The sequence below is a fragment of the Eublepharis macularius genome, chromosome 8 (assembly GCF_028583425.1).
Source record: "Eublepharis macularius isolate TG4126 chromosome 8, MPM_Emac_v1.0, whole genome shotgun sequence".
Classification (NCBI taxonomy): Eukaryota; Metazoa; Chordata; class Lepidosauria; order Squamata; family Eublepharidae; genus Eublepharis; species Eublepharis macularius.
Window position 1 is genome coordinate 8,321,762 of NC_072797.1, and position 144,179 is coordinate 8,465,940.

Genomic DNA, 144,179 nt, shown 5'->3' on the forward strand with positions numbered 1-144,179 from the left:
TCATATTTTCCCCCATTAAAATGAATGTGTTTTTTCCAGTGGAAATTTCCAGTGAAGCCCAAGGGAAGTGCCTAAGCTGAATTGCACCCTTCGTTCTGTTTGTCTGCACACCAAAAGGACATTGTATACAATGAAAAGTAGACACTGCTTCCCCACCCCACCCTGTGCTTCTCTGACAGCAAAACTGCCATTGCAACAAATGTACATGCACGGGGCACTGAGCCATAGAGAAACCGCATCATTATGTACAGTTACTGGCCTTATTATCTCTCCAAATGTTTGCTGAAATTTCTATCGGGCAACCATCTGGACTGAGAATTTTACCGGTGGGTAGTTACTTCGAACTTTTCCCCCTCTCATTCTTCTTCTGTTTAATATTTAAACGGTCTAGAGAGCATTTCAGGTCAACCAAGAGTGTATATTTGGGGTGAAATACAGATCTCAAATGCTCCTTGCAAGTTTTTTTTTTTCTTTCCGGGAGAGGATCCGAGGGACACTTTGCCATCTGTTCGAAAGGCTTTACTAATGTACCTTTTCTTCCCTGTGTCTCTCCCCCACCTCCCTTCCAAACTTCTAGTCTACTTAGTTGCAATAGACATTGCCGCAGCCTCTCCGATGCATATACAGTTGAGTCGTGTCCCCCGCCGCCACAAGACACACTGACAAAGTTTTATTATCACTGCTCTCAGGAGCAAATATCCCATTCAAGCAGTAATAAATAATTCAATAAGGTGACATCAATAACTACAGACCAGTTGCTTTGCTCGGATCCCATCTGTGGCTTGCCTTGAAGGTCATTACTACATTAAATTGCTATGGTCTTTTTTTTTTCCACCCTGTTTGGCAAAGAATTCGATTTGGAACGGGTGCAACTAAGATTAAAGTCCTGGATCAGTCGAAGGGTGATGTTGCAGATTCATGGCCTCAGTTCCTCTGTCATTAAAAATGGGAACATAAAGGACTTGCATCGAGTTAGAGGATCCAGGAACTGTTCCGAACTCTCATCTGTTATTTATTGTCATTATGTATTGGTGGTGATAGTTCCACCAAATGGTGTGAAATCTAAAAGCTCTGCAGATTAATCCTTGGAATATTCAAGCACTCAGAGAGGGAGACGGCGGAGAAAGAGGAAGGGACGGCTAAGAGAGGAAGTCACACAAGTTATACTTTGTCTTGCCTTTGCTTTACTTCTCTTCCTTGAGGTTAGAAATTTGGGTGATGGTCTCTTTCTGGCCATTTCCACACGCTCCTAAAGGGATGGCCCACTCACTGAATGCTGGCGGCTTTTCCTCAGCCATCTCCATTTTCAAAATGGTTGCAAGCTGTTTGGCTTACAGTTTTTTGGGGCCTTTTCTGGGAAACCACTTTCTGCAATCACAGAAAAGATGCCAAAAAAAGTAAGCCAAATGGCCTGTAAATGTTTTGCAAATGGAGACGCTGGCAGTGTTCTGTGAGTGTGCCATCCTTTTAAGGGCATGTGGAAACGGCCTGTCTCCCCCCCTCCCCCTCAGGTTAAAATGCAAAAGTTTTGAAATGCTGTCCCCTCTCTCATAATTTACTAATGGTATACCCTTTTTTTTGCAGAATTCTAGCATGTCTGTCCTGTAGAGTTGGGGAATTCCTGGAGATTTGAGGGGTGGAGTCTGGAGAGGGCGGAGTTTGAGTTTGGGAGGGAAGGAACCTCAGCGGAGTATGACATAGTGTCCACCTTCCAAGGCAGCCATTTTCTCCAGGGGAACTAATCTCTGTCACCTGGAGATCAATTGTAATTTTGGAAATCTCCAGCCACCTCCTGGAATTTGGGATCTCTAGAGTTGCCAGCCTCCAGGTGGTGGCTGAAGATCTCCTGGAATTAATACTGATCTCCAGGCTGCAGACATCAGTTCCCCACCACCTGGAGATTAGCAACCCTATCTCTGAAACATTCTAAAATTGTAATGAGAACTGTTGAATCTCAATATACTGTAACAGACAACTGGAGGCGCTAAAAGAGAAACGCTCCTCCTGCAATTATCCCTGCATAAGGATGGACATTTTTATCTCTTTCTTTCCCCAAGGAACTTAGAACAGTATGGTGCTCCATACCCATAACAAGTCTGTGAGGTTGGCTCAGCTTTAAGAGAGCAACTAGCCCAAGATCAAAAGGTTAACATGGTTCCCAAGCGTGGCAACAAATAGGAAACCAGAGGAGCAGGAACATTGCGGGAGGGTGTCTGTTGCAGTATGACATCACTTCTGGGGAAAACCCAGAAATGTCATTGCTTCTCTTTAGAAATCACTGGAAACTCTATGGTAAAATTCAAAGAATTTTTGTTGATTTCTAGAGAGGACTGAAGTCACTTCTGGGTTTTCCGTGGTGTCATGGGCCATTTCCACATGGCTTACCTGAAGCCACGCCATGCCGCAATGTTGCGGATCGTGCCAGGGAAAATACGATATTTCGCGTTTTCCCTGGCACAATTCGCAATGTTGCGGCATAGCACGGCTTCAGGTAAGCCATGTGGAAACGGCCCATGATGTTGGCCTAGCAGCCATTTTTAATTTTTTTCCAGAAGTGGAGCCAGGGGCCGAGGATTGGCCACCCAATCTGGGGGGCTGGCTTCTCTGTCAAGTAACCTTCATGATAGAGTGGGGGAATTGAATTTGGGTGTCACAAATCCTAATATGGCCCTCTGACTACTACTAGGTCTTATAACAGCCCTTGGAGGTAGGTTGTTTTATTATTATTATTATTATTTACAAATATTTAGCTCATCCCTTTCCCTCATCAAGCCCACAATAATTCTATGAGTTAAGTTAGGCTAAAACAAAGAGTTGGCAAAAGGTGAGTCTTTGGAATGATTTGCATTTGAATGAATTTCTCACTAATGTGAGTCTCACATAGAAACCACCAAAACACAATGGTCTTCTATGAACATTGGTGCACTATAAGACCCTCCTTCCATCCACATCTCACGACCTGCTCATCCCAGTGGTGGGCATTTGATCAGTGCATTAGAAATGGCATTCATAGAATCATAGGGTTGGAAGGGACTCCAGGATCATCTAGTCCAACCCCTTCACAATGCAGGAAAATCACAACTACCCCCCACCACCACACACACACCCCTGCTCCATGCCCAGAAAATAGCAAAACACCATCAGGATCCCTAGCCAAACAAGCCTGGGGAAAATTGCTTCCTGATCCCAAAGTGGCCATCAACATTTCCTTGGGTGTGTAAGAAGGGGCCACGAGAACGAAGTACTGATGTAAACCTTCCTGGAAACCTCAGAATGCATTGTATGGAAACAGATAGAAGAATGAATGGAGTGATAACTCTTTAAAATGTGCTGTATACTTGAGAATCATCCCCGATATTAAAGACAGGAACGAAAGGCTGTTGGAAGTGCTGGCATTGTTTCCATTGTCTCTGGGTTTTGCCCTGTATGATTTTAGCTTCCATTTGTATCAAAGATAATCGGAACTCATTCAATGCATGCTAAGTTCTGTTGAATCACACAGTGGAGATTCAAGAGTCACATCACGGAGAAGTGCTCAAGACAGAAAAGTTGATGCTGCTTACGTATGCAGCAGCTCAAAATAGCTGACTGTCAGCGCAATCCTAAGCCCACTGAAATCAATGAGCTTAGACTGGAGTAACTCTGCTTAGGATTGCACTGTGTGCGCGTGCTCTTTGCAAGTACCTTAGTAAGTGTGATGTCACCACTAGTCAATACCACAGGCAACCCGGCATGCCTATCTTGCCACGCGTATTTGTGACGGCCGAAGACAACACACCACTTGTGTTTCTCCTATTACACAGCCAGCACACATCTCATGCTGGACATGCAGGCACACAGTTGCTTATTTAAATATTCTACCAAAAATGCTTCTTGCATTTTGAAAAAGGCTTTGTTCCAAGGAGATGAATTCTAGCCTAGCCTTCTCCGTAGCATACTATTCATTCATTCATTCATTCATTCATTCATTCATTCATTCATTCATTCATTCATTTGTAGTCCGCCTTTCTTACTGAGACTCAAGGCGGATTGCACAGTGTGAGATTTGTACAATCAGTAACAAGTACATATCAAGGGCATTTCCATAAACAATGCCATAGGGTAAATAGATACAAGTTTAAAAGACATAACATTAGCAAGAATCCAATACAGAGTAGAAAAAATACCAAAGCAGAACACAATAAATTCTAAAGCTGACATTAAACAACATGGAGCACAGGTGGTACATAGGAGCACATATTTAAAGCAGTAGATAATACGTAAGGCAATATAGTGATGAAGTCTATGGTCCTTGACTCATTAGCAAAGCATCTGAGACCCCATCCCTACAATACAGCCCTCCCATTTGAGTAAAAATCCTTTTTGAATAGTTCAGTTTTGCATAGTTTATGAAAAGCCAGGAGAGAAGGGGCTCTCCTGACCTCCTCAGGCAGGTCATTTCACTGGATAGGGGCCACCACAGAGAAAGCCTGTGTACGGGCTGCTCCTGACTTCACCTGTGTGCAGCCTGGCACCTACAGGAGACCCTATTCAGATGAGCAAAGCTGCTGTGGAGGAACATAGAGAGGGAGGCAGTCCCGTAAGTATGCCGGACCAAAGCCGTGAATAACTTTGTACTAGAATCAGTTGTGCAAGAAGCTGTTCTTAAATGGTCAGAGAGGTACATGCCTTGGGTTGGATCTCATAGACAAATTCTGTGTGGGCAACAAATTCTAGTATAGGGTTAATGGGCTGTAGGGTTGCCAACCTCTAAGTGGATTCAAACAAAGAGAGGCAGCTCCAAGAAAAGACTGGGAACAAAACAAAAGAAAAGGGAAATTCAACACATCCAAACAGCATAATGCTAAACATCAAACCTCAATCAAATACGGCCATCGAATGAAGTTTGATGTTGAGCATCAATCAATTTCCCTTTGTTCGGATTTTGGTTTGAATTATTACTACGTTCTTGATAAAGTTCCATGTATGAAACAAGCTAAGTTCGCTGGCTTCTCATCAGGCCACGGTGGGGGGTGGGGGGCCTGTGTGTCCCCTTTGTATATGATGATTCAACCTGGAATAAGAATGCAATAACATTAGTTTCACAATTGAACTCTGTTTGCATGGGGTTTACCTATCTGTTTTCCACCGACTGCGTCTGTCCCTTTAAGTTCGTCATCCCAGCATCGCTGCAAAAGAAAGAAGAAAATGGGTTTCTTCGTATTCATGTTCAGAGATTTTGAATAGTGACCATATAAACTGTGTGTTCATGTATATTTATTGTATATTTATTGTATTTATTGGAGTATATTTATTGCATTTATCAATTGAATGATATGTATAGGTACATTGATGGCTTCCTAGGATTCTATATATTGTGTTTACAGGAAATATTTGCATTAAACCTTTTTAGGTGATTACAAGATGGATTTATTTATCTGATGCACTTGGCACTTTACACTGTAAATATTCTATGATTTTCTCTTTAAGTGAGTTTATTGTTCCTTGTTTATTCACTATACCTCTGGTTGGTTGGGCAGACATCCAATTTGGTTTTGTTTCCAGCCTCTAGGTGGAGCCTGGAGATCGCCCAGAATTCCATCTGATCTCCAGACTACAGAGATAAGTTCACCTAAAGAAAATGGCTGCTTTGGAGGGTGAACTCTATGGCATTGTATCCCGCTGAGGTCCCTCCTCTTCCTAAACTCCTCCCTCCTTAAGCTCCACCTCCAGATCTTCAGGAATTTCCCAACCTGCAGTTGGCAGCCCTAAATGGGGGGAAGCTGCACAGCTTGTCTACTGTTCCATCTTTGCATATGTTGCTTCCACAGCTAAGCCCCAGGTCACAGCCAAGGGAATTCATCTGTTTAATTATATTTAGGCATTCTCACATGGCGGTCTGGAAACTGTAGATCAGTCCAACCAGTTCTGAGGATTGCCACCAAATGATAAATGCTACCAACTATGCAGGTGGGAAAGCAACCGATGCATGCTAGTATAGCTGATTTTCAGGGGTGTATCGTCTCCCTTTGATGACCATGCTGGGATATTTAATCCAAGTGCTTATGCTTTTTTTTAGCATTTTTCTCCCTACTCCGCATCAGATTTCTGCTTGTTTTCCAATTTCTGCTCTCCTCACCCTATTGTCTTGTTTACTGAATGTCCCAGTTGATCTTATTGACTTACACTGTGTAATCTGCCTTGAGTCTCAGCGAGAAAGGAAGACTATTGATTGATTGATTGATTGATTGATTGATTGATTGATTGATTGATTGATTGATTGATTGATTGATTGATTGATTGATTGATTGATTGATTGATTGATTGATTGATTGGTTGGTTGGTTGGTTGGTTGGTTGGTTGGTTGGTTCGACTTCTTGTCATGTCTGTGTACAGCCATGCCATGGTTGTCTGTTTATTGCTTGTGCCACATTATGCTGAAGCTGTACTGCTGTATTACTAAATTGATGTGTAACTCTCTCTCTGATCATTTGTAACTATATTGCAGATGTTACTTGCTTGGGACCCAGAACTGGCCTCTCCTGTTATCTTAGAGAAATATGCAAGTCTCGGCTAGCCATGACCTTGATGTGTCTACATGCCACCTTTCACTCCTTTCCCCAGATGTTGGGAATACTTTATTGTGTACCTGATGCATAGTCATAACTGAATAGATTCTCACAGAACTCTTGTAGGCTTGCGCGCCAAAACCTTAACTGTCATTTGGAGCATGGGAAAATCAACTATAACATAGACTGCTTGATTTGAATTGTCACTTCTGCCAAGCTCCGTGATGGAGAACAGACCTGAACTACATAGATCCTAATAAAGCTAATTCTGCTGGAACCAATGTGTGTTCACTGTGGAGGGGCTTAAGGGGTTTACCTGCCAGGGACTGACACTTGTATTCTGCCCTCCCCGCAAGTGGGCTCAGGGCAGGTCACATCCTTTAAAACACAATAAAAGCGTAATTTCATTCAATTTTACACAACATTAAAACACTATAACAGTTTTAAAACCGGTTTGTTAGCAATACTATTACAGTTTCCATGATGGCAGCAGTTCCTGCTCAGCTATTTATTTGGCTTCATTTTGGATGTTATAGGCAGGGACAGTTGAAAGCAGTTGAAAAGAAATTGAAAATAGGGTGGGGATCAGATATACTTGGAGGTTTAATCAACCACGTCCTCCTTCAACAGGTCAGTGGAGGCCTAGCCCAGCCTCAACCCTATGCCTGGCGGAACATTTCTGTCTTGCAAGCCTGGTGAGAGGATAGCAAATCCTGCTGGACTGTTGTTTCAGTGGGCAGAGGGTTCCACCAGATCGAAGCCAAGACTGCTGATCAAAGTGTCCTCCGGGACATATATGGGGAGAGGCAATCTTGCATAAATACACACAACCACGTACATAGATGAGCATGTGTCAATATCCAGCTGCCATGCAGAATACCACCTCTGCAGATGGACGGAAAGAAACCTAGTAGCAAGATCTACTCTCTTTTCACCGGGCCTGTAAGACAGAGATGTTCCGCCAGACATATGGTGGTTGAGGTGAGCAGACCCCTCCCCTTTAACTGGCCTCCTGCCAGGAGGGGTGTATTGTCGCCCTGGTCTGTATAACATCTAACAGCTTTCCACCCACCCCATGGAGTTTTGGTTGTTGAGGGACTGTGCAATATGCATGTCGCTGAGTTTTATGAACTGGGGTTGTTTTAATCAATATTGCTACCTTTTTATAATAATAATAACAACATTCAATTTATTTACCGCCCTTCAGGACAACTTAATGCCCACTCAGAGCAGTTTACAAAGTATGTCATTATTATCCCCACAACAAAACACCCTGTGAGGTGGGTGGGACTGAGAGAGCTCTGAGAGAGCTGTAACTGAACCAAGGTCACCCAGCTGGCTTCAAGTGGAGGAGTGGGGAATCAAACCTGGCTCTCCAGATTAGAGTCCTGCTGCTTTTAACCACTACACCAAACTGGCTCACTGTGATGTGATCTGCTCGGGGCTGGCTTTGCAAGGAGAGCAGAATATAAGTGCAATATAATAAATAAATACTCGAAATACCGTTTGTTGGCAAATCATCAAGATGAACCAATGGGGTGTTTAACTTGACACAAAACGCATATTGTGAGCACGGTAAGTTTGAATGCTGATCATCTTTTTGTGCAAAAAAAGGCAGCATCCCTATCTGAGACCAGAACTGAAGAATGGAATACAGCACAGAAGAACCTTATAGAATATAAAGTTCCCTTTAACTGTTAGCATGTAAGGGCTGAAACAAGTGAAATGAAGAACATTTATCTCAGTGCACCCAGAAACATACAAATTCCAGACTCATGCAATCTCAGTTTAACTTAGGGCTGGGAAGGGAAGGGAGAGGGCATTGAATTCTTCAGCCTCAGCTTAGTTTCGCTATTCGAAATCAGTTTTTCCACCTTACTATCAACATTTTAAAGGAGAGAAAAAGTATAGTTTAAAAGCAGAGTAGCCGAACAACTTTTGTGTGGAGGTTGAAGGATTATATTCCCTCTCTCAAAAGCAAACTGAGGGTGCCCAAATCTGCAAAGTATTTTTTTTTATGGACAATGTGATCTTTGTCTTGTCTGTTTGAGCCTGGAGTTTGTTAGGGGTAAGAAAAGTGGTAAATCAGCATTTTCTCATTTCGCCTGCTTCTTTTCTACATGCAGGGACATTCCGTGTTGGGGAGTAATCAACACAAGCTCTTCTCCTGCTGTTTGAAATGTGCGTATTCCAGGAATATTCAAAGCAGGATTTTCTTTACGTGTTCTACAGGCAACACAAGAATGCATTACAGTTATGCATTTATCAATGTGCACATACACACAGGTAATGTGTAAGGAATAGACTGGGCACCTGTTTGAAAGACTCCTTCCTCAGTCAATCCTAGTTTCCATTTTTGATTCAGTCCTCCCCCCCCCTGTCATGTCCGTCTTCTCATGTCCTCGTTTGCCTTTTTTATTCTTGTACTCCCATCAATAATTGATTTTTGTCAGTTGCTGTTATTATGATGTAAGGTATACTGGCTGTACTTTGCTCCTGGGCCCCCGCTGGCTGCTACAAATGCTCCGCTGGAGAGTTTCTCTGAATACCTCTACCTTCTGTGATTTGCGCGTTGATGAACATTCCACTACCCAAAAAAGTTAGGAGAAAAATCCTGCTGAGAGTTTCTGATTTTTCAAAGGTGGGCTTTCAAGATTCAGGTTTAGGAATTAAAACCATGCTTTTGTTTTTATTAAATAAGAACTTGGAAGCACAAACAAATCACACACACAAATCACAAACACAAATCTCGCACAAATCACACAAAGCCCACTGGGTGAGCATCCATGAGCAACTGAGAGCTCAGGTCAGGAGTTTCCAGGGTTAAAACCAGGAGTCTTTGGATCTGCTCTGAAGTGCTCCACCGACCTGCGTAGTGAGCCAGTTAAGGTAGGCCATGGGGTTCTTTCTATCCAACTTGGTACAGCTACAAATGCTTCCAAATCAAGCTTCACCTGTCAGCCCTTGTTGTAGGGTAGTGAAATTTTCTGGCTCGGGAATGTCGGAATATATGTTTCAAGTTCTGACATTCGGCCATTATGGGGTTAATATATTTACCTACTTTTTTCTATTGTTTGTGTTGACCTGGAAGAAAACCTGGCACAGAACCAATGGCCTTATCTGATTCAAAGCCTGGGAAACTGAGATGTGTTTCTAAACTGTTATTGGTCAATAGGTCAGGTGATTTCTCTGGGGGTCAAGAAGAAGGAGGAAGAATCTCCATTACCCCGTGTAGCTTTTTCCATTTAGAAGTAAATGGTTTTTTAAAAAAGTAAACAAGATCCATTGCAAATCTGAATTTAAACTATTTTATCCCATTTTTCCCAACAGGGAAATACTTGGAGATGTGGGGGCAGTGCCTGGAGGCGATGGAGGTTTCCAGCTTGGGAAATTCCTAGAGTTTGTGGGAGGCAATACCTGGGAAGGAGAGGGAGCTCAGTGGAATTGCGATGCCATAGACTCTACTCTACAAAATCTGCCATTTCCTGTAGGGGAACTGATCTCTGAGGTCTGGAGAACACTAGCCCCCACCTAGAAGTTGCCATCCCAATCTTTTTGTGACTCCATTTGAATTAGGGTTACCAGGTCCCATTAGACTCCCAGCAGGAGGACATGTACCCAGCACTCACCTTCTTTTAGGCCCTCATGCGTGATCCCCTGCGCCTGTGTGATGACATCACTTCCAGTGACGGCACTTCTGGGTGACATCATCGCACAGGTGCAGAAGCACATGTGTGCTTCTCCGTTGGCCGATTGGGGCCCCAAATGGGCCAGATTCAGCCCATTTTGACCCATGATGGCTTGCTGTGAAACTTGAGAGCACTCGCGAGGTACCACGATGATGTCAGTTCCAGGAAGTGACGTCATTGTGCTGCCCTGTGAGTGCACCCATGAGGCTCCACTACCATCGGAGGACTAATTCGAATGTGTCCAATTGCCTATCCACCTGGCTCCCTGCTTGCTTATTAATCCCCCTCAATCCCCACTGCTGGAAATTCATATTTCTTGTTTCCCAACTAGCTAGTCTATAGGCAGCCTAGGATCCATTATCACAAGAAGAAGCAAATTCATAATTAGCAGGGTCAGATGTTCCAATGGAAAAAAAATATGCCTGGGTTAGATCACTGATATGACCTGTACATTGATCACAGATAGGATTGTCAGTTGTGGCTTGGAAATTCTTGGAAATTTCTGGGCAGTGTCATGGAGGGTGGAGTTTGGGTAGGGGGATGTGATGTCATGGAGTTTACTCTCTGATGCTACCATTTCCTCCAGGGGGAGTGGTCTCTGTAGTTACAATTCTAGGAAAACTCCAGGCCTAACCTAGAGGTTGAGAGCCTTCATCTCGGATGTACCGTAAACACATACATACCGTATCGGAAAGTGTACTCCAGTGTCTCAGCTTTTCATGGAGAAGGTATATACCAGTTCTCACCAATGCTCAGTCTGTCTATTGAAAATATTTTCCTGCCACTTTATTCTACATTCAGGGCTGGCACATCCATTGAGGTGGGTCCGGCAGCTGCCTCAAGCACTGAGGTGCTTGAGGAGGCACCAGGGGCAAGGGCACATGCCGTGTAGCTGCCAGCGGCAGTGCTGGTGGCTGAGTGGAAGGGCTAGGAAGCCGCCTGAGTGCTTCCCTGGCTGCATGGTGTGCCTGGCCCGCAGCTGCTGTGCCTGGCCAGAAGTGCTTGCTTGTGGTGGCGGCAGCACGGGGCAGTCTGAGCGGGCAGCCTCCCAACCCTTCCACTCAGTTGTTCCATGCAGCCAGGGCAGCATGGGGCAACTGAGCACCAGTGGGGCCAGCTCGCAGTGGCATGCCGTGTGATGACGTCTCACGCAGTAATGTCATCATGCAGTCCGGGTGCGAGCAACTTCCACATACAAGCAACACCTGGGTGCGAGCAACACGTGGGGGCAGCAACAGCCCTGAAGCTGCCCCCAGCCTCAGGTGCCAGAAACTCTGGCACCGGCCCTGTCTACATCCATGGCATCTTGCAACAACAAATTAAAATTACTTAACAGTTGCTCCCAAAATGTTACCTTAAATTATTTTGAAGCAGATTCTTCCTCAAGTGGAACATCTAGAGAATTTTAAGGGAACTCCTTCAAAATCTTTAATAAGACTAATAGAATTTCTTAGAGATGAGGATGTGGGTTCCATAACTTTCAAAGTTGTCACCTGAGAGGGCCTTAAGAGAAATTTCAAACACATGTAGTGATTTCTTCTCCTGTTAAAATCTGACAGTTTACTAAGAAGCCCAGACTGAACAGATATGATGAGGTACAGAGTACCAGAAGGAAATTTACTGGTGCCATGGTATACAGATATAAGCAACCATCTTAATTTATTTTAATGAACTGTGTTTTCAGACTGCTATGAAAGGAGATCTTACAGGCAGTACTTAAATTTTAGAAACAGGGGTGCCGCCATGTTCCCTGCTATTTGCCAAGAAAAGAGCCTGAATCCTTAAATATATGGAGATAAACAACAGCTGGTCGATAATGACAATCTGGTTTTATTTATTTAATTACAACACGTTGTTTTCCTAAATACACATGTGAGTATGTGTGCTTGTGTGTGTGTATCACCCACACAAACTTACAATTTTAAAAACCAAGTATAAAAACATAATGTGAAGACTTTAATGTGGCAATCAGAAACATTTTAAAGCTTCTAACTTCTATGGACTTAGAAGCATGTTAATGCCACTTAGGATTGCGCTATAAAATAGGAATTAAAACTGGGATAAAAGTTCTATGAACACACTGTTGAAAGTAGTAACATCATAGAATCATGGGCCCTCTAGGGTTATCTACTCCAACCCCCTGCACAATGCAGGACATTCACAGATACCCCCCGCTGATTGCCCCAGTGACCCCTGCTCCATGCCCAGAAGGTGGCAAAACACCTCCAGGATCCCTAGCCAAACTAGCCTGTGGAAAACCACCACCCGACCCCAAGGTGGCAATCGGCACCACCCTGGTCATGTAAGAAGGGCCACGAAAACCAAGCACTGATGCCACCCCTTCTGCCCTCCACCTCACAATCTGCCCAGGCTCACAGAATCAGCATTGCTGTCAGATGGCCATCTACCCTCTGCTTAAAAACCTCCAAAGAAGGAGAGCCCACCACCTCCCAAGGAAACCTGTTCCACAGAGGGACCGCTCTAACTGTCAGGAAGTTCTTCTTAATGTTTAGCCAGAAGCTCTTTTGATTTAATTTCAAGCCATTGGTTCTGGTACGAGCTTCTGGGGCAGCGGAAAACAACTCTGCGCCATCCTTTATATTGCAGCCCTTCAAGTACTTGAAGATGGTTATCATTTCACCTCTCAGAGCCAGAGCACGCGAATGACACGTGAACCAACTTACACGGGTCTCCCCTGTACACTCGCCAGTCTTGCAGCACCGTAATCAAACTCATGTTTGCCTTTGCACGGGTTCTCTTGGTGTTCCTCCAAGACGGGGGAACGGTATCCCATCATGCATCTGTATTTGACTCAGGGCAGGAAGAGGAAGAAAATGGAGACGGAATCTCTACATTGCCGACTTGATGATTGAGACCACGTACACTCGCCATCACAGCCACACTCAAAACAGATGATCTGAACGTGTGGCCGGACCAGGACACGTACTCATCTAGGCATGGGAACTTGGGGTGAGGCACGAATACAGACACTCGCTTGGTCCTGTGTATTTCGTAACGTGTGGTCCGGCTCTCAGTCGTCTCCTCTCCAGGCTAAACATTCCAAGCTCCTTCAACCTTTCCTCATAGGACTTGGTCTCTTGGGTACAAAAATGAAGAGAAGAAAATCCTACTCTACAGGGGGCAGCAAGAATTAGTCAGATAAGAATGTGAGGATGGCATCTCTCTTTCTGTTAAGTGTCACTACTTTGTCTTGTATCCAGATTGCTATTCTCAGGGTAATATCCTGCTTCTTCTCGGAACTAAGAAAACTTTTTCTCCTAGCCAGCTTGATAGCTAGATGCCTGTCTCTATCTCTCCTCTTTACTATCAAGTATGTAGTACCTAAATAAACTTTTTCTCATTCTTTAAACTGTACTGTGTAGCTATTGCTGCATTTTGGCACTCAACCAACACACACACACACACACACACACACACACAAACAAAAGCATTCATTTTTCTAAAGCCCCTAACTAACATCCAATGCTTGAAATGAAGGAACTGAAATGCTATTCCTGCATAGAAGTGTTCCAAAGTTTATGGTCAGCATCGGAGAAAGCTTTCAGATAAAGGTAGATTTTCTCAGCAGTGTCTTTTTGGATATTCTCAGTAAATGGGAAGATATATGTGGATGAAGGTTTTCTTTCAGGACATTCTCAGTAAAACTATGTGTTTCCTCACTAATGGAAATAGCCATGTAGAAGATGGAGAAAAGGAAATCGTCAAGGAAAACAGCCGGAGAATTGTTGGGGACTCAAAAACCAGACTTGAGGCACCCCATGAGATTTCTTTCCTACTTACACAATTGAATGAGATGTGGATGCAGACGACGGACAAACTCAAAAGTTAGAACCATGGCTGACACAGCATTGGAAATCTGCAAACCTGGAAGCTTGTTAGAGTTAAGCTAACCTTCTAACTGACATTCTTTTCCCTTTCCCTTTAAAATATGTATTATTGCTTAATCCAAAACCCCTCACAGACCTCATTACTGCCAGAGATATTTCAGCCTGCTTGTTTCTCTGCTTCAGCCATCGTCTTATTTTGATCCAGAGGGGAATATATATATGCTTGTTATTGTAGTAAGTGAAACTTTGATGCTTCGGCTTCTTGTAGATCTTGAATTCATCCATTGATTTGACTATCTCCTGGCCGCCTCTCACATATGCAGCAGGCCCCTTTTTGGAAAGACAAACGCTGCCTGCCCAAGGCATCAACATAAAGTGTCTGCAAATCGAATGAGGAGAGGTTTTTTCTTCATGGGGATGAATGAAAAGTGTATCAGGAGTTGTGTGAGAAGAAGGTCTGCATGAGGCAGCTTCGGGACACAAACTGATCAGTAGCTTGAGTAAGGCATGCTGAACAAACAAATTGCCTTCTCCCTAGACAGCCAGTTGGACCATCTTGCCCAAAAACTGGCTATTTGGACTTCCTGCTGCTCTCCAAGGTCCCAGGAAGAAGGTTGCACGGCAAAATACATGTCCAATGACACCATAAAGACAAAGAAAATTTTCAGGTTATAAGCTTTCGAGAGTTAAAGCTCCCTTTGTCAGATCCCAAGAAGATGGTAATTTCAGGTAGACATGGGCACGAACAGCATTACAAACAGAAAAAAACCCACGAACAGCCCAATCTGCTGTTCGCGAACAAGCGGTTTGTGAGGCCCCATCCTAAACGAACAGGTGGTCATTGCAAGCCTCATTCATTGCCTTCGGCAGCTGGTCATCAAGCCAGACAGTTTGGCACCTGCAATCAATCCCCTTGGCAACTGGAGGCAGGGACTGAACTCTGTCTGAACTCCTTCTGGCTTTCCTTCTGGCTCTAACCCTTCAAAGTACTTCCAGCAGAGAGTCCTGTTTTTGCCACTGTGAAGAGAAAATGACAGCCAACGGGGAGACCCATGGATCATGCCTTTCCTGGGGTACAATCTCTCTGAAACTTGGTGAGTCTTCAGAGGACAGTGAGGACTATGTCCCCTGCAAATTTGGTGAGTATTGGACATTGGGAAGGTCACTTTTGTAACCTCTCAAACTAGCTGCCAGCAGACACTGCTGTTTTTGCCAGGATAGGGCCCTTTAAACTATCTTTAAAGAGCCAGGTAAGTGGGTTTGAGGGGATGTGGGGCTAAGTGGGGGGCGTTGGGGATGGGGTGGTTCTGGCCCCCACAAACAATGAACAACGAACATATCCGAGAACAATTCATGTTCGTCCATGTTCGTTGTTCGTTGTTCGTGGATGGCAATGAACAATGAACAGGGTGTTCGGGATTTTTTCCTCATCTTTAATTTCAGGTGGCTAGCCAGGTTGATCTGCAGAAGAAAAGTAAGAGTCGAATCCAGTGATACCTTAAATACCAAGAAAATGTTCAAGTTGAAGCTCTCTTTGTCAGATTCCATTGCCAATGTCTGCCTCTGCTGTAGCAAACTTGGACTTCCATGGCGGTGTCCCAGCCAAGTACTAACCAGAGTTGACCCTGCTCAGTTTCTGACAAGATCAGGCTACCCTGGCTGTGAAGGCCTAGCAGGTAGGTCTGCCATTGGGGGTGGGGGATCCACCACTCCCAGTCTCTGTCCCCTGCTGCCACTCACTTGGCCAGCTGGGGGGAAAGGGCCAAGAACAAGCCTGGGAGGCAAAGAATCTCCTAGGCCATTGCACAGCGGACATGCTCTCGCCAGCTGTGATGATATCACTTCCTAGGGACCCCATTCCCCGGGTGGGGGCGGGCATCCCCACTTTCACCCTCCCCCTCATGCCCCCACTTACTTGGCCAGTGGGGGAGGAAGGCATGGGAACAGGCATTCTGGGCAAACTTCTGGAGCAGCACGACATCACTGATGTCATCGTGCCACCCTGCACTTCGCCACCAGCTGATTTGAGCCCCAAACAGGCCATTGGAGACCAAAATTGGCCTGCTGAGAAGCAAAGGAGCATTCCTGCACCTGCACAGTGATGTCACCGGCAGTTACACTACCAGAAGTTCCATCACCGGAAGTTGCGTTGCTGGAAGTTACATCGCCGTGCCTCTGCGGACCTGTGCAAGAATGCATCATTAGAATGGGGAAACGGTGGTAAGAGCCAGGTTTCCCCCTCTCCCGCCAGGAGGGTAAGGGGACCTGGTAACCCCATAGCACTTCCTTAAGTGATGTCATTGTACCTGGTGGCAGACATGCTCCTGATCTTAACAGGGGCCCAAATTGTTCCTTGGGAACTGCTGGTGCATGCCCACATCCAGGTGCAATGATGTCACTTCTCGATTTCCAATTTGCACATGTGAAGCCATCACTTCCAGTAAGTACAAGGGTCCCCCCCCCCCACACCATGAGGGTAAGGGGACCTGGTAACCCTACTAGCACGTCACAAACTTGGGCTGGTGTAATATTCTCAATTTAGCTGGTCATAAATTGTGCAGGTCAGGGATTAACTGATATAAAAATTGAATGCGCTGCACTCTGAAGCTTGTTAGCATTCTTCCGTGGGAGGAATGAGGATTCTGATCATAAGGGAATCAGAGATTTCAATGCTTGTCCTGGTTTTTCTCTTTATTTTTCGTCTAGATCAAAAATGGGGGCGAGCGAGGGAAGAGGATGAGGAGCCTGACACAAGTACTTGCTCTGCATTTTGTAAAAGTTGGTCAGTGCCTGGGCCTAGCCATACATTATAACTCAGTGGCAGCAAATGTGCTCTATGTGCAGAGCAGGGGTCATTTAGTAGAAAAAGAGCCGGAGGAACTCATTAGCATAACTCATTAGCACAACTCATTAGCATATGCCATGCCCCTTGCCATCACCGGAAGTGTGTCATTAGCATAACTGATTTGCATATGCCACCCCCCCTGGCATCACCTATCCTGGCTGCTTTGGACCCAATCCAGGCCATTCAGGGCCGAAATTGGGCCCAAAATGGCAAAAGGGGGCAGAAAATGGCAGAAAAGGGGCCCAAAATGGTAAGGATCGGGCCGCTGTTGAGTGGGGAAGTGACCCACCACCCATCAGAGGCCTGATCCGGGCTGTTTTGGCCCTGATCCAGGCTGAAACGGGCCCAAAATGGCCGAGAGTCAGGTGGGCGGGGCCACCTTACATGTGACCTCTTTGGGGAACTGCAGGAACTGCGTTCCTGAGCATTCCCCCTCAAAATGAGCCCTGGCAGAAAGCAAGGTTGACAATTCTGGGTTGGGAAATTCCTGGAGATTTGAAGAGTGAAACCTGGTAAGAGTGGGGTTTGGGGATGGGAGAATCATCAGTAGGTTAGATTGTCATAGAGCCCAGCATTCAAAATAGCCATTTACTCCAAGGGAACCGATCGCTGTCATCTGGAGACCTGTTGCAATTCTGGAACATCTCAAGCCCCACCTGGAGGTTGGCAACCCTAGAACAAATGACTTGGGTCGATACCTGCTTTATCTTCCATCATAGTGTCAAAGTTCAGAAAGACACCTGAGACATACGTGCCCTTTCCCCTCTGAGTATTCATTGAACAAGCTGCTAATTGTCTTACTACTCTAGTTCATTGTTTTTCTTTCCATGGCATGGGAAAGGCAAAATTGCCCCCCATTCTAAATATGAATTTTCCTTATACTCTGCTCTTCTCACTGATGCTTTTCTCAATGTTTCTCACAAACATCGGTTGGGACATTCAAAAAACAGTAAAATAGGGTTAGGATTAGAGATGGGAACGGAACCAAAAAAACAACGAACCAGGAACCATGGAACTCAACCAGTTATGAATTAGTTCGTGGTTCATGGAGTTTAAATGCCCCTTTCTGGCCTTAACAGCAGCAGGGGAAGGGGCATTTAACAGTTTAAAGGGCCCTTTCCTGCCTTGCAAGGGGCAGATCCCTTTAAACTATCCCCCCTGTCGCCTGCCAACTGATAGTTTAAAGGGAACTGCCAGTGGTAGGGCCCTCTAAACTGCCCAAACCCCAGCCCCCTACACCTAGCCGCCCAGCCCCACACTTACCTTATCCTGCAGCGCAGTCCTTCCTCTCCTCCCAGGAGGGGCAGGAAGGCCATTTTCGGCCTCTTCTGCCACCCTGGGGGCCTGCAGGGCGATGGAAGAGGCTGAAAATGGCCTCCCTGCCCCTCAAATGGCTGCTGAAGCATTTGGATTTCATGTTACCTACTACCTGGTCCTTTTGATTGGAGATGCCAGAGATGTACGTACGTATGTATGTATGTATGTATGTATGTATGTATGTATGTATGTATGTATGTATGTATGTATGTATGTATATTCCGCCTTTCTCACTGAGACTCAAGGAGGATTACATAGTGTGAGATTAGTACAATCAGTGACAAGGACAGGCATTTCCATACAGTGTCAAGAACATTTCCATAAACAATGCCATGGGGTAAAAGAATATAAGTTTATAAAGATATAGTATTAGCAAGGATCCAGTATGGGGTTGAGGAATTGCTGAAATAGAACATAATCAATTCTAGGACTGACATTGAACATAAAGCACAGGTAGGATATAGGAGTACATATTTCAAGCAACAGATAATATGCAAGGCAACATAGTGGAGAAGTCTATGGTCCCTAACTCATTAGCAATGCATCTGAGCCCCCCTCCCGACTATACTTCCCTCCTATCTTAGTAAAAAGCCTTTTTCAATAATTCAGTTTTGCATCATTTGTGGAAAGCCAGGAGAGGGGGGGCTCTCCTGACCTCCTCAGACAGGCCGTTCCACAGGATAGGGGCCACCACAAAGAAAGCCTGTGTGTGGGCCATATTCCCGATCAGCCTGCAACATGTGGCCTGGTGATCAGTTGTAATTCCCAGAGAGGCCAGCAGTGGAATTGGCTGGGTTCCCTCTCCCTGGCAGTCTTTAAGGAATGGCTGGATGAATGCTTGTTGGGGCATGGGTTGGAATTTGGCAACCCTAGGCAGATGTCTTTCGCATTACCTACTGCCTGGTCCTTTTGACTGGAGATGCCAGAGATTGATTGATTGATTTTATGTTATTTATATTCTGCCTTTCTCACCGAGACTCAAGGAGGATTACACAGTGTGAAATTAGTACAATCAGTATCAAGGCCTTTTCCCTACGGTATCAAGGACATTTCCATAAACAATGCCATATGGTAAAAAAATACAAATTTACACAGATGCAGCATTAGCAAGAATCCAATACAAAGTTGAAGAAATGCCAAAACAGAACAGAACCAATTCTAGGGCTGACATTAGACAACATGAAGCACAGGTAGTACATAGGAGTACATACTTAAAGCAACAGATAAGATGTAAGGCACTGGAGTGATAAAGTCTACAGTCCCTGACTCATTAGCGAAGCATCTGAGACCCCATCCCTACAACAGCCCTCCCATTTGAGTAAAAAGCCTTTTTGAATTGTTGTTGTTGTTAAATATGTATGGCAACGTGTGTACAAATTTTCCAGTGTGGTGTCAATATTGTACAGAAGTAGTACCAAAATTTGTGGTAGAGTATGAGCTTTCATGAGTCACTGTTGGCAATAAGGGAGACCTTCTGTCCTCCAGATCTTCTGCCCATCACCAGTGGGGGGAAATGCCAGGAAAAATGGTGGATTGGCATTGCACCAATGCTATGACATCACTTCTGGCATGACCCAGATGTGGCATCAACACATTGGACGATGTTGCAGCCTTCACTCAACACAGAGCATTGCCCTGGGGATGATGATGACATAACTTGTGGGTGACACTGAAAATAATGTCATGGCATTGGTGCGATGCCAACATCTCCTGCCAGGTACCAGTCATGGGCTGGCAACCCTAGTAGCCGACAACCTGGAGAAAAATATATATCTTGTGCCTTTACTATAGGTTTTATGTATATAAATGGGCAGCTGAAGGCCAAGAAGCTTTGTCTTCATGCATCCACCTGGACTGAATCAAGACAAAGACTTGCTGGCTCATAGCCAATGCTGATTTCTCAATATCCACCACCCCTCTGCGTGCCCTACCCTATTCAATCATGCCTGTCTTTGTCATTCACCGGCTATTATCATTCGACTTCTCTAATCACTCCACTCTCCAAGATATAAGGACAGATGGACTTACATTCTAACTGTGTCTGAAGAAGTGAGCTGTGACTCACGAAAGCTCATACCCTACCACAAATTTTGTTGGTCTTATAGGTGCTACTGGACTCTTGCTCATTTCTACTGCGACACACAGACTAACATGGCTACCCATCTTGATCTATCACCAGAAGTAGTATGTTAGGCCAAGACTTGTGCAACTTCAGTTAAATCTTAACCTGCCTCACAGTGGAATTATGAGGACCAAATGGAGCACTATGTATATTGCCCTGAGGTCTTCAAAGGGAACAAGAGAAAAAGCAGAGAGATAAACAAACTTATTGTAACAACAACAACAGTCTACTGTCTTCCTGGACAGATTAGTGCCCACTCAGAGTACTGAACAAAGTCAGTATTATTATCATCCCCACAATACAGCTGGGGTGGAGAGGAGTGGCTTACCCAAAGCCACCTTCTGAGCTCATAGCACTAGTGGGAGTCGAACTAGCAGAGTGCTCATTCACAGCCTAACCACTTAACCACTAAGTTATAGCAGCTCTTGATCCATTCCCAATCCTGCCGTAGGAGTTTTTTCTTAGCTGGAAACCCCTGGGAGCTGAGCTGAGAGGAGTGGCTTATTCAAGGCTACCTGCTAAGCTTATGGCAGTAGTGAGTGTTGAACTAGCAGAGTGCTGATTCACAGCCCAACCATGTAACCACTATGCTACAATAGTTCATGTTATTATTATCCATTCTATGCAGCTGGGGTGCTGGACGGAGAGGACTGGCTTACCCAAGACCATTTGCTGAGCTCATGGCAGTACTGGGAGTTGAACTAGCAGAGTGCTGATTCACAGCCCAACCATTTAACCACTATGCTACAATAGTTCATGTTATTATTATCCCTTCCATGCAGCTGGGGTGCTGGACTGAGAGGACTAGCTTACCCAAGGCCACCTGCTGAGTTCATGGCAGTACTGGGAGTTGAACTAGCAGAGTGCTGATTCGCAGCCCAACCACTTAACCACTATGCTACAGCATTTCTCTGTACCATAGTTGTTAAGGAATAATGGAATAATGGAAACACAGACTGCAAAATGCATTGAAATGCAAAACATAAATTGTGTACTGCATGGACATCCTCATAATGAACTTCACAGAAATTTGCAGCGGGTGTGGATTGGAAGACACAGCAATAATGTGGAACAAATACAGAGTGCAAGGTGTGCCACGCCTGTCTTCCACAGCATGCCAGGTACCATCAACCGCAGTGCAAAGTAGTACAGTCCAGGATCAGTTTTACTATTTACCACCTCATCTGCTCTTTGGATAGACAGAACAAAATCTCATCATGCATTGACTCCTGGCTTGTTTGTTCACAGAGACTATGCCCAGAAACAGGCCAGTTTGCAAAAAATGGTATCTGGAAGGCGTTACTGGAATCAACAACTCAGGACCTTGGAGATCTTTTGTACCGGCAGTAATGTATGACTCACAAGTGAAAACAACTACCTTTCTTTCTCTAAAACAGTTGGGGCAACACAGGCAGGACCATTTCCAAAATGGTACTCGAAGCCAGTTCATTTGCGTATCAGAAGTTGCTCTACGGCAGCATTCGTTGTGCTAATAAAGCGGTGTGAATTTTCCTGGCAGGAGTGGAGACAGCTGCTGGCTTGCCACTGAAGGTTGTGTCTGGGGAAATAACTCAGCAAGAGATGTTCAGGTGGCCGGCAACCTGCCCGGTCTTGTGTCCAAGATGAGAGAGAGAGAGAGAGAGAGAGAGAGAGAGAGAGAGAGAGAGCGCTATTGTTGAGGGCATAATGACGGTTCCTTTGCTTCTGCACCGCAGGACCTTTTCTACTGGCACTTCAGGATGATCGGACGTTTCAAGTGCTTTGGTAGCTGGCTTCTCCTCGGTGCTCAGCAAGCCATTCAGGGATGTAGCGGTGATAGCGAAACAAAAGAGAGAGGCGGGGAAGGGGAGAACAGCACCCTCATTTCCATATCGGCTGAAAGCTGGACAAGAACAAAGGGATAAGGCAGGCGGGGGGGAGAGAATAAATGCAGCAGGTAAGAATGGGAAACCTGGTTTCCAATTAGTACACTTCTCAGTACTCTTTGCCAACTGCAGTGACTGCAACTTACCTTTCGGGGCCAATTTGTGGTGCTGGCAGTGGTGTGATTAGAGCTGAGCAACCAGGACATCTGCCGGGGGTCACCGTCACCAAGAGAAGCATGCAAACAAAAAATATCAGACCCAGAGTGGAGTCGTAAGTCATTAAAAAACTTGACATGGATTCTTGAATATCAGCAGTAAGGCCAGTTGTGTTAGGAAATCGTTCTGATAGCCAATTCCATTGGCTTTGCTTGGTCACAAATCAGACCCTTGATCTATCAAGGAGAGTCTTGTCTGCTACGGCTAGGGTTCAAACACTGTTTCAGCAAATGTTGGGAGATTTGGGGGTGATGTGAGGGGATGGCATAGGATGTGATTATCACTTCCAGGCAGTCTCTCACAGGCTGATTCCGCACACGTTGGATAATGCACTTTCAATGCACTTTATCAATCGTTTGAGGTGGATTTTTTGTTCCGCACACAAAAAAATCCGTTCCAAATGACCTATAAAGAGGATTGGAAGTGCATTATCCAACATGTGCGGAATCACTCCTACTCTCTATGGTCTTTTGGGGGTAGAGAGTGCCCTCAAGTCATAGCTGACATATGGCGACCCTTGGCGGGGTTTTCATGGCAAGAGACTAACCGAGAATAAAACCTTGTCTTAAAAAGCATGTCGCTCGTTTAAAAAAATCCATCTGACTTTTTGCCGCGATCCCCAAAACTTCCATTTTTCTATCAGAACAATTGAAAGGGGGAAGGGGTGGCATCATCATGGAAGATGGGGCCAGATCTTTCTTCCCCAGGCCTTCACATCTCTATGCCTGCCCTAAACCAGAAGAATTAGTAGATGAGGAGTTTTTGGAAGCTTGTTGCTCTGGAGGACAAGTTCATCAAAAGCCTTTAGCCATGATAGCTAATTAGAACCTCCATATTCAGGGGCAGTGTACCTCTGTGGTTGGACAAGTGTTAAGTGAGGGCTGCCGCCTTCATGGCCTTTTGTGGGCTTCTGATGGGCCAGGTATGACCTCTCATCCTTTTTTATCAGCTGTCCAAAGTGATTCTCATCCCTGCAGTCCATGTATTTTATAGAACGGGGAAAATAACAGCATTCCTGTCTTTCCCCTTCCTCTGAGATCTGCACATCCCTGTGGGTGGAAATGAAGGGGCCTACACTCCTGTGGCTTTGTTAACTAATAGTACTTTAAAAACTAGCAAATCTATTGCGGCATAAACGGGGGCCTGCTTGCTCAGGTATCCAACTGCTACGTGTTACCCAGTGTGGTATAGTGGTAAGAGTGCCCGAACAGGATTTGGGGACCCCAGTTCAAATCCCCACTCAACCACTGAAGCTCACGGGGTGATCCTGGGCCACTCACTGCCTCTCAGCCTAGCCTACTTCACAGGGTGGTTGCGAGGATAAAATATAAGCTGCTTTGAACCCCATTGGGGCAAAAGGCAGGATATAAATGAAGTAAGCAAATAAACAAATTCTCCTTTTGTATTGGTGGAGCGTGCTGTCAAATCACAGCTGACTTATGGTGACCCCTTACAGGGTTTTCATGAAAAGAGACTAACAGAGGTGGCTTGCCATTGCCTGCCTCTGCAACCCTGGTCTTCGTTGGAGGTCTCCCACCCAATTACTAACCCAGGCCGACCCTGCTTAGCTTCTGAGATCTGATGAGATCAGGCTCACCTGGACTATCCAGGTCAGGACCTTTATGGTCTTTACCACAGAGGAAATTTCTAGAGCATCATTATGCAGAGGCCATTTTTTCCTCTCCCACTCCTCAGTTCCTCACAGGTGGGAAATTGGGGTTGGCAGCAGGTAAGTCCTCACTCTGGGAAGATAAATGGGAGGCCAAGCTTTGACTGGCAGTTGCTCTTCAGTGCCTCGGGCTGAGATCTTTCACACCAGGCTGGGGTTGAATCTGGAATCTTTTTCATGCCATGTGTTGTTGCTCATGGGACCCACCCTCTGAAATCTCAGGCAAAGGGTCCCTGTCTACTGGTAATTCGTTTTCTCATTTAAAAAGAGGACACAGGGAGGTGCAAATCGGCCTGGGAAGGAACGTTTCTCTCCTTTCTCAGTAAGGTTGCCAGTCTGATCCTGGCAACCAGCAGAAGGATTGGGGGTGGGTACATGGGGGTGAGGGGTGTCGTGGGTATGACAACATCGCTTCCAAGGAAAACCTGAAAATAGTGGTGGGTAGCTCTAGGAATAATGGGAAACTCTGTGGTAAAATGAGCAATTCCTAGAGCTACCTACTGTTACCTATGGGTTTCCCCTGGAAGTGACATCATCCTGCCTGCAATGCTGCCCTGAGATGCTTGGAGGTGGGATCAAAGTGAATTCAACTCATAGTGTTTGAGTTGGAGAAGATCTTGGTTGTCCTCTAGTCCAATATACATCCCTGGTAAATGGAAATTCAGCCTCTACTTAAAAGGGAGGATGAAAGAAACAGATAATAAGGGAAAAAATGTTTGAACAACAGGAAAATCCCATGTATGGTGGTGGAGACCATCCCATGTGTGGTGGTGGAGACCCCTCAAGTCATAGCTGACTTATGGTGACCCCTGGTGGAGTTTTTATGGCAAGAGACTAACAGAGGTTGTTTGCTATTGCTTGCATCTGCTGCCCTGGTCTTCACTGGAGTTCTCCTGTACAGTTACTAACCAAGGCTGACCCTGCTTAGCTTCTGAGATCTGACAAGATCAGGCTCACCTGGGCTATCCAGGTCAGGGTACATATATATGTGTAGGGTACACACATATATATGTATGTAGGTGTATATGTATATACATGGGTACATATGTGTAAGTATATATATGTACCAGCTGAAGATCCATCTCATGCATCTGACAAAGTGAACTCCAGGCTAAGAAGTATACCGCAGGTCTCCTGTTTATTTCAATATACTGTAAAGCACTTTCTTAAACAAGGCTTCTCAGACTCTGTACAACAACGATAATTGTAACGGGTTAAATGCATCTTCTTTTCTTCTCCCCATTTCCATGCTATGGGAAAAACATCCGGAAAAAGGCATCGTCCTCCAAAGAAGACGGAGCGCAGCAAACGGATGGCTGAGCCAAGTCCCACACAGGCTGGAAAACAAATGTTTGAAAAACAGAGAGCAGCTCTCCAAGCAGGCTTTCTTTTGCTCTCAGACAAGCTGTGGACGCCGCACAGCAGGAGCACTACCTGGCCGTCCCCGAGCACCTCAGATAGGCTTGCTCAGGCAAGCACAAAACAGACATTGTGTCGGGGCATTTTTGACAGCTCAAGAAAGCCAGGGCTGGCAGATGAAACTAGCAAAGGGGGAGGGGGAAGATGGGGGGGCGAGGCAGCACATGAAAGGGAACGCTGGGAAGAGAAGCCCAAGAAACAATAAATAGTTTGTAAGAAGTTTGAATCTCTCAAGTTTTACTGGATGGGAGGGAGATGGAAGGCATCACAAAACGGGCTCAAATGTGGATTCTTGCATTTACTAAATTTTTGGCTAAGAGGGGAGGAGGGGATTTTCTGCCCCAGCTACAGAAACATCTCCTGCCAGGCTCATACTCAGATCTTCAGGGAAGGCTTCAACACTGGCTTTGCGCATTCTTAAAGAAAACCAATTAAAATCAATAGAGTTAACTATGAAACAAACAGTGGGCACAGAAATAAAGATGCACATAGAAGAATCAAACCGCTTGTTACCCATTAACTCCAGCTTCCAGAGAGCAACTTTAGCTATTTATTTATTTTATTTGACTTATATCCCACCCGCCCCACGAATGGGCTCAGGACGGCTCACATCATAATTAAAACACAATAAATTAACATTCAACTTTAAAAACAGATTTAAAAACTTATATTAAAATACTCCGGCTCCATTATACATAGGCTACTTTGGATACTAATAAAAGACCTGCATCGGTCATAGCTGTGGGTAAAACACATAGCCGAGGACAGTCATAGAAGAGGTAGCGATCTTAGATAGGATAAGGGGGGATGCCCACTGGTCCTCAACCAAAGGCCTGGTGGAACATCTCCATTTTACAGGCCCTTCAGAACTGTAATAGGTCCTGCAGGGCCCAGATCTCCAGTGGGAGAGTGTTCCTCCAGGCTGGGGCCAGGGCAGAAAAAGTCCTGGCCCTGGTGGAGGCCAGCCGGATGTCCCTTGGGCCGGGGACCACCAGGAGTTGTTTGTCTGCAGAGCGCAGCACCCTGCAAGGGATGTAATGGGAGAAGCGGTCCCACAGGCGGTCCCACAGGGCCTGGATGTCCAACGGAAGAGTGTTCTATCAGGCTGGGGACAGAGCAGAAAAAGCCCTGGCCCTGGTGGAGGCCAGCCAGATGTCCCTCGGACCAGGGACCACCAAGAGATGTGCTGCTTCATAAAAGATCATGTGTTGTCACTGTGACCCTTTCAATTTTCCTCATTATTGTTGCTGGTGTTACTGATTTGTGGGTGTCTTCTAAGGTGTTTTTACACCATTTTAATGACATTTGATGCAGAAGCATGCATCAACTTATTGAATTTCTGCTAAATTTCATTAGTGCGTTTGTGGTGGAGAGAAGCAACTGCAGATGAAAGAACCGATGTGAGAACCTTTTTTAAAAAAAAATGCAGTAGAATTGGCTTTGTGTGTTTATTCACATGTTTTTGTATTTATATATAGAATATTAGAATTATAGAATCATTGGGTTCGAAGGGACCTCCAGGGTCATCTAGTCCAACCCCCTACACAATACAGGAAATTCAAACTACCTCCGCCCCCCCCATACACACACACACCCTGTGACCTCTGCTGCAGGCCCAGAAGATGGCAAAACACTATCAGGATCCCTAGCCTGACTGGCCTGGGGAAAATTGCCTCCCCAAAGTAGCAATTGGCATTACCCTGGACTTGTAAGAAGGGGCCACAAGAATTAAGCACTGATGTAACCCTTCCTGCCCTCCCTCTCATGATCCGTCAAGGTTCACACAATCAGCATTGTGATCAGATGGCCATCTAGCCTCTGCTTATAAACCTCCAAATAAGGAGAGCCCACCACCTCCTGAGGAAACCTATTCCACTGAGGGACCGCTCTAACTGTCAAGAAGTTCTTCCTATTGTTTAGCCGAAAACTCATTTGATTTAATTTCAACTAGTTGGTCCTGGTCCAATCTTCTGGGGCAGCGGAAAACAACTCCGCACCATCCTCTATATGATAGCCCTTCAAGTACTTGAAGATGGTTATCATATCCCCTCTCAGTCGTCCCCTCTCCAAGCTAAACACACCAAGCTCCTTCAACCTTTCCTCATAGGACTTGGTCTCTAAACCCCTCACCATCTTCGTTGCCCTCCTCTGGATTTGTTCCAGCTTGTCTGTATCCTTCTGAAATTGTGGTCCCCCAAACTGAAGACAATATTCTAGGTGATGTCTAACCACAGCAGAGTGGAGAGATACCATCACTTCACATGATCTAAACACCATGCTTCTGTTTATACAGCCCAAAACAGCATTTGCTTTTTTAGCTACCACTTCACGCTGCAGTGTATGGTCTACTAAGACCCCTAGATATACATTTCAAATGTTGTTTTAATGTTTTAAATGATTTAATATTTGTTGTTCATGTGTCTTGGGGGCTCTATTTTGAGTGGAAAGGAAGCATATAAATATTTTAAAGAAACAAATGGATTGCCAACCCCTGGTTAGGAAACTCCTGGAGATTTGTGGGTAATGGCAGGGAAGGATAGGGTTTGGAGAGGGGAGAGAGCTCTGCAGGGTATTGTACAATAGAGGACACTCTTCAAAGGAGCTATTTTCTCCAGAGGAAGAGATCTCTGATATGTTGAGATCAGTTGTAATTAGAGATGGGCACGGAACAAACAAACAAAACGAACCAGGAGGTTCGTGATTCATGGGTTTCACGAACCACGAACCACGGAACTGGACCAGTTACAAACCAGTTTGTGGTTCGTGGGGTTTAAATGCCGCTTTCTGGCCTTAACAGTAGCAGGGAAAGGGGCCTTTAACAGTTTAAAGGGCCCTTTCCTGCCTTGCTAGCTGCAGGTCCTTTTAGACTATCAGCTGGCCGGCAGCAGAGGGGATCCCCCCTCACCGCCTGCCAGCTGACAGTTTAAAGGGACCTGCCAGTGGCTGGGCCCATTAAACTGCCCAAACCCCAGCCCACCTACTCCACTACACTACACCCCCATTCCCCAGCCCCAGCCCCACACTTACCTTCCTCTGCAGAGCAGCATCTTTCCTCTTCTCCCAGGAGGGGTGGGTAGGCTATTTTCAGCCTGCTGACCTGGGGGCCCGCAGGGTGGCGGAAGAGGCTGAAAATGGCGTTCATGCCCTGGGAAAATGGCCATTTAAACTGCCTCTGTAAATCCGACCCAATGAACCAGTATACAGTTCGTGGAAGTTCCCTGAAAAAGAGCTTCCACGAACCCTGTTCGTGAACCCCGAACTAGCCTGTTTCGTGGATTTTTTGGGGTCGTATTTAGGTTCATGCCCATCTCTAGTTGTGATTCTGGGAGATTTGCAAGCCCCACTGAGAGGTTGGCAACAGTACAGCCACAAAATTCAGGAACTTCTATAACTGGAACTTCTTTCCTCATGGACTGGAAGGGAGCTAAGTATGAGTCAATTTAAAGGTGGAGTTGTTAGTGATGGAATAGGCAACTCAGGATGCCTTTGACATTGGGCGGCACTACATGTCTCCCTGTGTGTATGTGTAACTCTCTTGATAGTAAACTGCTTCTCTTTGTCTAAGGTGAGAATGCCTCCTGACTGTCTGTGTATCTCTTGGAACATTTTCCCTCTTCCTTGCCTCATGGTGAGTGAATTAGTTTTTGGTACAATTTGTGGCAACGGACATGATACAAGAGTTTTTGGTGTGTTTCAGGTGACCGCCCCCCCCTATGTAAAATTCTGGAGGATCCATGGGGATCTCTGCTTTTGAAGCACATTTTTACACCGTGGTGGTGCCATGAAGTGATAAGTGAATGATTATGTTGATGCAATCTGTGTCAATGGTCATGATATGGCACTGTATTGTGAATTTTGTGTGAGCCCATGTAAAAATCTGAAGGATCCATGAGCACCTGTGCCTTTGAAACAAGTTTTTGTGCCTTGGCGGTGCCACGAAAGAGTGGGTGAATGATTGGGGGGAGGCAATCTGTGCAATGGTCATGATATGGGACTGTACAGTGAGTTTTGTGTGATCTCATATAAAAATCCAGAGGATCTATGCTTTCATAGGAACTTTTTGCGGTGCCACAGCGTGGTAGGTGCATTCTTGTTTTCATGTTGTCTGTAGACTAGGATACGATATATCATATGATGGCTTTTTTGTTTTATGTCAATATAAAAATCATATGATTTCATGAGGATCCGTTTAAAATTTATCTTTTTCTTTATTTCATTGAATTCCTATTCTGCAAGAATCTATTCCTATTCTGCCCTCTCTGCAAGAATCATCTGGTTCCGACTTTTACCCACTCCCAGTATAAAGCTACTCTGTGTTTTCAGGCCATTCCCACCCCCGTCCCACCTAAACATACACTGCTATTACTAGAAGGTCCACTGATGTCCAGAGAGAAAATTCCAGGAGACTCTGAGCAGAACCACAAGTGACAAAAGGCACAGATTGGACACTTGTCTGCTTCCCTCAAGTTTTGGCGGGAAATGTAGGCAGCTTGGCGGAATGTTGGATAAGTGACAGTTGAAAAGTCCATTGGCCGAAGCCTAGGTCAGGACCATATTATTCATAAAGCTGACTAGGCCGAAGCCTAGGTCAGGGCTGTATCATTCATAAGGCTGGCTAGGAGCCAAACTACAAGTGACACCTGACACAGGTTGGACACTTGTCAGCTTCCCTCAAGTTTTGGCGGGAAATGTAGGCAGCTTGGCGGAATGTTGGACAAGTGACAGTTGAAAAGTCCATTGGACAGCAGTCAGAGAGCCAAGCTGCGAGACCAGGATGCCTACATTTCCCATCAAAACTTGAGAGAAGCTGACAAGTGTCCAATCTGTGCCTTTTGTCACTTGTGGTTCTGCTCTCAGTGGGAGGGGGAAATTTGTAAAAGTTGCTGACCCCTCTTAAGAAAACTTATGCGCGCACAGCTCTGTGGCTTCCCATCCCCTCGTTCATTGTCCTTGGGAGCTGCTGTTAAGCGTAGATACCTAATTTAGACCGTGGCTGCTCTAATGTTACAAGACAGCCTAGTCAGCCAGACAGAGTAAGAGTTCCCCACTCACATCCCAGTATCACAAAAAGAGGTTATAGGCCAATAGGTCATAATTCACTCCATCATGCAATGGTCAAGATGTCGTCCTGTGACATTTACGGAGATTTGATCATCATGGTTTAGTTTGTGTTTATTACGGTCCTAAGAGCAGCATACAGATTAATCAGAAAGAAAACACAGTTTAAAAGAAGAGATCAATTTTAACAACTTTTGAGATGCCAAGGCCATACTGATCATCATGGAAATTAATGAGGTTTGCTTCCCCCTAAACAGGCACGAGCCTAGATTGGAAGACTTTTACGGCAGATGCAGGGAGGTGAATAGCCACACTGCTGAAAGAATTAGGGGGTGGTTGCTCAGAAAATGCTCCTCCTCCTGATATTAAGGAACCTGAACAAGAATTTTAAATAAGTGAGTGACCCAAATCCAGTAGCCTGCACATTTTTAGTTCTTATCTCAGAGTATTTTGTAAAAACTGGAAGAGACATTTCTCTAGCTGAGTCAAATCAGTTAGCTCCCATACGAGTATAGTTGTCATGGCAGAACCCACCTAGATGTGATGAGAGCCACCTGTTCACACCTCATTTAGGAGTAGGAAATATTGCTTCACAAAAATAGTGTGCATGGCTACTGTACTATGTGGCTACCGTACGGTACTACCATACCCTTTGGCTGAGTGGAGTGAAACCCTAGCCTGTCCTCCACCTTACCCCAGTTCAACTGTCTCCCAGCATCATCGGTCCATAGCACACTGCCATGAAGTAAGGTGACACAGTAGGTAGAGCTTAGCCTTTCTCATCCATGTGATCTGTTTTTGACTAAAAGTAACCCTCATGTCCCATTTTAGATGTATATGGGTGTACACTTCTATAAATAATATGAATCTGACTTCATGTTTGGTTTGACCCCAAATACCCACCTCATAGTACAAAATGGCTGCCTCATAGCACAAAATGGCTGACTCATAATAAGTTGTCTCTCTACCTCTACCAATAGCATCTGGCACAACTTGTCTTGCACCCTGATGTCATCATATTCAGTGTTTCCATCTCTGACCATGCTCCATATCATGGATGACCACAGGCAGGTGAAGAGAAATGCGGATCCTCGTGGCATCTGAACAAAGGGATAAGTTTTACTACACCTTACTCAACACAGGGGTGCCATTTTGAGTGACAACCCATTTTTATCCTCAGGTTTTATTCAGCATGGATTGTAATATTTGTTGAACTTGCTGGCTTTGTGAAAAAGAAGTGGAGGCTAGGCCTCCACCAGCCTAGATAGAGGAGGAGAAGGGAAGATCGGATCCCTCTCTATTATAGGTGTCCACCATCTAGTTTTAAATTTGCATCTAGTTATAAATTCACAAATTGATTGCCTCTGATTGTTGCTACCTTGTATATTTTAACTATATACTGCGCTGCTTTGATGGCCATTGGTTTTAAACTGCTTTAAGATGTAAGTTTTATTAGAAATGTTTTTACCTGATATAATCTGCCCTGGGCCTGCTTGTGTGGAGAGGACAGAATAAAAGTCAAAAGTAATAAATAAATAATAATAAAAAAATAAATAAAATACAAAAAAAACCATTGGAATTCTTATCAATGTCCCTCCCCACAAGATAGTACCCATACAGGCCTAACATGCTGAGATATTAATACCAGCCCTGTGTCTATAACTTTCCAAATGTGGGCGGTTTCTAAACCCAGTCTTTATTTTTAACAGATATATTTTAATACAACATGAAGTATGTAAAAAATCCCCAAAACTTCAGACTTCCTGGCAGAAGCATGGACAGAAATCCTAATTACCTTTTTAAAAAGTACAACACTCTAGCTCTTATTCCCTCCTCCTCTCTTCTTTGCGAAGCCCGATTTTTTAAAAAACAACACATACACACACACCACAGTATTAGAACTATACCACTCCTGCTATTTCATGCATAAAATTATCACATTATTGTTGGAAGAGATGCCGGAGAGATATCTAGGCAGGGTGCAATCACTTTGCTTTCTATCAAATTGCATCCCTGAAAGGTATCATAAATTTTATTAGAAGGCAAAAGGCTAATGGAAGCCAATCAGTGTTAATGCTGATAAAATTGCTTTTATTTTACCTTATAAAACATAGATACAAGAAAGTTTTTTTTAAAATCAAATATCATGTTTTTAAAGATGACATCCTGGAAAGTTGGGTATATTGGGCTCACCTAAGAAGAAGAAAAACACACCTGGCCTGAATGGCCCAGGCTAGCCTGATCATTTTAGATCTCGGAAGCTAAGCAGGGTCGGCATTGGTTCATACTTGAATGGTAGATCAACAAAGATTTCCAGGGTTGCTACGCAGAGGCAGATCACAACAAGCCCCCTCTGTTCCTCTCTTTCCTTGAAAATGTTACCAGGTCACCATTGGTGGCTGTGACTCGATGGCACTTTCCACCACCAAAGAAAGGGTATCATGCTTTATTTAATTTGTTTGTGTCTGCAAAGATATTATTAGAGGCAATTATTTCATCAGTTACGAGCCCCGTGGCAGAGTGGTAAGCTGCAGTACTGCAGCGCAAGCTCTGCTCATGACCTGAGTTCGATCCCAGTGGAAGCTGTGTTCAGGTAGCCGGCTCACGGTTGGCTTAGCCGTCCATCCTTCTGAGGTTGGTAAAATGAGTACCCAGTTTCCTGGGGGTAAAGTGTAGATGACTGGGGAAGGCAAGGGCAAACCACCCCATAATAAAAAGTCTGCCAAGAAAATGTTGTGATGTGACGTCCCCCCATGGGTCAGTAATGACTTGGTGCTTGCACACCTTTACCTTTACCCTATTTCATCAGTGCCCCTGTACTGACTTGAACTCTTGGTCAGTCTTGCCAGATGTTGTCCCCTTGGGCTGGAAACAGTTTTCTATAGTTTCAGGCACAGCAGGATCTTTCAAAGCATTTGCTTCCAGATGTCTTAACTGGAGATGCCAGTAACTGAACTGGGATCCTTCCGTATACAAACCATGCACACCTTCCTTTAGGAGGCCAGTCTTGAAAATATAACACTGAGTGTCTCTCCACATGAAACACATTGATGCATGTTTGTCAAGTGTAGGGAGGCGCAATGTTAGCCAAAAGGCATAGTTTAAAAAGGCAGAGCTGGCAAAGATTGCTTCCCAGAGGGCTTGTTAATTTCATCTTCGCCTCCCCAAAGGATCTGTCAATTTAACTTCTCCAGTCTAAAACTGTGGGATCGCAACCAGAGGGCAGCAAGGAATGGAAATGGGCTGGAGCTGCCTTCCAGAGCTGGGCTTGGACCTGGAGAGGTTATAATGGGCTGAAGTTTCCCTTCTGATATTTCACAGAGGGAGAGGAGAGCGGGGACCATGTTTTCCCGGTCGATGATCGATGTAAGATGCACCGTTGGGTCGATGGAGCAAGAAGGTCCCAGCATCATATGGGATCTAAGGAGAGCAACATGTAATCCAGAGGAACGTGGAGCTGGCCAAGATCGAGCAGATAGATAAGACAGCTTCCTTTCCCATGGATTCGGCTCCTTGCAGGTGCTGGGGCCTAGAGGGAAAGAAGACTAAATACTACAGGATTAAACATGGCTGTACACAGGTTAAACAGGCTCTAATAACCTTCACATAGCTCCAGCATATAGCAAAGCCTTTTAAACTACACTTCCCGGCTAACATTGCCTCTCCTGACGTGTTCTTCACATGTCAAATGTTTTGTGTATAGAGACTCTGAGTCATATTACTGGCCCATTTTAGAGGATCACTTCATACTAAGATTGGTGCCGGCTTTCCAGAGCCTCAGGTGACCAAGATCTTCCCTAATACCTTGTATCCATGATTCTATAAGTGAAGATTCTGAGAATCAAAACTGGAGCTTTCTCCATGCAAAATAGGTCACCCTGGCCACCAAACCACGATATATGAAGCAGGTAAACTTTTCATTTGCGGAATGTATGTACTGCCATGTAATCATGTTTTCATAGTGCATATTTTCCTATGAAACTGAATGTACAAATATACATGAAAGATAGGTCTTTCCTGTCATGTTCTACGTGAGATTCTTTGAATGAAGATGCCAGAGACTAAACTTGGGAACTTCTTTTGCATGCAAAACAAATGCCACTGGTCTACAGCCCATTTCTGAACCAGCCTGCTCTAACAAGACGGGACTGTGAGATGACTGACGGCAGGCAGGACATTCCATGGAAGAAACCTCAATCTTGAACTATCTGGGCTACAAGCAGTGATTCATAGAGTTGTCCTATGAATTCAGTCAGAGCTATAGTTAAAAGTATCAGGCCCTGGTAGGGTTCCCAGGTGCCCACTAGAGGCAAGTAATTTCCCAGGGATTCCTGCCTCTGCCAGCTGATCACTGCAGAAAAATGCTACTTGCTTTCAAGTTCCCACTCTGCTGCTTTTTTCCCTGATGGGAGGGGGAGAGGGAGGAAGCAGTGGGGTGGGAAGTTTGAAAGCCACCCTTTTCATGCTGCTTGCAAGCACCCCCCCCCACTGCTTTCTTTACCCGATGGGAGGCTCCCCCTCACATCAGTTGAAGAATGAGGCAGAGTGTTTGAAACTTAAAGCCACCCTTTTCGTGCTGCTTGCAAGCAGCAAGAAAAGGATCGCTTTGAGCTTTGGTGTGCTCCATAAAGATTCCCAAATCTTTATGGTGTATACCAAAGCAATTTAAACACCCGAATCCCGAAGCATCTTGCCTTTTTCGAGATTTCGGTTATTCAGAATTGTTTTCCCGCTTCAGGTAAACCAGAAGCAGAAAACATGAATTTTGGGGGGGTGCACACCCCTAGTCATGTTATTTCTTTACTCCATCCACAAGGCACAAAGAATCTACTTGCAAAGACTGGTGTTCAAAAGTTGGACCAATGTGGCCATCAGCTGTGCCACTTTGTTCATGATCTATCCTCTCCGGGCATACATTTTCATAATGCTCCAATGCTAAACAAAAGAATGGCTAATCAAGTTAAGTGTATCAGTGTGCATGGACTGACTTTTTGCCTCTATGTGCTCCGAAGGACCATGCTCCAAAAGCTACCTTGGACTTTTGCCCATTTCGGGATGGGGATCTAAAAGATGACTTTCACCACTTTGACGGGAAACGGACAAGGGACTTGCAGCAACCCTTTGCACAACGCCCAGCATTCTCAATTACAAGATGCATTCTTTTGATACAAATATTAATGTCCCTGTCTTATTGGATCTTTCTTTTTATTGTTCCAGATAATTGTTTTCTATTAGGCTGCCTATTGAATCGGTAGAGGAGAATAGTTTTATGACTCCCTGGCTTATTTTTAAAGCTTCATAGTAAAGGGGAGTCAATTAGATTATGGAGCTATTACAGACCGCAAAGAAATGGAAGACAAAACACCGAGTCCTGTCGACGGAGAAGTAGTATGCACCAACAGGAGATGAAGATGTTGGGAAGGGGGGAAATCATACCTTGACCCCAAAAGAACTCTCTTTTTTATGCAGGCTCAAGTTTTTTTGAGTATGTTAGGACCAAGCTACAAGTTACCTGTCAACAGTGAAATGGAATGTCTGCACTCTTTTTTAATGAGGAAATGCTACTTGTAGCATTGGGGGAGGTCAATAAGCAACTTCCCCTATCCAAAAAGTTAGCACCCTTTTGAAATCAAATACAGTCCCCCTAAACTGGACATCAAATGGCTCTCAAAATAATCAATGCTACCCAGCAGATTACCTAGCTGTCTCCCAGGCCATAAACCTTTTCTTTCCCAAGGGAGTAGGGATAACCAGCCATGGCTCTTTAAAGAGAGGATAGCCCCTGATTGGGGAGTATGTTTCCTGCAAATTACTCTCCCCAGACTTCCCCAGCATAACATCTTGCCATGCTGGATGGTCCTTGTAGATTTCTCAGATTTTCTATTCAGTTTGGGAAGCTGAGAAAACTACAGTTCCCAGCAGCCCAGGAGAAGGGGGTCGGGATCAGTACGGCTTCTGTTATATCACTTCCTGGTAATCACCTGGAAGTGATATCACAGTGTTCATGACACTCTAGGAATTCCCCCAATCTTGATTGTAAAGACCTAGACTTTCTGGGAAATTCCTAGAGCAGCGTGGACTTTGTGATGTCACTTCTGAGTCTGGAAGTGACATCATGACATCTGCAATGTCATCCCCCCACATTTTTCTTCCACTGTTCATTTGATTGAGTAGCCAATTGAGGACAGGGCTGGGAGTTTGCCCGCCACAGGAAGGAAAATGGTTAGTCTAGCCCCTGTAGGAATTTATGTCAGGAATTTTAAGAACAGTAATTTGTGAAAACCATGTCTGTAATTTGTAAAAGTCCTGTCTGGGAATATCCTCTGTATGAAGACCTAAACATGTTATCAGTTATATCTGCAAGATCATAGAGGTTATCTTCAGAGGCACTGCTTCGGGTCCTTCTTGGTTGTGGCAGCAAAACTCTGGCACTCTCTCCCCAGGGAGATTCATCTGTCCCCTTCTGTTGCCATCTTCCACCAACAGGTGAAGGCTGTTTTTGTTTTGTTTGTTTAACAGTGATCTCTCCTTCATGACAAAAAGTTTTCATGGCATTAAATGTTTTAATTATCAGTTTATGTCCGATCTCGTCAGATCACAGAAGCTAAGCAGAATTGGCCATGGTTAAAGTCATTAATTTGGTGTCTATTTGACACCCTCATCAACTTTGTACAATATACTTTTTGTTCAGGCCAAGGTTAACACATTTATATCATGACCCTCCATCGAAAAAATAAACCCTCGAGGTGGATTACAAAAAGATAAATCAGAAATCAAAATCTCTTAATAATACAGCCTCCAATTCCTCTTTTTGACGGTGTTAATGTGAACCACATCATGAAAATTACTGAGCCAACCACAAAACCCACATCCAACTACAGAGAGTAATTTTTTTGTTTATATTACCAATTTGAGTTTTCTGCCTTTGTACTCATTTATAATGCATATTCTTGTTTCATTTTTTTAAGTGCACAGTTTATAAGGGGTTTATCCATAAGATCCAGAGCAGATTGCTTGTTGTGGCTTAAATGCTAAGGAAGTTTATACGTGCAATGGACGTATCATATGCAACGTCTATTTAACGTTGAACATTTTAAAGAGAAAATGTTGGTCTAAGGATGCATGGAATGGATCAAAAAGAACCTCAGGTTTTATTTGCAACACGGGAGAAGCAAAATTAAAATAAAGATTTGGGGATCAAAAAACTTGCACTGAGAATTTCAAAATTGTTCGTAATGATTACTCAAAAACATAACCATTGAGGGCCTACCTAAAGAGGAGTCTCTCCAGCATATGGCAGAAAGACAGTGAAGATGGAGTTCCCTTGGCCAGCACTCCCAGAGTACGTGGTGCCGCTTGAAGTGCTATCCTAGATTCCGACCAGGCCCCCAAACAAAGCTGCTTATAACAAGACAGAGTAAATAAACAAAAGAACACTGTTAGGAGGGTGGAAGTAGCAACTTGTGAGCATGTGCAATGCCAGTGCCATTACCGATATCACTGAATCATTTCCAGGGAAAACCTAAAAGTGACAAGGGTTAGTTCTAGGAATCACTGGAAACTCAATGGTTTTACTATCAGTTTTCCAGCAATTCCTAGAGCTACCTTTTGTCACTTCTAGTTTCCCTCCAGAAATGATGTAGCAATAGTAGTGACATTGCTAGTTTTTCATTTTGTCTCCCACCACCACTGAGAGTGGTGGCTGGCTATGAAGCCTACAGCAACAGCAGCATCAACAACAAAAACATGCAATTTATATACCACCCTTCAGGATAACTTAACTACTAAACCAAACTGGCTGGCTGGGCAGTCAGAAGAAAAAATATCTTATTCAGTTATACTGCCTCTGTGTTTCACATACACTTCTTCAGGGGGATCAATGAGAATGTAAATAAGTCCAAGAAAAAAATAATAATTACCATTACAAAGCAGAATTAAGAAACTTAGTAAAAAGCTACGTTTCAGAGACTGGTTTCCACCAACGTTAGTGCCAAAAGGCCATTTATTGGGGGTGCAATGGACTGAACATAAGAACCCTGCTGGATTAGACCAGTGGTCCATCTAGTTCAACATCCTGTTTCACACAGTGGCTAACCAGTTACTTGGGAGGACCAACAACAGGGTAGAGAAGCCAAGGCCTATCCCTCCATGAATCTATCTAACCCCCTTTATAGCATAGTGGTTAAGTGGTTGGACTGCAAATCAGCAGTCTGCTGGTTTGACTCCCACTACTGCCATGAGCTCAGCACGTGATCTTGGGTAAGCCACTCCTCTCAGCCCGTGCTCCCCAGCTGTACTGTGGGGATAATAATAGCATGGACTTCTGTAGCATAGTGGTCAAGTGGTTGGGATGTGAGTCAGCACTCTGCTGGTTTGACTCCCACGACTGCCATGAGCTCTGCAGGTGGCTTCTCCTCTCAGCCCAGCTCCCCAGCTGTACTGTGGGGATAATAATAACACTGACCTTGTTCAACGCTTAGATTGGGGCACCTATCTGTATAAAAGAGTGGTGTGTATGAGCAGATATCATCATCATCATCATCTTCATCATCATTATTATTATTTTAAAGCCAGCTATATGGAGAGCCAGTTTGGTGTAGTGGTTAAGAATGTGGGACTCTAATCTGGAGAGCCGATTCTCCAATCCTCTGCTTGAAGCCAGCTGGGTGACCTTGGGCTAGTCACAGCTCTCTGGAGCTCTCTCAGCCCCACCCACCTCACAGGATATTTTGTTGTGGGGATAATAATAGCATACTTTGTAAACCACTCTGAGTGGGCATTAAGTTGTCCTGAAGGGCAGTATATAAATCGAATGTTGTTGTTGTTGTTGTTATATTCCTGCCCATCACTATCTCCATTACTACTGAACATCTGTGTTTAATTGCTCATCTGCCACTCAGCCACACACACCCTTGGTGCTACCATAGCAAAAGTTAAGCTCCAAATGAAGCCAGGAGCATGAGAGACCTCCATCTCTTCTGAACAATTCTGAAGAAAGTGACCTTCGTATTATTCTGAACTTCTTTCCATCTCTCTTTTCCATCTGCTCCCAAAGTGAATGTAAAATTTTGCAGCATTGCTGAGATTTGAACACGTTCCTTTCCATTTTCAGGTTGATTGTCTACAAAAAGCCAATGATGCCCTTCTAGCTATGTTTGACTCTCTGGAGTCAGGGGTCCACCCATCCAAATTTGGCGAACACGTCATCCCTGCGATGGCCCTGAAACTCAGATCTGCCGAAGCACTCAGTTGATTTACAATCTAGTAATTCCTTTGCTGCCATTTATTATTCTTTGTATAAAACTAGAACCTAGCGGCAAGAATGTCAGAATGTTAAAGCGCGGGGTGAGGAGGATTCTGGGCTGCTGATGTCCTTTCGCAGCAGGCAGACAATGGCCAATAAAGCAAATGCTCCGAGTAAATATATGAAACGTTGAATAATAAAATTCTGAAGGGGAGGAAAGGGGCAGATCCTGCCCTTGAACAGTTCATCTCTGCCGAGCGCTTCCACGGTCCAGACCTTGGAGCAGCAAAGAGATGGCAAATGTATCCCCCCAAAATTATAAAGGCAAGTGACAAATCTATGACTGAATATTACTCTGTGCAAAGGATTTGAGCAGAAGTCTCTCCCCCCCCCCACACACACACCCCTTCATCTCCCAGCTGGACATCTTCGCAGAGCTTTCGCGATGGCCAAATGACATAATGGACGGCACTCGAGTAATTTAATGTGAGGTCTACCCTTGCGGTGCGAATGAATTATTTATGTCTTCAAACTGGGCAGTCACTTAAAAGGCAGGAATTTTTATCATTTGTCCATTAAAGACCGTCCCTGATTTTGACCCTAAATAATGGCCATAAGAGCGCAAAATGGATTTAGGGAGGCTCAACAGTAATACGACACATGTCATATGAAAAAAAGAAATCCAAGGGCAATTCGATGCTGGGAAGCAATATTTTTGATGAATATGGAATCAGCAAGATAATATGGAACAGGACATAAGACATTTTATATGGGCATTGCGTACTGCATTGAGCCTAGCAAGATGGTCACCTGGGATAAAAATAGAGCCTATATGTCCCACCGTTGTCTTTAGGATCGGACACATCCCAACAACATCATGTGCCCTAATTAGGAAATCAAATATGTTTAAAACTACCAAGCAAATCTAAATCTGGGCAGGGAGGGGAATGTTAGAATAGCGGGCCAGTTTGGCTAAGGATCCTCGAGGTGTTTTGCCATCTTCTTGGTATGGAACGGGGGGGGGGGGTCACTGGGGCCGTCAGGGGGGTAGTCAGGGCTTTTTTTTCAACGGGAATGCAGTGGAACGGAGTTCTGGCACCTCTCATGCCCGGTGGCCCCACCCCTGATCTCCAGAGGAAATTCTCCCTCATTTCCCTCTTGATCCACCATTTCTTTTCCCAGAAAAAAAGCCCTGGGGGTAGTTGTGAATTTCCTGCATTGTTCAGGGGGTTGGACTAGATGACCCTAGAGGTCCCTTCCAACTCTATGATTCTATTATTCTAAATCCAAACTGGGGAGGGGGGATAATAGAGGAGATAAAGGGTGCAATATACAAGGTGACAAGTAGCCTTTGGAATCTTTTAAAAAATCATCACATGTTTGGCTATTGAGTTATTGGGGAAATCAGTTTCTCTCTTTTTTCCCCTTGATTCCCAGAAAAACTTGCTGGCTTCTAAGTATTGCAAAATATTAATAACAACAAGATGTAGCAGCAGCATCCTTGGAGAACACAATTATGGCCCCTAACATTGCTTGGCTTCATGGGCAACCAACTTACGGCAATCTGTACAAGGGGCTATTAAGGTAAGTGAGAAGCAAAGGTGGTTTGCCATTGCCTTCCTCTGCAGAGTCTTCCTTGGTTGTCCAAGTACCAAACCTGCTTAGCTTCTGAGAGCCGACAAGATTGGGCTGTACCATGCTGCCTTCCCTCCCTAGCATCTTTTATACATACCTTGGTCACACTTCATGCAGGCTTTTTTAAAACTGTTCTGGCTTTCTAAGGTTTCACATACCTTAATGATAAAGTGTGACAACAAAACATCTGAAGAATCTGGGAAATCCCTTATTAAGCCTTCATTAACTGCAGGAGCACAGCATTTTGTCACCTAGGGGCTATGTCAAACTGCATTACGGCTCAATGAACACACCAGACACTTGCGTGGGTTATAAAATGGCCACAACTTTATGGATTACAGCTATATGGAGCATTGGCCTGGAATCTGGGCTGGATTGCCGTTGGCATCGTAGGCCTGGCTGCCAACCGATGCATCACCCGCCAGTCTCCCACTGGCACCTCGGCACATGGTGTTCTGTCACTGGCCCTGCCTGGCGACCGTTTCTTCCAGATCCGTTGGGGTGAGCAGTCCCGAAGGCCCACTCACCCTGTTAGGATCCGGCCCAATGCCTCAAAAACCACCAACCCATAAAGTTGTGATAGTGTCCCCTCAATAGTCTTTAATCAGCAGAGGGTGGGAGGGTGAAACTTGCTGCCTCAGATGCTCAGACAATAATGGCGTTGACCACGCGGCTGGACCTTCGCGGGATGGATGCTCCGCCTCCACTCTTCTCTCCGCCTCCACTCCGTCCGGCCCCGGGTGCCAACTCCGCTTGCTGGTGAGTCAGCCGCTGCTTTTATCCTTCAGGTATGTGAAACCTAAACAAAAACCCTTTTGTTTGCCTTCAGAAGCCAAAGTGGGTTAAACAGCGCGTGTGAAAAAGACATTCATCTCTGCTCAGAATTTTTTTATTTATCATTTATTTACAGTCCACCTTTCTCACTGAGACTCGAGGTGGATTGCACAGTCTGAGACAATGCCACTGCCAAAATACTTTTCCCCTCTTGCCACTAGATGTGGTGCTCTCCTCCTCCTCCGCTTTATCATGGCTTCCCATTCAGTTAAGCATTCAACACAAAACTTCTTACGTACAAAGCCTTTCCATGGCTCACCAAAGTGACAGCCAGTTTGGTGTGGTGGTTAAGAGCGGCAGGACTCTAATCTGGAGAGCCAGGTTTGATTTCCCAATCCTCTGCTTGAAGCCAGCTGGGTGACCTTGGGCTAGTCACAGCTCTCTGGAGCTCTCTCAGCCCCACCCACCTCACAGGGTGTTTTGTTGTGGGGATAATAATGACATACTTTGTAAACTGCTCTGAGTGGGCATTAAGTTGTCCTGAAGGGCGGTATATAAATCGAATGCTGCTGCTGCTGTTGTTTTTATATACTACTGTTCTAGACAGATTAGAGCCCAGAGCAGTGAACAAAGTCAGTGTTGCTAGTGTCCCCACAATATAGCTGTGCAGCTGGGGCTGAGAGGAGCGACTTACCCAAGGCCACCTGCTGAGTTTGTGGTAGTAATGGGATTTGAACCAACGGAGTGCTGCTTTGCAGCCCAACCAAGCAAATTCAACCAGCAGAGAAGACCTGTGTATGGGCTACAGTTGATTTTGCCCATTTGCAGGCTGACACCTGCAAGAGACCCTGTTTGAATGAGTGAAGCTGCCGTGGAGGGACATAGGGAAGGAGGTGGTCCTATAGGTATGTCAGGCCAAAGCCATGAAAAGCTTTGTATGTAATAACCAGTAACTTGAATTGAGCACGGTAGCTGATAGGTAGCCAATGGAGTGACTATTTGCAAGAACGGGCTACTTGCACGATTGAGAACCGAACTGCCAGCTGTCAAGGGATTCGCTCTGAGGGCCAAGCTACACATGACAAATGACACTTGAACGGCAAGTGTATTTCTCCCTGTTCACTTGCCCTCCACTCAATCCACTTGCCGTTCAAGTGTCATTCGTCATGTGTAGCTTGGCCCTGAGTCAGCTTCCGATCTATCCCTGGGGAAATTTCGCTATACACTCAGCAAAGGTATTTCCAGGGTACGATGAGAATCCAGAAGCCAATTCCCAACTGATTTCAGGGATCAATCAGAAGTAAGTTTCTTCTGATCTCCCAGGGCCAAGCTACACATGACGAATGACACTTGAACGGCAAGTGTATTTCTCCCTGTTCACTTGCCCTCCACTCAATCCACTTGCCGTTCAAGTGTCATTCGTCATGTGTAGCTTGGCCCCCAGTCTCAAAAATCTGTTGCATCCCAGCCCTGTTGTGATGCAGCAATTGGAGGGAGGGGTGTTACAAGCCAACCCGATTCCCTTTCTGCTTCTATTTTCTCAATTTGGTGTGAGGGTGGGAGAAGCAGATCATTACGTCCCCCGAGTTCTCGATTTGAAGTGTTGGGGGGAGGAAATTAGACTGCTTCTCCCCCATCAGCTTTCAACTTGGGATGCAGCCAGTTGGAGCAAAACTATTCAGGCAATGCTGTCAGTTTTGGGTGGAGATGGAAGGAGTGTTTTTTTTTTCCCTCCCCACTTGAAACTGTCAGAATGGGCTGTAGAAAATGGGAACAGATCGCTCCTGTTTGGGTGGAGGGAAAAGGTCAATCCCTTCTTTTATCTTCACCAGAAACTGACAATGTTGCCTGCAGAGGAGTTCCTATTCTCTGCAGCTCAAAGTGACAATTTCTCCCTTCCCGAGTGATCGGATCCTTTCCCAGATCCCACCACTGCTACCCGAATCTGCAGAGAATGAACAGTTTGCTCTGAAACCTGATAACATCGGAATTCTCTATGCACCATTGTGGAACGAATTAGGAATTTTGTATACCCTATATTAGTCTAGCAAGATGTAATTCTTTATTGTACTGAATACTAATATTTATTGTGGGAATTACTAGTTTATCTAAATGTAATTTTGTATTGTATTCAGGGCTCATTTCGAGGCGGAACGTGCAGGAACGCAGTTCCGGTAGTTCCCCAAAGAGGTCACATGTCAGGTGGCCCCACCCACCTGACTCTCAGACATTTGGGGCCCGTTTTGGCCTGGATTGGGGTTGAAACGGCCCAGATCAGGCCTCTGGTGAGTGGTGGATCACTCTCCCACTCAGGAGCAGCCCGATCCTGACCATTTTGGGCCCCCTTTCAGCTGTTTTCAGCCCTCTTTTGCCATTTTGGGCCCAATTTCAGCCATGAATAGCCAGGATTGGGTCCAAAATAGCCAAGATAGGTGATGTCAGGGGGTGTGGCATATGCAAGTCAGTTATGCTAATGACACACTTCCAGTGATGGCAAGGGGCATGGCATATGCTAATGAGTTATGCTAATGAGCTATGCTAATGAGTTCCTCCAGATCTTTTTCTACGAAATGACCCCTGATTGTATTGAATATTAATATTAATTGTGAGATTGATTAAGCGGCACGGTCCCTTTAATGAGCGCTAGTGGGGAGCGTTGATTTGAATAGCACTTGCACTTTATTTATGGACGTAAATACGATTGGACTTAAGTATATCGCAGTGTTGTGTTAATGACGGGAACAGTTTGTTTCTATTGGTGCTCTGAAATCTGAGCTGACAGTTTCGGGTGGAGGGGGAAAGAAGCTAATCACACCAGTTCTCTCCGACCAGAAGAGTCTCCTTCGCTAGAATAGACTGAAGCTGGAGTTGTGGGGGGAGGAGAACAGAAAAAGTCATCTGATAGCAGGTTTTGATCTCCACCTCCAAACTTCTCAATGCGCCCCTGCAAGGTGGAACTCAGGGCCAAGCTACACATGACGAATGACACTTGAACGGCAAGTGGATTGAGTGGAGGGCAAGTGAACAGGGAGAAATACACTTGCTGTTCAAGTGTCATTCGTCATGTGTAGCTTGGCCCTCAGCAAGAAGCTCGGGAGGTAGCTTCTGTTCAGCAAGTTGTCCATTGGGAGCTGAACAGCTGGTGGCAGAACATCTGTTTGGGGTGCAGAAGGTCCCAGGTTCTATCTTTGGGATCTCCATGTAAAAGGCTCAAGTAGGAGGCGATGCAAAAGACCTCGACCCAAGACCGTGCGGAGCCTCTGCCAGTCTCAGTATTGTTTGATTCAGTATAAAGCTGCTTCATTGTATGTGTTCATCAGCTCACCTCCATTCAGGGCAGTTGGACACAGTGTGTTTGAAAAGTAGCAAAGAGTCCAGTAGCACCTTTAAGACTAACCAGCTTTATCGTATCTGACGAAGAGAGCAGTGGTTCTCGAAAGCTTATGCTACAATAAAGTTGGTTAGTCTTAAAGGTGCTACTGGACTCTTTGCTATATTTCAAGAACACCAGTGTGGAGTAGTGGTTAGAGTGGTGGAATATAATTTGGGCGAGTGATAGGTTCAAACAGCCACACTAGCACAGATTTCCAAGGGAGGTCTGGGACGGGTTAAACACACACACACATTCATTCTGGCCTACCTTGCTGGGTGTTGCTCCTCTCCATTCGGGACCGTTGAACCCAGTGTGTTCGGCCGTCGATAACAATTTTGCTAGCATTCAGGTAGGCATACGTTTCTTTTTCAGACATGGATTAAAATATATTAATTTTTGGTTTTAAAAAAGAAAGAAACTACTTGTGAGATATCGTGATGGGCAAGAGATTTGTAGGGTTCTTGAGGAATGCAGATGTGTTTTTCATATAAATATAAATAACGTTTCTTTATTAGCTTCCACTTGGGGAATCCTAAGCTACTTCTCTCTTTCATATTGTGCTCCTTGTTTGTAGGCTTATTTCTACTCGGGATACAAGTATTGTCACACATTTACTGTCCTCATTCATGTTCCAGGCTGACCGGAGAGTCTGGAATGAGCAAGTTGGCTTATATGGTTCTACTACCTCTCTCCATATGCTATTCAAGTGCTATCTGTATTTCATAAGTTTGGTGTTTGTGTATGTTGGGGGGGGTAGTGTCTTTAAAGATTATGTATTTTGACAGTACAGAGCTAACATTTCTAACTTTTTTTGCATCTGTAGAACGTAATTCTTCACAATGTGCAGAATAAAAACAATTTTTTTAAAAAAATTATCCATGAAATTTGTACCCTCCTTACTCTGTCTTAGACACAAACGGGGAAAACAGTTGAGCTTGGCTAACCCCATCACGCTCATTGTGGTCATTTAACCCCTTGCAAAGGTGCTTTTCTATCAAGCCTGTAAACCACCACTAGACTTCAGCTGCAAATCGAGTTGCCCCGGAATCCAAGTCCCCGGGGTTTGCAAACTAGAATCTATGGTGAGAAAGAGACGTGCCAAATACAATTTGGTTTTGGCTTAAACTTGCTCTTCTGTCAAGGGCTTCCTTTGCCAATTGGTGGAAATGGATTACCGTCACATTCACCGCCCCCCCCCCAAAAAAGAGTGCATCATTTCTCGTTGATTGGCGTGCCAAATCCTTCACAAAGAAATGAGTCAGGCTTGATGCAAATCGCCACTGAACTGTCACTTTGATTGCATAGCCCTCTGTCAACGTGATTAAACTGGCACGGCATCTGAAAGGTAATGAATGACTTCGAAAGGTTGGAAGCGAAATCGTGGCACCCGGGTAGAAGGCGCTGCTGTGGACAATGTGCCAATGAGTGACACCTGCCTGTTCTGCATTTGCACAGCGGCAAGCCATGTTAAAAAAGAAATTGCAGCACACCTGCAGCCTTCCGACCTATTGACGAAGACAGACGATGGCATTTCAGGACATGGATCTCACCGGCATGCTCACTACACATAGCCTTTTCTTTCCAGTCTGGCACTTCAGCTGGCCCAAACAGGCTTGGACTTATGCCCAGGACCCAAAGAACCAAACAACTGATTTCATGTGTCGTGGGCTGGGCCAGCCCAAGCAGAGGAGTCAGAGTCCAGTCCAAAGTCAGAGCACAAATCAAAAGCCAGGGGTGAGTCCAAAATCCGAAGCCAAGTCAGGAGGTCCGTAGGTCAATTACCGGTCTAGAGCCCGGGCACAGTCCAAAAGCGACAGGAGCAAGGCACGGTGCAAGGGAGCAGCACAAAACCAACACATTGCTGCCACACCTCCTGGTCTTCTGTGGCTGGGCTTTTATAGACAGGCTGTGCTTGCAGCCTGCTGCTTGGGAGTTATCCTGTGGCTACTCCTCATCACTCTCAGCAAGCAGCTGGTGTCTGGCCAGGAGGCACGTGCTTTGCTGTCTCTCCTCCAGCTTCATATGTTGCCTTTGTCTGCAGCGCTCTCTGGGTGAAGCTGGAGGTTTGGATGCCCTTGGCTGTACTTCATCAGTGATGTTAGAGCTGGAGGGTGTTGGCGCCTCTGTCTCAGCTGCTGGCTGTGGACACTGATCAGCCAGCAGCTGTTCTTCCAGATCACTGGCCTCTACTGAGTCAGGTCTGGCTACACGAGGCTCCTCTCCTCCTGTGGAGTCAGGGATGGCTAGACAAGGCTCCTCTCCTTCTGAGGAGTCAGGGATGGCTACACGAGGCTCCTCTCCTCCTGTGGAGTAAGGGCTGGCTAGACAAGGCTTCTCTCCTCCTGAGGAGTCAGGGCTGGCTACACAAGGCGCCCCTCCCCCTGAGGAGTCAGGGCTGGCTACACGAGGCACCTCTCCTCCTAAGGAGTCAAGGTTGGCTACATGAGGTGCCTCTTCTCCTGAGGAGTCAGGGCTGGCTACACAAGGTGCCTCTCCTCTTGAGGAGTCAGAGCTGGCTACACAAGGCACCTCTCCTCTTGAGGAGTCAGGGCTGGCTACACGAGGCACCTCTCCTCCTAAGGAGTCAAGGTTGGCTACACGAGGCACCTCTTCTCCTGAGGAGTCAGGGCTGGCTACACAAGGCGCCTCTCCTCTTGAGGAGTCAGGGCTGGCTACATGAGGCACCTCTCCTCCTAAGGAGTCAAGGTTGGCTACACGAGGTGCCTCTTCTCCTGAGGAGTCAGGGCTGGCTACACAAGGCGCCTCTCCTCTTGAGGAGTCAGGGCTGGCTACACAAGGCACCTCTCCTCTTGAGGAGTCAGGGCTGGCTACACAAGGCGCCCCTCCCCCTGAGGAGTCAAGGTTGGCTACACGAGGTGCCTCTTCTCCTGAGGAGTCAGGGCTGGCTACACAAGGTGCCTCTCCTCTTGAGGAGTCAGGGCTGGCTACACAAGGCACCTCTCCTCTTGAGGAGTCAGGGCTGGCTACACGAGGCACCTCTCCTCCTAAGGAGTCAAGGTTGGCTACACGAGGCACCTCTTCTCCTGAGGAGTCAGGGCTGGCTACACAAGGCGCCTCTCCTCTTGAGGAGTCAGGGCTGGCTACATGAGGCACCTCTCCTCCTAAGGAGTCAAGGTTGGCTACACGAGGTGCCTCTTCTCCTGAGGAGTCAGGGCTGGCTACACAAGGCGCCTCTCCTCTTGAGGAGTCAGGGCTGGCTACACAAGGCACCTCTCCTCTTGAGGAGTCAGGGCTGGCTACACAAGGCGCCCCTCCCCCTGAGAAGTCAAGGTTGGCTACACGAGGTGCCTCTTCTCCTGAGGAGTCAGGGCTGGCTACACAAGGTGCCTCTCCTCTTGAGGAGTCAGGGCTGGCTACACAAGGCACCTCTCCTCTTGAGGAGTCAGGGCTGCCTACACGAGGCACCTCTCCTCCTAAGGAGTCAAGGTTGGCTACACGAGGTGCCTCTTCTCCTGAGGAGTCAGGGCTGGCTACACAAGGCACCTCTCCTCTTGAGGAGTCAGGGCTGGCTACATGAGGCACCTCTCCTCCTAAGGAGTCAAGGTTGGCTACACGAGGTGCCTCTTCTCCTGAGGAGTCAGGGCTGGCTACACAAGGTGCCTCTCCTCTTGAGGAGTTAGGGCTGGCTGCAGGAGGCGCCTCTCCTCCTAAGGAGTCAAGGTTGGCTACACGAGGTGCCTCTCCTCCTGAGGAGTCCTCACTATCATTGAGTCCCATGATACCATGCAACCAAAAAGTTTGGGGACTTGTTTTTCTTACTCAGTGCCATCCCCAGGATGCGTGGCTCTGCAAAGCAGTGCATCAGCACAAAGGAAGCTGGAACACAAAGGAAAGTTGATGACAGTTGGAGTACAGTGCAAAGGAAATGATGTGAAAATGGCCATTGATACCAAAATGCACTATAGTTTACAATCCAGGGAGTACCTGCGAAAAAGAAAATGCTACTCTGTAATTGTCAAACCTAATGTTAGGTTCAGCTAGGGGAAGCTGAATTCCTTTTCTGCTACTGGATCTGTTTGGAAGATCTGTGGTTCCGTGGTAGAATATCTGCTTAGCGTGCAGAAGGTTCTGGGTTCAATACACATCATCTCCAATTCAATGGATGAAATAGCAGGTGATGTGGAAGACCTTTTCTTGAAACCCTAGAGAGATGCTGCCAGTCTGAGTAGACAATACTGACCTTGTTGGACCAATAGTCTGATTCAGTAGAAAGCAACTTTGTGGCTGTAGCAGGCGCTTATTGGCTAGCAACCGTAGCATCTAATACAAGTCCTCTTAGAACTCTATCAGTTTTCACCTTAGTCACTCTGTGTCTTTCCTGCCATATGACTTCTGGCTTTGTGTTACACAGCTGCAGGGGAATATCTCAGAAAGCATAGATCTCAAACAACAAGGTTCTAAAAGACCACAGTACAACTCTGGGCCAGCAGTGGAATGCCAAAGAGGCGGATCACATTGTTGCACGGCCACAATGGAACACTTACAATTTCTCCCTGCTCAAACAGTGGCTACTTAACCAAACTAATAGATTTGGGGAGAAAAGATATCCTGAACAGTTTGCATCTACTCCTCCCTCCCGTCTCCACCTATATATCTGACCAGTTTCTTCTTGCCCTCCATGCATCTGACGAAGAGAACTGTGATTCTCGAAAGCTTATGCTACAATAAAATTGGTTAGTCTTAAAGGTGCTACTGGACTCTTTTAGATCTATTCTTTGGCAACCTTATTCCACTCTCAGCTTCTGATGTTCTGTCTTTTGACTTCTGGACTGCCCCTTAACCTCATCCCTGGCTCACAGTTGCCACCCGGACACATAAGCAACACACATCAAGCATTGTGTTATGTGTGTTATGTGCCATCAAGTCGCCTCCGACCTATGGCGACCCTTGAATGAAAGACCTCCAAAATGTACTATCATGAACAGACTTGCTCAGATCCTGCAAACTGGAGGATGTGGCTTCTTTTATGGAGTCAAGCCATCTTAGGTCTTCCTCTTTTCCTACTGCCTTCTGCTTTTCCTAGCATTATTGACTTTTCCAGAGAATCTTGTCTTCTCATGATGTGACCAAAGTATGATAGCCTTAGTTTTGTTATTTTAGCTTCTAGGGAGGATTCAGGCTTGATTTGATCTAGAACCCACTTATTGGTCTTTTTGGCTGTCCATGGTATCCACAAAACTCTCCTCCAGCACCACATTTCAAATGGATCAATTTTCTTCCTGTCAGCTTTCTTCACTGTCCAACTTTCACATCCATACACACCATAACGCGGTGAGTGGGTTTGAGTGTGTCAGTGAAGCTGAGAGCAATACCATCAGGAGCACAGGCTTGGTCAAGAGTCTAAACTCCTGGAAGAGTCACTCAAGGCGGAATGGTCAAAGCTGATTCGGTTTCGTTTTCTCAGCCATGCCGGACGCTCCTCTCGGCTGGTCCGGGAGGAAACGACCGGGCACCCTGACCGGGCGGCTGATCCGCAAGGATTAGCCCCCAGGACTCCCAGGGAGGGAGCCAGGGTCCGGGACGCTGCGGGAAGAACTCCCCGAAATCAATGTGGGGGGGGGAATTGCCCGTTTGTCCCTATGGAGGCCGGCAGACGTGCGCGGCGCCTCGAGTGCCGCCGGGCAACGAGAAACGGCAAATAAAAGAAACAGGCGGATGCCCGTAAACAAGCGAATCCCTTCTGTTCTACAAGCGTTCGTGAAGGAGAGGTTGATCTGAAGAAGACTCGTTCTTCCCCTTCGCTGAGTTCCAGAATTTTGTTGGCGCCCCCCCCCCAAATGGCAGCAAAGAAGCAAAGTCCCGCTCTCGGTAAGTCAATCTCGGCTACCTTGAAGGGAGAGTCGCTCGAAGAGTTGGTGCGCAGGGCGGTGGTGGAAGCCATAAAACCCTTTGTTGACAAGCTGAACGAAACTGATCAAAGGGTGGGCTTAATTGAAAGCGAAGTGAAAACCATTAAGGAAGCAGCGGGGGGGGGGCAGAGAAGTCTGCTCTGGAAAGTGCGTCACTTGTGAAGGCTACAAAAAAGGAGCTGAAGTTGGTTGAGAACCAGCTGATCGGGCTACAGATGGAACGAACGCAGACAATTTTGCGTCTCCAAAACGTGAAAGAGGAGAAAAAAGAGGATCTGTGGGAGGTGGTCTCGGAATTATTGGCGATACCCGCGAGGACGACTAAAGAAGAGGTTAAAAGCGCCATTTTGGAGGTCCGTCGGGCTTCTTCAAAATATGCAACAAAGCGACAGTTGCCTCGTGAGATCATTATTGACTTTTCATCTAAAAAGATTCGGGACACCATCCTATATAACTCATACAATGCGGATTTGGACTTTATGGGTTTGAAAGTCAAGATTTTGAAGGACGTTCCATTTCTAGTCCGGAAAAGGCGTTTTAAGTATAAAAAGTTTGCAGCTCTTCTGAGGGACCATGGAATAAAGTACAAATGGTTATTCCCAGAAGGAATATGGTTTAGATATAAAGATCAGGCCTATAAGATACTATCAGAAGATCAACTAAAGGATTTTGAGAATAAAAACCCAGAACTCTGCTGCACCGAGAACGAAGAAAAGGAGAAGCCGGAGGGGGGGGGAGGAGGAGGAGAGCACCGCAACAGCGGTTGCACAGAGAGAATTGCGTCCGGGACCTAGAAGGGGGAGGAAAGTTTAATCAGAATTTGAAATGTTTATTCTCTGTATGATTAACCACTCCATCATTATCCTATGGAGCTATTTTTGTATTATGACAGTATGAAGGGAAAACATTGAAGTGTAGTGTTTAGTGTTTATAGTTCATTCCCCCCCCCTTTTCTTTTTCCACCCCCCTTTGTCCCTTCCCTCTCCCCTTTCCTTGTGATAGTCTTGTGTAGTGCTGTGTAGTGTTTTGTAGTTATGAAAAATAAAAATAAAAAAAAAAGAAAAAAGGCGGAATGGTCAAAGCTGAGACACCAGACTAAGATGCATCCACTCCCTTCTGGAATTAATGGTCACATCAGCGGAAGAGAATTGAATGTTTCAATGGTGATGAAATCAAAAAGAGTCCAGTAGCACCTTTAAGACTAACCAACTTTATTGTAGCATAAGCTTTCGAGAATCACAGCTCTCTTCATCAGATGCATGGAGGGCAAGAAGAAACTGGTCAGATATATAGGTGGAGAGGGGAGGGAGGAGTAGATGCAAACAGTAGCTTCTGATATGGAGATCAGTTTGCTTCTGTTAAGGAAGTCAGTTACTTCTGATAATGAGACAACCATTCATAGACTCTATTCAATCCCAGCCTGACTGAATCAAATTTACATATGAATTCCAATTCAGCAGCTTCCCGTTGGATTTTGTTTTTGAAAGGTTTCTGTTGAACTACAGTGACCTTTAAATCCTTGATGGAATGTCCTGGTAGATTGAAGTGTTCTCCCACTGGTTTCTGGATGTTGCCATTTTTAATGTCAGATTTGTGTCCATTTATTCTTTTGCGCAGAGGTCGGCTGGTTTGCCCAATGTACAGAGCAGATGGACATTGTTGGCACATAAGGGCATATATCACATTGGAGGATGAGCAGTTGTAAGTGGGAGTGGAAGAATTCTTGAAAGTTAGCTACTAGCAGAGGATCTTTCACAGCAGTGTCACTTCAACTAACCCTGCTTAGTACCGCGCAGCGGAAGAAGGCAATGGTAAACCACTTCTGATAATCATTTACCTTGAAAATCCTATGGTGAGACATCGAGCATTAAAACAGTCCTATTAGATCTCTTCATACTCAACGTGTATTGAGAAAGAACTCCATCTGAAACATCCCTGCAGTTCTTTGTTGCAGATGAAATATCCTACCTGTGAGCAAGTTCCCTTTCTTCAAAGCTCAGGTGTCCTTGCTGATTTTTTATTGTGAGTCTAAATATTGCATGACTTATTCAAACCGAATCCCCGGGCCTCTTGCGGACGAATTCACCTCCAACCCTGTGTATTTGCAGGGCGGACTTTCAGCACTGCCAGTCAAGAACTGAGAAAGCGTTCGGTGCCATTTACCTTCCGCTCGAGTCCATGAGGTTCAAAGACACCTGGCTCAAACTTGGCAAAGCAAAGCTGAGTTTGCCCAAAGAGCTGATGTCACCAAAGCACACAAAGGGAGACAGAGGAAAGGGCACATCAACATAATGTACATAGGAGGAAGATTCTTGAAGGTCAGGCCATGATCTTTTATGTCTTAGTGACACATAATGCCAATATTCATCAGTCCGTGATGAAGACCGAAGCTTGGTCAGAAAACAAAATGCAGCGCGTGACATTTGTTCTTATACATTTCAAAAATGTTTTATTGCAGGTCCATGACCACAAGAGACAGCAGCTTGCAATGGCAGCACTGATGTAAAGACTGAGACGGGCTCCAAGATGTGGAGGGGGCGGGGGGCTCTGGTGGGATGACCTCCAGGAGTCCCACATGCACATTTCCTCCTCCGGTCTCATCAAGCTTAGCCGATACCATCAAAGCTAAAAGGAATACAAAGTGGCTGCCCTCCACTCCTTCGGGTGCCTCTCCCAGGGTAAAATGAGAGATTGCTCCACAAGCCCTTGAGATGCTACAGGGGCCTCTGGCGTGACTTCTCGTTCCTGGGAGTAAGAGATGGACCATGTGTCTGGTTGGCTGTAAGCACTCTGAGACACTTAGGCCTTCTGCAGTTATCCAAACATACCACCAACCTTTTCTTCCCTTTCTGAGAAAGACGATTGAGAGAACAGTAGCGAACCAGACCTTCTTGGATAATGTTGTCTAGATATTCTTTGATAACTCCCTCTGGATCCTTTTCAGTCTGGCTTCTGGAGGACAGAGACAGAGCTGGTGCCCGTAATTAATGTTCTTTCTTTGAATGCAGCCAAAGATCATGCCTCTTAGTTGCTCCTATTGGATTTATCTGCCACCTTTGGTACTGTAGACCTCACCACACTACGTTGTTGAAATGTGTGGAGGCTGAAGTAGGTATCAAGGGATGTGCTTTGGATTGGTTTAGGTTTCTCCTTACAGTCCAGACTAAAGCTCAGGCATTCTGCGCTATAGGGGAAACCTCTATAGAGAGCATTACAGGAGTCTAGTCAGAGGGCCAAGCTACACATGATGAATGACACTTGAACAGCAAGTGTATTTCTCCCTGTTCACTTGCCCTCCACTCAATCCACTTGCTGTTCAAGTGTCATTCATCATGTGTAGCTTGGCCCTGAGTGTCACTATAGTGTGGTTCCAGGCAGCCAGATCAGCTGAGAATCATCGAAGGTTGCCAGCTTCCCCCCTTCGCCCTCCAGGAGGGAGGCAAGAAACCTGGCACTAACCTTTTATGTCTTCTGGGAAGTGGCATCATCGTGAAGGGCCTCATGCTGCCCCTGGGAGCACTCCCACAGTGGGCCATTTGGGGCTGAATTGGGCCTGTTTGGATCTTAAATTGGCCCATTGTGAAGTGCAGGAACTTTCCAGGGCCCACCTGGCAATGCTCCCACACTCCGCAGTGTGACAAATCAGGCCTGTTTGGGACCCAAATTGGCCCACTGCAGCATGCGGGAGCACGTTGTGCCACCCAGGAAAGTGCCCCAGGAGGCACGTCCCCCCACTTTCCCCCCTGCTGACCAGGTAAACAGGGGCGAGGGGTGGAGGGTGGGAGCAGGGGGTCCTCTACCCCCAGTAGGGGACCAGCAAGCCTAGGACCATCCTCCAAGCTAAACTAAGGTGAAAGAAATTGTAGATACTAGGGGCCAAGCTACACGTGACGAATGACACTTGAACGGCAAGTGTATTTCTCCCTGTTCACTTGCCCTCCACTCAGTCCACTTGCCGTTCAAGTGTCATTCGTCATGTGTAGCTTGGCCCTTAGTTCCATTCAAGGTACTGGCCATCGCATGCAAAGCCCCTCATGGCCTTCGTCCATCATATCTGCAGGGCCGCCTCTGTCCTGTGGCACCTTGCCTCCCTGAATATGGCCTTCGCCAGGTGCCACCCTGAAAATGGGCAAAGTCAAAAATGGACCTTAAATGTCCATTCCCTGTAGTGCCCGCACCCTATGGAACTACATGACGGAGGAGGCTAAAAAGGTTCCCACTCTCCCATTGCCACCTGCTCTGCTCTTGATCCTAGCTGAGTGAAGGCTGCGGGCAGGAATTGCTGCCTGCTCTGTGCTTGACCCCAGCCTGTGCTTCCCACCACAGCACACTCTCGGAGGGACCGGCTGCCTCTTCTGGGCTTCCTTCCACAGCAGCGCCCTCTGGAGGCGCACCAAGGTAGGAAGTGAGTTGTTTGGAACACAGCCTTTTATATAGTAGGATGCTTCTGCCTTCTTTCAGATTTCTGCAGTCCTAGCCCTGTTACGTGGTTTATTAGATGTTTCCTCATCCTATTGATGCCTTGACCTGGGTAGCCCAAGTGAGCCTGATCTCATCAGATCTCAGAAGCTAAGCAGGGTTGGCCTTGGTTAGTAATCAGATGGGAGACCGCCGATGAAAACCAGGGTTGAAGAGGCAGGCAATGACAAACCACCCCTATTAGTCTCCTGCCATGAAAACCCCATCAAGGGTCGCATATGTTAGCTGTGACTTAAGGGCACTCTCCACCGCCATCATCCTATTGATATGTCCTGCCTTATATTAGGTCATCCTTCTTGACTCTGAGGGCCAAGCTACAAGTGACGAATGACACCTGAACGGCAAGTGGATTGAGTGGAGCGCAAGTGAACAGGGAGAAATACACTTGCTGTTCAAGTGTCATTCGTCATGTGTAGCTTGGCCCTCAGTGAGAAAGACATAGGGCCAAGCTACAAGTGACGAATGACACTTGAACGGCAAGTGGATTGAGTGGAGCGCAAGTGAACAGGGAGAAATACACTTGCTGTTCAAGTGTCATTCATCACTTGTAGCTTGGCCCTCAGTGAGAAAGACAGAGGACCAAGCTACAAGTGACAAATGACACTTGAACGGCAAGTGCATTTCTCCGTTCACTTGTGCTCCACTCAATCCACTTGCCATTCAAGTGTCATTCGTCACTTGTAGCTTGGCTATCAAGCATTCTATCCATCTATTGATGTATCATGTATAGGGGCAACTTTTCTTCTGGCTGGGGCTGGGGCCACAGACATGAATGTGTCATGATTCTAGCGGCGCTCAAGAACAGCAGAGAACAAAGTACTGAACACAGAATTCACCTTGTTGTCTCCTGTTTCATTTATCAGATGTGTAGACTTCATTATCCCCAATGCGTGCTCGAAAATAAGCGGGCTAGGTGATGTATGCTGAAATTTCAGAAACCAAAGAATTTTTGAAAAACGTTTCTTGTAGCGGGGGCAGGGAGGTGAAGGGGGAGCGTCAACGTGCCGCATGGGACAGAACCATCATGAATTACACAAAGTCGTAAACAATGCCGCAGAACAAAATTATGCAAAACAGAAATGATGCAAATTTGCTCGGTTTACATAATTTATGCAGATTGTAAAACCCCACTCTTCTTGGCATGAAATTGGAATAGCTTGAGTATTGAATTTTATTTATTTATATATTTTTACATGGCTCTGTGTTCGATCTACCAGATACTCAGCAGGAGCATCTCAGAAAAATTGCTTCCATGGCCACGCAAGCACTGCATGTTGCCAGATCTCATGATGTTTTCTGTACAGCTGCACCAGGGGGGAGGTGAAGGTGTCGTGGTGACAGCGCCCCACCTTTGCAATTTCCTTCCCTGGAGGCCAGTCCAAGTTGTGTCCTGAGTGTTTCCTGGAAGCATTTTGTGGCTTAGCCTATTGCAGAAAAAAGAGATGAAAGAAGAGGCTTTATTGCCATTTTGCAACGAAATAGTCTATTGTAAAATTACTTTTAGTGCCCCCCCCCCGAGTCCTTGGGGATGTAAGGTAAAGAAATCAGAATTCATTTCTTATGCTTTCTCAGATCTCTTTGGTGGGAAGGGCACAATATGCTCCAGAGAAATTGCTTAAATAGAAAAAAACCCACCAAAATTCATGGTATGCACCGCAAGACATGTATCCTGTTTAGAGTCCCAGATACCACAAATTCTGTCTGCTACTGTTCAGTGGCAACAGCTAATTTTTCACTTTGCAAGTAGAGGGGAAAGAAGTTCTGAAAGGACTGGGAAGAAAGCACGTTCCTCTTCAAGTAAAGTAACAGCAGCTATCCATCAGACTGGTTCATCAAATTGGGGAGAGGGGAAAAAAACCTTTCCAAATTCGTATCTCATGTCACAGAAATGCAAAGGCATGCAAAATATTCCTCTACCCCCATTTATCTGTAAAATGGGAATAATTATGTCGACCTGCTTCTACAAATTTAGCAGGGACATATGTAAGGGATGATTTTGAAATTCTCATCCTTGCTGTTTGGACCCCAATAATCCCAAATTCAATTTTGCTTCCCCCTTGTGTGAATATGTCTATTTCTATCTTTTATACTCCATCTTTATTTTGAATGGGGGCCCAAAATGGCTTACATAATTCTCCTAATCTCCATCTAACCTCACAACAACCTGATAAAGAACTATAAAATAAAAAATAGCCCCCCCCCCAAAAAAATATAACCACAAGAATACTGTTTATAATGATGTTATACTTACATAGAAAAAAATTGAAAATGGTCTATTATATATGTATTATATATGTATTATTTTCTTTTCTCCTTACTTATTATTTCCCATTTCTTTTCCTTTCTTTTTCCTTTTTTCTTTTCCCTTCAGTGGGATTTTAATCTTTGTATTAAAAAAAAAAATAACCACCAACGTCAAGATAAAGAACTGAACCCTAAATTCTTTATTTTCATATCATTTTCTGGCTCCTCATTTCAAATGTTTCCCAATAAATGTATGCATTTTTCCATGTCATTTGAAAAGCAAAAAATGTAATATTATATGTGTATTTTATAGATAAATCACATACATACAGAAATGACACTACTACAATACCTAAGGGACTAGCATACCTAAGGGACCGTCTCTACCTGTATGTGCCCCAGAGAGCACTTTGTTCAACTGGAAAACATCTACTGGTGATCCCTGGCCCAAGGGAGGCTCGGCTGGCCTCTACCAGGGCCAGGGCCTTTTCGGTCCTGGCTCCAACCTGGTGGAACTCTCTGTCTGAGGACACTCGGGCCCGCCAGGATCTTGTGTCATTTAGGCGGACCTGTAAGACAGAGATGTTCCACCAGGCATATGATGGAGGCCAATTTTAGCCCATAATTGCCGAGCCTTCCACCGGTCTCCCTCTACAAGGGGTATGGAGAGTCCACTCCCACTGGTTGCCCCAAAAGGGGCACAGTATTTTATCTGTTTTTAAAATTGATTTTAAGTTGTATTTTAATCAATGTTGTACCTCACCCTGAGACCGCTTGCGGGGAGGGCAGGTTAAAAATAAAATAAAATAAATAAATAGAAATTCTGCATAGAAATGTGCAAAATGCATACTAAATACAAACAGCTACAAAACCAACAGCAGAGAGAGGGAGGGAACCAAAATCGTTGTCAAGATGTTAGGAAATGGGATAAAAAGAAAAAGAAATGGTAAACATTCACTCATCCCAAAAAGTACACAAACAGCTCTGAAAACCACCATTTTGATTAAAAAAAGAACCCCTCCAGTAATATCTGGCACCTGTATTGAGCATTACAAAAATGTGTCAAAAGTACGGTGCCATTTTCTTTCAATGTGTTTTCTAACTATGTCACAAAAGTAACAGTTTCACTCCAAAAGAGAGATCGTTAAATGTAGCTTGCTGGGCAGGGGGTAGGGGGGAATATCGGATATAGCAAAGAATGACTTTTATTACGATTTATTTCTTTGTTTTATTTATTGCTTCAGTGCCGGTGGACTGGGCCCTGTATAAATCCATGAGGGGATAAGAGATTTTTTATGAGGGTTTTTAAAAAGAAACTTTTAAGGTGTAAAGCATCCATTGCAGAGATACATTTTTCAAAACCCGCTGTCAGATCAAGAGCTGTTCAAACATGATGAAAATGTGAGGTTTGGAAATCTTTTTTTCTTTTTTTTTAAAAAGAAAAACTTCTAAATACAAAAATGTAGACAGCAGACAGAGAAAATGTGGATTTGTTATTCACACGTAATGACATATCACTTAAGAACAACTGTTTAATAAGTATTTTTCAGTTCTTAAGGCAGCTATGGGGAGGGAAGGCACCATGGTATAGCTAATCTCATCACATCTTTGAAGCTAAGCAAGGTTGGTAGGATGGGCACCACCAAGGAAGACTCTGCAGAGGAAGGCACTGGCAAATCACCTGTGCCTCTCACTTGCCGTGAAAGCCCCTTGCTGGGGTTGCCGTATGTCAGTTGTGATTTGATGACACTTCACATACACCAAGCAACTGTGAAAAGGATTATAGAAATAAAGACTGGATAGTATGATGACAGTCCCTTAAAGTAATGTTTAAACACTGAATATTAAATTACGGGTGTGTACTTAGGGTTTATTGTTCAGGTAGATTTGGTATTTCCGAATCGTCCCCAAGAATTGCTGAGCTGATTCGGAAACACCAAAGCAAAGCTTTCCAAAATCTTCGGAGCATTTCAGAAATCTTTGAGGAGCAGCCATAGCACTTTTCTTGCTGTTTGCAAACAGTAAGAAAAGTGTTGCTCTGAGCTTCCCATCTGTTTTTACCCAATGGGAGAGGGACAAGGAGGGGGTTGTGGTGACTCACTACAATCCCCTTCTCCCCCTCCCATCAGGTAAAAAAGGCAGCAGGCCAGCAATCTTGAAAGCAACACTTTTCTTGCCATTTGCAAACTCAAATAAACCTGAAGTAAACCCGAAGCGGGAAACCCGAATCTTTTTCAGGTGCACACCCCTATATTAAATCGCTTTCCACGTCGTGAATGAAAAGCCACAAGTCAGCTTGCTCTGAGGCTTAGTGGGAGCAACAGGCCTGGCAGATTGGCACTTTCCTTGCTTTTCACTGACCTTCTGCCTGCAGCTGAACACAGTAAACCACATTCAACTTCTAAGGAGCAGTCTACCTGAGCTATGGGAAGAGCTTAGATGTCAGTGTTCAGTGTTCAGTACTATTCTCACATTGTCTTAGCTCCAGCTTTTTGCTTGTTTCTTTATTTGTTTTTAGAGAGGACACAGGATTGAGAAGCAGCCCAATCCATACAGTAGTCTCTAGATCACGTGAAGTGATGGTATCTCTTTTTTCTGCTCTGGTTAGACTTGGAGTACTGTGTTCAGTTTTGGGCACCACAGTTTAAGAAGGATGTTGATAAGCCGGAACGAGTCCAAAGGAAGGCAACAAAGATGGTGATGGGTCTGGAGACCAAGTTCTACAAGGAAAGGTTGGAGGAGCTGGATATGTTTAGCCCAGAGAGGAGGCGACTGAGAGGTGATATGATAGCTCTCTTCAAGTATTTGAAGGGCTGTCACATAGAGGATTGAGCTGTTATTTTCGGATGCTCCAGAGGGTCAGATCAGATCCAACAGGATAAAATTAAACCAGTTAATGTTTTCAGTTAAACATTAGGAAGAACTTCCTGACAGTTAGAGCGGTTCCTCTGTAGAAAAGGTTTCCACGGGAGGTGGTGGGCTGTCCTTCCTTGGAATATTTAAGAAGATGCTCAATGTCCACCTGACAGCAATGATGATTCTATGAATCAGTATAAATGTATGCCCAGGGTAATGTCGATTGCCACTTTTGGGGTCAAGAAGGATTTTTCCTCTGGGCCAGATTGGCCAAAGGTCCTGGAGGGTTTTTTGCCTTCCTCTGGGCACAGAGCAGTTGGGGATGTGATAGCTGTGAATTTCCTGCATTGGAGGTTGAACTCGATGACTTTTATGGTCCCTTTCAGCTCTATCTTTCTATATTTCAACCCAGCACCATCATCCCCACACACAAACATGCATGTGTGTGCGCACACACATACACACACAGGGTTGTATTGTGTAAAAGGAGACTAAGAAAACTACAGAAATAAGTTAAACAGAAATGATTCATAACAACAGAATACAATAATACAAAACCAAACAAAACAGCTCGATTCAGCATGAGTTACGGAGCTGGGAAAGTCTCCTTACTGGAACAGGACAAACTGAGAACAGAGAGTTGAGCAAATATGGAAATAGCTGTCACTGCTGCCACAGACATATCTGAGAGGGTAATTCTGACGTGTCCCTTAATCGGTAGTGATGGGATGACCCAACCACACACAAAACAGAGATGTAGTGGAATTACTTGGAGACTAAATGAAAGGAGGAAAATCTGGAGCAGGGACTCATGCAGAGAACGGAAACTCTGTCTGGAGGATTTCTGCACTGAGAGCTTTTGAATGAGTCAGTGGTTCCCACTGCAGAGTTGAAGTAGAAACTACCCACCCAGATGGATGGCTCTGAGAACAGAGCAGCAACTCATAAAGAGAGGAAACACAAAGCTTACAAGTCTCTCTCCATGAGACATCTTATATGAGGATGCTCAAATGTAGGGAGACACAATGTTAGCCAGGAAGAGTAGTTTAAAAAGACAGAGCCGGCAGAGATTGCTCTTCAGAGGGTTTGTTAATTTCATCTTCTCCTCGGGAAGGGGACGTACAGAGCTTTCCGGTGAAGCGAAGATGAAATTAACAGACTCTCTGAGGAAGGATCTTCACCAGCTCTGTCTTTTCAAACTACCCAGGGCCGTTTCCACACGGCTTACCTTGTTCCGGAAAACAGCGAAATCTCGCACGAGAAGACGCTGTTATCATATCTTCTCGTGAGATGACAGCGTTTTCTCGTGCGATTTCACGCAGTAACAGAGTCTTCTCACGCGATTTCGTGCAAGATTTCACTGTTTTCCAGAACAAGGTAAGCCGTTTGGAAACGGCCCTGGTGTAGAGAGATGAAATTGACTGAGCCTTCAGGGAAGTGAAGATGAAATTAACAAACGCTCTGAGGGGTGATCTCCGCTGGCTTTGTCTTTTTAAATTATGCTTCCAGCTAACATTGCATCTCCCTATACTTGAGTATCCCCATTTAAGACGTCTTGTGTAAAGAAAGTGTAGGTTGTTTTTTACATTTAATGTTTTATCTCTTTCAGCATGCCGCAGTTCAGATATTTCTGCTGGAGCCTGCAATTCCAAGACACAGGTTTTGAGTTCTCTGGACTGGCTGGTGTCCCTTAGCTACCTTCCTCCCCTCCCCAACTTTACTTCCATAAATATTATCTGTTTGTTTCAATGTCTATAACCCCACCTCCTCATCTTCTGGGGCCTCCGAACTCTGTTTTCATACAGGGCCTCTCTTTTTTCTGTTTTCTTCTTCTTTTTTAAAGAAAGATTTCCTTTAAGGCCCAAACTTTTTTTTTTAACTTTACCAGTTTCAAAGCACTTGCCTGAGAGGACTTTCCCGGTCTTTGGGGATGTGTCCCACTTTGTGTATCCTTTAATGGATTCAACTCTCTCTGCTCCCATTTCGGTCTCCATAGACCCTCTCTCATCTGTCTCAGGATGCCTTTTCACCCCCCCCTCTCTTCTGCTAGTCACATCAAAACCCTAAGCTCTCTCAAGATACCGTTTCATCCTCCATTGATGTTCATCTGTGGAACGCTGGATAAGGGGAGGGGGATTCACACAGCACCATTAGAAACACCATAAGGCTTTTCCACCTGCAGTGCTTTAAAAAACAAAAATCTTAGTCTATAGCATCTAGATTTTCTACAGCAATACAGACCAAGGGTGTGTGTGTGGGGGGGGGGGGGAGTAATATGAATGGTTGTATAATTTCAAGGTTTCCCCTTATCCTATGCCTGATTGTCTGAAACGAGTTGTCCTCTTTTGAAAAGATGCAAGTGTATTTTGGAGAAACCAAGACACTTACACAAACTCAAGCATACACAATGCCCTGAAGAAATGAGCTGACATAAAGCACTTCTGAGAGTATGTGTGTTGGCTGATAGATTCTCCCTTGTGAACCTGGACGCCGAATCTTGAAGGTGAAATTCAGTCAGCGTTGAGATCCTCGGAGCCTTCCTGTCTCCCCAGACTACCTCACAATGTCTAGAAGGATTTCTGATTTTAACCTTTTGCGTGTATATCCAAAGCTTAGGCACATTGCTTGTGGCTTTTTGAAGTGTTCTATAAAACACTTTGGTTTTTAGAAATGGAAAGAAAGAAATCCCCAGGATATTATCAAAAAGGAAGCCACACGAGTCGCCTTTGAAATGCCATCCTTAGTTAATATTGACATAAATTTTGAGATACGCTGAACATTCTTGTGTCAGTGATGGGAGGCACAAAACTTAAAACTTGCTAGTTGTTAGAAACAAAACAACAACAACATTATACACCATTTCACTGGGGAACTGTGTCAAGAGAGGAAAAAAATAAAATAAAATAAAAAACCGAGCATGCATTCTGGAAATTGGACAGCTTCCAAAACCGGTTGTAGAGGGGTGAGAAAAAAAAAATCTTTTCAAGACAGCATCCTGACTTGCTTTCTTCAGTTTGCCATGAGGTTGAAATACTCCCTCCAGGGAGCTCGCAGTGTGTAAATGCGCGCACACATTCCACACTTGAAGTTTATGGAGCAAATGGTAGGCCCAGACATTTCAAACGTAGCTAGATTTGACATGCTTTTTTTTTTTTAAAGACAAAGTCTTCTCTGGGCAGGGGTGTAAAAAAACAAACAAACAAAAAACTTCTAGCGGTTTCTCTGAAATTCCTCAACTGCCAACTTTTTTGGTCTTGTAAGTATAATATTTTGACTTTCAGCTCCTCCATCTTACCACATGAATAAGATACGAGTTTGAAGACTCTTTTTGAAAAATTTTTTATTGGGTTAGAACATTTTTATTTTTACATTACAATCAATTTTCCCCTAATTTTTCGTTTCTAACCCCCTCCCTTTCCCCCCCTTTTGTTGACTTCCAACAGCTTTCCCACCCTCTGTCCCTTTTCCCTTACTTCTATTAAATTCCTCTGTCTAAAACAGATATACATTCTCCATTATATTAAGCAGTGCATCATTAACTCCTTTAATTATTATACACCCAAACTATACGTCTTTAGATAAACAATTTATCCCATTTTCCAGTTTTGAATAATTCTATATAAACCTATAAAAATATATAAACCATAAAAATTTCCCACATTTAAATCAAACAATTTGATTTATTCTCTATATATTACTCATTTCAACTTTTTATGGTAATTCTATATAACTCCTCAGATACTCAATCAATTTAACTCTTCTATACATTCAGTTTGGTGCATATAAATCTTGTCAAAGAAAGAAAATATTGTTAGTTAGTCAATCCTCATGTTTAAACCTTATCATTAATTATTCTCTATCAGTTGACCTATACATATCTATATATATCTCAATCAATTAATCTAACTGCTTATAAATTCACATTTCTCTTCCTCCCCCGGTAAAGTCACCCCTCTCTTTTATACTTTTATTATATTTCAGTAGTTCTCAAACTGCCACAGTTTTCCTCCCACCTCCCATTTCTTCTCCAGGTATTGTTTCAGCTTCTCCCAGTCTGTGTTGAACTGCCCTGAGTCCAGATCTCTCAGTTTTCTTGTCATCTTGTCCATTTCAGCCATATACAGCAATTTGTAGATCCAATCTTCAATAGTTGGTACTTCTTGTACTTTCCATTTCTGCGCATACAAAAGTCTAGCTGCTGCAGTCATATAAAAAATCAACGTCCTATGATGGGCTGGAATTCCCTCCATTCCCAAGTTTAGCAGCAGGAGTTCTGGGTTCTTATTTATTTGAAACTGTAAAATTTCACTCATTTCTCTTATTATTTCCCCCCAGAACTGCCTAGCTACCTCACACGACCACCACATATGATAGAGGGAGCCCTCATGTTTCTTACATTTCCAGCATTTATTAGAAGTATTCAAATTCCCTAGCGCAATCTTCTTTGGTGTCATGTACCAACAATAGATCATTTTGAAAATGTTCTCTTTAATATTGATACATGTCGTTGTCTTCATTGTAGTTTTCCACAAGTATTCCCATGCCTCCATTGTTATTTCTTTATTGAAATTTATAGCCCATTTCACCATCTGTGTTTTAACTATCTCATCCTCAGTATACCATTTCAGCAATACTTGGTATACCTTGGATATTCTTTTCTTGTCTTCTTTAAGAAGGGTCTGCTCTAGTTCCGAGTTCTCTGTTCGTATGCCCCCTTTTGCAAAGTCTGAGTTGTATAAATCTCTAATCTGTCTATACTGAAACCAATCATAGTTAGGTGATAGTTCCTCTTGCGTCTTTATTCTAAGTTTAGATACTTCAATCTTAGTTATTTCTTTGTACGTTAAACATTGTTGTTCATTATCCACAGCTCTCGGATCTATCACCTCATATGGAACCACCCACAAGGGGGTTCCTTCTTGTAGGTAAGTTCTATACTTCTTCCAGATTGTAAATAGACTTCTCCTTACAAAATGATGCAGGAACATCGAGTTGACCTTTACTTTGTCATGCCATAGGTATGCGTGCCATCCAAAAATTTTTTTATATCCCTCTAGGGCTAATAGTTTCTTATTCTTTAATGTCATCCACTCTTTTAGCCAAACTAGGCAGATTGCATCATGGTAAAGTCTCAGATTGGGCAGTTGCATTCCGCCTCTCTCCTTTGCATCTTGTAAAACTTTTACTTTCACTCGAGGCTTCTTGCCTGCCCAAACAAAATCTGATATTTTCCTCTGCCATTTTTCAAATTGTTTAGAGTCTCTGATGATTGGTATTGTCTGTAACAAAAACATTACTCTTGGTAACACATTCATCTTAACTGCTGCAATCCTGCCCAACCATGACAGGTTCAATCTATTCCATTTGATCAAGTCTCTCTCTATCTGAGTCCATAATTTTTCATAATTATTCTTGAACAAATCTATATTTTTTGCAGTCAGCTCAACTCCCAAGTATTTCACCTTACTAGTTACTTCACAATCCGTTGTTTCCATTAACAATTGTTGTTTCTGCTTAGTCATGTTTTTGCATAATATCTTTGACTTCTTTTTGTTAATGAAGAAACCTGCCAAATCTCCAAACTCCTTGATCTTGTCTATCACTTTTGGCATGTTCTCCAGTGGGTCTTCTACAATTAACATTATGTCGTCTGCAAATGCTCTGACCTTATATGAATAGTCCTTTATTTTTATTCCTCGTATTTCCTCATCTTGTCGAATTTGTATCATCAGAATCTCCAATACTAAAATGAACAACAATGGAGATAACGGGCAACCTTGTCTTGTTCCTTTACTAATCGTCAATTTTTTGGTCAATTCATCATTCACTACAATTGCTGCAGTCTGGTCTCTATAGATTTCCTTGATTGCTCTGACGAATCTTTCTCCCAGTTGTAGCTTTTCCATAGTGGCAAACATAAAGTCCCAGTTTAAATTGTCAAACGCTTTTTCAGCATCTACAAAGAAGAAACCAACCTCTTTGTCACAACGCTTGTCGTAGTATTCAATAGCATTGATCACTGTCCTTAAGTTGTCTCTTATTTGTCTGTCTGGCAAAAAGCCTGCTTGTTCCTCCTCTATGACTTCCGAGAGCCACCCCTTCAATCTCTCCGCCAATATCTTCGCAAAAATTTTATAGTCATTATTGAGTAGTGATATAGGCCTATAATTTTTCACGCTAGTCAGATCTTGGCCCTCTTTTGGGATCAATGATATATTCGCTTCGCTCCAAGTGTCTGGAATTCTTTGATCCCTAAAAACTCCGTTCATCACCTCTTTTAGGAATGGTGCCAGTTCATTGGCCATTGTCTTATAAAATTTAGCCGTAAGTCCATCTGGCCCTGGCGCCTTTCCTAGATTTGCGGATTGTATTGCCATATTTATTTCCTCATCAGTTACTTCACTGTTCAGCTTATTTCTCCAAGCTTCCGAGATCTCTGGAAGTTTGGTTTTCTCCAAATATGATGCTATTGATTCTTTGTTTACTTCTTTTTTATTATACAGCTTAGCGTAAAATTTATAAAAGGCTCTGCTAATGGTAGTCTGCTCCAAATACGTTTTGTTTTCTTCACAAATTTTATTTATTATTTTCTTTTCCCTTTTCTTCTTTAATTGCCATGCCAAATATTTCCCAGGTTTATTAGCACCCTCAAAAGCTTTTTGATTCAGTCTTTTAAGGTTCCACTCCAATTCTTTGTTACTCATTGCTGTTAACTGTTCTTGAAGAATTTTGATTTCCTGATGTATTTTCTTTTTCCCTGGTCTCTTTTTTAACTGTACTTCTTTGGCCTTTATTTTCTCCTCAATCTCTTGTCTTTTCTCCTCTTTCTTTTTCCTTGCTCTACCATTTAAGTCCATTAGTATGCCCCTTACAACCGCCTTATACGCGTCCCAAACTTTACTGGTTGGTACTTCTTTATTCACGTTGTATTGTATAAAAAACTTAGTCTCTCTTCTCAGTGTTTCCATATTCTCACTTTCCTGTAACAGGTCCTCATTTATTCTCCAGGCTTTCCTTTTTCTCCTTTTTCCAAATTTCCACATAATTGGGTTGTGATCTGAGCCTACCATCGGCATTATTTCTACCTCCTTAGTCCATAGCGCTAAGTCCTTTGAGGCCCAGATCATATCAATTCTTGATAATGTAAGATGCCTTGCAGAATAAAAAGTAAACTGTTTGGTTTTAGGATATTCTCTCCTCCATACGTCTTCGAGAGTCTCTTGTTGAATCAACTCAAAAAAAAGCTTTGGCAATAGTCCTCTTTTCTTTTGTGCTTTTGTAGTCTTTTTGTCTAATTCCAAATCTGTCACTCCATTGAAATCTCCAGCAAGAATTATCTGGTCATATACAAGATCGTCTAGGTGCTTCCTTAAGTCCTCAAAGAAGCTTTCCTTTGCACCGTTAGGTGCATAAAGTCCGACTACCAACACTCTCTTTAAGTTCCAATTACATTCCACTGCTACAAATCTAGCTTCCACATCTCTCATAACAAATTTTGGCTGCAGCTCCTCTTTTATATACAACACCACTCCTCTTTTTTTCTTGTTGGAAGCCGCTACAAATTCTTTGCCCAATTTTCCAGATTTTAAATATTTTACATCCTGTTTTCTAATGTGGGTCTCCTGCAAACAAACAATATCACATTTTTGTTTTAGTAGCCAATGAAAAATATTTTTTCTCTTATTCGGTGAGTTTAGTCCATTTACATTCCAAGATAATACTTTACACTCCATATTCATGGTTTTGTTGGTAAGTCTTTTTCATTGTCCTTGATAAATCTCTCCATCTCCCGCTCAGATCTGATGCGTTTTTTTGCCCCTCCAAACTCAAAGGACACTCCTTCCGGTAACTCCCATCTGTATCTGATATTCATGTCCTTCAAAGTCTGAATTAGCACTCTATATTTTTTCCTGTCCAATAACACTGATCTGGGCAGTTCCTTCATTATAATAATCGTCTTGCCATCAATCTCCAATGGATCTTGAAATTGTTTGGTCACAATCCTCTCTTTCATATTTCTAGTTGTAAACTGCACAATCACATCCCTTGGTAGTTTCCTCTGGGTTGCAATTCTCGAGTTCACACGATACGCCACATCTAGGATAGCCACAATTTCCTCCTCCTCCTTCCCCAGGTAATCAGCCAACACCTCAGTCATCTGTTCTTGCGCTGACTTCCCTTCCACTTCTGGCAGACCGCGAAAACGAAGCTGCTTCTCCATGTGTTTAGTTTCTGCAACTGACATCCTCCCCTTCACCAGCCTCATCTCTGTTTGTTGCGTGTCTATTAAATTCTCCATCGCGTCTTCTACTGTTTTAACTCTCTGCTGCGTTCCTTGTAATTCACTGCTAATCGTTTCCACACCTTTTTTCACTTCTGACAGCTCCGACTTTACTGTCTGTGTAACTTCCTTGACCTCTTTAATAAGCTCCAATTTCGTGTCCTTAAGTTCTTTCATCATGTCTATAAGTTTTTTGTCCAAGTTTTCTATTGCCGATTGCCACTCTTTTTTCGACATCGTGGGGCTTGCTTTAGCTCGCTCCCACGAATCTGCTCTCTTCCTCAGCTCCGTGGCGTATAATTAAACGTTTTCCTTTTTTTTAAATGTCCCAATCTTTGCCAAAATTAATTTTTTATATCCAAAATGTCGGGCGTCTTTTCTCTATGGTTTCTCTATGTTATTATAATCCAAGATGGCCTACTTCCTCTTCCGCTGAAGCCACGACCCTTCCACTTTCAAAGATGGCGATTCCCCACTTCCTGTCCTTTGGCAAGGGCCGCTTCCCTCCAGCCACTCTATTGTTGTTACGCACTTCCTGTCTCCCGTCTTCCCACAGCAGGTCTCGCGATGGTGTCTTTTTCCCACAGCTCCAAAACCACAGGTATTCAAAACAATAGTCCGATTTTTGTAATAACTTCTTTAAACTTAGTCTCTTTTAAAATACAACTCCTGCCGAGTCTTCACCTCCTTTTCGCTAGTCTGTTGCAGTTTAAAAGTCTACTTTCTTTCCTCTCTGTTTTTGTCAATCTGTCCCGTTTCAAGAGATAGCGATCTTTACCTTCTCTCCAGCTTTCTCGGGTTGTAATCGCTGTTTCGATCTTAAATTCTCCTCTCAACTTCCCTCCCCGATCGAAGCTTGGGTATGTAGGTCTTATGCCAGCCGAATTGGCCCCAAAATTGCCGCAGAGATTATAGCCGACCCGTCGCAAGGTGGGACCTCAAGGATCGGGGGGGAGACTCCTTGTGTAGAGCCCCCCCTCGTCCGAGATCTAACTCACCCTAGGGTCTTGAGCGTTCTTTGCCTGCTCCCCGCCTGAGAGCAGTCGGCCGCGGGTTATTTTCACCCCTCCGGCCGGTTAAAACGGCAGTCCGGTCAGCTCCACAAATGGAGCTGCGTTAGACCTCCATGAATCCCAAACCGGAAGTCGAGTTTGAAGACTCTTGAGTATTTCATATATATAAGTGGGGAACCCACAAAGACTTGTGGGTTCCCACAATGTCACTGCATTTCCTATGCCCCCTCTGCTTAGTATGTCCTCTTTCTAATATCCTTTTCCCCTTTTTCTTTCAGTTTTTTAATGGAAGTGGTGAAGGATCAAGGTGGGTGGCTGTGTTAGTTTGTCTGTAGCAGTAGAAAAGAGCAAGAGTCCAGTAGCACCTATAAGACTAACAAAGTTTGTGGTAGGGTAGGAGCTTTCATGAGCCACAGCTCACTTCTTCAGACACCAAGTATCTGAAGAAGTGAGATTCAGGTTCTTATAGGTGCTACTGGACTCTTGCTCTTTTCTACATGATGGTGAAGGGTTTTTTTAAAAAACATGTCCTCCTACTGTAACAAAAATGGATACAGGGATCTCCCACCTAGTCTGGGGGAATAGAAAGAAAGAGACAGGGACAAGGGATAAAATTAACCTGCCAGCTAACTCTCCTATTTTTGACAAGGGACTGTCATTGTTCCCAGATTCTGTTCCTGTGTAGACATTTAAACATTCATAATTTCTAGCGACGTTTTCTTTCTTATCTACCCCCCACCCCTTTCTTCTGTCTTAAGAGAAGCATTGCGCTGGGACTGGGTTAAGACAAGCCAAACAAATTCATCTTCTGACCTTTTGGCGCCTTCAGGACCAAGTGATTTAAGAGCACTTAATCTGTCAGAAATCAGAAGTGTTGTAATAACTGTATGTTATTGCTGGTTTTTGTGGAGCATTAGCCAGCCTCCGGAGTTTACATAGCAGGGCGGGGGGGAAGGGGGATTCTCTCTTCTTTATTTTGCCACTGCTCTCTTGTAGTCGACAGTGAGGTGCAATCCTAAGAAGAGTTACTCTAGTCTAAGCCCATTGAAATCGATTGGCTTGGACTGGAATAACTCTACTTAGGATTTCACTTCAGAACAATAGGTTGAGAAATAGAAAAGGGTCCAGTAGCACCTTTAACCAACTTTACTGTAGCATAAGCTTTTGAGAACCACATCTCTCTTCATCAGATGCAACTTTATTGTAGCATAAGCTTTCGAGAATCACAGCTCTCTTCGTCAGATGCAACTTTATTGTCGCATAAGCTTTCGAGAACCACAGCTCTCTTCGTCAGATGCAACTTTATTGTCGCATAAGCTTTCGAGAACCACAGCTCTCTTCGTCAGATGTAACTGTATTGTAGTATAAGCTTTCGAGAACCACATCTGACGAAGAGAGCTGTGGTTCTCAAAAGCTTCTGCTACCACAAAGTTGGTTAGTCTTAAAGGTGCTGCTGGACTCTTTTCTATTTTGCTACTACAGACTAACACGGCTAACTCCTCTAGGCAGAGAGAGAGTGATTGAACTGGAGTCACCCTTTGAGCTTTATGGATGAATGGGGATCTGTATTAAGGAATCATAATCCCTAGTATAATACCATAACTGCCCCACTTCCCTATCCTCCAACCCATATCAGCTGTCCCACTTTTTTTAAAAAAAGCTAATTCTTTCGAAATTCTAGGTGTTATTATTATTATTTATTATTTATGTCATTCATAGTCCACCTTTCTCACTGTGTAACAAAGTAACTGGCCAAACTTCTGAAAGCAAGCCTTAAATAGACAGCTCCTCACCCTCAGAGTTCGCATAGAACATAATGTTTTGTAATAGTTTCCTGTCTTCTAGTTCTTGACTCTGGATGTAGTACTAAACTGAGAACGACACTTTCTTTTTTAAAAAAATCCTCAGAAATTCTTTGTAGAGTCAAGAGAGCCTGATCTCATCAGGTCTCAGGGCCAAGCTACACATGACGAATGACACTTGAATGGCAAGTGTATTTCTCCCTGTTCACTTGCCCTCCACTCAATCCACTTGCCAGGCAAGTGTCTTTCGTCATGTGTAGCTTGGCCCTCAGAAGCTAAGCAGGGTCAGCCTTGGTTAGTAATTGGATGGGAGACTTCCAATGAAGAACAGGGTTGCAGAGGCAGGCAATGGCAACCCTCCTCTGTTAGTCTCTTGCCATGAAACCCCCACCAGGGGTCGTCATAAGTTAACTGTGACTTGAGGGCAGGATTTCATTCATTCAATTGTTAGAGTGTAGTTCTATGGCTAGAGAGACCTAGGGTTTATTCTGTATGTATTTAAACATTTTTATGCTGATTTTTCACTTAGTTCAGGGTCCCCGAGGCAATGAACAGTAAACACAAATTTTAAAAGGCATAAGTATAAAATAATAAAAAACAATTTTACAAAACACAAAGTTATAAAGGTTTGAAGCTCTACTCTGCACAGAGTTCTTGGGGTGACTTTGGGCCTGTCCCAGTCTCTTATGTCTACCTCACAGGGCTGTTGTACAGATGGAACAGGGAAGGGAGAGCCACGTATGCTACCCTTCACAGAAGTGTGAGATTAAAATACAATGGATACAGCAATGAATATCTTCAGAAACATTTATGTTCTAGAGAAATGGGAAAGAAGTCAAGCCCTCTCATGTGTACATCCTATATACACACATCCTTAAAGACTAATTGCTGATATAATGCCTGAAGAATTGCATATGTGTATATATGTTGTCTCTGGAATCAGCTACATGAGTATTTCAAAGAGTCCATGGCTGCAGTCAAGCGGACAAAGCCAAAAGACTGGAGTTAGTTGCATTCCTCAGTTGTAGGTAGTTATCATGGTTGGTACCTGCTCTCAACTTACTAGACTTAACTGTAGTTCCTGGTCAACAGTGCAAGGAATTTGCAATCCAGTTCGGAACACGCTAACTCTTGGGAGACAGCCATGCAAGCAAGGGAGAAAATTTGCACAGATTGCCTCCCAGCATGGATGAAGAAAGGGTATAATTGTTTAATGCTATCTTTCTTCCATCTGGTGTCTTGGGAGGATAACAGACAAAGTGGGTTGCCGATCTCCAGGTGAGGCATGGAGATCTCTTGGAATTACAACTGATTTCTAGACAACAGAGATCATTTCCCCTGGACGACATGGCTGCTTTGGACGGTGGACTCTGTTGCATTATACTCCACTGAGGGCACTTCCCGTGCACAAACTTCACTCTCTCCAGGCTACACTCCCCAAACTCCAGGAATATCCCAACCCAGAGTTGGCAACCCTAGATGGAGCACACGGACAGCAAGGTCCAGCAGTCTGAGAATATACAGGCCCCAAACTTTTGTAATGGAACTTAGAACAGTCTCAAGCACTTGTTTTGTTGTTGTTGTTTTGTTATTTCTGTGGGAGCCGCTTTCAGTTTTGGATCAAACTGGGAGCCAAACAAAGTATTCTCCCATCACAGATAATAACACAATTTCATTTGTCACTCATTCTTCAGGAAAAAAAAACCTTCATTGTCAAGCTTTTAATGCTTTATGAATCCAGCACTCTCCCTTCCTTCCTTGGCAAGGATTCAATTTTTCTCTTCCATAGAGTAAAAGGAACTTATCCTAAGCAGAGTTACTCCAGTCTAAATCCATTGATTTCAACGAGCTTAGACTTCAGTAACTCTGCTTAGGATTTCACTGTTAGTCAGTCAAGAAAAAGACTCAGCGGAGTGTCAAATGCAACCTGAAAATGCTACAATGCCAGCTTTAAATTTACATGGGGCGAGCTTTGCCCGAACAAGATCAAAAATCATCATTTATTTATATTGTTATTTTTCCTGATTTAACCTTTATTTTACAAGGGAGCCTTCTGAAATATTAATTGCTCCCCTCCCTTCCTTACAGAAACTTAACAAAGGTAAGCAGAACCGAAATTTCTGCAGACAGTATTGTGGGATGGAGGCGGCGGAGGTAGAAATAAAGTAACGCTTTGATTGCAGAGAAAGGTCTTGCAGTCAAAGCCAGAGTTGTGTAAACCTGTTGTGCTGTTGATAGCGTTATTTTGCCAACACAATGGCACCAAAGTTGGAAAATGTCTATTACCCCTGTGTTAAATACAGCATCAAAGCGACAGCCATTGTTATTACATCTGTTATAAATTCAGACTCATTTCGCTGTATCTTTTGCTGAAATTTCATTTAACTTTACCAGGAATGTACTACTCCAGTTGTAAAAAGGAAGTGGCTGGGATTCGTGGTTGATTATTCCCCTATCAAAACCAAGTTCCATGCACAGAGAAAAATAGTTCAGGAAAAAGACTGGAATAAAGCCTTTTTCCCCTAGTTTTGTATGTGCAAGTTTTTCCCAGTTGGGGTAATTTTCAGACTTACGTTTCCCCGCTCCCATGGCCAAAAAACAGTTTAGGAAGAGCTTGACTACTTGATTTGGTCAAACGGCCTGCTTTTGTATATCACTGGCAGTGTATTTGGAGATGTTCAGAATCTCAAATTCCTTGGCCAAATATGTTGAACACGGGATACGGGCAGATCAAGGTCTGGCAATAAGCAAGAATGTACGAGAACACACATCAGCATGACTTTAATATGCAGCAATCCTGTCTTCTTGGAAGAGGTCCCTGCTTTATGGAAGAGTACATGCTTTCCTCACAGAACATTCGTTTTCCAATTAAAAAGGGATCTCAGATGCAGTGTTAGGAAAGATGTCTGCTGCCGGTGAGATTAAACTATGCTGGCCTAGATGGGTCAGAAGTCTGGCTCATTATAAAGTCTGTTCTTCTGACCGTGAAAGGATGGAACCTCTGAGCCGGCATGCGTATAGTTGTTGGCGTCAGTGCAGCAACTTATTTTCTACCCCTGAACTTGTCAAATGGCAATTTGCAAGTGGCCTTCTGTCATGTAATGGGAACCACCAAGCCAAATGAAACCTACCAGCCGTCTCTTCTGGTCTGGCAGCTGGTTGGCAACACTCCCATCCTGTTGTTTCGGTCTTAAGCCCCTGGAGGGCTGCCGCACCTGGCCAGCATGCCCAAGGCAGCTTGGTGGTAGCTCAGACTCTCAAGCCATGCAGGCCTGTCTTCTTGTAGCAACCATCCCAGCTCGGTCCACGCTCATGGAGACAGATCCTGAAGAGGCAAAATGAAATTGATGGCGATTTCCCATCTGCCTGCACAGAACTGATTGACTTGCATTGCGTCTGCATCCATAATGGGGTTTAAATATTTGAACAGTTCTGCGGCATCTCTGGGACTTCATAAAGCTTTCAAAATATACTCACCAAATCATACGCAGGGCGGAAAGGAATTAAACCTGTTTTGATTTATTACTTGTTCCTTTTTGCACTCATTGTTCAAAATTAATTTTGTCGTCAGGCTTTTTTAAAAAAAACAGATCATGAAGTTGAATGGAGTGCTGAGGGTTCGATTTGGAATAGGCAGATGAGCGACAATCAGAAATGCTGTTAAGGTTTCAAATACTGGGGACGTAGTAAGAATTTACACTGCTGGCAATAGTTGTTTTAATTACAGTGCAGGCACCTTCAATCTCTTCCTCCATTCATAATTATTAACAAGATATATTTTGAGCAGCAGTCTGTTTCTGCAACGGCCTGATCGGCATTCATCAGGTACAGAAAATGAGGCCAGGGTCTCCGGGAGGGGAAGCCAAGAAGGCCAAACTTCCAAGTGCCTTCATAATCCTGTGGTAATCCCATTTACTCACCAGTGGCACAGAATTGCCCAACCCAGCTTCCGTTTCCTGCCCCTGAGGAATTGAGGAGGGGGAAGAAAAAAAATTGTCTCCACATAGTGGAGACTGAGCCCTACGAGGAAAGGCTGAGGGTCTTGGGAATGTTTAGTTTGGAGAAGAGGCGATTGAGGGGGGACATGATCGCTCTCTTTAAATATTTGAAAGGCTGTCATTTGGAGGAGGGCAAGGAGCTGTTCCAGTTGGCAGCAGAGGGTAGGACCCGAAACAATGGGCTTAAATTACATGCAGAAAGGTACCGGCTGGATATTAGGAAAAACTTTTTCACGGTCAGAGTAGTTCAAAAGTGGAATCAGCTGCCTAGGGAGGTGGTGAGCTCCCCTTCACTGACAGTTTTCAAGAAGAGGCTGGATGAATCTTGGTCAGAGATGCTTTCGGCTGATCCTGCACTGGGCAGGGGGTTGGACTAGATGGTCAGTATGGCCCATTCCAGCTCTATGATTCTATGATTCTATAGTGATGCTCTAGGAATTCCTTTTGGTCTCTATGGCACTGCCATAGAGACTAGGGGAGGCAGCCAAGAACATCACTGGAAAGTGAAATCACTTCCTCCCAAAATCCTTCCCTCCCCGACACTGCCATAGAGACTAGGAGAGGCAGCCTAGAGCGCCACCTGGAAGTGACATCACATCCTTCTCAAACTCTCCCCTCCCCGGGCATCGCTCGCTACTACAATCTATGGTAATCAGCACTCAGTCCCCATGCTATTCCAGCCTAAGCAGTCAGCTTTTCAAATAAACCATCCCAAGAAACAGCAGTATGGACTGAGTAAAAAACATGGCTCTTAACGGGCCCGCAGAAAAAAATTAAAAACTTGCTCAAAAGAGCAAGAGTCCAGTTGCAGCTATAAGACTAACAAAATTTGTGGTAGGGTATGAGCTTCCATGAGTCACAGCTCACTTCTTCAGCTCGGCTAGAATGTGAGTCCATCTGTCCTAGGGTTGCCAGGTCCCCCAACCCCCCGGGCGGGAGGTTGGAGATCCGGCATCTACCTTTTGGCTTACCTTTCTCATGTGCACAGAGTGTGCACATGCTCCCAGCATGCACGATGATGTCACATCTGGCAAATAACGTATTGCACAGGCCACATGCCTTCCTGGGAGCACTCCTGTGCTCCACAGGGGGGGGGCAAATTGGGCCACTGTGGAGCATGGGAGCACAGCTGTGCTCCACGGTGGCCCAATTTGGGCTGAATCTGGCCTGATTTGGCATGAATCCAGCCCAAATCACACTGCTGCAGTGCACAGGAGTATGCCAGCCACTTGAGAGTGAACCCCGGAGGGCGTGTTCCCCTCCTGTCAGCCAGGTAAGCAGGGGCGGGGAATGAAGAGCAGGAGTGGAGGATCCCTCATGCCCAGCAGGGAACTAGCAACCCTAATCTGTCCTTATATCTTGCTGTAGCACAGTGGTTAAGTGCTGTGAATCAGCACTCCGCTGGTTCAAATCCCACTACTGCCATAAGCTCAGCAGGTGGCCTTGGGTAAGCCACACCTCTCAGCCCCAGCTCCCCAGCTGTATTGTGGGGATAATAATAACACTAACTTGTTCACCACTCTAATCTAGTGAGGCACTAATCTGTCTAAAAAAGTGGTATATAAGTGCAGTTATAGAGAGAGAGAGCGCAGATAAATAACAAAAGCCAGTGTGTGACAAAAGCAGGTGTGACTGGATAGGGTGGGATATGCAGAGGAGTGGTGGGTGTGGAGAAATCAACATTGGTAATGAGACAGGAAGCCTAAGTCTCGATTCAATCCAGGAGGAGGCATTCACTTTGTTATCAGTTCCACTTCAGCAGTCTCTCTTTCTAATCTCTCTTTGAAATTCCTCTGCAGGAAAACGGCTACTTTTAGGTCAGCAACTGAATGTCCTAGAAGTTTATAATGTCCCCCCACTGGTTTTTGAATGTTGTGGTTTCTGATATCAAACTTGTGTCCATTAATCTTTGTTCAAGGGACTGGCCAGTTTGTCCAATGTAAAAGATGGAAGGGCATTACTGACATGTGATGATGACATAAATAACATTACAGGATGAGCAGGAGTACAAACTTGTGATGGTATGGTTGATTTTGTTAGACTAAGTTTCTTAGTCTTATAGGTGCTCCTGAACTCTTGCTCTTTTCTACTGTTACAGACAAACTAACAGACTTGATCTATCTCCTTGCTCAAAGGCAGCCACCACAGTTTATGTTCTGTGCACAGGGGATCCATAAATGTGTGCAAACTAGTGCTGTGGCCATTGGGTACAAGTTCGATCCCCACGCATACACACACAGAGCTGGCCCGCCCATTGAGGCCACCCCGGCAGCTGCCTCAGGGCCCTAAGGTGCCGGAGGGGTGCCAGCCCGGGGGCAGGGGCACTCACCATGGAGCTGCCACCGCCAGCGGTGGCCAGGAGCACATGCTGGTGGTGGCAGCATGGGGCAGCTGAGTGGGCAGCCTCCCATTCGGTTGCTCTGCAGGCCAGGCGCAGCCAGCAGCCAGAGCAACCAGCTGCGCCTGGCCCGCAAAGCTGGAAGGCCCTCTGCGCATGCACCAGCCCTGCGTGATGACGTCACACGCAGTGACATCATCACGCTGTCTGGCGCACTTGCGCACGCGTCCACAGAGGCAGCCATTAAGCTGCCTCAGGAGCCAGCGATGCTGGAGCCGGCCCTGCACACACACACACAGATCGTTGGGTGTTCATTTCCATCTGAAGGAAGCTGTGATCTGAGTTATCTCCAAATTATGACTGGTTTCAGTATAGACAGATTAGAGATCTCTACAATTCGGACTGTGCGAAGGGAGGGATAAGAATGGAGAATTCGGAATTAGAGCAGACACTTTTACAAGAGGATAAGAAGGAAATTTCTAAGGTATACAAAGTACTGTTGAAATGGTATACTGAAGATGAAATAGTCAAAGTACAAATGGTGAAGTGGGCCATAAATTTTAATAAGGAAATAACAATGGAGGCGTGGGAATACTTGTGGAAGAATACAATGAAGATTACGACATGCACTAATATTAAAGAGAATGTCTATAAAATGATCTATCGTTGGTATATGACACCAAAGAAAATTGCGCTAGGGAATTTGAATACGTCTAATAAATGCTGGAAATGTAAAAAGCATGAGGGATCTTTGTACCATATGTGGTGGACGTGTGAGGTAGCTAGGCAGTACTGGGGGGAAATAAGAATAATAAGTGAGATTTTACAATTTCAAATTAATAAGAACCCAGAACTCCTGCTACTGAACTTGGGAATGGAGGATATTCCAGCTCAACACAGGACATTGTTATTTTACATGACAGCAGCGGCTAGACTTTTGTATGCGCAAAAATGGAAAGTACAAGAAGTGCCAACTATTGAGGACTGGATATACAAATTGCTGTATATGGCGGAAATGGACAAAATGACAAGGAAATTGAGAAACCTTGATCCAGGACAGTTTAACACGGATTGGGAGAAGCTGAAACAATATCTAGTTAAGAAATGGGTGGTGGGAGGAGAACTGTGGCAGTTTGAGAACTATTGAAACATAATAAAAGGGGAGGTGACTTTACCGGGGGGTGGAGAGGTAAATGTGAATTTCTAAGCAATTATTTTATTAGATTACTATATATAGTATAATGATAGAAAATAACTAATTATAAGGATAGATTAATTAATATTATTTCTGGTAAAAATTGTACAATGTACTAAATTGAATGAGTTGGTCCGGAGATATATATGGGTCAAATTGGTTGACGATTTTTGGTTGCATAATGAAAAGATCAATATAATTACATAATTATATAATTAAAGCAATATAATTATATAATTAAAGCAGTATGAAGATAAGACATGCAGAAAAAGTAATATAGAGAGTATAAGTTAAATTGGTTGACTTATATGAATGTACTGTTTATAGAAGTATTTGAAATTATGCAAAATGAGGGATAAATTGTTTGTCCCATATTGAAGAAGGGAGTACAGAGTACCAAAAATAGTTAAAGGATTATTATCAAAAGAAAGATATTATTTAGTTATGTATTATTATTATTTAGTTGTTAAAGTAAGTAAGAAGACAGAAGGAACATTGTGTTATATAGATAAGCTTAGAAGAAAGTGAAAGTTTATGTTTGATAGATAGAATGAATTTAAAATGAGTAAGGGAAAAGGGACAAGGGGTTGGAAAACTGTTGGAAGTCAACAAAAGGGGGGGAAAGGGAGGGGGTTAGAATTGGGAAAAAGGGAAATTGACTGTAATTTAAAATCAAATGATATCTAATCCAATAAAAATTTTATTAAAAAAAAAATGAAGGAAGCTGTGATCTACAAAATGAGTCTGACAAACATTTACTTGGTTTAGGAAAGCTGTTGCCTCCTGGGCCATAGCTGAAGCACCGAGTGCCACTGATGCTATTGAATGCCTTCTTTTAAACCTCCAAGAGCTTCCACCCAGTTATAGTTATGTGTACAGTACAACCGAAGATATTTATGCTCAGCCAAAAGCCCAGTGTTCAGCAATTTCCTAGGTCAACCCACAACAAATGGAGAAAGCAAAGCCATGAAATAAGAAAGGGAAAAGGCCACCCTTTGACTTAGAGGTGACCATCAAGACATTATAGAGCCAATGCAGTTCTCATGGATAAAATAGAGTTTTAATTAAATGGAACATGCACAAGAGAGGGACACTGGAGCCTGAGTGCTGGAATTACCCTCCTCTGTTTTCTCTAGCAAAGCATAATACCGAATGCGAGTCTACCACAGGCAGTACTAATGGCAATATAAGTTTACTGGAATGTTACTGAATGGCTGAGCAGCTCAAATTCCCAGGAGCGCTTGTGGAATTACCGGCTCCAAATCACCTGGATGGCAAAGGTTTGCAAAGTAGTCTCTGCATTATGCAATCTGGGATTTGGAAGGCACCCCAAAGCAATTACCTCCGAATACTTGCAATAGCAGTTCTTAAACTTAGTAGCATTTAGAACTTCCATTCTTCTACTTTGCTGATTTTTTGTGCGTTACCTTGTTTTCTTATCTGCCTATCATGTGGGAGTAAGCACACAAGATTTCTGAACTGAAACCTTAAATGCTACATTAGTGCCTTGGGTACATGGTCCAGTAGACATGGGGGGGGGGCAATGATATGCAAAGCTGAGAATTTACTTATTTTTCTTTTTACATTTCTGCTGCAGCCTCTTCCTTTGCTGAAGACGCACACTTTTTAGTTTCCTTTTTCTCTTTTAAACTGAAAAAAAAATTACTTGTTTATTCAGCGTACGGGGAAAACGTAAGAAACCTACTTTTTCAGCTGTTGGTTTCATTGTGGCCTCCTCCGAGGACCACAGGTGGTCTGTAGGCCACAGTTTGAGAAACCTTGAATAATACTGTGCAGAACAAAAGAATTAACGTGCCAGGTAAGATGAACTGTAGCCCTGCCACCTTTACATGCTCTCCTTTCACAGATCAGCCTCCTAAATCCAAAAGCATGGCTAAGTTTAGAGATGTGAAATCTTCTCGAGCACTCCCAGTGATAGTTGCTCGTGTGAGAAATCAAAATAAATATGAATACTTCAGTTATATCACATACCAAGCCCTTCATTGTCTTGTTCTCCTCCTATGTTCCACCACAGCAGCTTCGTTCATCTGAACAAGACCTGTATTATAGTGTGCTGTTATAGCAGGATAAGAAAGCTTGTGTATTAGCCTTAGAGAATGCTAGATAATAGAGTCTGTGCCTTTAAAGCACAGACTCATGGGTATTGTAGTCAGAAGCTCCCTGCCGATGCCCTTCTTCTAGGGATGTGGAGGAACTGTAAATTTTATTACCTTTTTCCTGCCTTTGTGCTCCGTAATTACTTATCTCCAGCAAGAGATGGAGGACATCATCGCTTTTTTACCACAACTTTAGAAATGGATTTCAACCAGAAGTAAAGATAAATCAAGATGGGTAGCTGTGTTCATATGACTGTAGCAGTGGAAAGGAGCAAGAGTCCAGTAACACCTATAAGGCTAGCAAAATTAGTGATGGGCTATGAACTTTTGTGAGCCGCCGCTTACTTCTTCAGATACCGTTAGAATGTGCGTCCACCTGTCCTTATATCTTGGAGAGTGGAGTGATTACAGAAGCCGAATGGTAATAGCTGGTGAATAGGGTGGGGTATGCAGAGAAGTAGTGGATGTGGAGAAATTACCATTGGTAATAAGACAGGAAGCCAATGTCTTGATTCAGTCCAAGTGGATGCAGAGTAGAGATGGGCACAAAATGAGCTATGGAACAAAATTCCATACGGAATGGCCAGTTCATAGTCAAACAACCACACGTTCCATAGGATCGTGTTTTTCAGAACCAAACAAACTTTTCTTACTGTTCCGTTGCTGGTTCAGATGCTTTTGATGCCAAATACTCCCTCGCCCAGGCAACGGTGGCAGTCTTTAGCTTGCCCCCCAATCTGAGGCCTCCAGGCTTGATTGGCAGCTGTCCCTGCCTACTAGAGAGCTCCCACTCTGTTCTATCCAGCCAGGAGAAGGGTGGGAGGTGAGGATTAAAATCTTCAAGGCAACTGAGGAGATGGGCCTTCAGCAGCCATGGTAACACCAATCTCTTCCTTCCAAAAACCATGTTAGGCATGATGGTTGTTGTGGGTTTTCCGGGCTGTATTGCTGTGGTCATGGCATTGTAGTTCCTGACGTTTCGCCAGCAGCTGTGGCTGGCATCTTCAGAGGTGTGCATCTGAAGATGCCAGCCACAGCTGCTGGCGAAACGTCAGGAACTACAATGCCAAGACCACGGCAATACAGCCCGGAAAACCCACAACAACCATCGTTCTCCGGCCGTGAAAGCCTTCGACAATACATGTTAGGCATGGTTTCTCTTAATATCCAACAGGTATCTTTCTGGATGTAATTTAAACCCATTGCTTCAGATCTTATCCCCTGCTGCCAATTGGAATAGCTCCTTGCCCTCCTCCAAATGACCGCCTTTCAAATATTTAAAGAGAGCAATCTTGTCCCCCCTCAATCTTCTCTTCTGCAAATGAAACATTCCCAAGGCCCTCAGCATTTCCTCGGAGGGCTCAGTCTCCAGACCCCTGATCATCCTCGTCGCTCTCCTCTGCACCCTCTCGATTTTGTCCACACCCTTTTTGAAGTGAGGCCTCCAGAACTGCACACAATACTCCATGTGCGGCCTGACCAGGACAGTATAGAAAGGGACAATGACCTCCTGCGATTTCGATGCAATGGCCCCTTTGATACAACTGAAGACTGAGTTTGCCTTTTTTGCCACCGCATCAGAGGCAGTGTACTTCTGAATCCAAGTTGCTAGGGGAGAGTAACAACAGTGAGGTTCTTTGGTGTTTACTCACAGGCTTCTCATTGGGGGAAAGATGCTGGAAGGAAATTTTGACTGATTCCTCAAGGCCTCTTCTTACCTTCTTATGGGGTCAACTGAGATCAGCCTCAGAATATGAACAAGTCAAGTGTGCAAACTGAAATGTCCCACAGTTTTGCATAATGGAGAACTTGTTTCTCCTTCATTTCTTCTTCCAAAGTACAGCCGTGTCTACCTAAAGTAAGTCAGAAGGGGCTGCAGAAGACATTCAAATGAGTCTTCTTTGGCATCGTCATGTTGAGTGAGATAGCACTGCTCAAATTTATAGAAATTTTAAAATCAATTAACATGTTAGGTTCTGAGGAGATACAGTAAACTGTCCAAAGTAATAAAATCAGCAATGCATGGCATTACTTTCCTCTATGAAGAGCTTGAATAAATAAGACGTTTAGAAAAATGAGCAAAGAGAGAAGGTGGGGGAAGAAAAGGCCTGAAATGAATATCCCAAGAACCAGGTGGGGAAGAAAAAAGTGCAAACGAAATTGAATTTTCCTTGCGAGTTTCTAAGAGAGTCGGAGGTTGTGGGGTTTTATACATAATTTATAAGGGAAATTGGACAGTTCGCTCAGGTATACAGCATATCAACTTTCGGAAAGATTAAGCAACCTGTCTTTCTTTTAATTGAAATCAAATATAGGCCTGGAAGAAAACGACTGCTGCTCATGAACGGATATGACTGCACGGCATGTTTGCCATATAGATGGAACTTCAGTATAACAAGTAAACTTGTGTGCTTTAGTTCCTGAGAGGACTCAAAACAGTGTTGTTATGGGGAGGAGAATTTCTTTTTCTAAAACTCACTTTTTTAGATATAACTGTTTATTTCTCTTATTCTCCTCCACTGCTTTTAATAGACAGATTTTTTAAAAATTTCTCTCTTGTAACTTCAGCCCTTGCAGTGGGAAGGCTTGGAAAGACATGGCCTGCCTCTGAGCATGTGCAGAGTGTAATTCTGAAATTTTGCAGAACCTCCTCCCTGCCTCTCCTCTCTTCAAATTTCTCTTTCATCAACATGGAATGGATTAGAAACTGACTCTAAAAAGAAGAAGCAGATTGTTGGATTTTAGGGAGAAATTGGACAAGGGGGAATTCAAAGAATTTCTCATATCAGCTCTATCTCAGAATTGAGAACAGATGCATTCATGAAAAATACTCCAATCTAAATCTCTCTCTTTCCCCCTAAACATATTTGCATTAATGAGGAAAGGAGGTTGGTTGACTATTAATGTGAGTCTCTACCATAGTTGTGTCTGGGAAATATAATTCATAGAATCATAGGGTTGGATGGGACTCCCAGGGTCATCTAGTCCAACCCCCTGCACAATGCAGGAAATTCATAACTACCTCCACGTTCCACACACACCCAGTGATCCCTGCTCCATTCCTAGAAGATGGCAAAACACCATCAGGACCCCTAGCCAAACTGACCTGGGGAGAAATTGCTTCCTAATCTCAAGATGTTGATTGGCATTACTCTGGGCATGAAAGACGGGGCCACGAGAACTAAGCAGTCATGAACACATAGTTTCAGATCAGTAGCCATTTTGGTCTGCAGTAGAAGAGCAGGATTAGAATCATAGAATCATAGGGCTGGAAGGGACCTCTAGGGTCATCTAGTCCAATCCCCTGCACAATACAGGAAATTCACAACTACCTTCTTCCCCTAATACCCCCAGTGACCCCTGCACCATCCCCTGAAGATGGCAAAACATCATCTAGATCCCCAGACAAACTAGCCTGGAGAAAATTGATTCCTGACCCCAAAGGGCCAATCGGCATTATCCTGGGCTTGGATGAAAGGGCCACGAGAACTAAGCACTGATGCAACCCTTCCTGCCCTCCCTCTCACGATCTGCCCAGGTTCACAGAATCAGCATTGCTGTCAGATGGCCATCTAGCCTTTGCTTTAAAACCGCCAAAGGAGAGCTCACCACCTCCCTAGGAAGCCCGTTCCACTAAGGGATGGCTGTACTTGTCAGAAAGTTCTTCCTAATGTTTAGCCAAAAACAATTTTGATTTAATTTCAGCCCGTTGGTTCTTGTCCGACCTTCTGGAGCAATGGAACACAACTCCGCACCATCCTCTAGATGACAGCCCTTCAAGTACTTGAAGTTGGTTATCATATCACCTCTCAGTCATCTTCTCTCCAGGCTAAACATGCCCACCTCCTTCAACCTCTCCTTATAGGACTTACGGCCAAGCTACAAGGAATGAATGATACTTGCCTCGCAAGTGAACAGACTCACGTGTATTCCTGCCTGTTCACTTACCATTCACTTGCGCTCCACTTGATCAAGTGGAGTGCAAGTGAACAGGGAGGAATACACGTGAGTCTGTTCACTTGCCAGGCAAGTGTCATTCATCACTTGTAGCTTGGCCCTTGATCTCCAGAGCCCTCACCATCTCCGTTGCCCTCCTCCAGACACATTCCACCTTGTCCCAGCAATCTCATAAAGTGCCCAAATCTGGCACCACCAGTGAGTGCGCACTGTGGAAGAACTCTCAGAAACATGAAAACTATTTTTTCCTGATGCCTATTGTGAGTGTTTGTAAACACGAAGCCACTTCCAAATTGATCAGGATCTGACTTGGATAAATGACTCATTAGGGCCCTGATTTTCCTCTTGAAATCCGTAGGACTTAAATACTCCTAACCTGTTGGGGATTGTGCATTGGTGACCCCTTTGGAGGTCCCAGTCCATGGGCTGTACAGCACTGTTCTAGAGTTCATCAGAAACAAAGGGGGAAGGAACTGCTGTCTAAACAAAGCTCCCTTTCCCTGCTATCTGTATCCAAACATTTGTATTCCAGAAAGATAGGTGTGTTCATCTACTGGAGTGAAAAATAACAAAATCGCGTGGCACCTTAAAGACTAACCAGTTTACCTTGGCAGAATATTGTGTGCGTCAGATCCCATTTAGTCCGATGTGGGAAGACAAGCATGCTTTTGACAGTAGTCTCTTTGGCTCACAAAAGTTTATGAAATAAATGCATTCATTCATCTTGACGGTGCCACAAGACCTTCTGCTACTTGGTATCCAGAAAGCATTTTTTCAGATCAACACGGGTATACGTGGGTTGACTTTTTTTTTTTTTGGTCTTAGGGCCAAGCTACAAGTGATGAATGACGCTTGAACGGCAAGTGGATCGACTGGAGGGCAAGTGGACGGCAAGTGAACAGGGAGGAATACACTTGCTGTTCAAGGGTCATTCGTCACTTGTAGTTTGGTGCTTAGTCACTCAAACAGGGCAAGTGTTGGGCTTGTGATACTACTGGCAGTTAAAATGTTAGTGGTTTGGTAGCCGGGGTTAGTACATAGAGAGACTAAGAAAAGGAGAAAGCAGAAATCATGCAGAAGAGGAGGAGGGGAAAACAATTAAGGAAGCTGGCAAGGAGGAAAAAATGTCACCACAGAAGCAGAAAGAAAGATAAGTTGGAAAGTTAAAATGAGAAAATAAATCAGGGTGGACAGAAAAGTAATTTTCGTCAGTTTCGGGAGTGAAGGTAAAGCAGAGCCCAGAGACAGGTGTATTTAAGGCAAACCGGAGAAAACTGGCTGGGTTGTGTGATGAGGGGGACCAAGAGAAGAAAATTGTCAGAAGTTGAGCTGCTTTTGTTGTTTTAAGATAAGGTTTTGTATTTTAGCTTTGGGGGCTTTTAGTACCTAGCTAAGGTGAAAGAGGTTTGGCTGGATTTCTTTGGTTAAAAATGAGGAATTGAGGAAGAGGTAGAGATATTGGCTAGGGAGGGTGGGCTTTCTTCTTTTCCAAAGTATATTCAGCTTCTGCAGAAATAAACAACAGACAGAAGCCTTAACAAAAAAAAGTGCTATTCTGAGAACCGAAATACGAACCAAAGTTTGTTGTGCACCGGGCCATCTTTTTGGTCCACGAACTGGTGGTTTATTGGAGGACATTTCTGACAAACTGCAATGAACTGCAATGATTTTTAGAGCACTTCGTATGGTTCATTTTTCGGTTTGTCACTGCAGACAGTTTGTCGCCGATCAATCAGTTTTCTAGGCAACAGGGGGATGGGCTTTCTGCCGATGTTCTGCTGCCCCGGAAGTGACGTTTTCACGAACCAAACAAACCAGTTCACAAACCAGGCAATTTTATGCCGGTTTGTGGTTCATGGTTCATTAAACGTGATGAACCACAAACCACAATGAACCACCATTTTTCCAGTTCATGCCCATCTCTAGCACTCACATTTTCAAAAAAGAGAGTGGCAATTTTGGTCAATTCCCTCTCCCACTGCAGCCCATTGGACTAAACCCTCCAAATTACTGTCCTAGGGAATAGCTGACCCTGTTCAGCATATGAAATGAGGGGATTCTGAAGTGGGAAGAGGCAAGGTCAGCTCAAGGATTTTTGGTGTCCTAGGCGATTGTGGGGGGGAAATGGCATGGTATAGCCTGATTGTTGCCAGATCTTGAAAGCTAAGCAGGATCAATACTCGGATGGGAGACCACCAAGGAAAACCCTGCAGAGGAAAGCAATGGCAAACCACCTCTGCTTCTCATTTGTCTTGAAAGTCCCTTGCTAGGTCACCATAAGTTAGTAGCAACTTGATGGCACATACGCACATGGGTGATCAGGGAGCCAGGAACCCTCTGCCACCACCTTCCATGAACTGGGAGAAGGGTGTGCATAGAGCTGTTGTGAGTAGAGCTAGCCCTCCCTCCATCCCTGTGGGTGTGGGAGGAGAACTAGCTGCATGATATGGCGGCACTTAGAACACCTTCTTGCTGAGGGGCATGGTTGATCCTGGGATGCCATGGGAGGGCTGGCTTGGTATCTTTCATTTCTGTGGTAAACTGTTGCCCCTGGTAACTGCTTCTGTATGTCTAGTGGGTGGACCACTCCTGGGAGACGGAAGTTAGCAGAAATATCTTTCTTTTGGAAGGGGCTGTAGCTCAGTGGAAGAGCATCTGCTTGGCATGCAGAAGTTTCCAGGCTCAATCCCAGGTATCTCCAGTTAAAAGGACCAGGCAGTAGGTGATGTGAAAGACCTTTATATGTGAGATCCTGCAGAGATAATGCCAGGAAGAGTAGACAACATTGACGTTGATGATGGACCAAAGGTCTGGTTCAATATAAGGCAGCTTCATGCGTGTTCAAAAATCTAAGCATATGCTTCAGCATGAGCACTTGGATACAGATCAACATGTGTGTGTTTGTATATGTTCATTTCCCCAAACTTCTGTTCATGGATGTCAGCAAAATCTCAGCTGTATGGTGAGAACAGATGTGTATAGTGGTTGCATACTGGGTTCATACCAGAAAGACTCAGGGCCAGCCTGGCCCCTTAACTAGACAGGCCACAAAGGGAGTCTAGAGGTCTAGAACAGAACAACCTTGGAGAAGGGCATAAAATAGAGTTACACAGTTATATTACCAAGTGTAGATTAGAAGAGCCATCTAACTCGTATCAATATATACAATGTATCAAAGCCCAGGTGCAGGGAGTATTTGAGAATGGCAGGAATAGTTAACTTCATAAAAGCTGACAATATTATTTAAGGATATTTGTTCTAGTGGAGGACAAAAATATATTCAGATATATGTGAATGCACTCATTCTTCATAGAGAATGTAGTAGACTTTCAAAAAGAGTCCAGTAGCACCTTTAAGACTAACCAATTTTATTGTAGCATAAGCTTTCGAGAATCACGAGAACGTGGTTAGTCTTAAAGGTGCTACTGGACTCTTTTTGATTTTGCTACTACAGACTAACACGGCTAACTCCTCTGGATCTATGTAGTAGACTTTGTTATCTACTACAAACACATAGACTTTGTTATCACAAAAAGTAACAAGAATGAACTATTATATGTTTCAAGAAGATGTTTCGGATATGGTTAACCCTTGTTTGGGGCATGAAGTCACCAAAGATAATATGATGTATGATAATATGGTACATGAAGTCACCAAGATAATAAAGTAGCTAAGAATTTGTCTTTGAAGCAGCTATTGTTAAGGAAAGGTCCCTATAAATATGACAATCTAAACTGATAGAGAGCATCTCCTTAGCAGTGGCTCCTTAGCTGTGGTCTTCGTGTCTTTGAGTTGGATGCTTTTTTACACTCATGTAACTGCTTTCCTTTAATTATCTGTGTAGTTATAATGGATAGTATGATTGTCTGTTGATTGAGTTGATATATTAAGAATATTGAATAATAATAAAGGCTTAGAATGGAAGCAGAGACTCTATAATTGTATTTCTGGTGTACAATACTTGGTAATGAACCTAAGTCGTTATCTGTGGTGTACCTCCCCCACTAGCTCCATTTAGCCGATTGCTGCTTTCTTGTACATTTTTTATCTTATATTGTACTGTTGTGCAGTTATTGTCTTAAATAGTTTTAAGGTGTAAAGTTTTATATGAATGTTTTTTACTTGATGTAATCCGCCCTGAGCCTGCCTATGTGGGGAGGGCAGGATAAAAGTTAAAAGTGATAGAGAGAGAGGGGGGAGGGAGGGAAAGAAAGAAAGAAAGAAAGAAAGAAAGAAAGAAAGAAAGAAAGAAAGAAAGAAAGAAAGAAAGAAAGAAAGAAAGAAAGAAAGAAAGACCTCTAGCAAGTAAGTGATTTGATATAGGAAAGCTAACCAGATGCTCAAGTCTTCTAAAATGCATATTTATATTCAAATCGGCCTGACCAGAGACACCAAGAATAAAAATGATGTCGGAATACTGGGCTCCGAGATTGCTTGTGAACGGCAGGATCCTCGGCACAGGAAGTTCTTAGCAACTCTCTGGTTCAAGGCCTCAAGTTCTCAGTCAATGCATAAAGTTTGTTTTCCCCCAGGTACAAATCCTGTGACGATAACACCAGGTTCCCTGAACCCTTGTCACATGATTGCAGTTTCTAAGAAACGGAGGCCATTAGAATAGCATGTAATTCTTTCTACCCCACAAAATATTAAAAAGTGAGGGATCATTCCACTGTCCATTCAAGGTGGTCCAAAAAATTTCACACATCTTTGCAAGTTCTTGCAACATCTCACGGTTAGATGTGCAATAAATAGCTCCACAAAACACCACCGATACTTGAATTACTGCCTGACTGGTTCCTTCTTTATCTATCAAAGGTGAAAAGAAGATAAAATAATCAATAGTTTTTCATTTTCAGGCTGGGTCCTGGCAATATAGCAAGAAGAACTTAGTTCCCCTCTATTGCATTATTGCTCAAAACTATGAGCTCTAAATAGTGTCAAAATGACCACTGCATTTTGTAGACATTCAAAGACTTTTACGAAAAGAACCCAGAGGTGAGTTTAAACTTGAATCACTTCCACAAGAACCATTTGGCCTGTATTTGCCATGATGTGTTCACCTGCTTCTTACTGATCCTTCAGAAGTGCTGTAGTCAACATTTCAGGATCTACTGTTTTTTTCCCCAGATCTCATTTGTGGTAACTTTTTAAAAAAAAATTGAAATACAATTGCAATTACAGATTGTCCCAGGAGGGTCATTCAAGTGCAACTAAGGCCTCCCAGAGGTCCTGCCGCTTTAAATTAAAAGTCCATCCTTCTTCTTCCAGCACAACTAATAACTTCCTGTTTTCCTACGGGCTGCCTGATTCCCTCAGCATTCATAAATCATGATTGATTTATGAAGCAATTGTAAACTTTTTTTTTTCTTTTTTGGAGGGAGAGGTGTTTTTCCTCCTTTACATGGCCTGTATATTACTGCCTCCCTGATTACCTTAGTGCTTTCTTAGATTTTCCCTAACACCCAAAGCTTTCACCTTAGTTCCCTCTCAGTCAGACATATAGTATAGGATGCCATAGTTATAGATAGTAGTAAAGAATCAGCAAATGGGAGTGGCTGTGAGGTAAAAAGGGGATCCTCTGTTCTTCATGAAATAAGTGTTTTACTTAATCAGAAATAGAGTTTATTTATATATACACATGCATAATGGTTTCAGAGTAATTTATAAGTGTATTAGTTTCAGAATAATTCATGAGCTTGGTGGTTCCAAAATAGATATAGATATTTATACACAGACCTAGTCACAAAGATTAATCTTCTCCCAGTTGCCACATAGGCTAATAATATCCACAAAGAAAAGAGTACACAGACACAGACTTCCACACAGACTCACTGAACTAGACAGACTGAACGTTTTCCCTCCGTACTCCGCCTAAAACTGCAGTTCACTCTGCCCCCCCCCCCAGGGTGCAGCAACCATCCAAACACAGCATTCTTTCACTTATCCATCTAGAACCTCCTCTTTCCTTCTTTCTGTAGAAACCTGTATTTTCAACCCCACTTTAATTAACAAAAATAAAATATGCAAACTACGTACATGGGAAAAGATTGTCTCTGAACTTCACAGCTTGCCAGAACCACCGTCCCTTTACAAATTTTCATTCCTGTTGTTTCTCAAATGCACTATTGCAGTATTAAAAAATAGAACAAAATGATGAGACGTGACTTTGGTTTTCAATAAAGGAAAAGATGTACTCAAGTCCTCCACTGGCGTCAAGAGAAGAAAAACTGATAACATTTAATCCATTTGTGACTGTGGCCCGCTTTCCAATTTGAACTCGTCTTCATGATCAAATAGCACAAAGATTTCAAGGAATGTTATTTACGAGGTGATGTTATTTATCTCCATGCCATTGAAAGTTTCAGTTGCCCCTTTCCATGCATTATATCTCTTTTAAAAGGACAGGGCATTTCTCTAGGCCTCCGAGTTGCCCACCAATGGCAGGGAATTTCTACGGGTTTGCCCCGTTGCCTGCTGATTGCTGATGATCGGCAAGAGGTGGTAGCCCCCTCCTCAGAGATTGCCCACCACCAGCAGGCTCTTGGCTGGGCATGATGATGTCACTTCCTGAAGTAATGTCATTGAGCCAGCTGCAGGTGTGCTCCTACACTTAACTGTGGGTCAATTTTGCCCCCAAATGGGCCAGAATTAGCCCCACATAAAGCACAGCAGCACACCTATGGGTGGTGTAATGATGTCAATTCCCATAAGTGACATAATCATGCCTCTCTGCACATGTAGATATCAGAACAGGTAAGTTCCAGGTCCCCCCTCCCGCTGGGAGGGTATAGGGATCTGGGAGCCCTACTTTTTTCTCCAGGCCCATTGGCAACCCCTTGCAAACAGCTACAAGCACTCTTTGACAAAATGGCAAGGCACGTGGCTTGGAAGGAATACTGAACATGTGGATAGATAGAAAGTAGAAATAAAGTTTATTCCCAGGAGCGGTAAACATATCTGAGAGGTAGTACTAGCAAAGGGTCTCAACATTACCAAGCATTCCCAGAAGTAATTATGGGTACTAGAATCCCACATGAAAACTCAGCCTGTCCTACCCTTCAATCGCTGTGCAAACTAACTCCAGTCAAGGAAAAGGGAGAAGAAGAGTGGGAGCTAGAGCTATTACTCATGCAGGTCCTAGTAGGATATCCGGATGCTAAAGCAACACTCCCCCATACTCCTGCCATTACAGCCAGGCCCCAAGACAAGATGTGGAGTACATTTGGAGTCTACTTGGAAGCCTGGGTGGAGAGGTGAAGGGTGTGCCCCGTTGGGCTCCACAAGGCATGGCAGGAATGTCATGCTGAGATGAGCCCACAGCAAGACAGAAAAGTCCAGACAGGCAGCATGTCTGTTTTTCCTGGGGATGATGATAACAACATTAGATTTATATATCACCCTTCAGGACAACTTAACACCCATTCAGCGGTTTACAAATATGTTATTATCCCCACAACAACAATCACCTTGTGAGGTGGGTGGGGCTGAGAGAGCTCTAAGGGAACTGCGCCTGACTCAAGGTCACCCAGCTGGCTTCAGGCCGAAGAGTGGGGAATCAAACCTGGCTCTCCAGATTAGAGTCCTGCCGCTCTTAACCACTATACCAAACTGGCTTAAAAGTAGAGCCCCTCCCATCCCTGCTTTATTAATCCATCAAGTTCTTTTTTATCTTGCTCTTTCTTCAAGGAACTAAGGTCAGGGCACATAGCTCTCCTTTCCCCATTTTATCTTCACAATGTCCCCGTGAGGTAGGTTAGGCTGAATGATGAAGTCTAGAAATAAAAAAAACACAGCACAGAATTTAAACCTAGATCACTTGAATCTTAACAGTCTTTCGTGTGTAAAGTTTTTATTGAAAAATTTCAAAAAACAATACAAAATTTTAAAAGAAGGAGAAAGAATCCATGAAAAAGCAGATAAAAAAAGAAAGGGAAGAAACAAAAAGATATATCGGAAAAGCTTTCAATTTCCTCTATGACAAATATTGGCATAGTTACAGAATTCACACTTCTACTCTTGTTATCAGAATAAAACTTCTTTTTTTCCCCTATAGTCCCTTTTTTTCTCTTAAGCCTCAAAATCACAAGCCAGCAGTTCATATTTTTTTTTCAGTCTCACACAGGAAGTTAATAAGGGCTTTCCAATTTCGTATAAACGTAGATAGTGTCTTTTCTCTAATCAAAGCTGTAAGTTTAGCCATCTCGGCTGACTCCATCGTCTTCACAGTCCACTCCTCTATTGTAGGCAATATCGAACTCTTCCATTTTTGAGCATATAATAGTTTCGCCACTGTTGTCATATGCAGAAATAGAGTACCATGAATGTTTTCCAGCTGTCTATCCACTAGTTCCAACAAATAAGCTTCCAGCTTAATTGTATATTGATCTTCAAATTTTTCTAAATTATCATATGGATCTGTATCCCATTTTTTTTGGCTTTGTCACAAGTCCACCAGATGTGATAAAATGTCCCTTCATGCTGTTCACATTTCCAATATGTATCTTGAATGTTTTTATACATCTTAACTATTTTTCTGGAGACATATACCAACGATACATCACTTTAAAAAAATTCTCTTTAAGCGCAGAACTCAGAATACATTTTGAACTCATCATCCACATACCCTTCCCATTGTTCCAGTTGTGTATTTTAGCCAATTTTATCATAGAGTCTTTCACTCACTCTTCTTCTGTCTCAAATCTCAACAAGAGTTTATGCATTTTAACAAAAACGTGGTTATCATTTGTGTACATAATTCTATTTCAAATTCAGCTTTCTTTTGTTCTAAACCCCATATTTTTTTAACTATTTTAAATCTTTTCAACGATTGTGCATAAAAAAACATTGACACTTGTAACCTTTAGCTACCAAATCTTCTCTTGATTTCATTTTACAGTTCCCGTATGAAAAGTCTAACAAGTCCTCATATGTTAACCACTTTTGTTTAGTTATCTTTTCACATCTATCATCTTAACATTCTAACTAGTTTTCCACACTGTGAATGGGTCATACTTACATGTTGTGCCCCCCCCACCATGAGAAGTGTGACACAAGAGTCCCAAACATAACCAACTATAACTCAAGAAACTATTCTTTACAGTTATTAAAGATTGGTTTTACTTCGTCAGTACCTTTTACGTTGCACTTTAGCAAACAGAAAAACAATGCATGTATTTATGTTTAATAATACCAAAGAGACATGTTGCTTTTTAAAAAGTCACAGTGTTAGCTTAAGTCTAGAAAAATGTACACAGACCATGGAAAATGTAACTTGCAAAGCAGTCTCATTGTTACGGAACGCTGGTTTGCAAATGCACCTTGGTTCCATTTTTAAGGGGGGGGGGGTCATGCACCTGGTGAAATGTGTTTGAATAAATATACACTAAGTCCTCATTTTGTTGATTAGAACAAAAGAGAGAGAGAGAGAGAGAATGCATAAGGGGACATAAAGCGTTAGTGAATCAAGCCCTCAGCTAGCATTTAATTGATAAGAAGTAAAGCTAATATTAGATAACAAATAAATGGTCCGTTGCACAGGCATTTAATTAAACACCAAATTAATGCAGTAATGACCTACTGGAACTAACAGCCAGAAATGGTTTACTGCAGGCTACATCTGGAAGGGTTCACCTTCCCTTCCCCCGCTCTCTCCTTTAGAAACCCATTAAGAAGACATACATTTGTTTAAATAGATGGGGTTTTTTTGTTTATGTTGGCTTGGTCTTCCTATGGGTGTAGCCCTGGCCCTGCTCTTACTAAAATCAATAAGGGGGGGGGGGATTCTTTGATTTTAATGGGAAAGGAATGCAACTTTTACCATTGATGGCTAACTTGGTGTTATGGATATAATTACAAGTATAAGCTTATTGGTCGAACTATACATGGCCTTGGAGTTCCACCAGGAGTATTCTTTGTAGAGGGCTAAAAAGTAGACATGGGCATGAACAGAAAAACAATCAAACATGGTGTTCGTTGTTCGTTGCCATCCACGAACAATGAACAATGAACACTGATGAACATGACATATTCATGAACATGTTCGTTTTTTTGTTGTTCGTGGGGGCCAGCAGGCTCTCCTCCAGCCATTAAGATTCCTACCACACCACTCCCAGAACTCCTACCTGAGCAGGCAGCAGGAAAGGTACCAATAATAAAAAATAGCTTGGCCCAGAGCCTGGCAGCAGCCCTGGAACTTGAAGAGGTAGATCCCTATCCCACCACACACAAAGAAAATTCAAGCTCCAATGCACTCTCCCTGTCTCTCTCTCAAAATGCCAACAGCAACTCTCCCTCACTGCCTGCAAAACCAGAGCTGGGAGCCCCCCACCCCCCTGCTCTTTGCTTCCTCGTAACAAATTTGGAGCTCCTCACTTGAAAGGAAGACCTGCCTATTAAGCTAAATTGGGCTTAGATTGGGGTTTCCAGGGCAACAGCAGGAGTTCAGACAAAGTTCAGGCAGTCCCTGCCTCAGGTTGCCAAGGGAATTGATTGCAGGTGCCAGATTGTCTGGCTTGATGAACAGCAACAAATGAGGCTTGCGAGGACCACTTGTTCATTTAGAATGGGGCCTCACGAACAGCTTATTTGTGAACAGCTGATTGGGCTGTTTGTAGCTTTTTTTAGTTCGTATTGCTGTCTGTGCCCATCTCTACTAAAAAGCAACTCACAGGAGTTCATATGGGACAGGTTGACAGTGTTCTGGGAAAGGGTTTACAAAGAGGCAAGGACGTATTGAGAGGATTGCTTTGGTACATTATAGGCCTAAAGGTTTGACTTATGATTACCAAGTCATGCCTGGCAACTGGTAGGAAGTCTGGGGTGTGGACATGGGGCAAGAATGACATTCCATGCACTGTTATATCAATTCAGGCAAAAAGCCAGAAGTGACAGAGACTAGCTCTAGAATTTGCCAGAAACTCTATGGCAAAACCTGGAAATTCCTAGAACTACTCTGTCTGTTCTGGATTTTCAATGGAAGTGATATAACAGAGCACATAATGCTGCCATTTTTTTTCTCCCACCACCGCTTGGAGTGGTGGCAGGCAGCAAGACACCTGGGAGTGGAAGATCTCACGCTCTAATTGGGGACTGGCAAGCCTAGCTTGACTTCACTTACCTGAGGTATGAGCCTAAAAGTGGTGCACTGTGATAACTCTCCCTTCCACAAAGCATTTGCAAAAAGCTTGCCAACTCCAGGTTAGGAAAGTGCAGTTTGGAGAGCGGAGAAAACACAACAATACTGTGATGCCATACTGTCTACCTTCAAAGCTTCCATTTTCTCAAGAGGAACTTGCTTTTGTAGTCTAGAGATCAGTTGTAATTCCAGGAGAACGCCAGGTCCTACCAGGATGTTGGCAACCACAATAAGCAATGAAGTCTGTAGTTCTCATAATCATGCACCAGAGCAAAGGTCTCCAAGAAAATCACCATGGCATATTGCAGATCTGAAGTCCAGGAGCTGTAAAAACAAATTCCCATGTCTTATGTCCAAGAGAGCTAAGCAGTGGATCCTAAGGCATAACAGTTATGAATCTGAGGAGTTAAGGTAGGGTATAAATCCCTACTACACACAGAAAGCCAAATTTGCTACTACGGACTAACACGGCTAACTCCTCTGGATCTAAAGCCAAGCTTGTAGTCCGAAATTTTATGGTAACAAGTAGACATGGGCATGGACCAGGGAAAAAACACGGACTGTCAGTCCATAGTCCGTTGCATTTCACGGACCATGAACCACAAACTTTTCACGGACCTGCCCCTATTCATGAACCGGTTCATTGGTCCATGGTCCATCACTTCTGGGGGCCCTAGAACTGGTCCCTTCACACTCAGAGATGCCAAAAGTGTGGTGGGTCTTCAACAGGCTCTCCTCCAGTCACCCTCCAAGTTTGGCAATGTTTGCATTTTGGAGGTCCAAGTTATATGCCTCCAAAGCGGTTGCCCCCAGGAAACTTCCAGTAGATAGAATAGGAGCCGCAAACACCAATTGACTTGCATTGGCTTGCAACAATTGGCAGAGCCCTAAGTTAGTCCAACACCCCACAATCAAATAAGAATTGAAAAGGGGGGGATGACACAAAACAGTGAGCCCTCAAGGAGCCAAATAAGCTTGGTCCCAGAGCCTGACTGCAGCCCTGAGACTGGGTTGGGGCAGAGCCCTAGGCTAGCCCATTGCCCCACAATCAAATAAGAACTGAAATAAAAATATTAAACAGAAGAGTGAGCCTTCAGCTGAGGAAATGCAATAAGCTTGCTCCCTGAGCCTTGCTGCAGCACAAGCCCCAAGCCGCCCTCTCGTGCATTCCAAAAAAACTCCCCAAACAAGCAGTTCCTTCCTTGGTAACCAGCTGGAAAGCGAAACCGGGGTTAGCACTGGGTGTTTTATATACTTCTTGCTCTCATAGAGAATAATGAGAGCTCTCTGGTTGGCAGACAGAGCCGCCTGTCAAGGTTTTCAGGGCTAAGATTGGTGTACTCCAAAGGCAGCAGAAGGTCTGAAGGCAATGCCTCTATGTTGCCTGGGGAATTGATTCCTTGATGCCTGGATGTCTGGTTTCATGGGCCTACAGACTGACAGATTGCCCCAAAAGTCATCGCATCCATGAAAAACGCCTGTCCCATGACCCACCTGTTCGCGAACGCTGAACTGGGACAGTCCATCTCAAATTTTGGTCCATCTTTCAGTACATGCCCATCTCTAGTAAGAAGACATGAGTATATTGAGTGGCTAGAGTTGCCATCCTCCCTATCATCCTCTAAACTGAGGCTGATTCGATGATACATTTGCCATTTTACTGCCTCCATCTGGTAAACCCTCACACTCTGTCTCAATCCTCACTCTTGAGAAACTGAAGAGCTGGAGGGGGAAAAAGCCCGGAAAATGGCCTCCGTACTGACACTCTAGGAATTTCCTCAAGTTTCTAAGATCTTTACCATACAGGTTAGGGGAAATTCCTACAGCGTCACCACTAAGTGACATCACATCCCCTTCAAATGCCACCTGCCACAGGCACTCCCTTCTCCTGGCATTTGCTGAGGTAATGTGGACAACTCCATTTTGTGTGGCCTGGTGACATCATAAATGATAACGATAACAAAAACAAAAACATTGATTTATATACCATCCACCAGGACAACATAACACCCATTCAGAGCAGTCTACAAAGTATGTTATTATTATCCTCACGACAATCACCCTGTGAGGTGGGTGGGGCTGAGAGAGCTCCGAGAAGCTGTGACTGACCCGAGGTCACCCAGCTGGCTTCAAGTGGAGGAGTGGGGAATCATATTAGAGTCTTGCCACTCCCAACCACAGCACCAAACACTTGTATTAATAGTAGTACTTCCATACACCACTAGGTATGCACCACATGATATCTGTGTGAGGTCACAATCATATGGCTTGGAAAAAATAAGCTGTCTACTGGACTGAAAAATAAAAACAACATGGCAGTTAGCTGTGTGTCGGATGTAAAATGGACTCAATTGAGTGCCAATTATTGCCTCCAATTCACATGTGCAGTTCTTCGAACTCTTAGAAGCAGCCAAATATTGGCAACATGGCACCCAGCTATCCAGGGGGAAGCAATTTGTTTATGATCATACTGGGAGTCCTTTATTGATTCAATTAGCGTGCGTTTATTCTTCTGTAAAGAATTGTGGCAAGGAATAAGAGAGCAAGTTAGGATTCAAAACTGTGCTGGGAAAGCTCAGGGAGATAACAAGTAATCAGTACCTTAATGACTAAAAAGGGAGGTTCCTAAATTACACTTGCCTTAAGACCAGTCCCTCTAACGTAGAAAATATCTCCAAGTACCAGGAAGGTGGATGTGTATGGTTTCTAGGTCGGAAAGGGAAAGCATTCTGATTAAGAGCGGCAGGACTCTAATGTAGAGAGTTGGGTTTGATACCCCACTCCTCCCCTTGAAACCAGATGACCTTAGATCATCACAACTAGACATGGGCACGAACAGAAAAAAAAAGAACATGGTGTTCGTTGTTCGTTGCCATCTACGAACAACGAATCATGAACATTGATGAACATGACCTGTTCAGGAACATGTTCGTTGTTCAAGGGGGCCAGCAGGCTCTCCTCCAGCCATCAAGATCCCTACCACACCACTCCCAGAACATTTCCTGAGCAGGTAGCAGGAAAAGTACGAATAATAAATAATAGCTTGGCTCCACAGCCCGGCAGCAGCCCTGGAACCTGAAGGGGTAGATCCCTACTGCACCACTCCCTGAAACCTTACCTCAGCAGGCAGCAGGAAAGGTACCAGTAATAAAAAATAGCTCGGCCCAGAGCCTGGCAGCAGCCCTGGAACTTGAAGAGGTAGATCCCTATCCCACCACACACAAAGAAAATTCAAGCTCCAATGCACTCTCCCTGTCTCTCTCTCAAAATGCCAACAGCAACTCTCTCTCCCTCACTGTCTGCAAAACCAGAGCTGGGAGCAGCCCTCCCACCCTGCTCTTTGCTTCCTTGTAACAAATTTGGAGCTCCACACTTGAAAAGAAGACCTGCCTATCAAGCTAAATTGGGCTTGGATTGGGGTTTCCAGGGCTACAGCAGGAGTTCAGACAAAGTTCAGGCAGTCCCTGCCTCAGGTTACCAAGGGAATTGATTGCAGGTGCCAGATTGTCCGGTTTGATGAATAGCAACAAATGAGGCTTGCAATGGACACCTGTTCATTTAGAGTTCATTTAGAATGGGGCTTCACAAACAACTTGTTCACGAACAGCTGATTGGGCTGTTCATGGCTTTTTTAGTTTGTATTACTGTTTGTGCCCATCTGTAGTTATTATCCCCGCTCTGCGTCTGCCAGCTGATAGTTTAAAGGGACCTGCCATGGTAGGGCCCTTTAAACTGCCCAAACCCCAGGGCACTTGCAAGGCAGGAAAGGGCCCTTTAAACTGTCAAATGCCCCTTTCCCTGCCACTACTAAGCAGCCGGAAAGGGGCATTTTAACCCCATGAACCACGAACCACGAACTGGTTCATAACCGGCCCCAGTTCCGTGCCAGTTTGTGGTTCTTCTCATGTTTTTTTTTTTTTTTGGTTCATGCCTATATCTAACCAAGATCAAGGGGGTGCAACTGGAAACCCCACATTCCTAGCCCAACAGAATAATAATAACAACACACTTTGTAAACTACTCTGAGTGTGCATTAAGTTCTCCTGAAGGATAGTATATAAAGGGAATGTTGTTGTTGTTATCTTTGCAGCTTTGACATTCAGATAAAGGATTGTTCTTGGCTCTATTGCAATGCTATTGCACAAGCTGTCATCCATGTTCCTGTTGTATTTGAGGTTGACCAGCCCTGGGCTCCATGATCCACTGAGTATGTTTCAATCTTAACATCTGATGAGCAGAAAAGCTTTTTTCCTTCAGGATTAGAGTTTTCACATCCAAATTTGTTGAAATCTGGAAGGAGATCATTCATAAAATGTTCATAGACTGTTATTAATGAGACCTACCGGACTAAATGAGATAGAGTTTAAGCAATCAATGGCATAGTATTTTGGAATGCATAAGGCGAACGTTTGTTTGCATTAAGATCGCGGGCATTCTTTAAGGACATCAAGGCATCAACTGCTGCTGCCGTGCGCTTCTGCCATTATTTCGTTTGGCAAAACAGTTTGCACTCACGCAGAAAATCCCTGCTGAAAAACGCAAAAGATGGGCAATAAGGTGTTGCTGTTAAATAAAACAGTGTACAAAAAATGGAAAACTGGTGGAACATTGCACATTGTCATTTAAACAATACACATTGCTCAGCGGTAGAGCGCATGCTGTGTATATACAAGTTTCAGGCCCTGGAATCTCTATTAAAAAGGATCTGAGGGGGGGAGGCTTGTATGAGCTGTTACCTTTCAAAAAATGGTGTCATCAACTGATGTTTTAGTTCTCTGTAAGACAGCTTTGAAGGATAGCAAGCAAGTAATTAAGAGAGGGCTTGTAGAGTAGAGAAAGGCTATGCCCTTTACAGGCAGAAGGTGCCAGGTTCCATCTCCAGTTGGAATGTTTTCGGGTAGGACTGGGAGAGATCTCCACATAAGATCCAAATAGACAGGACTATTTGTAGTCAGAATTAGTAACAATGTCCCATTTTATGGAGAAAAAAAAGTGTGTGTGTTAGCATTGTTAAGAGAAATTCTCTTAATGCCTCTCTATCCAGTTTTTTCTCCAATGCAACAACCAGTTTCTTTTCCTCTATTTAGCAAACTGGAGTCTGTTTTGTATCAATCTGAAGAGAAAAGGGGCAGGAAGGGAGGTTGAGCAGAATTTCAGAATTTTACTCTGTGTTAAATGCAGGCGAGATTTCCCCAAACCTTCCTTTCCTCCTGCTGGAGTACCACTCCGTGGTAACATCAAAAAACTTGCGAGGGCTGAATTTGCAAAAGATCTCATAGAGCATATAGAGAAAACTACAGAGAGAAATCAAAGAGAAGTTCCTCTTTTGAAAGAACAAGACAGAATATGAAAAATCAATGGCTATATCTAAAAAGTGATTTTCAGAAAAATAAATTCCATTCTCCATAACAACACTAGTGTGTGTGTGTGTGTGTGTGTAAACGCACACGTGCACACACAAACATACACACGTACAATCTCATGTACATAGGAACTTCCTGATTTTTGCTTTGTTTTCTGACACTTTACAGTATGTCCAGTAGGTAAAGGTAAAGGTAGTCCCCTGTGCAATCACCGAATTATTACTGACCCATGGGGGTACATCGCATCCCAACGTTTTCTTGGTAGACTTTTTTGGGGTGGTTTGCTATTGCCTTCCCCAGTCATCTACACTTTACTCCCAGGAAACTGGATACTCATTTTACTGACCTCAGAAGGATGGAAGGCTGAGTCAACCTTGAGCCAGCTACCTGAACCCAGCTTCTGCCGGGATCGAACTCAGGTTGTGAGCAGAGCTTGCACTGTAGTACTGCAGCTTACCACTCTGTCCAGTGCTACACCAAAAGATCCCTTGATCTCCACACACAATTTCTGAGATGGCACATGGATCTGCTGTGGGGTGGAGAAGTCCCCAATCTCATGTGGAAGTGATCACTTCAACACTGTAGATCCATACATCTCCCCCAGCCCCCCCAATTTTCAGGTAAATAAGGATCTTTCTGAATTATCTGGAATACAAACTGCCTCCAGGAAACTCTCTTGACACTGCAGTGTAGACTCGATAAACTAAATGGGGAATGTTGATATGTGGCTGAATCAACCAACTACTTCTCACTGCAGACAAAGCTGGGACTGTAACGTGCCATAAAAGAAAGAAGCTACAGACGGCAGCATGATTTGTCTGCTGTTTAAATACACTAAGGAATGTTTACTGCAACACTGATATCTTTCGTATGGTCCATAAAATCACTGGACAATGAGTCATTCCAGAGACAAAAAAAAAACACCTTCTCTTGAGAGAACACTTTTTTTTTTTGCCAAGGACAAAGGTAAGCAAGAAAGTACAATATGTTGAAGCTAGGGAAATGAGTCATTAAGAAAGGCAGGATGGGTATCTAAGGACCAGGGCCAGATCGAGGGGGGCAGGGGGTAGCCTGCCCCCGGTACTGGCAAAGAGGGGGTGCCGGGCGCGGCTGCCAGCTGCTCAGGAGGCTGAGCGCAGGGTTGGGAGATCCTCACCAGCCCCGCCGATGGGGCGATGGGCTGGCTTGTTGCACACGCCGGACCTCCCAGCCCTACAGTCAGCCACCAGTGCAGCAAGCCAGCTGCCCCAGCGCATGCCCTCGCCGCCGCCAGCTCCGTGGCTCACCGTGGGCTGGGTCAGCCAGCTTGCCACGCAGGCGGCACAGGGCAGTGGGGCATGCTAACTGCGCGGAGGGCCTCTTAGCCCTGCGCTCAGCTGGCCGCGCAGCAAGCCGGCCACCCCAGCACCTGGTGAGCCGCGGAGCTGTCGGCAGCGAGAGCGTGCACTGGGGCAGATGGCTTGCCGCACGGGTGGCTGAGCACAGGGCTGGGAGGTCCTGCATGCACGGCAAGCCAGCCAGCCGCCCCAGCACATGCCCGCGTTGCCGCCAGTTCCATGGCTCACCGGGCGCTGGAGAAGCCAGCTTGCCACGCAGGCGGGCATGGCTCCTGCCCTGCGTGATGGCATCACAAAAGTGATGTCATCATGCAGCGCTGGGAGCATGCGCCCTGCGCGCATGTGGAGCACCCGAGCAAGGTTTGCCCCGGGTGCCTGCGTGCCTGGATCCGGCGCTGCTAAGGACAGCTTGCATATTGCATGGACCCTGATATGGGTGTGTGCATATGTCCAGGCGGGCATCTGGGGTGGGTATATTTGGGCCCCTGGGCCCCTTAACTGCTGCAGAAGTCAACAAAACCTGCCCTCTTTCTTTGGATGACAGAACCAAGCCCTTTTGGAAGGAATGGATCCTCCTCCTGTCCGTGACACTCTCCTACATGGAGCTTTGGATCAGACTATTAGTCCATCAAAGCTTACTTGAGATTCCGGAGAGCCAATGCTAGCTGGAGTGGGCAAGACTGAGATGGACAGACCAAGGGTCTCACCTGAAGACACCTGTGAAGCTGTCTTCTACTGTATCGGACAATTGGTCCATCTAGGCCAGTATTGTCTACTGCGACTGGCAGTGGCACTGCAGGGTCTCAGGTGGAGGTCTTTCACATCACCTTCTACCTGGTCCTTTGAACTGGAGATGCTGGGGATTGAACCTTGGACCTTCTGCATACAAAGGAGAGGCTCTGCCATTGACCCATGCCCTCTCCCCTGTTCTGCTGTCAGCAAAGCATAAGCAAGATTTTCCTGAATGGCCTTCACATTCCACCACTCTCATCTCTGTAATAACAACAACAACATTCGATTTATATACCACCCTTCGGGACAACTTAATGCCCACTCAGAGCAGTTTACAAAGTATGTTATTATTATCTCCACAACAAAACAGCTTGTGAGGTAGGTGGGGCTGAGAGAGCTCTGAGAGAGCTGTGACTAGCCCAAGGTCACCCAGCTGACTTCAAGCGGAGGAGTGGGGAATCAAAGCCAGTTCTCCATATTAGAGTCCCACGCTCTTAACCACTACACCAAACTGGCTCTCTGAATCCCTTCAGGCTTTGTGAAAGGTGGAATTCAATTCATATCTGAAGAAGAGAGCTCTGACTCTCAAAAGTTCACACCCAGAAAATCTCTAAGGCACCACTGGACATAAATCCAGCTGTGGAATTCAAGGCTCAGCGCGCAGCATCGTGAAGTGATGATGGAAGGATTTCACATCAAGAGACGATTTCAGCTCTTTGGCTCATGATGACCATGTGCAGATTTCCCTTCTGGCCTATTTTTCAGTTTTCCTTCTCCTGCGGACTGTTCCCACTTTCTCCTCTTTCTTCTCTTGATCGCTCCTAAGGTCAAACCTTATAAATGAAGATGCCCTCAGCCACACTTCCTTCCCCTGCTCCCTTCTCAGACTTCTGGCACTTTGTCCATGCTCTTTGCCCCTTCTCTTTTTGGCAACTCTGTTCACCATCCCCCCCCCCCCCATCAAAGGAACCGAGTAACCGTATCCAGTTCTGCCTTTTGTCCATTATGCCTCTCAGGAATACCACTGTGGCTCGCCCAGCTTCTGAGAAATCTTGACTGTGCTGCTTCATAGATGCTCTTCGGATCTTCCATTTTCCCGATCACACGCTCACCCTTGCACAACACCACTGACCTCCTTGTATCCTTCTTCTCTGTTTATCTCTGGGAAGGTGGTCCATTCCCAGTCAGCAGCTAAAGCTGCTAAGACTAGGGGCCTGGTTTGCCTCACCGGATGGGAAAAGGCAGTCTCTTTCCCAGCCATCCGGGCATTGCCTGGGGGGGTGGAGCCGAAGGCTTATAAGCCTGCTCCGCCCTTCCTCGCCCTCAGCAGTTGCCTCGTGATCAGCCCACCCACCTCTCCCTTTATGCAGTGCAGGATTAGTTAGCCGCTGTTTATCAGGGCCAGGTAGGAATTTTTTCTTCTTCCCTAATTGGCACCCCAGGGGAGTTGTTTTTCGCCTACCTTGCACTGTGGGAATTGTTAACAAGGATGGTGTGGAGGCTGTAAATAGTTGGCCACTGGCAGGATAGGGTAAAATGAGTGGGCCGGTGACCCCCTTGGCGCATTCCCATTAGTCGGGAATTGGGGGTCTGTCAGGAGTGGCTGGCGAGGCTCTACGGCTGCCAGCTGCGAGGGCAGACTGCCTGGTGGGGAACCCTGGACAAGGCCGTCCCCAGGCTCCACGGTTGTGGGGGACAGAGCTTCAAGGGGGAGTCACTTGCCTGGCGGCCGGGTCCCAGCCATCCTATGGATGGAACACCCCTGGGGCAGCGGGGGCTCGCCCAGACAGGTCAAGGCGGAGGTCCAGGGTGACCCCAGGGCTTGACCTGTACTGCAGTTAGATCCCTTGCCGCAATGACAGGTTATGTTATGTTGTAGTTAATAAAGTGGCCCTTATTTTATCCCAACACTGTCTCTGTCTTTTATTCCGACTGGGGGGACAAGATCCCTTCCCCCTCCTAGGCACCAGCCTCTTCTCCCTCCTTAAAATTCCCTTTCAGTGCACACCGGAAGACATTTCTTGAACTTGTCAGTGACTATTTCTAATTTGCCTGATCTTCATCAGTCAGTTTAAAGGAGCATAAAATGTCATCTGTCAGCAGGCGTGTATTAATGTATTTATCTGATTCGCTTCCTCTTGCTCATCTAGGCCTGATGCAATTCCGAATCTTTCAGATCCCCTAATTTATTTCAGTCACTCTTTGGGCTTGCTGAAGTTAAATTTCTCAGGTGGGCACATCTGAAGTGATGCCATGCTCTGGCAGGTCCATAAGTAATTATCATATCCGTCGCCAAGGAACCTTGGCTTCTACACTGTCTTTTGCCCTTGTGCCGACCATGACAATCTATTTAATGAAAAGGAAAAGAAATGCATTCATGGAGGCTACTGTCCTAGGCACACTTACTTGGGAGTAAGCCCTATTCTAAGTGGGACATTTTCTAGTAAAGATGCATAGGGTTTGTACGATATTGTATGATGCTACTAGCTGAAAATGCTCTTGAAGAAAAGGTCGTGGCTCCATTCAACATGCATTTTGTACATTGGCTGCTTACCTCAATATAGGGACGCTACTGAATTTTTCAGCCCCTCTAAGGATTTTTGATGGGGGAGGGGGGAGTTTTGAGTTTGCTCATTTCCTTTTGCAAATCTAATGCACAAGTCTTTATGTTCAGACTGTTTTCTGAGTAAAATATCCACTAGCATTGGCAAACTGGTAGACTTAGAAGGAATTAGAAATGATGGATGGATGGATGGATGGATGGATGGATGGATGGATGGATGGATGGATGGATGGATGGATGGATGGATGGATGGATGGTTGGATGGATGGATGGATGGATGGATGGATGGATGGATGGATGGATGGATGGATGGATGGATGGATGGAGAGTCCATCTTACTCATTGATACTCAAGACACGTTGTGCAAGTCAAATCCAGTCAATAGGAAAAAAACATCCAATCAACAAAACAATAAGGTTTGGATTTCAGAAATCTGAACACAAGCAGAAATTTGAAAATGGAGCTGGGACAAAGTTTGCTTATTAACATGACACCTTAAACAATGCAGATATTACATAGTAACATCATACTTAGCTACAGATGTTACATACTATATACAGCAGTTGTCCCTATCCCTTTACCGAAGCATCTAAACATTGTGTTACAGCACAATTCCATGTCAACCCTTACTATCTTCCCTAATCATGAGGCTCTTCTTTCCCACAGTTGTGATTGCTTTTCCTTTGTCACCCTCCCTCACTGCAGCTATGCTGGAAAGAACAGAGCATGGCTGTCACAGGACCAAACTAGACTTTACATAAATAACATGAGTTGGGTGGAGAGTTTATGACCTGCCTTGGGGAATATGCCTTAAAAGCTCTCTGTTGCTCTGTTTTGGTGTATAGCTGGGTTGGTGTGGAATAGAACAGTAGGATTTGAGTCTTGTGGCACCTTAGGGACCAACAAGATTTTCAGGGTGTAAGCTTTCGAGAGTCAGAGCTCCCTTCTCTGGACACCAGGAAGAAGGGAGCTCTGACTCTCAGAAGCTTACATTCTGAAAATCTGGTTGGTCTCTAAAGTGCCACTGGACTCAAATCCTGTTGCTCCATTTGGCTCTGAAGGGCTGCAAGAGTGTAGGCTTCATACTTCCCTCCCAGACCATATTTGCCAGTGGAAATGGATGTGAGTTGTTTGCCCCTTTCTCTGGTGCCATAGGTTCTCAGTCACAAACAAGAAGGAATAGACAAGGACAAACAGGTCCTTCTGTGACTGTTTTCATTGGCAACAATGACATGGGTGTGAAGCCTGAAGCCCCTCCTTCCCTCTTTCAACACTCCAGGGCCAAACAGAGCAACTGAGCACTTTTAAGGCAGGTTCCCTTCTTCATACGTCTGACTGTAAGTCAGTTCCAGAATCTCCAGTTCAATTTACATCTCCTATAACATCCAGTTTGCCCTTAATCTTTTATCCCCATAGCTGCTGAATGCAAAAGCATTAGCAATGCACCCTCCAGCACTTATCTCAAAATGAAATGAGAGAAGATACTGCAGTTGGTGCCCTGACCTGAATACCAAGTGTGCCTGATCTCATCAGATCTCAGAAGCTAAGCAGGGTTGGTCATGGTTAATAATTGGATGGGAGACCTCCAACAAAAACCAGGATTGCAGAGGCAGGCAAGGGCAAACCACCTCTGTTAGTGTCTTGCCATGAAAACCCCACCAAGGGGTCACCATAAGTCAGCTGTGACTTGAGGGCACTTATTCTGCTTCAATTTAACCTAAGTCTGCACCCGGTGTTCCGAAACCTCAGAGGGGTTTTCGCTCTCCCTTTCAGTACAACTGCCAACAATTGGCCATTTTAGGAATTGCATGCAGAGAGGCCCAGGGCTTCCAGCTTCCCTTCCCATGTTGCTGTTCTAAAGTTCAGCTCAGTGCCTGGCTGTGACTCCTGCTTACCACAGTTGCACACTTCCAGAAAAAATAGTGCTTTAGCACTTCACCACGTCTCTACCTCTGGTGCTCATTTTAAACAGTGTGTTCAAAAGTTGAAGGTCTATGTGGTTTGGAGAATGACTATCAGCATTCAAAACAGTAAAGAATGTATTAAAAGTAAGAAGTCCACACATGTACTCTCTGCACAGCAATAGACAGAGCAAAGAATACAAAAGAAAGGCACACACATGCAATTCTTGTGTCCCTCACTCAGTACATGCCCTAGCTGCTCTTATTCTAAGGAAGGCTCATTAACTTAGAAGTTACAGAGTTCTAAAAGCTTTTTAGAATTTTGTCTAGGCATACAGCCCTACGTCTGCTCTTTGCGGCAATGGTGGCCTTCAAGATGGAGCTTAGGTGTGCAAGCTAGTCAGCTGGATTGGACCTGCAAAATGGACCCCTCTCCATCCAAGTCAAGGGATTTTATTATCTCTGTTTTCCAACCTCCTTGTGAGTCAAATAATCTTTTCCTGAAAACTCCAGGAAGATACAAAGTCCATTAGCATTTCCAAAGCTTTGATGCTTGGTACTTGGGAGCAATTGACTTCCCTCTTACTGCGTGTGTTCTGCCAGAAGAGAGAAAAACTTTTATAACTGAATGTGGGCGTTGTGTTAAGACCAGACCTCAAACTAAAATGCATTTCTCCACACAACTACACATGCAGATAATTTGATTTTTCTACCCCGTTACTGATTGATCAATGAATGCATGAATACGAGAGGTGGCCTAAATGTTCAATCAGTCGTGTTACTCAACAGAAGAAAATCCTTCTTGAATCAGGCCAAAATGGAGTCGTTTCTCCAGCCAAGCCATTCAAGTAGGACAGCCGGGATGCTTGCTTCGATAGGCAACTCCTGCCAATTGGCTCTGTCCTCCATCACAGGGCAATAGAATAAAAATTGGGGGAGAGAAATGGCATCCATGAACTCTACAACACCACTTCTGGTTTTAGAGTTCCAAGTGAATTCTAGAGCTTCCTGCAGCATGGTGATGTCACTTCTGGTTATGTAGCCAAAAGTGATGTCACAGAAATTGACAGGTGCCTTTTGGTTGAGTTCTGCCCTCCCCAGTCTTCTGGAGGTTGCCAACTCTACAGCCAGACTACAGATTGGGAGGAGTCAAGTGATAAGGCTACTGATACTGAACTTAGGAGTATCACTTGCTCCCAGCCATTCTTAAAATGTCCATTAAAAACATACACATAAATACCAGCATTTAACTTGCTGGCATACATCCCATGCTGACATGAAAACTGAGTTGATACTGCAGGCGCATAACTTGCTGTGACAGCTCTTTAAATACCACCTCTGTTCTCGTCCTGCTTAACGTTACAAGCCTTTCTTTCTCTGTAAATAGCTGTCAGTTACATCCTGAGACTATATTTCCCCAGAAGTAAGGCCCATTTCAAGAAAGTAGCTTTCTCTAGGCAGCTTTAGAAAGATCTTGGGTGCTATTAGAAATACGTAAGGAACTCTGATGTTTAAGGCGCATGATTTGAGGTATGGAATAAAACCCTGTACAACAATACTGAAATCCTGATAGTGAATTAATAAAACCATAATGAAAATAAATAGTCCCATCATGGTATTTGGCAGGCTGGGCTTATGTCAACGGGCACGTGATTGGCCTCCAATTGGTGCCAATTAAAAGCTGGTGGCAGATCTCCAACAGACTTTGATAGAAAATCATTCTGAACAGTTGGTAGATTTTTTTTTCCTTTCTAAGAGGGAGCAGACTCATTAGAAGCAAGTATATCTTTTTTTTATTATTTGATGATAATTGCCTTTTAAAGCACATGTGAGTGCCAGCTACAGACGCCAAGGCCACGACTTAATGTCACAAGCGACGAAGTATTGCAATACTTGCACTTAACCAGAATTTAATAAACGTTCATGAAAGGGAATCAGAGAGAGAAAGATGAGCTGTAACTCCCTGCTTGATTTACCCAAGAAGAATCCTTCAGGATCATTCTAGGCCATCTTGTTCTCGACAAAGTCCAATCTGATACCCTAAGAAAAAAACATGCCTGTTATTATGAGTCTTGGCCTAGTAAGGCCTAGTGGCTCTGGGGAAGCCTGCACTAAAGTGACTGCAGGGCCTACATTTCTCAGGTTCCGTTTGGCCCCTGTGATTGGGTAAGAGGGGATTATGAGGGAAAAGTTGCACCAATAGGAAAGTAGGGGGATGATGCCTGAGAGAAGGGAGAAAAGGCCTCATCAGAGTGGGAAGGGGTTCACTCCTAAGGAGCAAAGCTGAGGAGAGGCTGCTGCAGACAGAGGGATCCCTCATCCAGAAGGGGTGAGACTAGTGTTGTCAGATCCCCCTGTCCTCCCAGAGAGAGGCAGGGGACCTGGCACCTACCTTATATGCTTTTTTTGTGCACGCGCTCCCAGGCCTGAGCGATGACATCACTTCTGGGATGTGACATAGAGATGAGCACGATCCGCATTACAATTGAAAAAACCTATGATAATGGCGATCGCGCGATCATGACCCAGCGGATCGTGACCGGCCAAGGCCAATGATCTGGCGATCGGGAGAGGCCTGGATCAGGGCGATCGGGCTCGGATCGGGGATCCAGACACTCAAGCGCCAGCAATCTATTCCCCTGGCAATGGAGCCAGGAAAATGCCTGATCTCTGTTTGCCCTCTTTCTGTCGCCCTGGAAACCCGAATGGAAGCCCAGCTTTCCTTGATCAGCAAGCAGTCACAAGTTGGGAGAAGACACCCAGGGGAGGGAGGGGGAAGGAGGTGTTCTGTAGCCGTGGGCACTCCCATATCCCTGCAAACCCTGATAGGCAGCTCTGATGGCCAAACACAAACACAGATGGTGCCGGCATCACCCACCGTTCCTGTATTGCTGGGAACAGTGGGGCACTCCTCCGCCTTTGCCTCCACAATCCATGATCCACAATCCACAATCCACAATCCATGGCTCAGGAACGGGAGATGATCGGCGCGGATCGTTAATTCAGGATCGGCGGCGGCGCCAATCTACAATCCTCTGGATTGTTACAATTTTTTGGATCGTGCCCATCTCTAATGTGACATCATCACAGAGGGCACAGCTGCCCCCAGGAGCACTCCTGTGCTTCGTGGAGAGCTGAATTGGGCCTGATTTGGGCCCAAATTGGGACAAATTTGGGCTGATACAGCCAATATTGGGCTGCTGCGAAGTGGAGGAGTGCTCCTGCGTTCCACAGAGGCCCATTCTAGGCCAGTTCAGGCCTGATCTGGGCTGATTTGGGCCCAATCCAGGCCAAATTGGGCCTGATCCAAGTCAAATCAGGCCCGCGGAAGTGTGCCGCTCTGCCCAAGAGTGCGCCCAAGAGTGTGCGCTCCGCGCCATCCAGGAGCGCACCTCGGGAGGTCCGTTCCTCCGCTGCTGGCCAGGTAAGCCGGGGAGGGGGGTGGAGGGGGGGCAGGTGATTCCCCACCCCAGCAGGCAACTGGCAACCCTAAGTGAGACAGTTGGATGCCAGACACCAGGAGATAGTTAAGAACAGTCTCGTTGTACATTTTAGGGTATATTAGTTTGTTTATTCACCAACCTTTACTATTGTCTTTATTTTACAAAGATTTTAACACCAGTTATTAATAAACCTTTTAAATTAAGTTCTTATTAAATTAAGTGCCTGGGTCCTCATTCCTCGTTCAGTACATAGTAAATCAAACCTACTGGGAGAAAGTAAACGGAAGGATTCGGGTGGGTGCTCTTTGGTCCTTCTGAGGAAACCTGTACCAGACTGGTGGCAGAATATAGAGAACTTTCTTGGGCTCCAGGAGCTGTGGCAATGCCCAAGAATATACACATGTCCTATGCAGAATCCAAGACCTGGTTTATCCATATATAGACATGTGAAGTTGCTTTATCCTGAGTTCGATTCTTCATCCATTTTAGCCCTGACATCTATTATACCTGGTTATAGCTCTCCAAGATCTTAGGCAGATATCTTTTCTAATCCTCTTACCTGAAATTATTTGACTGATAATGCCAAAAATTGTACCTGGAAAAGAAAACAACAGCGCCGTGACAAACTAACAATGAAAATATATTTATGCACATAAATTATATATGAAGGTAAATCATTTGTAGGATTTTCATTGAGAATTTTGTAGTCGCCAATCTTAGGATTGTAAATAGTACCTCTCAGGCAGTCACAGTGCATCCAATCAAATGAAAAACAGCAATAGTGGTCACAAAATCTACAACATACTCAGAGTAGTCCACCTGTCCACCGTAGAGTGCTAAAGTACAAAACTGGATCATATTCACATTTAGCATAAATTAGAGTAGTAGAAGTGACCAATGCTTATTCATTTAAAGTGACAGTGCCCTTATTATAAATTACAAAGACAAAGATATCGAAAGCATCATAAATTTGTCAACAATGAATTAGTTCATTAAGATCAATGTCCAGCAAGTCCAGGGGATCCTGTTCCAAGTTGTTCTGCTTCGTAACTGATACAGGTGTGCTAGCATTCACATCTCGTTTCTGGTAACCTTCTTCCTGGCAGTTACAAACTAAAAAATCATATAAATACATATTTATCTGAAGATACAATAGTATCTTCAGAGCCCCGTGGCGCAGAGTGGTAAGCTGCAGTACTGCAGTCCAAGCTCTGTTCACGACCTGAGTTCAATCCCAGCGGAAGCTGGGTTCAGGTAGCCGGCTCAAGGTTGACCCCGCCTTCCATCCTTCCGAGGTCGGTCAAATGAATACCATTCCCTGGGGGTAAAGTGTAGATGACTGAGAAAGGCAATGGCAAACCATCCCGTAAAAAGTCTGCCAAGAATACGTCATGATGTGACATCCCCCTGTGGGTCAGTAATGACTCACAGGGGACTACCTTTACCTTTACAATAGTAAATAGTAAATACTGAACTTGTTCAAAACTTGTGCTTTTCCACAAAGCTATAGATTCTCCATTGTAGTCTGCCCTTAGAGGAATATAAGAAACTGCCTCGTACACAGTCAGACCTAACTAGTTCAGTATTGCCTACTCTGACTGGTGACAATTTTCACAGCTGAATGAACTCTGATCACAGATCTAACATTATGACAGGAGTTTTTTATTAGCTCCTATCACATCAAATACAGTGCTATCAAATGCACTTTGTTTGCACACTCAGCAAAGCTTCCGAGATTAGGTGGGTGGCAACCCGGGAGAGGGCCTTCTTGGTCGTGGCTCCGGAACTCTGGAACTCTATCCCCAGAGAGACTCAGCTGTCCCCTTCTGTTTCTGTCTTCCACCAGAGGGTGAAGATTTTTTTTATTCTTCTGGTGTTCCCTCGGGATCCCTCATTGCTGCCTTGCTTTTAATTGTTTTTTTTATGTTTGGATATTTGATGTATATTTTAATTTGGTTTTAATTGTTTGAATGATGTGTTTTTGTTTGGTTTTAAAGATTTTTAAGATGTATTTGTTGGAAGAGGAGGATTCAGTGCGGTTCCTTTCCTCTGGTTTCAGAAGGGGACAAACCAAAGAGTTAGAAAGACAGAGAAGTCAGGGCACTCTATTTACTGGTTACTTCTCTGACTGTCCTTTAATATTTAGATTACTATTCTCAGGATTTCCTCCTCCGGACTTCCTCCCTCTTTCTTCTTATCTTCCTGGCTTTGTTCCAGGCAACACCTCTCTCCTTCTCCACCTTCCATCTTAGCAGCATGGATGCAGGCCTTGTCCTGCCATCCATGCCCATCCTTAGACTAGATAGGTAGTTAGGATCTGTCTCCCCCTCTTTCATATCAGAGTATGGAGTTCCTACAATAAAGAACTCACATTTCTTTTCCAAATATAAAGCAAGTGTATGATGTATTATTTTTCTCTCCTGCACACACACCAGCCAGCAAAACGAGCTCACAACCATCTATAATCACGCTCTCTATGCCAAACAATAGACTCTGCTAATGGCCCAAACATGTAATCCTTTAATTGGGTTTCTGAAGGCTACATAACAATTTATTTATCAGTGTTTTCATTAAGTATTAGAGTGTGTCCACCTGTGATATTTAATATTAGTTTGAATAGTGAATGAGCAGCCAGGGTTGCCGTTCTCCAGGTGCATCTTGAAAATATCCTGGAATTACAATGGATCCCTAGGCCACAGGAATTGGATCCTTTGAAGAAAATGGCTGCTTTGGAGGTTGACCACTGTGTCATTGTACTCCTCTGAAGTCCCTCCCCTCCCCTAGGCTCCACCCCAAATCTCTAGGAATTTTCCAGCTTGGCAGTGACAACCCAACTCTGCCTTCTGACAAAAGAGTTGCAGCAATACATGTGAAAGAATGAGGGTTGCCAGGCCAGAGATCATCCTTTCCTTGCAAACTGAGGTCAGAATTAAAATTTATATTAAATGTCATACCCCATCTTTCTCTCCAATGGGGACCTAGAGGGGCTTGCATTATTCTTTTCCACATTTCATCCTCACAAGAACAACTCTGTGGGGTAGTTAGGTTGACAGTGTGTGCCTAGTCCAACGGCAGCCGACACCTTTCTGTGGCAAAGTTGAACCTTGACCTCTCAGATCCTATCAGACACTACCCATTAAACCACACTGCCTCTGATAGCGCAATAGGTAGCAATTTTCCCCAGCCCAGTTTGGCTAGCCATCCTGGAGATGTTCCACTATCTTCTGGGCATGGAGGAGGGGGTCATTGGGTATGTGGGGGGAAGGGGGGAGGTATTTGTAAATTCCCTGCATTGTGCAGGGGGTAGGACTAAATGATCCTAGAGGTCCCTTCCAACCCTATGATTTTATGATTCTTTAAACTCTCTTTGTTTTGTAAAGGAGGGGATATATTCCACCCTCCCCTTCTGTCCTGCAATGGAGACACAAAGTGGCTTACATTGATCTCTTCCCCTCCATTTTATCCACACAACCACCCTGCCTGAGATTGTGTGACTGGGCCAAAGCTAGCCTGCAACCTTCCTTGGCAGAATTGGGTTTTGAACCTGGATCTCTTTGATCCTTCTCCAACTTTCTAACAACTATCCCACACAGGATCTGGGAGCTCGAGGAAGTGTTTAAACCCCCCTGTGGTTCTTCACAGAGGGGATAGTTTCCACGCTCCCTGTCTGTGCCGCCAGCACTTGCCTGGCTTCTCATGAATAAGCCTTTCCTTCTGTTGCAAATGGCAGAGGGATGCTGTAGAACTGGTCTGTGCTTGGATGTCTGATCCTCTTTTTCCTCTGCAAATCCCACCATAATTTCTGAATTGCCGGGCCAATTTTGAGGTTCCTAGCTTTAGTTTCAGATGAGTTATAATAACTAGAGATGGGCACAAACAGCAATACAAACTAAAAAAAGCCAGGAACAGCCCAATCAGCTGTTCGTGAACAAGCTGTTTGTGAGGCCCCATTCTAAAGGAACAGGTGGATGTTGCAAGCCTTGTTCATTGCTGTCCATTGCTGTTCATCAAGCTAGACAGTCTGGCACCTGCAATCAATTCCCTTGGCAACCAGAGGCAGGGACTGCCTGAACTCTGTCTGAACTCCTGCTGTTGCCCTGGAAACCCCAATCTAAGCCCAATTTAGCTTGATAGGCAGGTCTTCCTTTCAAGTGTGGAGCTCCAAATTTGTTACAAGGAAGCAAAGAGCAGGGGGGAGGGGGGCTCCCAGCTCTGGTTCTGCAGACAGTGAGGGAGAGAGAGTTGCTGTTGGCATTTTGAGAGAGAGACAGGGAGAGTGCATTGGAGCTTGAATTTTCTTTGTGTGTGGTGGGATAGGGATCTACCCCTTCAGGTTCCAGGGCTGCTGCCAGGCTCTGGGGCCAAGCTATTATTTATTATTGGTACATTTCCTGCTGCCTGCTCAGGTAGGGTTTCTGGGATTGGTGCGGTAGGGCTCTTGATGGCTGGAGGAGAGCCTGCTGGCCCCCATGAACAATGAACAATGAACATGTTCATGAACAGGTCATGTTCGTCAATGTTCATTGTTCATTTTTCGTGGATGGCAATGAACAACAAACACCATGTTCATATTTTTTTTTCTGTCCAGTTATAACACAGATCACCATTGTTTTCATTGCAAAAGCAAGGGAGTGGGAGTTCTGGGGGCTGCTTGTCCCAGGACATTCTGATTTCTTTCATGTAAATTAATAGAGTCCCATAGCACCTTTAAGACTAACCAACTTTACTGTAGCATAAGCTTTCGAGAACCACAGCTCTCTGCATTACTTTCATGTAAACTGACACTGCAATTCCTACAATTATCCTGAACCCAGTGGCCAATATTGAGGCACCTGGCATTATTTTCTGAGGAGTCATGCCTGCTGCAGATGGACAGACGGATGGATGGCTGGGTGGACAAAGTCTTTTCTGTTTCGAAGATGCTTTTAATTGGCTAGCCACCTTGGTGGCCCTGGTGATGGCAGAAAAGCAAGATAGAAATTCCGCAAATAAATAAATAAATAAATAAATAAATAATATTATATATTTATTTTAATAATAATAACAATAACATTTGATTTATATACTACCCTTCAGGACAACTTAACGCCCACTCAGAGTGGTTTACAAACTATGTTATTATTATACCACAACAATCCCCCTGTGAGGTGGGTGGGATTGATTGAGCTCTGAGAGAGCTGTGACTGACCCAAGATCACCCAGCTGGCTTCAAGCGGAGGAGTAGGGAATCAAACCCAGTTCCCCAGATTAATAATAATAATAATATTTGATTTATATACTGCCCTTCTGGACAACTTAATGCCTACTCAGAGCAGTTTACAAAGTGTGTTGTTATCATCCTCACCACAATCACCCTGTGATGTGGGTGGGCCTGAGAGAGCTCTGAGAGAGTTGTGACTGACCCAAGGTCACCCAGCTGGCTTCAAGTGGAGGAGTGGGGAATCAAACCCAATTCTCTGGATTAGAGTCCTGCCTCTCCTAACCACTACACCAAACTGGCTCTCCTACACCAAACTTCATTCATACTATATTTTTCTCCCCAAAGTTGCTTATTATAACAATATTCTGTTCTCCATTTTTTCCTCACAATAGCCATATGAGGTAGGTTGGTCTGAGGGCCAAGCTACACATGACGAATGACACTTGAACGGCAAGTGTATTTCTCCCTGTTCACTTGCCCTCCACTCAATCCACTTGCCGTTCAAGTGTCATTCGTCATGTGTAGCTTGGCCCTGAGTGTATGATTGACCCCGGTTCACTCAGCACATTTCCATGGAAGAATGGCAATTTCAAACTTGTATCTCCAAGATCTAAGATGCTCTAACCACATGCTGGATTTTCACATATACAAGTGCACTCTCCTACATCTCTTCATACATTGTTTAAATAATGAACTACCATTTTTTGTTTGCTTGTCCGTACCCAATTTGAACACATGAAGTCACTGAAAACAATTAAATCACTGATCCACCTATCTAGCTTTGTATTATGTGGTAGCAACACTCCATGGCATTGTTGCAAAGCATTATCTCTCCTGCAGGCAAGACATTACTTTTAAAAGAGACAAGTGGAAACAAAAGAGTCTCTCTGTCTATTTTAATGTGACGCTTTAACCTCTAAAGTACAGAATTGTATTAAAAGGGGCTGTTCTCTTCCTCAGCCTCTTAACAGAGAAGTCAGGAGGACTCAGAAGTTTATTCATTCTGGTACAAAGTGAAAACCATGTAACCCATCTCAGACCCATGGAAGTCTGTTTTTTAAGGCTTCTATTCAAAAGCGATCTAATCAATCTTGAAATAGTCAAATATACTAAGATCACAAAGGTACAGATTACAGTTCCATATAGAAATGAAATCAGTAGCAGATATGCATACATGGAATAATCCCTTATCCTATATATATTAGATCCAAAAGATAAAATATAATTTTAAGAATCCCACCAAAGCACTTTGAAAAAGGATAGATATTCTCACGCAACCCATGTTGGAGAGATTCAGGGCCAAGCTACACATGACGAATGACACTTGAACGGCAAGTGTATTTCTCCCTGTTCACTTGCCCTCCACTCAATCCACTTGCCGTTCAAGTGTCATTCGTCATGTGTAGCTTGGCCTTCAGATATCTTCTGGGAGTTGCTATCTAATATAGGCTCAGTCACATAAAATCTGCCCTGACTTGGATAACCCAGGAGAGCTGGATCTCAACAGGGTCGGCCTTGGTTACTAATTGGATGGGAGATCTCCAACAAAGACCAGGGTTGGAGAGGCAGGCAATGGTAAACCACCTCTTTTCGTCTCTTGCCTTGAAAACCCCACCAGGGGTCGCTATAAGTCAACTATAACTTGAGGGCAAGATTTCATTTTTTCACATAAAACTTGTTCCAAAAATCTTCCAATTTGCCACATCCATTGTTATGACAGAAGTTTCTTTCTGAGCTTAAAACTTTTTCTCATGCAAATGAAAGTATTGGAGCTGTGTACTTTCTAGACCAACTTGTTCAGATTGGAGTCTGAGGATCTATTCGACTTTTTAAGAAGTATCTCTTCAAGGATGGAACAGCAAGAACTTAGCTAAGCAAAGTAACTTACACATATTTTACCAATATAATATCAGCTCAAATTTGAGGCCTGTTTCCTTTGTTTAATCAATACCTTATTAACAAACATCTATGACATTATCATGCCAAGAGTGAACTTTTCTAACAACTTTCCCCTAAAAATTCTTAGCAGGAGATATTAGGGATTGAACCAGGATATCCTACATGTAGAAAGGTGCTCTACCACTGAGCCCGGTCACACCAGAAGTGATGTTATTGCAACGGAGATGCTGATTGGACCCTCTCAACCTTAAGTCCCTGCTTTTTCCATCTTCCACCAGTTGTTAGAACATCCCTGCCACTCCTGACAACTAAACGGCAAGACAGAGAAAACACATGAGTAGGAAGCAATTGCCAATTAACAAATTCAAGGAGTCAGAGGCATATATTAAATACAAAATATTGTGTTCATATATAGTCAAAATTTCTCACATAGTCAACATAACATTGCAAGGTAAATTTCAAACAATTACAGTAACATGATGGTGCAACACAAATACAGTCAGGAAGAACATCCCACAGGTAATCTATGAAAGATTCCTGACTGTATTTGTGTTGCACCGTCATGATACTGTAATTTTTTGAAATTTACCGTGCAATGTTATGTTGACTATGGGCCAAGCTACAAGTGACGAATGACACAGGTTGGACACTTGTCAGCTTTGATGAGAAATGTAGGCATCCTGGTCTTGCAGCTTGGCTCTCTGACTGCTGTCCAATGGACTTTTCAACTGTCACTTGTCCAACATTCCGCCAAGCTGCCTACATTTCCCATCAAAACTTGAGGGAAGCTGACAAGTGTCCAACCTGTGTCAGGTGTCACTTGTAGTTTGGCTCCTAGCCAGCCTTATGAATGATACAGCCCTGACCTAGGCTTCGGCCTAGTCAGCTTTATGAATAATATGGCCCTGACCTAGGCTTCGGCCAATGGACTTTTCAACTGTCACTTATCCAACATTCCGCCAAGCTGCCTATATTTCCTATCAAAACTTGAGGGAAGCTGACAAGTGTCCAACCTGTGTCATTCGTCACTTGTAGTTTGGCCCTATGTGAGAAATTTTGACTATATATGAAGATAATATTTTGTATTTAATATATGCCTTTGACTCCTTGGCTGAATCCACATGCCCTCGGAGTGTCCCGGCATTGCGCTAAATGTTCGCTAAACACCCAGAAGTATAGCATCTTTCTAGAGCGATTTCTGATTACTTCCGGGTGTTTAACGAACATTTAGCGCAATTCCAGGATGCTCCGAGGGCATGTGGATTCAGCCCTTGATTTTGTTAATTGGCAACTGCTTCCTACATGTGTGTTTTTACTGTCTAGCCGTTAATTTGGAGTAGGTACCTCCCTTTGTATTCAATATTGACACCTAGAGCTGCCAGTCCCCCGCTCCCAGCCTCTCTCCCCTTCCACCACTCACCTGACCAGCAGAGCAGAGGGGGAAGGCATGAGTTCAGGAGGCAAGTACCATCTGGGCAAGCCCACAGTGGGTACACTCCTAGTGGAACACAACCATGTCATTTCCTGGAGTGATGTCATTGTTCTGGGGTTGATTCTTAAAGAATTGGCCCTGCTAAAAGCACAGGAGCATTCCCATGGCCAGTGCGATGACCTTACTCCCAGAAGTGATGTCATCGTGTCAGTTGTGGGAGCGGGAGCGTGCTTCACATGTGTGCAAAATTTTTCAAACCAGTGAGTACCGGGTCCCCCCCCCCCAACCTCTTGCCAGGAGGTTAAGGGGACCTGGCAACCTACTGACAGATTTATGGCTCATCATGAACCCATCTTGCCAACTGTTTTCTTGCTCAGAGCTATGTAATTGCTGCTTGCTTGTTAGAAGACAATAACATAAGCTTTCCTCGCAGATCAGCCTCCTTTATTCCTTTGGTGTCTGCTTTGATTTGCAGAGAACTTTTCACTACTGCCCTTAAAAAATGGCAAAGGCAGGAACGGGCTGTTTCCATCCTCAAATCAGGTCACACTCATTTGGGACATGGAAACGTAATGATCCCCGCAAACAGAGAAGGGCTCCTGCTAATTTTTTTTTGTTTGTTCCCCAGCCCAACACGCAGCTCAGCATTTTCAATATATATTTAAAATAACAAAGCCACAACAAGTGAATGCTTCCCCCCCAGAAATTGCCAACGTATGCTCCGAGATCGCCTGCATTTTGCATTGTGTCAGTCCATGTCAGAGGCTTCAGGGAAGGTAATATAGGAGATGAATGAAAGTCTATCGTCTCGGTGCCAAGATGAAAAAGTGACAGCTTATAATGAAAAGAAAAATAGTTTCCATTTTGGGCCTCTGTAAGTAAGAAAATGACGGAGCCCTGGGAACGCACGGCCTGAAAAATGATCCCTTTGACAGACGGGCCTATAAGTGAAAGTGCACGGGATATAATTTGAACCATAATATTGGAAATAATGATTATTTTAGGGATCACATGATTTAAAATAAATCCTTGGCTGCTCAGCGGAAAATGGAACAGGGAGCAACGTTAGGCTGTGGGGCAGGTGGGTGGGGAGAACGGTGGGTTAATTTAAGAAATAAATGACCGAGTTGAAGATTTGTATCTCAGGGATAATGGCACATATCGGATAATCACAAAAGGAAGGAGGATAGGACACAACAATCAAGTTCCTTTTTGTCCTACAAACCTAGATCTGAAAAGAATTTTGTCAAGGACAAGCAAACATTCGGCCAGAGTCGAAACATTTTTTTGTCTAGGAAGTGATTTCAGGATAGGAGCAAGCACCTTACGGCCACAGCGCGATCTACATTTCTTATAGCTGTTGATTAATCATCTTCTCAGTTTTTTTCCTCTGCAAGTAATTTCAACCAATTAGGTAGCATCATATACCTGGCATGACTACAGCACAACATGATGTAACAAATTGGTTTAGGCTATATTTTGACAGTACAAGGGGCAAAATGAAGTCCATTTTGAAGTTTTAGGTTGCCAGGTCTCAACTGGCAACCTTTGGAAGTAATTAGGAGGTAGAGACTGGTTTGCTGGAGTCATGCTGACAGGGCTTTTTTTCTGGGAAAGGAGGTGGTGGAACTCAGTGGGTTGCCCTCGGAGAAAATGGTCACATGGCTGGTGGCCCTGCCCCCTGATCTCCAGACAGAGGGGAGTTTAGGTGGCCCTCCGCACTGCTGAGCGGGCCATCTAAACTCCCCTCTGTCTGGAGATCAGGGGGCGGGGCCACCAGCCATGTGACCATTTTCAAGAGGTTCCGGAACTCCGTTCCCCCGCGTTCCTCCTGAAAAAAAAGCCCTGCATACTGATATAATTTCTGATAAAAAGAAGCAAAAACTTCATCATGGGTCACTCTAGGATTTGCAAAAACGGTATGGTAAAATGAAATCGGTGTGTGCCCCCAATTTTCCCTCATTTTGTCCGACTGGCCCTTTAAGCACCAGTAAACAACAAGACAGTTTGCGAGGAGGACTTCAGCTAAAGCAGGAGACTTATGGGAGTCATATGGGATGATCCAACTTAGTAGGCTATGGTCATAGGAACCAAGTCATGCCCGTGTCACATGCGACCATAACAAAATGAACACTTTTGCAATAATGCCGGGGGGGGGAGCAAAGGATGGGTGGAAGGACTTTTTGATTCTGACCAAGCTTTTTGCAATATATTGGAGGAGCTACATTGTCACAACAGTTGACATGATAGTAAAAGCATGTTCACAAATTCACGCTTGTATGTTGAAATTCAGGAGAGTTTATTACAGGGCTGTACAATTTGTGAATCTTCAATCCCTGCAACCATCCATCAGACACTTATGGTGACCCATTAGGGGACTCAGAAGAATTCCTGTGTCTGCTGCCTGCTTAAGACTCTACAAAACAGAAGAGTTGTGAAGTATGTTGCAAGACACATAAAAGGCAAACCAGGATCTCAAGTTGTGCAAGTCTGGTTTGACATGCCTAAAAAAGTCAGTCTTTCTCATGTCAGTCTCTCATATGGCTTTATTCATGAGCAGGGACTTATCAGGCACCACAAGATGCAAACTGAGGGATCCGCACCCTAGAGACAAGCTCTTCATATCACCAGGATTGATAGTAGCAAAAATCACAGGAAAGAAATGCTGTTGGCCACAACCTTTTTGTGCTTGGGAAAGGAGGTCCCAAATAGTGAATCTCACTTATTCATGTATTTATTCATTTAAGAGATTTACATCCTGCATTTTCCCCAGTTGAAGATCCAAAGCAGCATACAATATCATTCATTTTATTAACTTAGCAACCACGTGGGATACTAGAAAAGAGCGAAGTAGTGCCTATAAGATTAACAAAATTTGTGGTAGGGTATGAGCTTTCGTGAGTCACAGCTCATTTCTTCATGAGCTGTGACTCACAAAAGCTCATACCCTACCACAAATTTTGTTAGTCTTATAGATTCTACTTTGCTCTTTTCTACTGCTACAGACAGACTAACATGGCTACCCATCTTGCTCTATCCACATGAGGTAGGTTTGGGCTAAGACTGAGTATAGAGTGAGAGCGACCAGCCCAAGGCTGAGAGCCAGTTTGGTGTAGTGGTTAAGAGCATGGGACTCTAATCTGGAGAACAAGGTTTTATTCTCACTCCTCCGCTTGAATCCAGCTGGGTGACCTTGGGCTAGTCACAGTTCTCTGGAGCTCTCTCAGCCCCACCCACCTCACAGGGTGTTTTATTGTGGGGATAATAATGACATACTTGGTAAACCACTCTGAGTGGCCGTTAAATTGTCCTGAAGGGCGGTATATAAATCAAATGTTGTTGTTGTTGTTGTTATTGTTGTTATTATTATTATATTATAAACTAGGAAGTTTTTGTGGCAGAGCGGGCATTTGAACCTGGGGCTCCCAGATCCCAGCCAAACCGTCTAACCATTACACTCTCACCTATACACCTCCAGAGCTTGCTGTATTCCCTCAGCCTGTGCAACTGTGTCATATGAACCTTCATGTTCAACTGTCTTCTAAGATTCACAAATACTTCATGCAAATACTTCATGTGTTCTCATACTGGAATTTGAGAACTTCAGTTTGGCCTTAAGTTCTGAGTATCCCCCAACATGATCACTATGGTTGCCGGGTCCCCCAGCGCCCAAACTGGGGAACTGGAGGGGAGGTGTTGGGGGACATGTGCCTCGGGAATACTTACCTCATGCATGCTCGAAACATGCTCCTTTGACATCATTCCTGGCACAACAAGGAAGGGAAGGGCCTTGCATGGAGCCGATTTGAGAGCCAGTTTGGTGTAGTGGTTAAGAGCGCGGGTCTCTAATCTGGAGAACCGGGTTTGATTCCCCACTCCTCTGCTTGGAGCCAGCTGGGTGACCTTGGGCAAGTCACAGGTCTCTCAGAGCTCTCTCAGCCCCTCCCACCTCACAGGGTGTTTTGTTGTGGGGATAATAATGGCATACTTTGTAAATGACTCTGAGTGGGCATAAAGTTGTCCTGAAGGGCGGCATATAAATCGAATATTGTTGTTGTTGTTGTTGTTAAAAATCAGCCTCTAACACTGGATTGGGGGCTGATTTTTATCAAATCAGCCCAGCGCAGGGGCCTTCGCTTCCTTGTCGCATAGGGAATGGTGTCATTCTCAGCTCAAAAAAGAAGTGTTCTGCAATATGTAAGAGCTCGCTACAGGGCTCCTGGGCCCATTCCCAATACCTTTTCCCCTTTTGTGGCAGGGGTGGAGGCTGGGAGTGGGGGGGTCCCCCACCCCCCCTCACCAGGGGAATGGGCTGCCTAATAATCACACAGAAAAAAACCCAAGCTCATAAGGTGAAATGTAGCTGGTTTTAAATGATGCTCGATCTGTCCATAATAACACTGGATTTACTTAATCTCAAAAAAGGAACCATTTGTGACCGTGCGCCAACAACCTGGTGATTCAGCATGGCTGAATGTGGACAGCTGTGCATGTGTTAAACCACACAAAATGCTGCTCGTTTTCATTTCTGAACAAATCATCATGTCTATAGAGTTTCTCGGTGAAAGAGAAAACACGTACTGCAGGCAGGTTGTGCAATTTTTGAACATAATATTTGGGAGGGGAATAGAAGAACCATTACTTTGCATGGAGAGAGAACTCACACACAGTGTAAATAACTGAGAGATGATATTCAGAAGCCCATCATTATCCCTTGTGAGAAATCTGGTTTTGTACTGGATTACTGACTCTGAATTTTTTAAAGAGGAAATTATCATCACAGGAAGATGTTTTTTTCTAATGTAGAACTCCCAGATGTTTTTTCCCCTCTCCTTCAAATATTTACTTTGTGCTACTTGCCTTTGAAATTTTAAGCTCAAATTCATTTATAAGCACCTTCTTAATCTTTATGTAAATCTACCCTGGAATTTACAATCGGCTAAGGAGGATAAATTTTGTACATCTGTTAGGGTTGCTAAATTAGAGTTGGGACATTCCTGGAGATTAGGTAGTGGAGCCTGGGAGGGAAAGCAGGATTTGGGAAGGGGAGGAACTTCAATGGGGTATAATGACCTAAAGTCCACCCTCCAAAGCAGCCATTTTCTTCAGGGGAACGGATCTCTTTATATCCTGATCCACTCCAGAATTCACTGTGGGCTAGAGGGACAAAAAGCACATTCTTAAAGTATGAGTCCCTGGAATTTACCATAGAGTTTCCAGCAATTCCTAGAGGGGATTTACGTCACTTCCAGGATTCCACTGGAAGTGATGTCATGCTGTTGCAGATGGCTGCCCCTTCCCCCAATCCTGCCTCCCAGTCTCCTGCCACTTGACAAGCCATACTTGACAACACTAACAGAACAAGTGAGACTATCTTTCCTAAGAGGCATTATGGGAAGAGAGGAATGCATAACAGAGTTATCACAGCCTATTTCCTGGACCAAAACTACAAAACTGGCTAAAGCTACAGAATACATTGATACCAATAATCACTGTTACTTGGAGTCAGTGGTTATATAGTCAAGGGTTCTGAATGAGTCGACTAATGGGACAGTTATTGGATGAGCACAGCATTCATAGTTCTTTTCTTTTTGTTTTCCAGTAATTGCTGAGTTGTACAGTTTGGAGGCTACCTGTTTGCTGTTTGAAAAAACAGAATTCCTGTTAAAATAAACATCACTGTAAGTGCATTCCGGGAAGGAATACTCAGAGCCAAACTACACGAGTCATTTTTTTAACAAGTCTTGTCTAACTAATTTTCCACTCAGCCACGAAGCAGCTGTGGGGATCATTGTTTGCAAAGTCTGTGGGAACTCAAACCAGTCTGGACTGATGCATGTGGGAAGACTATAGTTGTTGACTCAAGGTTGGGAAATTCTTGGAGATGTGTAGGTGGACGCTTGAATATGGTGAGGTTTGGGGAGGGGATAGATGTCAGCAGGGTATGACATCATAGAGACCAACCTACAAACCAGCCATTTTCTCCAGGGAAAGTGATTTCTGTCATCTGAAGATCAGTTGTATTTCCAGGAGATCTGCAGGCCTTATCTGGCAACTCTAGAAGTATGGGCTCCTGTCTTTCCACCTACGCTCTTTCCATGAACGAACATTTCTAGGAGGGAGTTATTTTCCCAACTGCAGAGCTGCACGTGCAGTATTCTATGCGATTGCAGTTCCAAAATTGGGCAAATAACTTTCCTTTGGGGCCATCTCATCTCGGGAAAAATTGCAACGAGAAAGGCAGGGGCCCATCGTCTTCCTGCGATCCGGTCCTGAGCCAAGTCGAGGACCTGAAGACGCTTAAAACAACATTCTCCACAACTGCTGTGTAGTTGTGGGGAAAAGTGAATTGGATCTGCAGAATCTTTGTTTGACTCATTAAAAAACATGTTGCGTGGTTTGGAACCTAGAGTTCTAGGATTTTTATTTAAGGACCAGTTGATGCCCAGAGATTTCCTGAGTATCGGACTCACTTTTTTCTGCCATACTCATAGCTTTCTTAACTTCCAATAATATACCATTGGAGCGGGGCAGGGGGGACAAAACAATGTTCTGCGTCCTGGCTTAAGAGTTCCATTGGCAAGCGCTCCATTTTGTCAGACTTGGAATGAGCAAATAGAGTTTGCTTCCAAGCCACCAAAGGCAGCTGTGATTACTATGGATGAATGAGTAGAAAGGAGACAAACAGATTTCCCCAACCAACTATCTTCAATGCAACATATTTCTCAGACGTTTAATGAAACAGAAATTTTTATCTGAGCAGGCCCTGATGGGCACTGCTTTCTCGCTATAGCAAAGCTAAGCTTCGGCCAGAGTCTCTGGATGGATTGAGGGAAAGGCAGCAGGTATAGAAATGAAATGAATTTGGAGGGTTGTAAAATTAGAATGTCACCCAGAGTCACCTCTTCGTCCCTTGGACACTTCTGAAATATGGTTTGTTAGACAGAGCAAAACCTCCATGTCACCTTACACCTCTATGCCGATGTTTTGAGTTTCATAGTTTGGCTTCTCCCTGCCAGGTCAAAGCCAATGCTTTAAAAGAGAACACTGGTTTACTACAGAGTTTGGGGAAATTCCTAGATTGTCATGCAAAGTGTGACATCACTTTTGGACACTCACCCGTAAGGAGGTACTTGTGAATTTCCTGCATAGTGCAGGGGGTTGGGATGGTGTTGATGTGGTGGTGGAGAGTGCCCTCAAGTCTTAGCTGACTTATGGCCACCCTTGGTGGGGTTTTCATATCAGAAGACTAAGAGAAGTGGTTTGTCATTGCCTGCCTTTGCAACCCTGGTCTTCATTGGAGGTCTCCATCCAATTAACCAAGGCTGTCCCTGCTTATCTTCCAAGGGCCAAGCTACACATGACGAATGACACTTGAACGGCAAGTGGATTGAGTGGAGGGCAAGTGAACAGGGAGAAATACACTTGCCGTTCAAGTGTCATTCGTCATGTGTAGCTTGGCCCCAAGATCTGATGATACCAGGCTTGCCTGGGCTATCCAGATCAGGGCATTAAATCATGTAGCATACCCTAAACCTTGGAAGATATCAGATGGGGAACATGTGTCATCATCAAGTTCTGGTTAAAGTTGGTTCTACAGAGCCCATCTGATCAACAATAAGCCATAGTGGTTTCCAAGATAGTAAGCATGGAAAGGGGCATCCTTGGCTCAGGCTAAATCTTGTACATAGCTGACATTGTCCTCTGAATGATATAGCTTGAAGAGCAGTGCCTGTCAAGAAAGCAGTGGGATACAGCTCCTGATTTGCCAGAAGTCCATACTTCCCTGATCCAAAATATCCTCACTGGGGCCCTAAATCACGGCTAGAATCTGAACCCAGGGCCCACTCCCAAATCCTACCTGTTGGGTCAAACTTTCCAGTTCTTTATGTGCTTCGCACCACCATCGTAGGCCAGTTTTTTTCAGGGCATGGTGGAAGCAGGGAGGGGGAAGGAGGTGAAATGTTTAATAACCAACAATAAGTGGAACTTATCAAGCTCAGGAGGAGAAATGATGCCTTCCAGCAAAACAAAGGCAGATGAGTCGGGCAAGTAAACAAGCCAGCGAGGAAGAGAGCAATTAGAAACCAAAAGTTGTGGGAAGATGGATAAGTAAACAGGAGGGTTACAAGTTCATGAGCCCACCCTGCAGGCACCATTAAAATCTTAATTTGCTACAATCAGGAATGTTCATAGTGGGTTGTGGCTTTTGGGAAAGGGAGAGTAATTTCCCTGCCTCTGATGAAACATGCTGAGGTTAACAGTTTTTTCCAGGTCTTCCGATGCCAGCTCATCCTTGTGATGGCTACATCCTGATATATAGCGGAGGACCGGAGGACAATTTTTGCAGACTTCCAGTTTGCCCTGTGGGTTCACTAGCCTTCAAGTAGCACCATTTCAGTGCAAAGGCTGAACTGGGAGGAGGAAGCAGGGGTCGTGCCTTCCTGAAGCACAACTCAACTCCATTTATGGAGGATAAAGTCTATCAGTGGCTACTAACTACAGTGATTGAAGGGAATCTCCACATTCATAGGCAGTAAACCTCTGAATACCAGTGGCAGGAGGCAACTTCAGGGGATGGACTCAGTCTCCGTCATAGCCCTCCAGAGTACCTGGTTAGCCACTGTGTGATACAGGATGCTGGATTAGATGGACTAGATGGATGAGCAGTCTGATCCAGCAGAGCTCTTCTTATGTTCTTCTGTTCACTTGTGCTATTTAGGATTCATGCATTGTTTATCTAAACTGGAATTCACACTCGGTAACAGCTCAGATATGGCTTGTCACTAGAGATGAGCACGAACCAAAAAACAAACCAAAATTCATGACGAACCAGGCCGGTTCATGGTTCGCGAACCAGCGGTTTGTCAGATCCCATTTCTGACAAACCGCCACAAACTTTAGGCTGGTTTGTTTGGTTCGTTTTTTGGATCGTCACTGCAGACAGCCTGGTGCCAATCAATCAGTTTCCTAGGCAACAGGGGATGGACTTCCTGCAAACCTTCTGCTGATCCAGAAGTGACCTTCTGCTGGCCCGGAAGTGACCTTCTGCTGACCTGGAAGTGACAATTTTCTGACCTGGATGTGACATTTTCACGAGCGAAATGAACCGGTTTGTGAACCGGGAGCAGGTTCATGAAAGTTCGTGGTTTGTCAAATTCCACAAACCACGAACTACATGGATAATTTTTTTCCGGTTCATGCCTGGATCATCTACTTGTCACAAATGATCTCTTGAGATGCATCCCTCTATCCATCAGCCACTGTGTTTTCCTGGTATTACGAATAAATTCTTATGAAGTTCTTAAGTACTTTCCGGTCTATAAGATTTTAAAATTCTAATTCTGTATATCAGCATTCATCATCCTTGGAACACCACAGCCACCAACTCACTAGGCTTCCATTGGAGATGTCCAATTTTGTCTGGACTCTCTGTTCCCCTTCCTTTCCAAAACTGAAGAAGCTGCCTGATCCTTATCTTAATGCTCACCTTATGCTCACCCTATGTTCCCTGGAAGGTGCTCTGCTCAGCAAATAGACATCTACTGGTGATCTCTGGCCCCAAGGAGGTTCGCCTTGCCTTGTCTAGGGCCAGGGCCTTCTCAGTCTTGGCACCAACCTGGTGGAACTCTCTTTCTGAGGAGACCCAGGCTCAGCAGGATTTGCTATCATTCAGCTAGGCCTGTAAGACAGAGACGTTCCACCAGGCATAAGGCGGTTGAGGTGGACGAGCCATCCAGTCAGCATCCTGCCATAGAGGAGACATATGCCTCCTGGTTCTGCTGCTTATCAACTGGACACCCTGCCCCATAGATTTGCTGATACCGGAGGGTTGGAAAAACCACGGGCGGCCCTAGAACAATTGTTGCGAAAAAACCACACAATACCAGGACACCACTATAACGAATGTACATATATTCCTGTCCACATGTAAAAGTGCAAAGTGCAAAGTGCGATGTGTTCAAATATATACAATACAGAAATACACAGTATAATCATATACAGCACATATGTTATTCAAACAAGTCTTTACAGTCCGTATAGTTCCTTGCTTTCATTTAAAGTGCAACATGCAAAAAAATTTTTATATGGAAGCCCATGGAGAGAATCGTGGAAGATGTAATAACATTCCCAGTCTCAAAATTCAAGATTTGTCCAACAACGCCGACGGGGATGTGCAGGCAATTGTCATTAACCCGTTTCGTGAGAGAACTCACTTCATCTTGGGCATACAAAAATTAACACCACCTTCTTCTCAAGCCCTCAGAGAATGAGTTTGGTTCTTGCAATTTTCTTGTATCCAGTCTGAATTTTTGTATGCCCAAGATGAAGTGAGTTCTCTCACGAAACGGGTTAATGACAATTGCCTGCACATCCCCGTCGGCGTTGTTGGACAAATCTTGAATTTTGAGACTGGGAATGTTATTACATCTTCCACGATTCTCTCCATGGGCTTCCATATAAAAATTTTTTTGCATGTTGCACTTTAAATGAAAGCAAGGAACTATACGGACTGTAAAGACTTGTTTGAATAACATATGTGCTGTATATGATTATACTGTGTATTTCTGTATTGTATATATTTGAACACATCGCACTTTGCACTTTGCACTTTTACATGTGGACAGGAATATATGTACATTCGTTATAGTGGTGTCCTGGTATTGTGTGGTTTTTTCGATACCGGAGGGTTGGGCAATATAGGTATGCTGCTGTTTTAATGTTTTTTATATCTTTATGCTACCCTTTTGATTTTATTCTTGGTTGTGATCCACTCTGAGCCCATTGCAGCGCAAGCGAAATATAAATCAAATTAAACAAACAAATATATCAATCCTGAGTCAGCCCATCAGTTTAACAAGGTCAATATTGTCTTGCCTGACCTGCAGTAGTTCTCCAGGGTTTTCAGTTGAGGTTTTTCACATCTACCTACTGAGCCTTTTGATTGTAGGTGCCAGGTATTAAACCTGAGACCTTCCACATACAAGGCACATACTTTACTAATGAGTGATGCCCTTTCCTTTGTGCAAAGCACAATGGAAGGATGGTGGTTTAAGCATAATTCTGGGTGGTCCACCTAAGCAGCATTGTAGCTCAATCAAAATGAACCCCCTCCCCCCCACACACACACATACATACAGCTGGAATAGTTAACCAGGGTTTAATCTAACTGGGAAGAGACTGTGTTTAAGCTGTGCACGTTCATTTGTGCATCATAGGTAACCAGGACATGCAAAAATGGGTTTAAACTACAGGAGGAACGGCTGGATATTAGGACAAAACTTCATCATGTTAAGAGTAATTCAACAGTGTCAGCTGCCTAGGGATATGGTGGGTTCCTCCTCATTGGCAATCTTCAAGGAGCAGCTGGACGAATATTTGTTGGGGGTGCTTTAAGCTGTTCCTGCATTGGGCAGAGGGTTGGATTAGATTGTCTGCCATCCAGAGATCAGTTGTAATTCTGGAGATCTCCGGACCCCACTCAACCTAGGTTGGGCTGAGAGTATGTGACTGGCCCAAGGTCGTCTAGTAAGTCTCCATGGCAGAGTAATATGAAGGCAATATGGCTACCTTGCCTTGCCTTTTAAAGCTAGTGGATTGATTGCTGAGGGCCAAGCTACACATGACGAATGACACTTGAACGGCAAGTGTATTTCTCCCAGTTCACTTGCCCTCCACTCAATCCACTTGCCATTCAAGTGTCATTCGTCATGTGTAGCTTGGCCCTGAGTGAATACATGGGAAGAGCATTACACATCAAAAAGAACTCCAGATCAATGCTGAATGTTATTCTTGGGGTGAATAGTTTTAAGCTCTCTATAGTCTACAGTCTTAACATGCAATCCTTTCCCCTTTCCTTTCTTTTTTTTAATTCCTGCAATTTACTACTAACAATTCAGATTGGCTGTCCAATTACACTAATCTAGTTTCCCATCCATCCACCATCATTAGCACTTACTGAAAGCCCATAATGCATTTTTTTTCACTTCTGCCAAAGCTTTTTATGACACAGAGTGGTAAGAACAATAAAACAAGCAAACAAAGTGGTCTTTTACTAAATGAACTGAACCTTTCTCGTAAAATTATCAAAGTGTATTTTGCAATGGTTTGTCTTTAATATGCTGGTTGATTTTAAAAAGGCTTTTTTAAAAAGTGAAATTTAGGAGGGGAAAAAGGAGGACAAATTCCTAAAGTGAAGCAAGTTTCGTAGAGTTAATTTGTTAAAAGCACTTGCTTGGAACACATGGAGGGAAACAATTCTTTTAAAGTGAAGTTGTAGATAGTTGCTCACAGTCCTAGTCAATATTAGAGTATGGATTATTGGCTCGTGTGTGAAGCCTCATTCTTAAGTCACAAAACTCGTTTTTATGCTTGTGGGCTTGAATTGTGGAGATCAAGGTTCAGTCCCAGTTCAGATATGAAGGTTGCTGAGTGGCCTTGGGCCAAATCCATGGATAGAATGAACAGAGCAGTACATTAAAGACCAACCATTGCAAAATACACTTTGATAATTTTATAGGAAGCAGCAATTTGCCTTCAGTCTTGCAGGGAGAGGTGATTTAATTCTTCAACTGCCATTCTTATGCACCATTCAAACCCAGCTCCCCTCCTGTTAATTGGAAGGAGAACCTTTAAAAATAAAGATTTTTTCCTTTTAAAGTGCATATGACTAGAGATGGCATGAACAGAAAAATGCCAGTTCATTGCGGTTTGTGATTCCTCATGTTTCATGAACCAGGAACCAGGAACTGGCATGAAATTGCCTGGTTTGCAAACTGGTTCATTTGGTTCATGAATACAACACTTCCAGGGCAGCAGAAGGTCTGCAGAAAGCTCATCCCCCCCCCATTGCCTAGGAAACTGATTGATCAGCACTAGGCTGTCCACAGTGACGAACCGAAAAATGAACCAAATTAACCGGCTCAAAAATTGTTGCTGCTCATTGCGGTTCATCAGAAATGCCCTCCAATGAACCACTGGTTTGCAAACCAAAAAACAGCCCAGTTCGTGATGAACTTTGGTTCGTATTTCGGTTCATGCCCACCTCTACTTAGGACACAATGAATGGAAACCAAAAGGTTAAAATCAAGCGGTTTCCCCTGCATCCCCATAAGCAGGTAGATTCGGCAAAAGGGCAAGGGGTGATAGAATGCGCAGTCATTGAAATCTTCATAGCTGTGAGCTTCAAAGGCTCTTGCTTCGGGTGATTGAAATCCACCCTCCCTAGAAGTTGGATTGGCTGCTTATAAGATGATGCAACATCACCCTAAAAGAAAATCAGTGGACAACTATTTGGTCCTCCATATTGTTCAACTTCTCTGTCATTAGCACCAAACTACAAGCTTAGGTGGCAAGGTGATACCATACCCTCAAGAAACTAGCAATAATTACTTCTTCACAGTCACCTCTTTGTGGGAAGAATTGTGGAGATTGTGTAGATTCCTACTCTCACTGCTGGTGGAGCCAGGGCCGGATCTAGGGGGGGTAGGGGGGTAGTCTGCCCCCGGCATGGCCAGGGAGGGGGCGCCGGGAGCAGCTCCCAGCTGCCGGAGCGCACAGGCAGCAGTGCGGGCAGCCTCACAGCCCCCCGCACTGCCTTTTGCCTGATCTGCAGGGCAGGGGGTGCATGGCAAGCTGGCCACCTCCTGTCCTGCAGGAAGGCGAATGCCATGGGCAGCCTTGCAGCCCCCTGCGCTGCTTTTGCCTGCCCTGGAGGGCAGGGGGTGTGCGGCAAGCCGGCCACCCCCTGTCCTCTCCTACGGGGAAGCCGAAAGCAGCGCGGGTAGCTGCGAGGCCGCCCGCGCCATTCGCCTGCGGGGAGGCGAATGGTGCGGGTGGCCTCGCAGCCTCCCACACTGCTTTCGCCTGCCCTGGAGGGCAGGGGGTGTGCGGCAAGCCAGCTGCCCCCTGTCCTGCGGAGCAGGCAAAAGCAGCATGGGGGGCTGCGAGGCCCCCAACGCCATTCGCCTGCGGGGAGGCGAATGGGGCGGGCAGCTTCTCAGCCCCGCACGCTGCTTCCGTCCACCCTGCGTGATGACGTCACCAAAGTGATGTCATCACACAGTGTGGGGAGCGCGTGCATGGGTTGCCTCAGGCATGGGCAACCCTGGATTCAGCGCTTGGTGGAGCTGTACGCATATGAAAGCATTCTAGAATGAGTTTCTTTTACAAATAACTCAAACAACAGGACATACAATTCCATTGCTTCCTCAGCATATTTTTCTAAATTACTGGCAGGATATCTCAATCCCAAAAACCAGGTGTGAATTAATCATTAGCCTCTTAGTGGCAGCAAAAACAGCTGGCACTCTAAAATGAAAGTTGCAATCTGCTCCAACTATATCCACATGATATTTGAAAATATGGGATTATCTGAGAATGGAAAAGATTTCAGATGGTCTTCTCCAATCTGAAATTTACTCTAAAACAACTGGATTCATTGAGAAGTGGCTCCCTTTTCATGAATACATTACCAAAGAAGATATCCTACCCCAAAACCCGGTCTATCTGAAACTCATATCTATAAATTTTATCTATCTTAACGGTTTCAGATATCTAAGTTTACTCTCTGTTGTATGCAGTGTTCAGCCGTAGAATACATACTGATATCATTAATAGAACGTTGCTCCTCATATCCCTTTCATTTGTGACTTCTTGTGTTTACACACAGTATGTTTAATGGGCTCTGATTGCCTACGGCCATACCACCCTGAACATGCCCAATCTCGTCTGATCTCAGAATTGGCTCTGATAATATGACCTATTATCTATAATTTGTTCTCAGATATATTGTAATTCATATGAAACATTATTATGATATGTTGTAATTCTTAGAATCAACAATAAAATTTGGGGGGGGGGGGAAGATGATGTGAAATGTTTATAAATGTTCTAGCGGCTCAATAGTTTGATGGAAACTTAGCACCACAGAAGGGGCAAAGGTATGGGGTGGGTCTGAGAGTGGTGAGGAAGCCACGTGAGAGTAATGGTAGGTTGCCAACAAGTTTGTGGGGAAATGTCCTGTCCCTTTAATAGAGGCATACTGTGTTGAAATGGGCAGCTAAAGCTTTCATGGCCTGGATGTAAATAACATCACCTAGTGTTAAAGGAACAAAGCATTTTTCTCCACACCGGTTGGCAACACTGAGAATGGGTGAGAAATAAAGAAGGAACACAGAGATAATACATAAAACATGGCTGCAAATCTACTTCATTCTCTGCTTGGGCAAATGCAAACCTCTGGTTTTGGTTATGCCAGAGTTCAATTCCATTTTGTAACTGTTTGTCCCTCTTCAAATTCTCTGCTCTTCTCTGTTCCCAAGATGAGTCTAATTGCCCTTAAATGACAGTTTGGTGTGTTTGTGTAGATAGGTTTAACAGATTTCCTTTGCAGGCCAAGTTGGCCCTTTTCAAAACTGAGTATAGCTCAGAAAGAAGTGTCTTAATGCTCTTCTATTGCTCAGAAGGGACTGGAGAACTCCGTCATAGAGTTAATAGACTCAGGCTGTTGTCTCCCATTTGGACGCTATTTGTTGCTTCTGAAGCACGCGTCGATCTGAAAACAGCCACGTCTGCATATTCCTTTCAGCCATTCTTCATCTGTGGGAGAGAGGGGAAAAAACCTAAAACAACCCAACCACCTTCTCTTTGCTTCTGGCACCTGGAACCACTGACGGCTGCTGAACAGGTGAGATTCACCGAACACTATTCAAACTGAACAACCTGCCAGCTTGCCAGACAACAAAACCACGGCACGGCGCCAGCTGGGAAAGGAAATTACTTTGATAACAAATTAAAACTGGATCAGAAACTGGGTGGGGGGAGAAGCTAAGCTATTTGCAAAGAAAATAAACCCCTGGTACATTGCTGTGTGCGATGCCCGCTATAAAGACGCCTTCTGTATGAAGCATCTTTCCTTAGCTGTGTCCATGGGAAGGACACAGACTTTGGTATAGTTCTTTTCTCTCCTGATTGAGGAGTCCATTGTCTCTTAACTAGTTGTAAGAGTCTCTATGGGGTCTTCAGTGTTCTTTATGCATCCTTTGTTTTTCTTACCCAGTACATACACAGACAATTGGGAAACTCAATTTTTACAATGGTCATATATTTCCTCTTGATAGGATTTTTTTTAACAGCACTGGATATTTCTTAGATGATTACTGTTTTTAATAACCATTTAATTACTGTATTACTCAGAAGTTCTCTTATGCCCAGCATAGAGGGACAGAAGATGCACCAAAAGTTACAATCGTACTAAAAACATCACTGCTGACAAAGGATTCCATAATCTATATTGCCCCCAGCTCAATGGAACCAGACCTTTTACCTGTTCTGGTGAGAGGGACTGAGGAAGAACCAGATAAAGGTTATACCACATCTACTGGTGTGTGTGTGTTGTGTGCCATTAAGTCACCTCTGACCTATGGCCACCCTATGAAGGAAAGACCTCCAAAACGTCCTATCATTAACAGATTTGCTCAGATCCTGCAAACTGGAGGATGTGGCTTCTTTTATTGAGTCAAGCCATCTCGTTTTAGGTCTTCCTCTTTTCCTACTGCCTTCCACTTTCCCTAGCATTAGTGACTTTCCCAGAGAATCTTGTCTTCTCACGATGTGACCAAAGTACGATAGCCTGAGAGCCAAGCTACAAGTGACTTTTTTTCGCGTGAAGAACACTTGATAGTTTTCGCAAGTTTTTCTGGGAACTGAAGTCCCAGTGTCCTTCCCCTCTCTGTTAGAATAGCTGCCTGAAGAGCCAGAGAGAGCCGGCGGCAGCAGCAGCTTTTACAAATCATTCAGTCACAGGCCAGCTCTCAACGATCTTTGGGGGCGGGCAGCTGCAACTTTCTTCCTGGGCATCTTGCTCGGCTTCACCGACATGTCGGCTTTCTCCAGAGCAGCTTCCCAGGAGCAAGATGCCCAGGGAGAAAGTTGCAGATGCTCACCCCCAAAGTTCGTTGAGAGCAGGCTTGTGACTGGAGGAATGATTTGCAAAAGCTGCTGCTGCTGCCGGCTTTCTCTGGCTCTTTAGGCAGCGATTCTAACAGAGAGGGGAAGGACACTGGGACTTCAGTTCCCAGAAAAACTTGCAAAAATTATCAAGTGTTCTTCACGTGAAAAAAGTCACTTGTAGCTTTGCTCTCAGTCTTGTCATTTTAGCTTCTGGGGAGAATTCAGGCTTGGTTTGATCTAGTACCTGCTGATTTGTCTTTTTGGCTGTCCATGGTATCCACAAAACTCGCCTCCAGCACATTTCAATTGAATCAATTTTCTTCCTGTCAGCTTTCTTCACTGTCCAACTTTCACATCCATACATGGCAATGGGGAATACCACCACTTGGATTATCTTGATCTTGGTTCCCAGAGAGACATCTTTATCTTTAAGGATCTTCTCTAGCTCCCTCACAGCTGCTCTTCCAAGTCTCAATCTTCTTCTGATTCCTTCATTGCAGTCTCTCTTTTGGTTGATGATTGAGCCAAGGAATAGAATATCTTGAACAACTTCAATTTCAATGGTTGTTGGGGGTTTTCCGGGCTGTATTGCCGTGGTCTTGGCATTGTAGTTCCTGACGTTTCGCCAGCAGCTGTGGCTGGCATCTTCAGAGGTGTAGCACCAAAAGACAGAGATCTCTCAGTGTCACAGTGTGGAAAAGATGTTGGCAGGTCACCTTGGCAGGTCACTTTGTCTGCTGGTCACCTGCCAACATCTTTTCCACACTGTGACACTGAGAGATCTCTCTCTTTTGGTGCTACACCTCTGAAGATGCCAGCCACAGCTGCTGGCGAAACGTCAGGAACTACAATGCCAGGACCACGGCAATACAGCCCGGAAAACCCCCAACAACCATCGTTCTCCGGCCGTGAAAGCCTTCGACAATACAACTTCAATTTCAATTTCTTCTGTCCCTCTATGCTGGGTATAAGACAACTTCTGAGTAATACTGTAATTAAATGGTTATTAAAAACAGTAATCATCCAAGAAATATCCAGTGCTGTAAAAAAGAAAGAAAGAAAGAAATCCCATCAAGAGAAAATATATGGACATTGTAAAATTTCCTCTGCTGATTACAGGACGGCAAATAAGCCAAGAGTTTACTAGTCATCAGTTCTCAAGGATATATACTGTTAGAAACTGGCAAACACCTGATTCCACTAGGATCCATCCATGTTCCGCCAAATTCTACAAGACTATGCTCATAGAGTTGCCTTCATATTCCTGCTCAGGTTCACTGGCTGCCTGGAGGGGGAAAGGGGGCAAATCACTTTCTTGCGTGGTCTAACTTAGCTTATAGAGTTGTTATTAGGGTAGCATACACCATCTTGCAAGACAAAGATAATTTCAGGTGGGTAGTTGTGTTGGTTTGTAGTAGAAGATTAAGATTCAGTAGCACCTTAGAGATCAGCAAGATTTCCAGGATAAGAGCTTTCAAGAGATAAAGGTTCAGAAGAAGGGAGCTAAACTCTTGAAAGCTCAATGGAGTGGCACAATGATGTCACTCCTAGGAAGTGAGGCCATTGTGCCACACAGGGAGCACCCCCAAGAGGCCGGTTTCCCTGCCTTCCCCTCCCTACCAGTCAGGTGAGTGGTGGTGTCATGCCATGGTTGTCTGTTTGTTGTAACCCCAATGGACTGAAGTTATAACGCTTTATTGCTAACTTGATGTATTCTCTCCATAGCCATATTGTAAGTGTCACTTTCTTAAGACCCAGAATGGGCCTCTCCTGTTATTTTAGAGAAATATGCAAGTCTCAGCTAGCACTGACCTTGAAGTGTCCAGCTGCCAGCTTTTGCTACTTTACCCAGACTCTGGGAATATATTATTGTGTACCTGATATCTAGCCATAACTAAATGGGTTCTCACAGACCCGTGTAGACTTGTGCGCCAAAACCTTAACAGTCATTTGGAGCATGGGAAACTCAAGTATAACGTTGATTGTTTGCCTTGCCTTGTCACTTCTGCCAAGCTCCGTGATGGAGTTCAGACCTGAACTGTATAGATTCTAATAAAGCTTTATCTACTGGAACCACCGTGTGTTCACTGTGGAGGGGCTAAGGGATCTACCTGCCAGGGACTGACAGGTGGCAGGGGGCAGAGGGTGAGAGTGGGGGAATCCCCTGCCCCCAGGTTGGGAACGGGATCCATACATAATGTCCATCCTGAAAGGCAGCCACGTTCTGCAAGGGAATGGATCTCTGTCATCTGGAGATCATTTGTAATTCCAAGAAATCTCTATGCCCTCCTGGAATCTGGGAACCCTAGCTATGATTCAGTGGTTTAACCCATGAGTTTGTGAAACTCAATCTTTTCCTCCTTTTTCCTAAGAAGCTTGATTCAGAGGCCTTCAAAGTTTGTATTTCCAATTGGCATGAACTACTCAGTTTAGGAGTGTTCGTCCTCTTTTCCTGAGGAAGAAAGGGCTTACAATGTGAGACCATTGTATACATTCACCAAAACCCAGAGACCAGATCTTTCATCTGCAGTATAAGGATCTTGGATGGCTAGACTGAAAACGGCCATTATCTGAGAACCCAAAAAGGAGAAAATAAGAGACAGGATGGACCGATGATGTGACTAGGTATAAAGCTGTTTTATATATTCAAGTAAAAAAAAATGCCTATAGGAAAGAGGAAATCTAGGCTTCATTCAGTCCAATAAGCTGAAGAGGAATGCGAGTCTTTGTATCTATTCAAGCTGATGACCTCCAATGGAGCCGCTCTGGTGCAAAGAAAGCGCGCTCTCAGATTTATGAGAGGCTGTAATCTGAATGATTCATGGAGATAGTATCTCCATCCAGGCCGTTCTTTTTGGTATCAAGAAACTGTGAGGGATTCCGCTGGAATACATGTGGGCAGTGTCTGCAGCAGGGCAAGAAATCAGGAAGACTTCACAGAATGGAAGATGCTTCCCCCACCACCACCTCTTTCCTTTGTCAATGACTCCTGCTAGATGCAAATTATATTTATTTACAGAGCAGTTTGCTTAAAGGTCCTTACCAACTAGATACTTGGATAGCTCCTGCTGATTTGTACAAATAAGGCACACCATGGACTCTGATGGCTGGGGTGGGGGGAAGGTGGAAACAGCAGGAGCCAACATTAGTTTGGACGGTTTTATTTCAATTCTACTGCATCTGGACAAAAACCCTTCTTCAACATCGAAAAACAGCATCTCAGAGAAAAGAGTTTGGTTTTTGGCTAACCAATCAGGGAGCCCTGCTTTTTTGCATTTCCCAGGTGACCAGAGAAAGTCCCATGTGTGTTTATGGTACACAGTTGGTGGTGGAGAGTGCCGTCAGGGCACAGCTGACTTATGGTGACCCGTGGTGGCGTTTTCAAGGCAAGAGACTAAGAGAGGTGGTTTGCCATTGCCTGCCTTTGCAACTCTGGTCTTCATTGGAAGTCTCCCATCCAATTACTAACCAAGGCCGACCCTGCTTAGCTTCTGAGATCTGACGAGATCAGGCTCACCTAGGCTATCTAGGTCAGGGCATGGTACACAGTTAGAAGATCTGAAAAGGGCTATCGTATTCGCATGAACACATAAAGCTTCCTTACACTGAATCAGACCATCGGAGTATTAAGGTCAGTATTGTCCTGTCAGATTAGCAGGGATTCTCCAGGGTCTCAGGGCCAAGCTACACATGACAAATGACACTTGAATGGCAAGTGTATTTCTCCCTGTTCACTTGCCCTCCACTCAATCCACTTGCCGTTCAAGTGTCATTCGTCATGTGTAGCTTGGCCCTCAGATGGAGCGCTTTCCCATCATCTGTGACTTGGCCCTTTTTCACTGGAAATGCCATGGATTGAATCTGGGACCTTCTCTGCCACCAATCAAAGGTAATCAAACCTTCGTAATTCCCAGGAACTAAACTTTACCGTCTTTTTTCCAACGGCTGAGGGAGCTCCCCAGCCTCAGGACACATTGTGCCCTATAAAAACCAGGGCTTTTGCCCCATCCAAATTATACACACAGCTCCAAGCGCTGTACCTATAGGGTCACTTTCCCTAAGACTCTCCTGGATGAGAACACGGGTCATTTGAAACCTCTTCCTTGGTGAACAGCTCTACTCCTCTTTGTGGATAGGTAAGTCTATCCCCAAATCTCTCATTCTATCCCATCCTCTGGCTAATTTCCTAGGACTCTGTGCTTGTGTACACCATTTGCTACGTCTTGTGTGTGTATATTTTCTCCTTTAAATAGAGTTACTCCTTTACTTTGAAGAACATCAGTCTTGTCAGTTTCCTTGGGGAGGGGACCCTGTAAAAATTGGTGGAGGTCCCGTTTGTTACCCCTCCCACATAGCCTACTCCTTGCTGCTAATTCCCCCCTTTTACTCACAAGGAGTCCCAGCCAGGTAAAAAAAGGAAGGAGGGGAAACTAACTTCCTCTGCCACTAGCACTTCTGCATATGCAATATCATCTGTACTTTTTGTATGGAATGCCAAGAAGTAAAAACCACAGCAGAGGGATAAAGCAGCCAGAGAGGTGGGCGGAGGAAAATGTCATCGCATCTGATCCACTGAGCTGGCTAGTTCTAACTCTGATGGCAGCAGTGTCTGGCAGTAAGGATGTGGCTAGCCAGCTGAGAGGGAAGAGAATTTCTCCTTAGTCTCTCCTGCTAAGGGGGTGGGGATATGGTGTGGGGTGACAGTGCGACTGTGATGCCATCACTTTGGGGGAAAACCCAGAAGCAACAGTGGTAGTTTTAGGATCCGCCAAAAACTATGGTAAAAAAACATTGCTTTTCATGAAACTCTATGGTAAAACCATAGATTTTCTGGCAATTCCTGGAGTGTCCACCATCACTTCCGGATTTTCCCCAGAAGTGACATCATCATACTTCAGGAACTAGTGAGGATTTTAAAAAAAGAAAGAAAGAAAGAAAAGAAGCTTTGCATCTGGACTCAATGTCACTCTTCATGGTGCCCTGGGAAATGTAGTTCTCAGATGTCAGATATCCTGAAAACTGCCTGCCTAGGCTTTGACGAATGTCAACCGTGGCTGGCCAGAAGCAGCAGCAGCCAGTGACGGAAAGGAGGATGAAGAGAGTGGCAGCGATGTCCCGGGTTGGAAGGAAGAACCATGAAATGTTAAAAAATGAACATAAGAAATTGATTTTTTTTAAAAATGAAATGAAATGAAAACTGAGAGACAGTTGTCGACTTCTGCTGAAAAGCATCTCTCAGCTCCGTGGGCCCAGTTCCCTTTCTTCCTGACTTTGATAGACAGTCTCTCGCCCTCTCTCTTTTTTTTTAATTTACAAATAATTCTTGTGACCCTGGCAAAGGAATCTGAGTAATGTACCAGAACTGAAATTTCCATCTCCTTGATGTGTTGCACTGGGTTTTTTGATGAAGTCACTGTCACCTGCTATTAACTTAATATCAGCTCTTAATAGGGTCCTTTCCTTTCCATCTTCACGCTGTTGGGGTCTGAATTAATTAGAGGGGGGTAAATTCTGTGCATAAATCCTTAAACTGCAGAATAGGGGGTGGGGGGAGGTGATGCCGAGGGATAGCCAAAATCCTGTCAGTGTAGATAAACCTGATTTTCTCCTAGAGGACAGAGAAAGTGGTTTAGGTTTTAGCCGGATTTTGAAAGTTTAATTTTACTGCAAAGCCACGTACTACTTGGAAAGATTATCTTGTTTGCAAATATCATTGTCTTGGGGAGAAAGATTCAAATCCAGTAGCACCGTAAGGGCCAGCAAGATTTTTGGGATATAATAACAACAACAACAACATTCGATTTATATACTGCCCTTCAGGACAGCTTAAAGCTCACTCAAAGTGGTTATCATTATCCCCACAACAATCACCCTGTGAGGTGGGTGGGGCTGAGAGAGCTTCAGAGAACTGTGACTAGTCCAAGGTCACCCAGCTGGCTTCAAGTGGAGGAGTGGGGACTCAAACCTGGTTCTCCAAATTGGAGTTCTGCCTCCCTTCAGTGACTGACTCAAGGTCACCCAGCTGGCTTCAAGTGGAGGAGTGGGGACTCAAACCAGGTTCTCCAAATTAGAGTCCTGCCACTCTTAAGTGACTGACTCAAGGTCACCCAGCTGGCTTCAAGTGGAGGGGTGGGGAATCAAACCCTGCTCTCCAGATTAGAGTTCCGCGCTCATAACCACTACACCAAATTGGCTCTTTTGAGGGTCAAAATTTTCAAAAGCTTCTGTCCTGAAGATCTTGCTGGTCTTTAAAGTGCTACTGGCTTTGAATTCTGCTGTTCTACTGTAGACCAACATGGACACCCACTAGTAATTTTCTTGGGAATTGCCCCAGGGACCTCGAGTCTTAGGAAGGAATTGCCCCAGGGACCTCGAGTCTTAGGAAGGAATGAGATAAAATTGAAACTTTGTCTGTGGGACGTTTCCATCCACTGCATAGCTTTTGCACTA